Source organism: Accipiter gentilis, chromosome 14 (assembly GCF_929443795.1).
Source record: "Accipiter gentilis chromosome 14, bAccGen1.1, whole genome shotgun sequence".
NCBI classification, from domain to species: domain Eukaryota; kingdom Metazoa; phylum Chordata; class Aves; order Accipitriformes; family Accipitridae; genus Astur; species Astur gentilis.
In genome coordinates, this window is record NC_064893.1 from 34,291,513 (window position 1) to 34,431,249 (window position 139,737).

General features: G+C 50.9%; 1 long non-coding RNA gene across 3 annotated transcripts; it reads left to right on the top strand.

Annotated features, from left to right (window-relative positions):
* Positions 1–16,962: 16,962 nt before the first annotated feature.
* LOC126045588 (uncharacterized) lies at positions 16,963–63,068 on the top strand. 3 transcript variants are annotated; one of them, XR_007508111.1, is made up of 4 exons: positions 16,963–17,014; positions 39,459–39,478; positions 62,052–62,114; positions 62,967–63,068. It is a non-coding gene; the product is annotated as an uncharacterized LOC126045588 (long non-coding RNA). The 3 variants fall into 3 exon arrangements; XR_007508112.1 differs by lacking the exons at positions 16,963–17,014; positions 39,459–39,478 and adding an exon at positions 50,748–50,803; XR_007508114.1 differs by lacking the exons at positions 16,963–17,014; positions 39,459–39,478 and adding an exon at positions 61,780–61,835.
* Positions 63,069–139,737: the final 76,669 nt, after the last annotated feature.

The window sequence follows — 139,737 nt, forward strand, 5'->3', positions numbered from 1 at the left end:
ATTCTTAGAATCTCCAGACGTGGCTTCTCTGTGCCCGCACAAACAAGCTTTCGTACCCTGCTGGCTGCACGGCAGGACTTTTCTGTCGATCTGCTCCTCTCCACTGGTTTCCACAGGGAAAGTGTAAGTTCCTTCGGTCCCTGTTTATACCTGTCGGTCCCTGTTCGGGCACCACTTGCGGAGAGTTTTGAGCAGGGAAGACACAGAACACTCAATATGAGATCCTGCAAGTGTCTTCAATCTTTATTTCTAACAGGGTTCTTTTATATGATTTCTATAACATATGCCTACTACTCATTCTCTTATTGGTTACATGATAAAAAAGTTACACTCACATACTGCACGTACTTGCAGTTACAGGCTACTTATTTTTACATTTCTTCAACCACAACTTCTCTTCACAAAGTTCCTTACTTTCGCCACTGTCTTGTCTCAGCAGAAATCTATTTGCTTGCACAATGCCTCTGCAGACTTGTGACCCTGTTCTATTAACCATTCCTCAACACTTTCCCCTTCAACCCTAGTTTAAAGCCCTCTCTATGAGCCCCGCCATCTCACGAGCGAGGATTCTTTTACCCCTTTGAGATAGCTGGATACCATCTGTCGCTAGCAAGCCCGGTGCCGTGTAAACCTCCCCATGATCAAAAAACCCCAAACGCCACCGATGGCACCAGCCTCTGAGCCACGTAATCACCAGGTGTGGTTTCCTGTTCCTTTCAGTATATTTCCCTGCCACTAAGGGATTGAGGAAAACACTACCTGTGCTCCTTCCACTAATTGCCCCAGTGCCCTGCCAGCCGCTTGTAGAATGATTCATCCGTCTCTTCGACCTGGTCAGGCGGTCTGTTACAGACTCTCAGCACAATATCTGCCTTATCGGCCTTCCCTCTCCTCCTCATCCTGTGGGATGGGTCAGGACTGCATATTGGGCTCTCTGTCCCTCTCAGAAGGGAGTCGCCTATGACAATTACCCCCCTGTTTCTTTTTTTCGGGGGCTTTGGGAAGGCGTGGGGCTGCCCGACTGAGCCTAGGCGCCTCCCTGGATAGGGCTTCGCCTACACCCTGATCTTCATTGTTCCAGAAAATCCTCAAGTTCCAGAGCCATGCTCCTGTTGTGTAGGGGCAACTGGGAAGGTGAGGGAGACGGGGAGGGGACTCGCCTGCCTCCCCGAGCAGGGACCTGTATCCATTCCCCTGCATCTCTTAGGTCCCCTCCTGCCCGGTGGCGATGGGGCAGGGGAATCTCCGCTTCTTGCAGAGCCTCCATCTTCTGCCTCTGCCTCAGGGATGGTAGGGTGTGGGTCCACCAATTTATCTCCCTCTCACACTCCTTGATACTCCTCAACCTTTCCACTTCCTCCTTCAGCTCTGCCACCAGGCTGAGCAGATCATCTACCTGGTCACATCTCACACAAGAGGTGTCCCCGCTGCCCTCCAGCATCAGTGATAGACTCAGGCACTCCCCTCAGCCAGATACCCGGACAGCTGCACGTTTACATGGGAGCTCAGCCCGCGTCACCACGTTTTTCCTAGCGATGGCTTTCACCTCAGTGGTAGTGATACCGGGGTCCCCTTCTGAGGACGATGCCCACCGTTTCAGTAGCCTGCTTGAGCTGGGATTGGGGGGGGGGCTGCGCCCTGCCTGCACGAACTGCCACGCAAAGTGCCGCACCACTGTCGCGGTAGAGACGGACACGACAAGTAATGGATCACGCAAAATGGCTACTTTATTGTTCTAACACACCTTTTTATCCCCTTCTTCAGAGTATGTGTTAGTATATGATTGGCTTAGTTAGTAACTAACAATTCATGATTGGTGAGTTTGTCAGGACGGTTCTTCTTATCACTATCTTGTTTTCGTACTGGTCTTCTCGGATCTTTCCAGACTTCTCAAGGATATACTACAAGCTGCTCAAGGTCGCGCTGTTCTTGAACTGTCAGGAATTCCGTAGACTCATTGCATCCCCCGACACACCACAGCACACCTTTCTGACGCACCACGCCCTGCTTGCCAAGCTCCCGGTCGCTGGCGCTCCTCAGGGCCATTTAAATCTTCCATGGTTGCCCCTGGCAATGCCCACGCCGCGTCAGCCTCTCTCGCGAGAGCTGCCTGCTCTGCACGGTTCCTCTGCTCTTCCCCAGGGCTCCTGGGCCTCGGGAACCTCCTGGTCCGCCTCAATCTAGCACTTAGCCGCCAACTTACCATTGCGTCTGCTGGCCTCGCCAGTGACCAATGTGATTTTAATAACTACATTGTTATTGCATTTAACGAGCTAATTTCCTACCTAGTTTAGAGACATACGTGTCTTTTTCTGTCTATGCCTCAGAAAAATTAAGATTAACTCCTTACCTGGTCACATTGCTGATGCAATAGTTGTAGCTGTAGTACAGGCGCAAGTAGTGTCATTTCCTGGGGGGGTTACTTTCTCTGTTCAGGGTCTCATTTGCTGTAAATTTAAGACAGGTGAGAACACTCCTGCTGCTCCTCCAGCTGATTTTATAACTGCTGGTGGTTTGTCCTTCCCCTTTCCCAGGGGATTGTGCTAAGGGTGGTGGGCGGAGGCTCGGGGCTCTTTGAGCCACAGCCTCTGCTGAGGGAGCTCATTGTGCTCCTGGGTTTCTCTGGTGTTGGTGCTCAGCTCTTCCTTGAGTGCTTTGCAGCTTTTGAGCTGGCTCAGCCCTTTGGGGAAGAGGTGTCTGCCTGAGGTAAGAGCTTCAGGACCAGTCAAGGTTCAGCAGCATGTGTGGTAGAAAGTAACACTTGTATGCAGCTGCTTCCCCCCCCCCCCCCTTTCTTTTTCTTCAGGTCCGTAGTTTTGTTTTGAACGTTCAGGGGTAGAAAGATGGTTTAATAGTAGGCATTGTTGGTTTGTTTTTAATTCTTCATGCAATGTGTTTTTTTGGAATTCCCAACTTTATTGAAAAAGGAACCTTGTTTTCTTCACGAGTTCTGCTGTATGCTCTGTACATTGCTGATACCTCTTAACGGGACTGATGGTGATATTGTTTAGCAGGGGTTAGGGTGAGCATCTTGTATGTATTTGTATATGGAGTTTTAGTATTTCTGAAGAAAGCAGAAGGGCCGTGAGGCACAGTGCCCTTCAGGGTATGGGATGCCTTTCCTCATTGCCCACAGAATGCCACGTTGTCCCTAGAATCTTTGCAGCTTGTGGCAGGCCCCTCGTAGATTACAAGCCTTGGGACTGGACTTTATTTTGTGGGCATGTAGCAGAGCTCGGAGTCTCTGGGGAGCTGTAGGTTAGGAGGTTCCCCCAGAGTGGAATTGCTGTTGCAGATGATCCTAGATGAGTTTACCTGCTGTGGATTACCTAGTTGGAGCCCCTGGTGAAGGTAAACCTTATGCATGACCCCCCCAGCCTGTGCATGTTCTTGCGCACGTAGCTTACCACCGCAAATTATCCATCTAACCCACCTTCCCTGTGAGTTTTTTCCCATGCTGATTGGTGGGGGCGTCACCCCTTCCCCCCACTGGCCGTGTATCCCCGAAGTTCCATGTTTTCTTGGTGTCATTTGTGGCTGCCCCGACGCCCCCCGACCCACAGGGGTGTGGCTTCTGCTGACCCTTTCCTGCATGACTGCAGGGGGTGTCATTGCCCCCCTGCCCTGTCCTTGTAGGGCATGGCTGCTGCCTGGTCCCCCCCATGTATTTCCATGGGGGTTTTGTGGTGTCTTTTGTGCTTTGGGGCTCTTGTACCTTGTCATGGTTTCAGCCCAGCCGGTAACAAAGGACCACGCAGCCGCTCGCTCACTCCTCCGCCCCCCTCCGGTGGGATGGGGAGGAGACAGAGGAGACAAAAGAAAAAGAAGCTGGAACCTCGAGGGTTGAGATAAAGGCAGTTTACTAGGACAAACACAAAGAAAAAATTACAACAACAACAACGGTACTAATGAAAAAGTATACAAAAAGAGTGATGCACAGTGCGACTGCTCACCACCCGGGACCTTACACTCCGCCACTTCCCCCACTGAAAAGAGAGAGCACCCGCTGGCCCGCTCCCCATTTATATACTGAGCATGATGTCATATGGTATGGAATAGCTCCTTGGCCAGTTCAGGTCAGCTGCCCCGGCTATGCCCCCACCTCCCAGGTTCCTGTAAAAATTAACTCTATCCCAGCTGAACCCAGGACATTATCTACCCCTTATTCTATACCATCTACATCATGCCCAGATCTTACATTTTTTCCCAATCAACCACTACTCCTTTCCTTGTCTTATATATAAGTATATGGACTCCCCCCCGCTCCGACCTTGCACACACACAGACATGGTGTTCTTTTAGCCTATGGGCTATCCCTCTAATGTGTCCATCGATTTTGGGGCTCTGTCTATTGTAACAGTTCTTCAGGATAAGAGAGAGATGGTGAGATGTTGGGTCGTTGTATGTTGTCTCTGGAACTTGTGGCTATTATAGTTGGTGCAACTCACGCCCTTGGTCTGCAGGTCAAAGATGTTGATCTTGAGGAAATTGCTGGGTGCCAGTTCAAGTTCTATCACTGTTGTACTTGGCTCAGTTTCAAAAGTCCATTCTGTAGTCATTTGGATAATTCTCACAATAATACCCTTGATATGGCATATAGACACTATAGATACAATGACATGCATTGGCATGTTATTTAGCAGTTAAATATCATACAGCCCCATTCACTGGCTATTCTCTCCCAAAATCAAATCTCCCTGAGGTACACATCGAACTTCCCCATCCTTCTGCATCACCCACCAGGTGTACCCAGGTCCTTAAGCAAAAACAACCCCTTGAATGGGTTTGCCTCTGCTTGAGGGAGGACTAACCCAGACTGTCTTTCCTAACATACTCCTCATGCGCACTACAGGGACTTTATCCCCTTCTACAGTATGTGGAACTCTTGGTTGGGCGGGGCCAGCCCGATTGGCGGATCCTCTAGTATTAACTAACCAGGTGGCTTTTGTTAAATGTGTACCCCAATGCTTGAAAGTTCCACCCCCCATCGCTCTCAATGTAGTTTTCAGCAGTCCATTGTATCGTTCGATTTTTCCAGAGGCCGGTGCGTGATAAGGGATGTGATATACCCACTCACTGCCATGTTCTTTGGCCCAGGTGTCTACGAGGTTGTTTCGGAAGTGAGTCCCGTTGTCCGACTCGATTCTTTCTGGGGTGCCGTGTTGCCATAAAATTTTCTCTTCAAGGCCCAGGATAGTGTTCTGGGCAGTGGCATGGGACACAGGGTATGTCTCCAGCCATCCAGTGGTTGCTTCCACCATTGTAAGCACATGGCACTTGCCTTGGCGTGTTCATGGGAGTGTGATATAGTCAGTCTGCCAGGCTTCCCACTGTTTATATTTCAGCCATTGCCCTCCACGCGCCAGGGGTTTTTGCCGCTTGGCTTGCTTAATTGCAGCACGTGTTTCACATTCATGGATGACCTGTGCGATAGTGTCCATGGTCAAGTCCACCCCTCGATCTCGAGCCCATCTATATGTGGCATCTCTTCCCTGATGGCCTGAGGTATCGTGGGCCCACCGAGCCATAAATAGCTCACCCCTACGTTGCCAGTCCAGGTCTACGTGAGACACTTCAATCTTGGCAGCCTGATCTGCCTGCTGACTGTTTTGATGTTCTTCAGTGGCTCGACTCTTGGGTACATGAGCATCTACGTGATGTACTTTTACCACTAGCTTCTCTATCCAAACAGCAATATCTTGCCACAGTGCGGCAGCCCAGATGGGTTTACCTCTGCGCTGCCGGTTGCTCTTCTTCCATTGCTGTAGCCACCCCCATAGGGCATTTGCCACCATCCATGAGTCAGTATAGAGATAGAGCACTGGCCACTTTTTGCTTTCAGCAATGTCTAACACTAGCTGGATGGCTTTCACCTCTGCAGACTGACTCGATTCACCTTCTCCTTCAGCAGTTTCTGCGACTAGTCGTGTAGGACTCCATACAGCAGCCTTCCACCTCCAATGTTTTCCCACAATGCGACAGGACCCATCAATGAACAGGGCATATTGCCTCTCATTTTCTGGCAGTTTATTATACAGCGGGGCCTCTTCAGCCCATGTCACCTCTTCCTCTGGCGACATTCCAAAATCTTTGCCTTCTGGCCAGTCCGTGATCACTTCTAACATTCCTGGGCGACTGGGGTTTCCTATGCGAGCCCGCTGTGTGATCAGTGCAATCCACTTACTCCACGTGGCGTCAGTCGCGTGATGTGTAGAGGAAACTTTCCCTTTGAACATCCAGCCCAGCACTGGCAGTCGGGGTGCTAAGAAGAGCTGTGTTTCAGTACCAACCACTTCTGAGGCGGCTCGAACTCCTTCATATGCTGCCAAGATCTCTTTTTCAGTTGGAGTATAGCGAGCCTCAGATCCTCGATATCCCTGACTCCAAAACCCCAGAGGTCAGCCTCGGGTCTCCCCAGGTACTTTCTGCCAAAGGCTCCAGGTAGGGCCATTCTCACCAGCTGCAGTGTAGAGCATATTTTTAATATCTTGTCCTGTCTGGACTGGCCCAAGAGCTACCACGTGAACAATCTCCTGCTTAATCTGTTCAAAGGCTTGTCGTTGCTCAGGCCCCCATTTAAAAATCGTTCTTCTTCCGAGTAACTTGGTAGAGAGGGCTTACAATTTGACTGTAATTTGGAATATGCATTCTCCAAAAGCCCACAACACCTAAGAAAGCCTGTGTTTACTTTTTGTTAGTCGGTGAGGACATAGCTGCTATTTTGTTGATCACGTCTGCAGGGATCTGACGATGCCCATCTTGCCATTTTACTCCTAAGAACTGGATTTCCTGCGCAAGTCCCTTGACCTTACTTTCTTTTATGGCAAAACCCACTTTCAAAAGGATTTGGATTATTTTCTTCCCTTTCTCAAAAACTTCTTCTGCCGTGTTGCCCCATACGATGATGTCATCAATATATTGCAGGTGCTCTGGAGCTTCACCTTTCTATAGTGCAGCCTGGATCAGTCCATGGCAAATGGTGGGGCTGTGTTTCCACCCCTGGGGCAGTCGATTCCAGGTGTACTGGATGCCCCTCCAAGTGAAAGCAAACTGAGGCCTGCACTCCGCTGCCAAAGGAATGGAGAAAAATGCATTAGCAATGTCAATTGTGGCATACCACTTAGCTGCCTTTGATTCCAGTCCATATTGAAGCTCTAACATATCTGGTACAGCAGCGCTCAGCGGTGGTGTGACTTCATTCAGCCCACGATAATCTACTGTTAGTCTCCATTCCCCACTGGATTTCCGAACGGGCCATATGGGACTACTAAAGGGTGAGTGAGTCTTGCTGATCACTCCTTGGCTCTCCAATTGGCAAATCAGCTTATGGATGGGGATCAGGGAGTCTCGGTTGGTGCTATATTGCCGTCGGTGCACCATCGTGGTAGCAATTGGCACCTGTTGTTCTTCAACCTTCAGCAACCCCACAACCGAAGGGTCTTGGGAGAGACCCGGCAGGGTAGACAGCTGTTCAATCTCCTCCGTCTCCAAGGCAGCTATACCAAAGGCCCAACGGTACCCTTTTGGGTCCTTGAAATACCCCCTCCTGAGATAATCTATACCAAGGATGCACGGGGCCTCCGGGCCAGTCGCAATGGGGTGTTTATGCCACTCATTCCCGGTTAGACTCATTTCAGCTTTCAATATGGTTAGCTCTTGGGATCCCCCTGTCACACCAGAGATACAGATGGGTTCTGCCCCTTTATAACTTGATGGCATTAGGGTACATTGTGCACCAGTGTCCACTAGAGCCTTATATTCCTGTGGGTCTGATGTGCCGGGCCATCGAATCCACACTGTCCAGTAGACTCGGTTGTCCCTCTCCTCCACCTGGCTGGAGGCAGGGCCCCTCTAATCCTGGTTAGAATATCTGTTACTTTCTGCACACGTGAATCAGAAATCCCTACAAGGGGATCAGAAATGAGATCAGCCCATCTGCTGTGTCTGGGGGACTGCTCACGGGAAACTGGAGCAGCAGTTTTCCAAGAAGAATTCTCTTTTCTGGTTGCTTTTTCTCGCAACTCCTGTACCCGTGCATCCAAGACTGAGGTAGGTTTTCCATCCTACTTCCTCATGTCCTCTCCATTGTCACGCAGGTAAAACCACAGGTTAGCCCGTCGTGTGTACTTTCTCTCTCCTCTCTCTTGGGCAGAGGAATGCTTACTCCCAATAACTGTGATGTGGGCCTGTACAGGTGAGGAGGAGGACAGATCCACTTTGAATTGCTGGAACTCTCGGGACAACCCCTCTACAGCTGAGACACAGGCCCGTAGGGAGGAAGAGAGATTTCCTTTGTATTGCCGGAGTTGGACAGCCAATTCATCCACCGTTTGTCCATAGCCTTCTTTCCAGGACATTACTGCCAATGAGTTGGCATAGGTTGGTGGTGCACTTCGTAGAAACTTCTGCCACATGGGTTGTGTGCATTGGACTTCATCTGGACCTGTGGGTGACTGCGCATTTTCTGGATCATTATAAATCACCTCCAGCACGGCTAATTCTCTCAGGTACTGGATATCTCTCTCCATGGTGGTCCACTTGCCTTGGTGACATGTAACTTCATCCCCTGAAGGGGTATCTTTCCTTTACACCTAACAGAAGTCGCCTCCAGCGGCTGAGGACTTGTGTTTTTCTCCCAATTGCCTTGTCGATGCCTCCTTCCCTAGACAAAGATCCCAACTGCTTAGCTTCCTTACCCTCTAATTCCACACTACTAGCCCCACTATCCCAGCATCAGAGCAGCCAGGTAACAATGCGCTCACCTGGGTGGCGGCTAAAATCTTTTTGCATGTCACGCAACTCACTCATGGATAGAGATGGGGTAATTATTTCAGGTTCTGCCTCTTCCTCCTGTTCTCGCGATAACCCTGGTTCATCTTCATCTTTTGCTAAGCGAACTGATGTCTTTGTGTGTTTCTTTTTCTGTACAGGGGCGACTGATACTGGCACAGGTTGGTTCTCTGGTTTAGCCACGGTGCCTGTTGTCGGGGTTGGGGTAGCCGCGGTGCCTGTTGTCCTGTTTTCCATCTTTTCTCCCTGAGGGTGCTGCCTAGTATCAAGCAGTGTTTGGTAGATACTGGCCAGGGCCCAGCACAATGTAGTGAGTTGTGCGTCTCTGGGATAGCCACAGCATTTTTCTTTCAAATATTCTATCACTTCATGAGGGTTCTGTAGTTGTTCGGGAGTGAACTTCCAAGTCACTGGCGGTGAGAAGTTCTCTAGGTAACTGCCCACATCCTCCCACATGCTGTGCCACCCATGAGTATCCAGCTTTGGGGGAGATCTCTGAGTGGTACTCTTAAAGAGCCTTTTTGTAGCCCTAAAGAAGACATGAAACATATTCAGGAGGCATAGCACTAACAGCACACTGGCTTGCGCATCCCAAGGATATTCAAAAGTCTCAAAAGCTGTTGTAATTAGTCGGAAGGAGAAAAGGGAGGTGAACGGACGGGGGGAGGTATCCCCCCCTAATTTCCCCATGGATTGGGTGTAATTACCAATAAAATCTGACAGAATGTGCCCAAAGTATGGAAATGATATCGCTGCCTCATACAGATACCAGCTTAACCTCATGACCAGTGATGTAATCATTTCATAAGTCGACATTGCCCAGTACAGCAAAATGATAATCCCAATCACTCTCCCAGAGATGAGATACGCAACTACAGGCAATACATAGAGCATATAAGAGCTTACAAAATGCCACCATGTAAACAAATGAAACAACATTGTGACTAACATCTATTTATCTAAGAAATGCGTTTGGCAAATTTGTTTCAACACGCTCTGGCCAGATCTGTCTTTATCTCAACCCTTCGTGCCCCACGTTGGGCGCCAAAAAAGGACTGTCGTGGTTTCAGCCCAGCCGGTAACAAAGGACCACGCAGCCGCTCGCTCACTCCTCCGCCCCCCTCCGGTGGGATGGGGAGGAGACGGAGGAGAGAAAAGGAAAAGAAACTGGAACCTCAAGGGTTGAGATAAAGGCAGTTTACTGGGACAAACACAAAGAAAAAATTACAACAACAACAACGGTACTAATGAAAAAGTATACAAAAAGAGTGATGCACAGTGCAACTGCTCACCACCCGGGACCTGACACTCTGCCACTTCCCCCACCGAAAAGAGAGAGCACCCTCTGGCCCACTCCCCATTTATATACTGAGCATGATGTCACATGGTATGGAATAGCTCCTTGGCCAGTTCAGGTCAGCTGCCCTGGCTATGCCCCCACCTCCCAGGTTCCTGTAAAAATTAACTCTATCCTAGCTGAACCCAGGACATACTTCTGTTAAGGGAGTCAGCTGGAGACATGCTCAGGGGGACATTGCATCATTGCTTATTCACAGTAAAGAATTTGTTTTGCAACCAGAGATATTTTGGAGATGGAATTCTTAAGGGATCGAATTCTGCTCTTTGATTCATTCCTATCCAGAAGGTAGTTCTGGTAGAAGTAAGGTGGTATGCACAGCCTTGCTAGAAATGAAGCGTAACCCCAGAGCGTTTTGGCTTTTTTATAGGAAACAGAAGCCCATCAATTTTGATAACAACTATGTCATTGCATTTAATGAGCTAGTTTCTTACCTAGTTTGGAAGGGCATCTATCATTTTCTGTCTACACCCCAGACAAATTAAGTTGAATTCCCTACCTGGTCCCATTGCTGATGCAATAGGTGTAGCTGTAGCACAGGAGCAAGTAGTGTCATTTCCTGGGGGGTGGTTACTTTCTCTGTTCAGGGTCTCATTTGCTGTAAATTTAAAGCAGGTGAGGACAGTGCTGCTGCTATGCTGCTCCTCCAGCTGACTTTATAACTGCTGGTGGTTTGCCCTTCCCCTTTCCCAGGGGATTGTGCTAAGGGTGGTGGGCGGAGGCTCGGGGCTCTTTGAGCCACAGCCTCTGCTGAGGGAGCTCATTGTGCTCCTGGGTTTCTCTGGTGTTGGTGCTCAGCTCTTCCTTGAGTGCTTTGCAGCTTTTGAGCTGGCTCAGCCCTTTGGGGAAGAGGTGTCTGCCTGAGGTAAGAGCTTCAGGACCAGTCAAGGTTCAGCAGCATGTGTGGTAGAAAGTAACACTTGTATGCAGCTGCTTTCCCCCCCCGCCCCGTCTTTTTTTGGAGGTCAGTAGTTTTGTTTTGAGTGTTCAGGGGTAGAAAGATGGTTTAATAGTAGGCATTGTTGGTTTGTTTTGTTTTAATTCTTCATGCAATGTGTTTTCCTGGAATTCCCAACTTTATTGAAAAAGGAACCTTATTTTCTTCACCAGTTCTGCTGTATGCTGTGTACATTGCTGATACCTCTGTTAACGGGACTGATGGTGATATTGTTTAGCAGGGGTTAGGGTGAGCATCTTGTATGTATTTGTATATGGAGTTTTAGTATTTCTGAAGAAAGCAGAAGGGTCGTGAGGCACAGTGCCCTTCAGGGTTTGGGATGCCTTTCCTCATTGCCCACAGAATGCCACGTTGTCCCTAGAATCTTTGCAGCTTGTGGCAGGCCCCTCGTAGATTGCAAGCCTTGGGACTGGACTTTATTTTGTGGGCATGGAGCAGAGCTCAGGGTCTCTAGGAAGCTGTAGGTTAGGAGGTTTCCCCAGAGTGGAATTGCTGTTGCAGATGATCCCAGATGAGTTTACCTGCTGTGGATTACCTAGTTGGAGCCCCTGGTGAAGGTAAACCTTATGCACGACCCCCCCAGCCTGTGCATGTTCTTGCGCACGTAGCTTACCACCGCAAATTATCCATCTAACCCACCTTCCCTGTGAGTTTTTTCCCATGCTGATTGGTGGGGGCGTCACCCCTTCCCCCCACTGGCCGTGTATCCCCGAAGTTCCATGTTTTCTTGGTGTCATTTGTGGCTGCCCCGACCCCCCCCTACCTGCAGGGGTGTGGCTTCTTCTGACCCTTTCCTGCATGACTGCAGGGGGTGTCGTTGCCCCCCTGCCCTGTCCTTGTAGGGCATGGCTGCTGCCTGCTCCCCCCCCCCCCCCCCCATGTATTTCCATGGGTTTTTTGTGGTATCTTTTGTGCTCTTGTACCTCTGTTAAGGGAGTCAGCTGGAGACATGCTCAGGGGGACTCTGCATCATTGGCTATTCACAGTAAAGAATTTGTTTTGCAACCAGAGATATTTTGGAGATGGAATTCTTAAGGGATCGAATTCTGCTCTTTGATTCATTCCTATCCAGAAGGTAATTCTGGTAGAAGTAAGGTGGTATGCACAGCCTTGCTAGAAATGAAGCGTAACCCCAGAGTGTTTTGGCTTTTTTATAGGAAACAGAAGCCCATCAATTTTGATAACAACAATGTCATTGCATTTAATGAGCTAGTTTCCTACCTAGTTTGGAAGGGCATCTATCATTTTCTGTCTACACCCCAGACAAATTAAGTTGAATTCCCTACCTGGTCCCATTGCTGATGCAATAGGTGTAGCTGTAGCACAGGCGCAAGCAGTGTCATTTCCTGGGGGGGGTGTGGGGTGGTTACTTTCTCTGTTCAGGGTCTCATTTGCTGTAAATTTAAAGCAGGTGAGGACAGTACTGCTGCTCCCCCAGCTGACTTTATAACTGCTGGTGGTTTGCCCTTCCCCTTTCCCAGGGGATTGTGCTAAGGGTGGTGGGCGGAGGCTCGGGGCTCTTTGAGCCACAGCCTCTGCTGAGGGAGCTCATTGTGCTCCTGGGTTTCTCTGGTGTTGGTGCTCAGCTCTTCCTTGAGTGCTTTGCAGCTTTTGAGCTGGCTCAGCCCTTTGGGGAAGAGGTGTCTGCCTGAGGTAAGAGCTTCAGGACCAGTCAAGGTTCAGCAGCATGTGTGGTAGAAAGTAACACTTTGTCCTGGGTTCAGCTGGGATAGAGTTAATTTTTACAGGAACCTGGGATGTGGGGGGCATAGCTGGGGCAGCTGACCTGAACTAGCCAAGGAGCTATTCCATAGCATGTGACATCATGCTCAGTATAGAAATGGGGAGCGGGCCGGGTGGAGTGCTCGACTTTCGGTGGGGGAAGTGGCGGAGCGTCGGGTTCCGGGTGGTGAGCAGTTGCACTGTGCATCACTCTTTTTGTTTAGTCTTTCGTTAGTACTGTCGTTGTTGTTGTTGCAATTTTGTTTTGTGTTGTCCCAGTAAACTGCGTTTATCTCAACCCTCAAGGCTCCATTTTTTTTTTTTCCCTTTTCTCCTCTCTGTCTCCTCCCTATCCCACCGGAGGGGGGCAGGAGGAGTGAGCGAGCGGCTGCGTGGTCCTTTGTTACTGGCTGGGCTGAAACCACGACACACTTGTATGCAGCCTTTCCCCCCCCCAACTTTCTTTTTTTCAGGTCAGTAATTTTGTTTTGAGTGTTCTGTTTCTCGAAATGAGCATTCGGCAATGGAGTTAAGTATTCTTTATTGCAGCGCTGGAAGCACGGGGGATCGCTCCTCCAGACGTGCTTCCTGGCTGGGACTAATTCTATAGGTTAAATACATGTCTTACATATTCATAAAATTATTGAGAAATAATATACATATTCATTGATTTTTCCGAGAAGTCATTGGCATATGTAAATGTCCTTTACGCATGCGTGTTGAAGGTCTTCGGTGGTCTTCTGGAGTCCTCTGGTGGTCTTCCATAGTCTTCCTCACTTGTCCGCTGTTTGGACTTTGTTGTATGAGTTTGCGCAGTACGATCCCCTTCTGGGCCCCACAAACAACTTCTCTGCTTATCACCTAGCTTTTGGCTCAGTCATCACAAGAGACAACATATTTTCTTATCAAACAGAATACTTCCTCAAAGAGGGCATGATATTTTGTCTTATATTACAGACACGGGAATCCTGTGCTTTATGTCCTTGGCTTGTCTACGTAAATCAACTTACGGAGGCAGTTGTTAACCTTCTAACAAATTCCTGAGTCTTTTATTTAGCAACACACTGAGTCTAAACATACGTTCTATTTCTACATCTACTAGGCCTAGTGTCAGACTCTGCATCAGTTCAGGGGGAGAAAGATGGTTTAATAGTATGCATTGGTTTTGGTTTTGTTTTTGTTTTTGTTTTTTTTTTTTTTATTCTTCATGCATTGTGTTTTCCTGCAATTCCCAACTTTACTGAAGAAGGAACGTTGTCTTTTTTTCACCAATTCTGCTGTGTAAGTTGTTGATATCTGTCTTAACGAGACCGATGGTGATATTGTTTAGCAGGGGTTAGGGTGAGCATCTTGTATGTATTTGTATATGGAGTTTTAGTATTTCTGAAGAAAGCAGAAGGGCCGTGAGGCACAGTGCCCTTCAGGGTATGGGATGCCTTTCCTCATTGCCCACAGAATGCCACGTTGTCCCTAGAATCTTTGCAGCTTGTGGCAGGCCCCTCGTAGATTACAAGCCTTGGGACTTGACTTTATTTTGTGGGCATGTAGCAGAGCTCGGAGTCTCCGGGGAGCTGTAGGTTAGGAGGTGCCCCCAGAATTTGGGATGTGTCTCCGAAGAGCGGCTCCTGAGGAGTAGCCACTGAAGGGGGTTCAGGGTTGCAAATTGAGGGCAGGAGGTGTCAGGAAGCAGTGGGGTTCCTTTCCTGACAGTTGAGGAGAAGAAAAGGGGTTTCTTAAGTTTTGGGACTGCTGGGGAAAGGGAGGGAGGGTTCACCAGCCCTTCTCAGAGGAGTTTTGCAGTTGGATTTGAATGTCATAGAGTTGTAGAATAGTTTGGGTTGGAAGGCACCATAAAGATCCTCTAGTTCCAAGCCCCCCAGAGACACCTTCTGTGAGACCAGGTTGCTGAAAGCCCCATTTGACTTGGCCTTGAATGCTTCCAGGGAGGGAGCATCCGCAGGTTCTGTGGGCAACGCGTTCCAGTGCCTCGCCACCCCTAGTGAGAAACGTCTTCCTAACGCCTAAACTAAATGTACCCTCTTTAGGACTAAAGCCATTACCGCCTTGTCCTATGGCTGTACACCCTTGTAAAAAGTCCCTCTGCAGGTTTCTTATAGGCACCCTTTACGTACTGTGAAGTCTGCTATAAGGTCTCCTGCAAAGCTGCGTGCCGGTGAGCGGTCCGAGAAGGTGAGGCGGTTGTCGGCCGGGTCGGTGTTGAATAGCAAAGTATTATGGGGCTGCTCGGTTCAGCGTTTACCTTCTGTTGTGGAGGTGCTGTGTGGGCTGTCTTTGAATTGGATGAGCGTTTGAGGTGAGCTGTGGATTAGCGAGGAGGAGCGTGGGACCGATGGCTTCTCATGAGTGCCACGCTAACGTGGTTTCTCTCGGTACCTTAGGTACCATGAGTGATGACGGCTGCAGGGTCTGAGTCTGGAATGAGCGGGGAAGTGAACACAGTGGCACTCGTGAGGAGGGGGGAGTTGGGGAAGTAGTTGGCGTTGGCCAGCGGGATGCCTACTCCCGTTTCTGTTTTGTTTGTGTTTTTTTCATTGCAGATGTTGAAGCGCAATGTGTCCCCTTGAGGAACATCCCAGTTAGCCCATGTGGTTTTGTGGAGGATGGATTTGGACCCTCGGCCCTCTGAAAGCTAAGTTGAGGGACCAGGCTGGGAGGAAGGGACAAAGCTGGGAATTGCAGGGAGGAGTTTTAAAGTTAGCGCAGGAGAGAGGGCTGTCCCAAAGCAGTCGCCTTTGCGCAGGCGAAGGGGGCGGGTTGCTTTTCAGCACGAGACCCGTGTGTGCCGGACCGGGCAGTTCCAGCCCGTGTCCGTGGTGGCGTGTAGTTTGTATAGTCTGTCTTGTGCGCTTAGACCTTCCTCAGGTCTCGATGTCCTTGTCGCGCTTTGCGCCGGAGGAGCAAGGCATGCGCTTCGGGTGCTGTCCCTAGGGTTTCGAATGCTCTTGCTCATCGGCCCGGTGCCAATTGGGTGCTTCTTTTCTTGTACTCTGAGCTCTAAAGCATGGATCGGTCTCGGCGGGTTCCGGTCGGTGCTCTACAGCAGCATTATTTCGGGCTGCATCGGCAGCTCTGCTCTCTAGCTGTCCGTTTTCTCGGACTGGGACTTCTTCCCTGCATCCTGACATCCTTAGGTCTCGACACCAGGCTTCTGGTGCATCTGTCGTCTGGGCTTTGACAGTGCTGTCTTGTAACGGGCCGTTCCGTTTGACTCCTCTGGGTCTGCCGTGGAGCCTCCTGGCCTCGCGGTTGCGGCCCTGTAGGTCGTCTTGCCCGGCGGCGCCTCCCGTCCGGGGGTCATTCTTCTTGCCGAGAGTTTTCTCTCTCTTTGAATCACCTCGTTGGTAGCATTCCACATGGTGATGTTCTGCACACGGTGTGCTTGGCTTGGAGCTGCTCTGCCCGGGGATGTAGAGTCAGGGGTAGGTGGAACAGCGATAAGAGTCTATGGGTGAAACGTTGATGTGCCTAGACCGTTTAGGGGAGGGTTGTACAGTCATCTGGGCTCGAGTAGCCATCAGCGGGCTGCGTGGACAGCCGTGCCGATAGTGTTTCACAGAGACGATTGGAGCCGTGTGGCAGGGGTTGTTGAGGGGCAGTGAAGCGGATTTGACTCTCCAAGGTGTTAAGACTTGCATGTGATGGGCTCCAAGTTTGGCCCTGGGTTTTTTTTTTTTTGGTTGGTGGGGTGTAGGGTTTAGGGTTACTCCATGCGGGGCCCGGACGATAGAACACCCGTATGATGATTAAAGTCGCCCCTTTATTGAGCTTAGCTGATCATTCTTATACAATTCTCTAAGTTGTTTAGAAGCTTTGATTGGCTGCTGCACGCAAGCATGTGGTGTCCACGTGCACAAGCGTAAGCGGTGATTGGTTACATCGATACTGTCCACACGTATAAACCTAAGATACAGTTAGTTATACTCGCTCTGTACACGCACATACACAGAGGATATAATTGGCGATGTTAGAGCATGCAAAACTTGTCTTAGTCCAATCGGTCGAGGTAAGCCCCTGAATTGAGTTCGGTTTTGCCAAGTTCCCTTTATCGTGGAATGTGCACCTGTGTTTTTCTAATTGGGATCTTTCTTCTTCTATCTTCTTGTTTGTTCTGTTCAGGGCCTTCCAAAGGTGTCTGGAACGCTCTTGCAACCATGAGCTACTTTCAGGTCCGATAACTAAGTTCCATATAATTGAACCCTACAGTGGGGGCGTGGGGGGGGAGTGTTTTTTTTGTTGTTGTTTTTGTTTGTTTTTGTTTTGTTTTTTTTTTTAAATGACAGGCTGTAGCTGGACTCCAGATGGACTTTGTAGATGGAATCAAGACCTCTGGAGTTGTGAAGCTCTTGCTCTGCATCCAGGTGACTCGTTCAATATGTTTGTGGGGTGTTTTTTTTTTCAGATGTGGAGGGACAAGATGCGTCCCACAGAGCGATGCGGGAAGGCAGCAGAGCGCTGTAAGGAGGTGGGTCCGTGAGTGGACTCTGAAGGAAGATGGGTCCGGTGGCTCTATGAGCCTGCTTTGCTTTGCTGTGTTTTGCAGTTTTCTTGCGTTGTATTGGTCTGTATTTGCCTTTGCCTTGTGTTGTTTTGTTGTGTATTTGTATTGACTGTCATGTGAGACTGTCTCGCATTGCCTGGCCCTGCATTGTGTTTTGTATTGCAGTGCTCTGTACTTGTATGGATTGCCACCTGAGACTGCCTTGCCTTCTATGGTCCTGTATTGGTTTTGTATTGTTTTGGTCTGTACTTGTATTGACTGTGACGTGAGAGTCTCTTGCATTGGCCCTGTTCTGTTTTGTCTGGTATGGCAGTGCTCTGAGTTGTTTTGCCTTGACCGAGGTAAGAGTACTGCCTTGTATGGCATTACATTTGCATGTGAATTACATGGCTCTACGTTCGTGTGTGTCTTGTATGGCATTGTAGAGGCAGCATAGAAGGCTTAATGTCTTTGGGCTCTTTGCATGCAAAGAGTTGAGGGGATCGCAATTGGACTGTGAACTAGCATTGAGTAAGGCAGGAACTGGGCAATGGTGTTCATCTTGTTTATGTGGATGCTTTGTGGCAGGTCTGTAGAACTGGTCAAGGCCTTGAGGTCTGAGTAGCAGCGTGATGGGTCTTGGAGCGATCGGTAACTTTGGGAGAGCTCTGTGTTTGTGATGCTCTGTTTTTTGTTCAAGTGCCATGGAGGACACTGGCTGTGAGGATGTGTTATTTTTGGAATAGGTGGGAAGCCGGGTAGGGGAGCGGTGGAGGACTTGACTTCTCTCTCGAGGATGAAGTGTCTGTTGACAAGCTTTGTGTGTTGTTTTTGCAGGTGATGACAGGGCACGAGAGGTGCTTGAAGGAACCTTGCATTTAGGTGACGTGGCTGCTACGGAGGTTGGACTGTGACACGTGGCACTGTGAAAGCTCAGTATCGGGTTGAACATGCACGGATGGTGGAGATGATGGTGCGTATTGAAACGTTGGTGTAACGGAAGGGCAGTTTGTGGGGAATCTGGTTGGAAGGAGGTTGGGCTGGGGCCCGGGTTTTTGCAGGTAGGGCGATTTTTGAGGCCCCCGCTGCCGCAGGCACGGGGTGACGGCCTCTCCAGGCCTGTGGGCGGTAGGATGGATGAGTTGAGAGTGAGGGCTGGCGTGCATGTCGTCTGAATGAGTGGTGTGTTGTGAATGTGTCTAACGTTGTTTAGGGTTATGTGGTTTAGACTTTTTGGTTTTTTTTTTCCCTTTCTGGTTGGATGTAGAGTTGAGATGGTTTTTTCAGGGAATTAGGAAAAAAACCCAAAAACATAGAATAAAAAAACCCAGCTGGGATCTGGGTTGGTTTTTGGTGTGTCCTCCCCTGCCCCAATTTTTTTCTTTTCCCTGGTCTCAGCTGCTCCATGAGGCAATGTTGATCGCCAATGTTTGGACTGGGGTCTGCCTCGGGCCCGGTTTTTCAGAGGCAGGGCGATTTTTTTTTTTTTTCCAAGGCTCCTGGGAACGCCGTTCCCGTGGAGCGCTCCCCTGGAACCTGGTAATTGCCAGTCATCGCAGGGAAATATTTTGTTCAGTGGATGGTCTTTGGAAGACAGTTGAGGATTTTGTGGGCGAAGGGTGGGGGGAGTTGGACTAGATGGCCAGCATGGAGTAGGCCAGGGTTGTGAAGTGCGTGAGTGTAACTCTATTTGTTTGTGGTGGGTTTTTAAAAAAAAATATTTGGGTGCTGTTTGTAGTTTGTGATGTAATGATATGTTTCAATTTCTTGTTTTGTGTCGAGGTGTGGAAGTGGACGGTCTGTCAAGATGAGCGGAGCTCCCTCGTTTGCTGCCCGGGAACGGGGATCGTGCAGGTAATGTCACCTCAGGGAGTAAAGCTTCTGGATGTGCAGCGACGGATGTAATGGGAGCGAGGAATGTGGAAAAGACCACTCGGTAGAGCACTGCAGGTACTAAATAGTGGCATTTCTTCTTCAGGTAATGCAGATTTTTTGGAGTTTAAATGTATTTGTAAAAATAATGATTAAAAGAGGACTAGAACTAATAGTGTCAAATATTTGACAAGTGAGGCTGTAAAGTCTTTTCTATATATTGTAGAAAAAGAAGGTTGTAGAATTGGACTTTAAATACTGACATAGCTGAAAGTATGTGGAATGAGTAATGGACCAAATGAAGCACTAAGAACAAAACGAAAGAAAGACAGGTAATTAGGTGTCTTTGTGGGAATCACCGTACTAATGGCAATCACAAAGGCAAGTGCAGAGCGAAGCATGTGCCCATAGGTAAACTTAGCTGTAGAAGTGAGTGAAAGTGTCTGTTGGAATTAGGCATCCAAGGGCGAGTTGTAGATACCTTGAGGTAAATGTAGCTGCTGCTGAGTTAATGGAAAGGGGGTGCATTCCTGGCTCCAGTGATTGCACAACTTTGAAATTGGAGCTGTAGCTCCATAAATGTGAAATGGGCTCGGGCGCGGTGCGGCGCCGAAATGGGCTCGGGCGCGGTGCGGCGCCGAAATGGGCTCGGGCGCGGTGCGCCGCCGAAATGGGCTCGGGCGCGGTGCGCCGCCGAAATGGGCTCGGGCGCGGTGCGCCGCCGAAATGGGCTCGGGCGCGGTGCGCCGCCGAAATGGGCTCGGGCGCGGTGCGCCGCCGAAATGGGCTCGGGCGCGGTGCGGCGCCGAAATGGGCTCGGGCGCGGTGCGCCGCCGAAATGGGCTCGGGCGCGGTGCGCCGCCGAAATGGGCTCGGGCGCGGTGCGCCGCCGAAATGGGCTCGGGCGCGGTGCGCCGCCGAAATGGGCTCGGGCGCGGTGTTACTTTTCTTAAAGGGGCTGAGGTACTGTGTAACTCTGAAGTGGGCTTGATAGTGGATTATATGTGTGTAATACGTGAGGGGTTTTTTATTCTGTATTTCACTGTCCCTGTTGTCCTTCCTGTTTTTCTCTTTGAAACTTTTGAAATTGGTTCTGTAGATCCATAACTGTGATAGGGGCTTGGGTGCGGTGTGGCGCCGAAATGGGCTTGGGCATCGTGGAAGTTTGAAATTTGCTCGGGTTCTGTGTGCTGCCGAATAGGGCTCGGTCAATGTGTTACTTTTCTCAAAGTGGCTGAGGTACTGTATAACTCTGAAATGGGCTTGATGAGCGGATAAGATGCCTGTAATATGTGAGGGTTTTTTTTTATTCTGTATTTCACTGTCCCTGTTGTCCTTCCTGTTCTTTTCTTTCCCTGACCCTTTGTGGTGCTCCCTACTCTTTTTATTCATGTCTTCTCTTTCTCTCTCTCCAATCTCCTGTGCTTTTCATAGTCTCTCTCTATCTCTTGTCATTATTCTCATCTGTCATACTATCTTACTTTCTGTCCCATCGTATCACGTTGTATCTATTCCTCCTGCTTTTTTCTCCATCTGTCCAGATCCCTGTCCCTTTTTTCTTCTATTGCTGTCCCTCTGCCCTGCTTCCTCTTGCCATCTTTTCTGTATTTCTATCTGTTCCCTTCCCTCTTCCATCCTTTCTAACTGTATTCCCCTCTCGACCTAGCTGTCCCTTCTCTTTTCTCTCTTCCTCCATATTTCTCTCACAGCCTATCAATCTCAGTTGTTTTTTCCTCCGGTGCTGTCCTGTTCTGTCCCTTGTTTCTCACTCTCGTTCTTTCATACTTCCTGTGTCTTTTTGAACTCCTCCATCTCTCTCCTGCAGCCTATCGCTATTTTTTTTCTCTGTCATCCCTTTGTCCTTCTTCCAGTCTTTGTGTCTCTCTCCCTTTGTTCTCCCTCCCTTCCTTTTTTTCCTTTCTTGCTACATCTCTGTTCTGCTCCCTAGAATGGAATCAAATCCATCCAGTTTTTCACCCAGCGAAGAGTACGCTTGTCTAAGCCAGGAGATGACAGCTTCTCGAGGAGTATGCCATGAGAGACGGTATCAAAGGCCTTGCTGCAGTCAAGGTAGGTAACAATCACAGCCTTTCCCTCATCCACTAGGTGGGTCACCTGGTCATAGAAGGAGATCGGGTTGGTCAAGCAGAACCTGTCTTTCATAAACCCACGCTGACCAGTCCCAATCCCCTGCTTGTCCCAGACTTGCCACATGAGCACTCTCAAGGCAAACCATTCCGTAATCTTCCCCGGTACCGAGGTCAGGCTGACAGGCCCGTAGTTCCCCGGATCCTCCTTCCGACCCTTCTCGTAAATGGGCATCACACTGGCAAGTCTCCAGTTCTCTGGGACCTCCCCCGTTGACCAGAATCAACAATAGATGATGGAGAGCAGCTTACGAAGCACCTCTGCCAGTTCCCTCTGCCCTCTTGGATGGATTCCATCTGGTCCCATGGATTTGTGAGCATCCGGATAGCGTAGTAGGTCACTAACTATTTCCTTCCAGATTAATGGATTAAGGGGTGCGTGTGCGTGTGTGTGCATATATTCTGCTCTTCATCCTTACCTTCCAGCTCAGGAGGCAAGAGTACCCTGAGGACAACTGGTCTCCCTCTTAAAGACTAAGGCAAAGAAGGCACTAACTATCTCAGCCTTTTCCTCATCTCTGGTGGCAACGTTCCCTTCTGTATCCCTGAAAGGATAGATATGTTCCTTGGGATTCTTTTGACCATTAATGTATTTGTAAAAATATTTTTTGTCATCTCTTATGACAGCGGACAGATTTCCTTCTAGCTGAGCTTTTGTCTTTCTAATTTCCTTTCTCTATGACCTAACAAGATGCCTGCACTCCTCCCAGGTTGCCCGCCCTTTCTTCCAGAGATGATAGATTCTCCTTTTGTTTCCTGACTCCTAGCAAAAGCCCCCTGTTCAGCCAGGCCTGTCGTTTTCCTCAGCAATTCGACATTGTGGCACGGGGGAATAGCCTGGTCCCGAGCTGTTAAGATTTCCTTCTTAAAGAACGTCCGTCCTTCCTGGATCCCTTTGCCCTTCAGGACCGTCTCCCAAGGGACTCTCTCAACCAGTGCCTCAGCGAGGCCAAAGTTTGCCCTCTGGAAGTCCAGAGCACTGGTTTTGCTAACACCCTTCCTTGCCTCACCAAGAATTGAGAATTCTGTCATTTCACAGTCGCTAAGCCCAAGACGGCCTGTGACCATCACACCTCCCACCAGTCCTTCCCTGTTCGTAAACAATAGATCTAGCAAGGCTCCTCCCCTGGTCGGCTCACCTACCGCCTGTGTCGGGAAGTTATCTACCACACGCTCTAGGAACCTCCTAGACTGTTTACTCTCTGCTGTGGCATATTTCCAGCAGGTGTCTGGACAGTTGAAGTCCCCCACGAGAACAAGGGCACGCGATTCTAAGACTACTGCCAGCCGCTTGTAGAACGATTCATCCGTCACTTTGACCCGGTCGGGCAGTCTATAACAGACTCCCAGCACAATATCTGCCTTATCGGCCTTCCCTCTCGTCCTCACCCATAAGCACTCCGCCTTGTCATCACACTCGGGTAGCTCTGTACGGTCCAAACCCTGCCTAACATAGACAGCCACCCCGCCACCTCTTCTACCTTGCCGATCCCTTCTGAAGAGCTCGTAGCCATCCGTCGCAGCACTCCGCTCACGGGAGGCATCCCGCTGTGTTTCCGTGATGGGGATTAAGTCATATGTATCCTGCAGCGCGATGGCTTCCAGCTCCTCCCGTGTATCGCCCGTGCTGCGTGCGTTGGCATAGATGCATTCGAGCTGGCCTATTGAATCCACCCCTAACGTCGGCACATGCTGCCCCCAGGCTCATCTCTGGTGCACCTAGTCTTATCCCTTACCCCCTTCAACCCTAGTTTAAAGCCCTTTCTATGAGCCCCGCCATCTCACGAGCGAGGATTCTTTTACCCCTTTCAGATAGCCAGATACCATCTGTCGCTAGCAAGCCCGGTGCTGTGTAAACCTCCCCGTGATCAAAAACCCCCAAACGCCACCGATGGCACCAGCCTCTGAGCCACGTAATCACCAGGTGTGGTTTCCTGTTCCTTTCAGTATATTTCCCTGCCACTAAGGGATTGAGGAAAACACTACCTGTGCTCCTTCCACTAATCGCCCCAGTACCCTGCCAGCTGCTTGCAGAATGATTCATCCGTCTCTTCGACCTGGTCAGGCGGTCTGTTACAGACTCTCAGCACAATATCTGCCTTATCGGCCTTCCCTCTCCTCCTCATCCTGTGGGATGGGTCAGGACTGCATATTGGGCCCTCTGTCCCCCTCAGAAGGGAGTTGCCTATGACAATTACCCTCCTTTTTCTTTTTTTCGGGGGTTTGGGAACGCGTGGGGCTGCCCGACTGAGCCTAGGCGCCTCCCTGGATAGGGCTTCGCCTACACCCTGATCTTCATTGTTCCAGAAGAACCTCAAGTTCCAGAGCCACGCTCCTGTTGCGTAGGGGCAACTGGGAAGGTGAGGGAGACTGGGAGGGGACTCGCCTGCCTCCCCGAGCAGGGACCTGTATCTATTCCCCTGCATCTCTTAGGTCCCCTCCTGTCTGGTGGCGAGGGGGCAGGGGAACCTCCGCTTCTCGCGGAGCCTCCATCTGCTGCTTCTGCCCCAGGGATGGTAGGGTGTGGGTCCACCAATCTATCTCCCTCTCACACTCCCTGATACTCCTCAACCTTTCCACTTCCTCCTTCAGCTCTGCCGGCAGGCTGAGCAGATCATCTACCTGGTCACATCTCACACAAGAGGTGTCCCCGCTGCCCTCCGTTATCAGTGATAGACTCGGGCACTCCCCGCAGCCAGATACCCGGAGAGCTGCACGTTTACATGGGAGCTCAGCCCGCGTCACCACGTTTTTCCTAGCGATGGCTTTCACCTTAGTGGTAGTGATACCGGGGTCTCCTCCTGAGGACGATGCCCGCCGCTTCAGTAGCCTGCTTGAGCTGGGATTGGGGGGGGGGCTGCGCCCTGCCCGCACGAACTGCCATGCAAAGTGCCGCACCACGGCACACCTTTCTGATGCACCATTCCCTGCTTGCTACGCTCCCGGTTGCTGGCGCTCCTCGGGGCCATTTAACTCTCCCACGGTTGCCCCGGCAATGCCCACTCCACGTCAGCCTCTCTTGCGAGAGCTGCCGGCTCTGCACGGTTCCTCTGCTCTTCCCTGGGGCTCCTGGGCCTCGGGAACCTCCCGGTCCGCCTCAATCTAGCGCTTAGCCACCAACTTACCATTGCGTCTGCTGGCCTCGCCGTTGACCGATGTGATTTTAATAATTACATTGTTATTGCATTTAATGAGCTAATTTCCCACCTAGTTTAGAGATACACGTGTCTTTTTCTGTCTACACCTCAGAAAAATTAAGATTAACTCTTTAGCTGGTCACGTTGCCGATGCAATAGTTGTAGCTGTAGCACAGGCGCAAGTAGTGTCATTTCCTGGGGGGGTTACTTTCTCTGTTCAGGGTCTCATTTGCTGTAAATTTAAGGCAGGTGAGAACAGTGCTGCTGCCCCTCCAGCTGCCTTTATAACTGCTGATGGTTTGCCCTTTCCTAGGGGATTGTGCTAAGGGTGGTGGGTGGGGGCTCGGGGGCATTTGAGCCACAGCCTCTGCTGAGGGAGCTCATTGTGCTCCTGGGTTTCTCTGGTGTTGGTGCTCAGCTCTTCCTTGAGTCCTTTGCAGCTTTTGAGCTGGCTCAGCCCTTGGGAAGACGTGTCTGCCTGAGGTAAGAGCTTCAGGACCACTCAAAGTTCTGCAGCATGCGTGGTAGAAAGTAACGTTTGTATAAAGCTGCTTTTTTTTTTCCTTTCTTTTTTTTCAGGTCAGGAGTTTTGTTTTGAGTGTTCAGGGGTAGAAAGATGGTTTAATAGTATGCATTGTTTGTTTTGCTTTGTTTTTAATTCTTCATGCGTTGTGTTTCCCTGGAATTCCCAACTTTTTTGAAAATGGAACCTTGGTTTTTTTCACCAGTTCTGCTGTGTGCTGTATAAGTTGATGATATCTCTCTTAAACAGGACTGATGGTGACATTGTTTAGCAGGGGTTAGGGTGAGTGTCTTGTATGTATTAGTATATGGAGTTTTAGTATTTCTGAAGAAAGCAGAAGGGTCGGTGAGGCACAGTGCCCTTCAGGTTCTGGGATGCCTCGTTGCCTTTCCTCATTGCCCACGGAATGCCACGTTGTCCCAAGAATCTTTGCGGCTGGTGGCAGGCCCCTCGTAGATTACAAGCCTTGGGACTTTTTAATTTGTGGGCATGTAGCAGAGCTCGGAGTCTCCGGGGAGCTGTAGGTTAGGAGGTGCCCCCAGAATTTGGGATGTGGCTCAGAAGAGCGGCTCCTGAGGAGTAGCCACTGAAGGGGGTTCAGGGTTGCAAATTGAGGGCAGGAGGTGTCAGGAAGCAGTGGGGTTCCTTTCCTGACAGTTGAGGAGGAGAAAAGGGGTTTCTAAATTTTTGAGACTGGTGGGAAAGGGAGGAGGGTTCGCCAGCCCTTCTCAGATGAGTTTTGCAGTTGGATTTGGATGTCATAGAATCGTAGAACGGTTTGGGTTGGAAGGCACCATAAAGATCCTCTAGTTCCAAGTCCCCCCCGTCCCCCCCCCTCCCGGGAGACCTTCCATGAGACTAGGTTGCTGAAAGCCCCATTTGACCTTGCCTTGAAAGCTTCCAGGGAGGGAGCACCTGCAGGTTTTCTGGGCAACGCGTTCCAGTGCCTGGCCACCCCAGCGAGAAACGTCTTCCTAATGCCTAAACAAAATGTACCCTCTTTAGGACTAAAGCCGTTACCGCCTTGTCCTATTGCTGTACTCCCTTGTAAAAAGTCCCTCTGCAGGTTTCTTATAGGCAGCCTTTATGTACCGTGAAGTCTGCTATAAGGTCTCCTGCAAAGCTGCATGCTGGTCCGAGAAGGTGAGGCGGTCGTCGGCCGGGTCGGTGTTGAATAGCAAGGTATTATGGGCTGCTTGGTTCAGCATTTATCTTCTGTTGTGGAGGTGCTGTGTGGGCTGTCTTTGAATTGGATGAGCGTTTGAGGTGAGCTGTGGATTAGTGAGTAGGAGCATGGGGCCGATGTCTTCTCATGTGTGCCATGCTAACTTGGTTTCTCTCGGTACCTTAGGTACCACGAGTGATGACGGCTGCAGGGTCTGAGTCTGGAATGAGCGGGGAAGCGAACACGGTGGCACTCGTGAGGAGGGGGGAGTTGGGGAAGTAGTTGTCGTTGGCCAGCGGGATGCTTACTCCCTTTTCTGATTTGTTTGTGTTTGTTCATTTCAGATGTTGAAGAGCAATGTGCCCCCTTGAGGAACATCCCAGTTAGCCCGTGTGGTTTTGTGGAGGCTGGATTTGGACCCTCGGCCCTCTGAAAGCTAAGTTGAGGGACCAGGCTGGGAGGAAGGGACAAAGCTGGGAATTGCAGGGAGGAGTTTTAAAGTTAGCACAGGAGAGAGGGCTGTCCCAAAGCAGTCGCCTTTGCGCAGGCAAAGGGAGCGGGTTACTTTTCAGCATGAGACCCGTGTGTGCCGGACCGGGCAATTCCAGCCCGTGTCCGTGGTGGCGTGTAGTTTGTATAGTCTGTCTTGTGCGCTTAGACCTTCCTCAGGTCTCGATGTCCTTGTCGCGCTTTGCGCCGGAGGAGCAAGGCATGCGCTTCGGGTGCTGTCCCTAGGGTTTCGAATGCTCTTGCTCATCGGCCCGGTGCCAATTGGGTGCTTCTTTTCTTGTACTCTGAGCTCTAAAGCATGGATCGGTCTCGGCGGGTTCCGGTCGGTGCTCTACAGCAGCATTATTTCGGGCTGCATCGGCAGCTCTGCTCTCTAGCTGTCCGTTTTCTCGGACTGGGACTTCTTCCCTGCATCCTGACATCCTTAGGTCTCGACACCAGGCTTCTGGTGCATCTGTCGTCTGGGCTTTGACAGTGCTGTCTTGTAACGGGCCGTTCTGTTTGACTCCTCTGGGTCTGCCGTGGAGCCTCCTGGCCTCGCGGTTGCGGCCCTGTAGGTCGTCTTGCCCGGCGGCGCCTCCCGTCCGGGGGTCATTCTTCTTGCCGAGAGTTTTCTCTCTCTTTGAATCACCTCGTTGGTAGCATTCCACATGGTGATGTTCTGCACACGGTGTGCTTAGCTTGGAGCTGCTCTGCCCGGGGATGTAGAGTCAGGGGTAGGTGGAACAGCAATAAGAGTCTATGGGTGAAACGTTGATGTGCCTAGACCGTTTAGGCGAGGGTTGTACAGTCATCTGGGCTCGAGTAGCCATCAGCGGGCTGCGTGGACAGCCGTGCCGATAGTGTTTCACGGAGACGATTGGAGCCGTGTGGCAGGGGTTGTTGAGGGGCAGTGAAGTGGATTTGACTCTCTAAGGTGTTAAGACTTGCACGTGATGGGCTCCAAGTTTGGCCCTGGTTTTTTTTTTTGGTTGGTAGGGTGTAGGGTTTAGGGTTACTCCTTGCGGGGCCCGGACGATAAACACCCGTATGATGATTAAAGTCGCTCCTTTATTGAGCTTAGCTGATCATTCTTATACAATTCTCTAAGTTGTTTAGAAGCTTTGATTGGCTGCTGCACGCAAGCATGTGGTGTCCACGTGCACAAGCGTAAGCGGTGATTGGTTACAATAGATACTGTCCACGCATATGAACATAAGATACAGTTAGTTATACTCGCTCTGTACACGCACATACACACAGGATATAATTGGCGATGTTAGAGCATGCAAAACTTGTCTTAGTCCAATCGGTCGAGGTAAGCCCCTGAATTGAGTTCGGTTTTGCCAAGTTCCCTTTATCGTGGAATGTGCACCTGTGTTTTTCTAATTGGGATCTTTCTTCTTCTATCTTCTTGTTTGTTCTGTTCAGGACCTTCAAAGGTGTCTGGAATGCTCTTGCAACCATGAGCTACTTTCAGGCCCAGCAACTAAGTTCCATGTAATTGAACCCTACAGTGGAGGGGGGGGGTGGTTGGGTTTTTTGTTTGTTTGTTTTTTGTTTTTTTGTTTTGTTTTGGTTTTTTTTTTTAAATGACAGGCTGTAGCCGGACTCCAGATGGACTTTGTAGATGGAATCAAGACCTCTGGAGTTGTGAAGCTCTTGCTCTGCATCCAGGTGACTCGTTCAATATGTTTGGGGGGGGGGGGGTTCCAGATGTGGAGGGACAGGATGCATCCCACAGAGTGATGGGGGAAGGCAGCAGAGCGCTGTAAGGAGGTGGGTCCGTGAGTGGACTCTGAAGGAAGATGCGTCCGGTGGCTCTATGAGACTGCTTTGCTTTGCTGTGTTTTGCAGTTTTCTTGCATTGTATTGGTCTGTATTTGCCTTTGCCTTGTGTTGTTTTGTTGTGTATTTGTATTGACTGTCATGTGAGACTGTCTCGCATTGCCTGGCCCTGCATTGTGTTTTGTATTGCAGTGCTCTGTACTTGTATGGATTGCCACCTGAGGCTGCCTTGCCTTCTATGGTTCTGTATTGGTTTTGTATTGTTTTGGTCTGTACTTGTATTGACTGTGACGTGAGAGTCTCTTGCATTGGCCCTGTTCTGTTTTGTCTGGTATGGCAGTGCTCTGAGTTGTTTTGCCTTGACCGAGGTAAGAGTACTGCCTTGTATGGCATTATATTTGCACGTGAATTACATGGCACTACGTTCGTGTGTGTCTTGTATGGCATTGTAGAGGCAGCATAGAATGTTTAATGACTTTGGGCTCTTTGCATGCAAAGAGTTGAGCCGATCACAATTGGACTGTGAACTAGCATTGAGTAAGGCAGGAACTGGGCAATGGTGTTCATCTTGTTTATGCGGATGCTTTGTGGCAAGTCTTTAGAACTGGTCAAGGCCTTGAGGTCTGAGTAGCAGCGTGATGGGTCTTGGAGCGATCGGTAACTTTGGGAGAGCTCTGTGTTTGTGATGCTCTGTTTTTTGTTCAAGTGCCATGGAGGACACTGGCTGTGAGGATGTGTTATTTTTGGAATAGGTGGGAAGCAGGGTAGGGGAGCAGTGGGGGACTTGACTTCTCTCTCGAGGATGAAGTGTCTGTTGACAAGCTTTGTGTGTTGTTTTTGCAGGTGATGACAGGGCACGAGAGGTGCTTGAAGGAACCTTGCATTTAGGTGACGTGGCTGCTACGGAGGTTGGACTGTGACACGTGGCACTGTGAAAGCTCAGTATCGGGTTGAACATGCACGGATGGTGGAGATGATGGTGCGTATTGAAACGTTGGTGTAACGGAAGGGCAGTTTGTGGGGAGGTTGGTTGGAAGGAGGTTGGGCTGGGGCCCGGGTTTTTGCAGGTAGGGCGATTTTTGAGGCCCCCGCTGCCGCAGGCACGGGGTGACGGCCTCTCCAGGCCTGTGGGCGGTAGGATGGATGAGTTGAGAGTGAGGGCTGGCGTGCATGTCGTCTGAATGAGTGGTGTGTTGTGAATGTGTCTAACGTTGTTTAGGGTTATGTGGTTTAGACTTTTTGGTTTTTTTTTTCCCTTTCTGGTTGGATGTAGAGTTGAGATGGTTTTTTCAGGGAATTAGGAAAAAACCCCAAAAACATAGAATAAAAAAACCCAGCTGGGATCTGGGTTGGTTTTTGGTGTGTCCTCCCCTGCCCCAATTTTTTTCTTTTCCCTGGTCTCAGCTGCTCCATGAGGCAATGTTGATCGCCAATGTTTGGACTGGGGTCTGCCTCGGGCCCGGTTTTTCAGAGGCAGGGCGATTTTTTTTTTTTTTTCCAAGGCTCCTGGGAACGCCGTTCCCGTGGAGCGCTCCCCTGGAACCTGGTAATTGCCAGTCATCGCAGGGAAATATTTTGTTCGGTGGATGGTCTTTGGAAGACAGTTGAGGATTTTGTGGGCGAAGGGTGGGGGGAGTTGGACTAGATGGCCAGCATGGAGTAGGCCAGGGTTGTGAAGTGCGTGAGTGTAACTCTATTTGTTTGTGGTGGGTTTTTAAAAAAAAATATTTGGGTGCTGTTTGTAGTTTGTGATGTAATGATATGTTTCAATTTCTTGTTTTGTGTCGAGGTGTGGAAGTGGACGGTCTGTCAAGATGAGCGGAGCTCCCTCGTTTGCTGCCCGGGAACGGGGATCGTGCAGGTAATGTCACCTCAGGGAGTAAAGCTTCTGGATGTGCAGCGACGGATGTAATGGGAGCGAGGAATGTGGAAAAGACCACTCGGTAGAGCACTGCAGGTACTAAATAGTGGCATTTCTTCTTCAGGTAATGCAGATTTTTTGGAGTTTAAATGTATTTGTAAAAATAATGATTAAAAGAGGACTAGAACTAATAGTGTCAAATATTTGACAAGTGAGGCTGTAAAGTCTTTTCTATATATTGTAGAAAAAGAAGGTTGTAGAATTGGACTTTAAATACTGACATAGCTGAAAGTATGTGGAATGAGTAATGGACCAAATGAAGCACTAAGAACAAAACGAAAGAAAGACAGGTAATTAGGTGTCTTTGTGGGAATCACCGTACTAATGGCAATCACAAAGGCAAGTGCAGAGCGAAGCATGTGCCCATAGGTAAACTTAGCTGTAGAAGTGAGTGAAAGTGTCTGTTGGAATTAGGCATCCAAGGGCGAGTTGTAGATACCTTGAGGTAAATGTAGCTGCTGCTGAGTTAATGGAAAGGGGGTGCATTCCTGGCTCCAGTGATTGCACAACTTTGAAATTGGAGCTGTAGCTCCATAAATGTGAAATGGGCTCGGGCGCGGTGCGGCGCCGAAATGGGCTCGGGCGCGGTGCGGCGCCGAAATGGGCTCGGGCGCGGTGCGCCGCCGAAATGGGCTCGGGCGCGGTGCGCCGCCGAAATGGGCTCGGGCGCGGTGCGCCGCCGAAATGGGCTCGGGCGCGGTGCGCCGCCGAAATGGGCTCGGGCGCGGTGCGCCGCCGAAATGGGCTCGGGCGCGGTGCGCCGCCGAAATGGGCTCGGGCGCGGTGCGGCGCCGAAATGGGCTCGGGCGCGGTGCGGCGCCGAAATGGGCTCGGGCGCGGTGCGCCGCCGAAATGGGCTCGGGCGCGGTGCGCCGCCGAAATGGGCTCGGGCGCGGTGCGCCGCCGAAATGGGCTCGGGCGCGGTGCGCCGCCGAAATGGGCTCGGGCGCGGTGCGCCGCCGAAATGGGCTCGGGCGCGGTGCGCCGCCGAAATGGGCTCGGGCGCGGTGCGCCGCCGAAATGGGCTCGGGCGCGGTGCGCCGCCGAAATGGGCTCGGGCGCGGTGCGCCGCCGAAATGGGCTCGGGCGCGGTGTTACTTTTCTTAAAGGGGCTGAGGTACTGTGTAACTCTGAAGTGGGCTTGATAGTGGATTATATGTGTGTAATACGTGAGGGGTTTTTTATTCTGTATTTCACTGTCCCTGTTGTCCTTCCTGTTTTTCTCTTTGAAACTTTTGAAATTGGTTCTGTAGATCCATAACTGTGATAGGGGCTTGGGTGCGGTGTGGCGCCGAAATGGGCTTGGGCATCGTGGAAGTTTGAAATTTGCTCGGGTTCTGTGTGCTGCCGAATAGGGCTCGGTCAATGTGTTACTTTTCTCAAAGTGGCTGAGGTACTGTATAACTCTGAAATGGGCTTGATGAGCGGATAAGATGCCTGTAATATGTGAGGGTTTTTTTTTATTCTGTATTTCACTGTCCCTGTTGTCCTTCCTGTTCTTTTCTTTCCCTGACCCTTTGTGGTGCTCCCTACTCTTTTTATTCATGTCTTCTCTTTCTCTCTCTCCAATCTCCTGTGCTTTTCATAGTCTCTCTCTATCTCTTGTCATTATTCTCATCTGTCATACTATCTTACTTTCTGTCCCATCGTATCACGTTGTATCTATTCCTCCTGCTTTTTTCTCCATCTGTCCAGATCCCTGTCCCTTTTTTCTTCTATTGCTGTCCCTCTGCCCTGCTTCCTCTTGCCATCTTTTCTGTATTTCTATCTGTTCCCTTCCCTCTTCCATCCTTTCTAACTGTATTCCCCTCTCGACCTAGCTGTCCCTTCTCTTTTCTCTCTTCCTCCATATTTCTCTCACAGCCTATCAATCTCAGTTGTTTTTTCCTCCGGTGCTGTCCTGTTCTGTCCCTTGTTTCTCACTCTCGTTCTTTCATACTTCCTGTGTCTTTTTGAACTCCTCCATCTCTCTCCTGCAGCCTATCGCTATTTTTTTTCTCTGTCATCCCTTTGTCCTTCTTCCAGTCTTTGTGTCTCTCTCCCTTTGTTCTCCCTCCCTTCCTTTTTTTCCTTTCTTGCTACATCTCTGTTCTGCTCCCTAGAATGGAATCAAATCCATCCAGTTTTTCACCCAGCGAAGAGTACGCTTGTCTAAGCCAGGAGATGACAGCTTCTCGAGGAGTATGCCATGAGAGACGGTATCAAAGGCCTTGCTGCAGTCAAGGTAGGTAACAATCACAGCCTTTCCCTCATCCACTAGGTGAGTCACCTGGTCATAGAAGGAGATCGGGGTGGTCAAGCAGAACCTGTCTTTCATAAACCCACGCTGACCAGTCCCAATCCCCTGCTTGTCCCAGACTTGCCACGTGAGCACTCTCAAGGCAAACCATTCCGTAATCTTCCCCGGTACCGAGGTCAGGCTGACAGGCCCGTAGTTCCCCGGATCCTCCTTCCGACCCTTCTCGTAAATGGGCATCACACTGGCAAGTCTCCAGTTCTCTGGGACCTCCCCCGTTGACCAGAATCAACAATAGATGATGGAGAGCAGCTTACGAAGCACCTCTGCCAGTTCCCTCTGCCCTCTTGGATGGATTCCATCTGGTCCCATGGATTTGTGAGCATCCGGATAGCGTAGTAGGTCACTAACTATTTCCTTCCAGATTAATGGATTAAGGGGTGCGTGTGCGTGTGTGTGCATATATTCTGCTCTTCATCCTTACCTTCCAGCTCAGGAGGCAAGAGTACCCTGAGGACAACTGGTCTCCCTCTTAAAGACTAAGGCAAAGAAGGCACTAACTATCTCAGCCTTTTCCTCATCTCTGGTGGCAACGTTCCCTTCTGTATCCCTGAAAGGATAGATATGTTCCTTGGGATTCTTTTGACCATTAATGTATTTGTAAAAATATTTTTTGTCATCTCTTATGACAGCGGACAGATTTCCTTCTAGCTGAGCTTTTGTCTTTCTAATTTCCTTTCTCTATGACCTAACAAGATGCCTGCACTCCTCCCAGGTTGCCCGCCCTTTCTTCCAGAGATGATAGATTCTCCTTTTGTTTCCTGACTCCTAGCAAAAGCCCCCTGTTCAGCCAGGCCTGTCGTTTTCCTCAGCAATTCGACATTGTGGCACGGGGGAATAGCCTGGTCCCGAGCTGTTAAGATTTCCTTCTTAAAGAACGTCCGTCCTTCCTGGATCCCTTTGCCCTTCAGGACCGTCTCCCAAGGGACTCTCTCAACCAGTGCCTCAGCGAGGCCAAAGTTTGCCCTCTGGAAGTCCAGAGCGCTGGTTTTGCTAACACCCTTCCTTGCCTCACCAAGAATTGAGAATTCTGTCATTTCACAGTCGCTAAGCCCAAGACGGCCTGTGACCATCACACCTCCCACCAGTCCTTCCCTGTTCGTAAACAATAGATCTAGCAAGGCTCCTCCCCTGGTCGGCTCACCTACCGCCTGTGTCGGGAAGTTATCTACCACACGCTCTAGGAACCTCCTAGACTGTTTACTCTCTGCTGTGGCATATTTCCAGCAGGTGTCTGGACAGTTGAAGTCCCCCACGAGAACAAGGGCACGCGATTCTAAGACTACTGCCAGCCGCTTGTAGAACGATTCATCCGTCACTTTGACCCGGTCGGGCAGTCTATAACAGACTCCCAGCACAATATCTGCCTTATCGGCCTTCCCTCTCGTCCTCACCCATAAGCACTCCGCCTTGTCATCACACTCGGGTAGCTCTGTACGGTCCAAACCCTGCCTAACATAGACAGCCACCCCGCCACCTCTTCTACCTTGCCGATCCCTTCTGAAGAGCTCGTAGCCATCCGTCGCAGCACTCCGCTCACGGGAGGCATCCCGCTGTGTTTCCGTGATGGGGATTAAGTCATATGTATCCTGCAGCGTGATGGCTTCCAGCTCCTCCCGTGTATCGCCCGTGCTGCGTGCGTTGGCATAGATGCATTCGAGCTGGCCTATCGAATCCACCCCTAACGTCGGCACACGCTGCCCCCAGGCTCATCTCTGGTGCACCTAGTCTTATCCCTTACCCCCTTCAACCCTAGTTTAAAGCCCTTTCTATGAGCCCCGCCATCTCACGAGCGAGGATTCTTTTACCCCTTTCAGATAGCCAGATACCATCTGTCGCTAGCAAGCCCGGTGCTGTGTAAACCTCCCCGTGATCAAAAACCCCCAAACGCCACCGATGGCACCAGCCTCTGAGCCACGTAATCACCAGGTGTGGTTTCCTGTTCCTTTCAGTATATTTCCCTGCCACTAAGGGATTGAGGAAAACACTACCTGTGCTCCTTCCACTAATCGCCCCAGTACCCTGCCAGCTGCTTGCAGAATGATTCATCCGTCTCTTCGACCTGGTCAGGCGGTCTGTTACAGACTCTCAGCACAATATCTGCCTTATCGGCCTTCCCTCTCCTCCTCATCCTGTGGGATGGGTCAGGACTGCATATTGGGCCCTCTGTCCCCCTCAGAAGGGAGTTGCCTATGACAATTACCCTCCTTTTTCTTTTTTTCGGGGGTTTGGGAACGCGTGGGGCTGCCCGACTGAGCCTAGGCGCCTCCCTGGATAGGGCTTCGCCTACACCCTGATCTTCATTGTTCCAGAAGAACCTCAAGTTCCAGAGCCACGCTCCTGTTGCGTAGGGGCAACTGGGAAGGTGAGGGAGACCGGGAGGGGACTCGCCTGCCTCCCCGAGCAGGGACCTGTATCTATTCCCCTGCATCTCTTAGGTCCCCTCCTGTCTGGTGGCGAGGGGGCAGGGGAACCTCCGCTTCTCGCGGAGCCTCCATCTGCTGCTTCTGCCCCAGGGATGGTAGGGTGTGGGTCCACCAATCTATCTCCCTCTCACACTCCCTGATACTCCTCAACCTTTCCACTTCCTCCTTCAGCTCTGCCGGCAGGCTGAGCAGATCATCTACCTGGTCACATCTCACACAAGAGGTGTCCCCGCTGCCCTCCGTTATCAGTGATAGACTCGGGCACTCCCCGCAGCCAGATACCCGGAGAGCTGCACGTTTACATGGGAGCTCAGCCCGCGTCACCACGTTTTTCCTAGCGATGGCTTTCACCTTAGTGGTAGTGATACCGGGGTCTCCTCCTGAGGACGATGCCCGCCGCTTCAGTAGCCTGCTTGAGCTGGGATTGGGGGGGGGGGGCTGCGCCCTGCCCGCACGAACTGCCATGCAAAGTGCCGCACCACGGCACACCTTTCTGATGCACCATTCCCTGCTTGCTACGCTCCCGGTTGCTGGCGCTCCTCGGGGCCATTTAACTCTCCCACGGTTGCCCCGGCAATGCCCACTCCGCGTCAGCCTCTCTTGCGAGAGCTGCCGGCTCTGCACGGTTCCTCTGCTCTTCCCCGGGGCTCCTGGGCCTCGGGAACCTCCCGGTCTGCCTCAATCTAGCGCTTAGCCACCAACTTACCATTGCGTCTGCTGGCCTCGCCGTTGACCGATGTGATTTTAATAATTACATTGTTATTGCATTTAATGAGCTAATTTCCCACCTAGTTTAGAGATACACGTGTCTTTTTCTGTCTACACCTCAGAAAAATTAAGATTAACTCTTTAGCTGGTCACGTTGCCGATGCAATAGTTGTAGCTGTAGCACAGGCGCAAGTAGTGTCATTTCCTGGGGGGGTTACTTTCTCTGTTCAGGGTCTCATTTGCTGTAAATTTAAGGCAGGTGAGAACAGTGCTGCTGCCCCTCCAGCTGCCTTTATAACTGCTGATGGTTTGCCCTTTCCTAGGGGATTGTGCTAAGGGTGGTGGGCGGGGGCATTTGAGCCACAGCCTCTGCTGAGGGAGCTCATTGTGCTCCTGGGTTTCTCTGGTGTTGGTGCTCAGCTCTTCCTTGAGTCCTTTGCAGCTTTTGAGCTGGCTCAGCCCTTGGGAAGACGTGTCTGCCTGAGGTAAGAGCTTCAGGACCACTCAAAGTTCTGCAGCATGCGTGGTAGAAAGTAACGTTTGTATAAAGCTGCTTTTTTTTTTCCTTTCTTTTTTTTCAGGTCAGGAGTTTTGTTTTGAGTGTTCAGGGGTAGAAAGATGGTTTAATAGTATGCATTGTTTGTTTTGCTTTGTTTTTAATTCTTCATGCGTTGTGTTTCCCTGGAATTCCCAACTTTTTTGAAAATGGAACCCTGGTTTTTTTCACCAGTTCTGCTGTGTGCTGTATAAGTTGATGATATCTCTCTTAAACAGGACTGATGGTGACATTGTTTAGCAGGGGTTAGGGTGAGTGTCTTGTATGTATTAGTATATGGAGTTTTAGTATTTCTGAAGAAAGCAGAAGGGTCGGTGAGGCACAGTGCCCTTCAGGTTCTGGGATGCCTCGTTGCCTTTCCTCATTGCCCACGGAATGCCACGTTGTCCCAAGAATCTTTGCGGCTGGTGGCAGGCCCCTCGTAGATTACAAGCCTTGGGACTTTTTAATTTGTGGGCATGTAGCAGAGCTCGGAGTCTCCGGGGAGCTGTAGGTTAGGAGGTGCCCCCAGAATTTGGGATGTGGCTCAGAAGAGCGGCTCCTGAGGAGTAGCCACTGAAGGGGGTTCAGGGTTGCAAATTGAGGGCAGGAGGTGTCAGGAAGCAGTGGGGTTCCTTTCCTGACAGTTGAGGAGGAGAAAAGGGGTTTCTAAATTTTTGAGACTGGTGGGAAAGGGAGGAGGGTTCGCCAGCCCTTCTCAGATGAGTTTTGCAGTTGGATTTGGATGTCATAGAATCGTAGAACGGTTTGGGTTGGAAGGCACCATAAAGATCCTCTAGTTCCAAGTCCCCCCCGTCCCCCCCCCCTCCCGGGAGACCTTCCATGAGACTAGGTTGCTGAAAGCCCCATTTGACCTTGCCTTGAAAGCTTCCAGGGAGGGAGCACCTGCAGGTTTTCTGGGCAACGCGTTCCAGTGCCTGGCCACCCCAGCGAGAAACGTCTTCCTAATGCCTAAACAAAATGTACCCTCTTTAGGACTAAAGCCGTTACCGCCTTGTCCTATTGCTGTACTCCCTTGTAAAAAGTCCCTCTGCAGGTTTCTTATAGGCAGCCTTTATGTACCGTGAAGTCTGCTATAAGGTCTCCTGCAAAGCTGCATGCTGGTCCGAGAAGGTGAGGCGGTCGTCGGCCGGGTCGGTGTTGAATAGCAAGGTATTATGGGCTGCTTGGTTCAGCATTTATCTTCTGTTGTGGAGGTGCTGTGTGGGCTGTCTTTGAATTGGATGAGCGTTTGAGGTGAGCTGTGGATTAGTGAGTAGGAGCATGGGGCCGATGTCTTCTCATGTGTGCCATGCTAACTTGGTTTCTCTCGGTACCTTAGGTACCACGAGTGATGACGGCTGCAGGGTCTGAGTCTGGAATGAGCGGGGAAGCGAACACGGTGGCACTCGTGAGGAGGGGGGAGTTGGGGAAGTAGTTGTCGTTGGCCAGCGGGATGCTTACTCCCTTTTCTGATTTGTTTGTGTTTGTTCATTTCAGATGTTGAAGAGCAATGTGCCCCCTTGAGGAACATCCCAGTTAGCCCGTGTGGTTTTGTGGAGGCTGGATTTGGACCCTCGGCCCTCTGAAAGCTAAGTTGAGGGACCAGGCTGGGAGGAAGGGACAAAGCTGGGAATTGCAGGGAGGAGTTTTAAAGTTAGCACAGGAGAGAGGGCTGTCCCAAAGCAGTCGCCTTTGCGCAGGCAAAGGGAGCGGGTTACTTTTCAGCATGAGACCCGTGTGTGCCGGACCGGGCAATTCCAGCCCGTGTCCGTGGTGGCGTGTAGTTTGTATAGTCTGTCTTGTGCGCTTAGACCTTCCTCAGGTCTCGATGTCCTTGTCGCGCTTTGCGCCGGAGGAGCAAGGCATGCGCTTCGGGTGCTGTCCCTAGGGTTTCGAATGCTCTTGCTCATCGGCCCGGTGCCAATTGGGTGCTTCTTTTCTTGTACTCTGAGCTCTAAAGCATGGATCGGTCTCGGCGGGTTCCGGTCGGTGCTCTACAGCAGCATTATTTCGGGCTGCATCGGCAGCTCTGCTCTCTAGCTGTCCGTTTTCTCGGACTGGGACTTCTTCCCTGCATCCTGACATCCTTAGGTCTCGACACCAGGCTTCTGGTGCATCTGTCGTCTGGGCTTTGACAGTGCTGTCTTGTAACGGGCCGTTCCGTTTGACTCCTCTGGGTCTGCCGTGGAGCCTCCTGGCCTCGCGGTTGCGGCCCTGTAGGTCGTCTTGCCCGGCGGCGCCTCCCGTCCGGGGGTCATTCTTCTTGCCGAGAGTTTTCTCTCTCTTTGAATCACCTCGTTGGTAGCATTCCACATGGTGATGTTCTGCACACGGTGTGCTTAGCTTGGAGCTGCTCTGCCCGGGGATGTAGAGTCAGGGGTAGGTGGAACAGCAATAAGAGTCTATGGGTGAAACGTTGATGTGCCTAGACCGTTTAGGCGAGGGTTGTACAGTCATCTGGGCTCGAGTAGCCATCAGCGGGCTGCGTGGACAGCCGTGCCGATAGTGTTTCACGGAGACGATTGGAGCCGTGTGGCAGGGGTTGTTGAGGGGCAGTGAAGTGGATTTGACTCTCTAAGGTGTTAAGACTTGCACGTGATGGGCTCCAAGTTTGGCCCTGGTTTTTTTTTTTTGGTTGGTAGGGTGTAGGGTTTAGGGTTACTCCTTGCGGGGCCCGGACGATAAACACCCGTATGATGATTAAAGTCGCTCCTTTATTGAGCTTAGCTGATCATTCTTATACAATTCTCTAAGTTGTTTAGAAGCTTTGATTGGCTGCTGCACGCAAGCATGTGGTGTCCACGTGCACAAGCGTAAGCGGTGATTGGTTACAATAGATACTGTCCACGCATATGAACATAAGATACAGTTAGTTATACTCGCTCTGTACACGCACATACACACAGGATATAATTGGCGATGTTAGAGCATGCAAAACTTGTCTTAGTCCAATCGGTCGAGGTAAGCCCCTGAATTGAGTTCGGTTTTGCCAAGTTCCCTTTATTGTGGAATGTGCACCTGTGTTTTTCTAATTGGGATCTTTCTTCTTCTATCTTCTTGTTTGTTCTGTTCAGGACCTTCAAAGGTGTCTGGAATGCTCTTGCAACCATGAGCTACTTTCAGGCCCAGCAACTAAGTTCCATGTAATTGAACCCTACAGTGGAGGGGGGGGGTGGTTGGGTTTTTTGTTTGTTTGTTTTTTGTTTTTTTGTTTTGTTTTGGTTTTTTTTTTAAATGACAGGCTGTAGCCGGACTCCAGATGGACTTTGTAGATGGAATCAAGACCTCTGGAGTTGTGAAGCTCTTGCTCTGCATCCAGGTGACTCGTTCAATATGTTTGGGGGGGGGGGGGGGTTCCAGATGTGGAGGGACAGGATGCGTCCCACAGAGCGATGCGGGAAGGCAGCAGAGCGCTGTAAGGAGGTGGGTCCGTGAGTGGACTCTGAAGGAAGATGGGTCCGGTGGCTCTATGAGCCTGCTTTGCTTTGCTGTGTTTTGCGGTTTTCTTGCGTTGTATTGGTCTGTATTTGCCTTTGCCTTGTGTTGTTTTGTTGTGTATTTGTATTGACTGTCATGTGAGACTGTCTCGCATTGCCTGGCCCTGCATTGTGTTTTGTATTGCAGTGCTCTGTACTTGTATGGATTGCCACCTGAGACTGCCTTGCCTTCTATGGTCCTGTATTGGTTTTGTATTGTTTTGGTCTGTACTTGTATTGACTGTGACGTGAGAGTCTCTTGCATTGGCCCTGTTCTGTTTTGTCTGGTATGGCAGTGCTCTGAGTTGTTTTGCCTTGACCGAGGTAAGAGTACTGCCTTGTATGGCATTACATTTGCATGTGAATTACATGGCTCTACGTTCGTGTGTGTCTTGTATGGCATTGTAGAGGCAGCATAGAAGGCTTAATGTCTTTGGGCTCTTTGCATGCAAAGAGTTGAGGGGATCGCAATTGGACTGTGAACTAGCATTGAGTAAGGCAGGAACTGGGCAATGGTGTTCATCTTGTTTATGTGGATGCTTTGTGGCAGGCCTCTAGAACTGGTCAAGGCCTTGAGGTCTGAGTAGCAGCGTGATGGGTCTTGGAGCGATCGGTAACTTTGGGAGAGCTCTGTGTTTGTGATGCTCTGTTTTTTGTTCAAGTGCCATGGAGGACACTGGCTGTGAGGATGTGTTATTTTTGGAATAGGTGGGAAGCCGGGTAGGGGAGCGGTGGAGGACTTGACTTCTCTCTCGAGGATGAAGTGTCTGTTGACAAGCTTTGTGTGTTGTTTTTGCAGGTGATGACAGGGCACGAGAGGTGCTTGAAGGAACCTTGCATTTAGGTGACGTGGCTGCTACGGAGGTTGGACTGTGACACGTGGCACTGTGAAAGCTCAGTATCGGGTTGAACATGCACGGATGGTGGAGATGATGGTGCGTATTGAAACGTTGGTGTAACGGAAGGGCAGTTTGTGGGGAATCTGGTTGGAAGGAGGTTGGGCTGGGGCCCGGGTTTTTGCAGGTAGGGCGATTTTTGAGGCCCCCGCTGCCGCAGGCACGGGGTGACGGCCTCTCCAGGCCTGTGGGCGGTAGGATGGATGAGTTGAGAGTGAGGGCTGGCGTGCATGTCGTCTGAATGAGTGGTGTGTTGTGAATGTGTCTAACGTTGTTTAGGGTTATGTGGTTTAGACTTTTTGGTTTTTTTTTTCCCTTTCTGGTTGGATGTAGAGTTGAGATGGTTTTTTCAGGGAATTAGGAAAAAAACCCAAAAACATAGAATAAAAAAACCCAGCTGGGATCTGGGTTGGTTTTTGGTGTGTCCTCCCCTGCCCCAATTTTTTTCTTTTCCCTGGTCCCAGCTGCTCCATGAGGCAATGTTGATCGCCAATGTTTGGACTGGGGTCTGCCTCGGGCCCGGTTTTTCAGAGGCAGGGCGATTTTTTTTTTTTTTCCAAGGCTCCTGGGAACGCCGTTCCCGTGGAGCGCTCCCCTGGAACCTGGTAATTGCCAGTCATCGCAGGGAAATATTTTGTTCAGTGGATGGTCTTTGGAAGACAGTTGAGGATTTTGTGGGCGAAGGGTGGGGGGAGTTGGACTAGATGGCCAGCATGGAGTAGGCCAGGGTTGTGAAGTGCGTGAGTGTAACTCTATTTGTTTGTGGTGGGTTTTTAAAAAAAAATATTTGGGTGCTGTTTGTAGTTTGTGATGTAATGATATGTTTCAATTTCTTGTTTTGTGTCGAGGTGTGGAAGTGGACGGTCTGTCAAGATGAGCGGAGCTCCCTCGTTTGCTGCCCGGGAACGGGGATCGTGCAGGTAATGTCACCTCAGGGAGTAAAGCTTCTGGATGTGCAGCGACGGATGTAATGGGAGCGAGGAATGTGGAAAAGACCACTCGGTAGAGCACTGCAGGTACTAAATAGTGGCATTTCTTCTTCAGGTAATGCAGATTTTTTGGAGTTTAAATGTATTTGTAAAAATAATGATTAAAAGAGGACTAGAACTAATAGTGTCAAATATTTGACAAGTGAGGCTGTAAAGTCTTTTCTATATATTGTAGAAAAAGAAGGTTGTAGAATTGGACTTTAAATACTGACATAGCTGAAAGTATGTGGAATGAGTAATGGACCAAATGAAGCACTAAGAACAAAACGAAAGAAAGACAGGTAATTAGGTGTCTTTGTGGGAATCACCGTACTAATGGCAATCACAAAGGCAAGTGCAGAGCGAAGCATGTGCCCATAGGTAAACTTAGCTGTAGAAGTGAGTGAAAGTGTCTGTTGGAATTAGGCATCCAAGGGCGAGTTGTAGATACCTTGAGGTAAATGTAGCTGCTGCTGAGTTAATGGAAAGGGGGTGCATTCCTGGCTCCAGTGATTGCATAACTTTGAAATTGGAGCTGTAGCTCCATAAATGTGAAATGGGCTCGGGCGCGGTGCGGAGCCGAAATGGGCTCGGGCGCGGTGCGGCGCCGAAATGGGCTCGGGCGCGGTGCGGCGCCGAAATGGGCTCGGGCGCGGTGCGCCGCCGAAATGGGCTCGGGCGCGGTGCGGCGCCGAAATGGGCTCGGGCGCGGTGCGCCGCCGAAATGGGCTCGGGCGCGGTGCGCCGCCGAAATGGGCTCGGGCGCGGTGCGGCGCCGAAATGGGCTCGGGCGCGGTGCGGCGCCGAAATGGGCTCGGGCTCGGTGCGGCGCCGAAATGGGCTCGGGCGCGGTGCGGCGCCGAAATGGGCTCGGGCGCGGTGCGGCGCCGAAATGGGCTCGGGCGCGGTGCGGCGCCGAAATGGGCTCGGGCGCGGTGCGGCGCCGAAATGGGCTCGGGCGCGGTGCGGCGCCGAAATGGGCTCGGGCGCGGTGCGGCGCCGAAATGGGCTCGGGCGTGGTGCGCCGCCGAAATGGGCTCGGGCGCGGTGCGGCGCCGAAATGGGCTCGGGCGCGGTGCGCCGCCGAAATGGGCTCGGGCGCGGTGTTACTTTTCTTAAAGGGGCTGAGGTACTGTGTAACTCTGAAGTGGGCTTGATAGTGGATTATATGTGTGTAATACGTGAGGGGTTTTTTATTCTGTATTTCACTGTCCCTGTTGTCCTTCCTGTTTTTCTCTTTGAAACTTTTGAAATTGGTTCTGTAGATCCATAACTGTGATAGGGGCTTGGGTGCGGTGTGGCGCCGAAATGGGCTTGGGCATCGTGGAAGTTTGAAATTTGCTTGGGTTCTGTGTGCTGCCGAATAGGGCTCGGTCAATGTGTTACTTTTCTCAAAGTGGCTGAGGTACTGTATAACTCTGAAATGGGCTTGATGAGCGGATAAGATGCCTGTAATATGTGAGGGTTTTTTTTTATTCTGTATTTCACTGTCCCTGTTGTCCTTCCTGTTCTTTTCTTTCCCTGACCCTTTGTGGTGCTCCCTACTCTTTTTATTCATGTCTTCTCTTTCTCTCTCTCCAATCTCCTGTGCTTTTCATAGTCTCTCTCTATCTCTTGTCATTATTCTCATCTGTCATACTATCTTACTTTCTGTCCCATCGTATCACGTTGTATCTATTCCTCCTGCTTTTTTCTCCATCTGTCCAGATCCCTGTCCCTTTTTTCTTCTATTGCTGTCCCTCTGCCCTGCTTCCTCTTGCCATCTTTTCTGTATTTCTATCTGTTCCCTTCCCTCTTCCATCCTTTCTAACTGTATTCCCCTCTCGACCTAGCTGTCCCTTCTCTTTTCTCTCTTCCTCCATATTTCTCTCACAGCCTATCAATCTCAGTTGTTTTTTCCTCCGGTGCTGTCCTGTTCTGTCCCTTGTTTCTCACTCTCGTTCTTTCATACTTCCTGTGTCTTTTTGAACTCCTCCATCTCTCTCCTGCAGCCTATCGCTATTTTTTTTCTCTGTCATCCCTTTGTCCTTCTTCCAGTCTTTGTGTCTCTCTCCCTTTGTTCTCCCTCCCTTCCTTTTTTTCCTTTCTTGCTACATCTCTGTTCTGCTCCCTAGAATGGAATCAAATCCATCCAGTTTTTCACCCAGCGAAGAGTACGCTTGTCTAAGCCAGGAGATGACAGCTTCTCGAGGAGTATGCCATGAGAGACGGTATCAAAGGCCTTGCTGCAGTCAAGGTAGGTAACAATCACAGCCTTTCCCTCATCCACTAGGTGGGTCACCTGGTCATAGAAGGAGATCGGGTTGGTCAAGCAGAACCTGTCTTTCATAAACCCACGCTGACCAGTCCCAATCCCCTGCTTGTCCCAGACTTGCCACGTGAGCACTCTCAAGGCAAACCATTCCGTAATCTTCCCCGGTACCGAGGTCAGGCTGACAGGCCCGTAGTTCCCCGGATCCTCCTTCCGACCCTTCTCGTAAATGGGCATCACACTGGCAAGTCTCCAGTTCTCTGGGACCTCCCCCGTTGACCAGAATCAACAATAGATGATGGAGAGCAGCTTACGAAGCACCTCTGCCAGTTCCCTCTGCCCTCTTGGATGGATTCCATCTGGTCCCATGGATTTGTGAGCATCCGGATAGCGTAGTAGGTCACTAACTATTTCCTTCCAGATTAATGGATTAAGGGGTGCGTGTGTGTGTGTGTGCATATATTCTGCTCTTCATCCTTACCTTCCAGCTCAGGAGGCAAGAGTACCCTGAGGACAACTGGTCTCCCTCTTAAAGACTAAGGCAAAGAAGGCACTAACTATCTCAGCCTTTTCCTCATCTCTGGTGGCAACGTTCCCTTCTGTATCCCTGAAAGGATAGATATGTTCCTTGGGATTCTTTTGACCATTAATGTATTTGTAAAAATATTTTTTGTCATCTCTTATGACAGCGGACAGATTTCCTTCTAGCTGAGCTTTTGTCTTTCTAATTTCCTTTCTCTATGACCTAACAAGATGCCTGCACTCCTCCCAGGTTGCCCGCCCTTTCTTCCAGAGATGATAGATTCTCCTTTTGTTTCCTGACTCCTAGCAAAAGCCCCCTGTTCAGCCAGGCCTGTCGTTTTCCTCAGCAATTCGACATTGTGGCACGGGGGAATAGCCTGGTCCCGAGCTGTTAAGATTTCCTTCTTAAAGAACGTCCGTCCTTCCTGGATCCCTTTGCCCTTCAGGACCGTCTCCCAAGGGACTCTCTCAACCAGTGCCTCAGCGAGGCCAAAGTTTGCCCTCTGGAAGTCCAGAGCACTGGTTTTGCTAACACCCTTCCTTGCCTCACCAAGAATTGAGAATTCTGTCATTTCACAGTCGCTAAGCCCAAGACGGCCTGTGACCATCACACCTCCCACCAGTCCTTCCCTGTTCGTAAACAATAGATCTAGCAAGGCTCCTCCCCTGGTCGGCTCACCTACCGCCTGTGTCGGGAAGTTATCTACCACACGCTCTAGGAACCTCCTAGACTGTTTACTCTCTGCTGTGGCATATTTCCAGCAGGTGTCTGGACAGTTGAAGTCCCCCACGAGAACAAGGGCACGCGATTCTAAGACTACTGCCAGCCGCTTGTAGAACGATTCATCCGTCACTTTGACCCGGTCGGGCAGTCTATAACAGACTCCCAGCACAATATCTGCCTTATCGGCCTTCCCTCTCGTCCTCACCCATAAGCACTCCGCCTTGTCATCACACTCGGGTAGCTCTGTACGGTCCAAACCCTGCCTAACATAGACAGCCACCCCGCCACCTCTTCTACCTTGCCGATCCCTTCTGAAGAGCTCGTAGCCATCCGTCGCAGCACTCCGCTCACGGGAGGCATCCCGCTGTGTTTCCGTGATGGGGATTAAGTCATATGTATCCTGCAGCGTGATGGCTTCCAGCTCCTCCCGTGTATCGCCCGTGCTGCGTGCGTTGGCATAGATGCATTCGAGCTGGCCTATCGAATCCACCCCTAACGTCGGCACACGCTGCCCCCAGGCTCATCTCTGGTGCACCTAGTCTTATCCCTTACCCCCTTCAACCCTAGTTTAAAGCCCTTTCTATGAGCCCCGCCATCTCACGAGCGAGGATTCTTTTACCCCTTTCAGATAGCCAGATACCATCTGTCGCTAGCAAGCCCGGTGCTGTGTAAACCTCCCCGTGATCAAAAACCCCCAAACGCCACCGATGGCACCAGCCTCTGAGCCATGTAATCACCAGGTGTGGTTTCCTGTTCCTTTCAGTATATTTCCCTGCCACTAAGGGATTGAGGAAAACACTACCTGTGCTCCTTCCACTAATCGCCCCAGTACCCTGCCAGCTGCTTGCAGAATGATTCATCCGTCTCTTCGACCTGGTCAGGCGGTCTGTTACAGACTCTCAGCACAATATCTGCCTTATCGGCCTTCCCTCTCCTCCTCATCCTGTGGGATGGGTCAGGACTGCATATTGGGCCCTCTGTCCCCCTCAGAAGGGAGTTGCCTATGACAATTACCCTCCTTTTTCTTTTTTTCGGGGGTTTGGGAACGCGTGGGGCTGCCCGACTGAGCCTAGGCGCCTCCCTGGATAGGGCTTCGCCTACACCCTGATCTTCATTGTTCCAGAAGAACCTCAAGTTCCAGAGCCACGCTCCTGTTGCGTAGGGGCAACTGGGAAGGTGAGGGAGACTGGGAGGGGACTCGCCTGCCTCCCCGAGCAGGGACCTGTATCTATTCCCCTGCATCTCTTAGGTCCCCTCCTGTCTGGTGGCGAGGGGGCAGGGGAACCTCCGCTTCTCGCGGAGCCTCCATCTGCTGCTTCTGCCCCAGGGATGGTAGGGTGTGGGTCCACCAATCTATCTCCCTCTCACACTCCCTGATACTCCTCAACCTTTCCACTTCCTCCTTCAGCTCTGCCGGCAGGCTGAGCAGATCATCTACCTGGTCACATCTCACACAAGAGGTGTCCCCGCTGCCCTCCGTTATCAGTGATAGACTCGGGCACTCCCCGCAGCCAGATACCCGGAGAGCTGCACGTTTACATGGGAGCTCAGCCCGCGTCACCACGTTTTTCCTAGCGATGGCTTTCACCTTAGTGGTAGTGATACCGGGGTCTCCTCCTGAGGACGATGCCCGCCGCTTCAGTAGCCTGCTTGAGCTGGGATTGGGGGGGGGGCTGCGCCCTGCCCGCACGAACTGCCATGCAAAGTGCCGCACCACGGCACACCTTTCTGATGCACCATTCCCTGCTTGCTACGCTCCCGGTTGCTGGCGCTCCTCGGGGCCATTTAACTCTCCCACGGTTGCCCCGGCAATGCCCACTCCGCGTCAGCCTCTCTTGCGAGAGCTGCCGGCTCTGCACGGTTCCTCTGCTCTTCCCTGGGGCTCCTGGGCCTCGGGAACCTCCCGGTCCGCCTCAATCTAGCGCTTAGCCACCAACTTACCATTGCGTCTGCTGGCCTCGCCGTTGACCGATGTGATTTTAATAATTACATTGTTATTGCATTTAATGAGCTAATTTCCCACCTAGTTTAGAGATACACGTGTCTTTTTCTGTCTACACCTCAGAAAAATTAAGATTAACTCTTTAGCTGGTCACGTTGCCGATGCAATAGTTGTAGCTGTAGCACAGGCGCAAGTAGTGTCATTTCCTGGGGGGGTTACTTTCTCTGTTCAGGGTCTCATTTGCTGTAAATTTAAGGCAGGTGAGAACAGTGCTGCTGCCCCTCCAGCTGCCTTTATAACTGCTGATGGTTTGCCCTTTCCTAGGGGATTGTGCTAAGGGTGGTGGGTGGGGGCTCGGGGGCATTTGAGCCACAGCCTCTGCTGAGGGAGCTCATTGTGCTCCTGGGTTTCTCTGGTGTTGGTGCTCAGCTCTTCCTTGAGTCCTTTGCAGCTTTTGAGCTGGCTCAGCCCTTGGGAAGACGTGTCTGCCTGAGGTAAGAGCTTCAGGACCACTCAAAGTTCTGCAGCATGCGTGGTAGAAAGTAACGTTTGTATAAAGCTGCTTTTTTTTTTCCTTTCTTTTTTTTCAGGTCAGGAGTTTTGTTTTGAGTGTTCAGGGGTAGAAAGATGGTTTAATAGTATGCATTGTTTGTTTTGCTTTGTTTTTAATTCTTCATGCGTTGTGTTTCCCTGGAATTCCCAACTTTTTTGAAAATGGAACCTTGGTTTTTTTCACCAGTTCTGCTGTGTGCTGTATAAGTTGATGATATCTCTCTTAAACAGGACTGATGGTGACATTGTTTAGCAGGGGTTAGGGTGAGTGTCTTGTATGTATTAGTATATGGAGTTTTAGTATTTCTGAAGAAAGCAGAAGGGTCGGTGAGGCACAGTGCCCTTCAGGTTCTGGGATGCCTCGTTGCCTTTCCTCATTGCCCACGGAATGCCACGTTGTCCCAAGAATCTTTGCGGCTGGTGGCAGGCCCCTCGTAGATTACAAGCCTTGGGACTTTTTAATTTGTGGGCATGTAGCAGAGCTCGGAGTCTCCGGGGAGCTGTAGGTTAGGAGGTGCCCCCAGAATTTGGGATGTGGCTCAGAAGAGCGGCTCCTGAGGAGTAGCCACTGAAGGGGGTTCAGGGTTGCAAATTGAGGGCAGGAGGTGTCAGGAAGCAGTGGGGTTCCTTTCCTGACAGTTGAGGAGGAGAAAAGGGGTTTCTAAATTTTTGAGACTGGTGGGAAAGGGAGGAGGGTTCGCCAGCCCTTCTCAGATGAGTTTTGCAGTTGGATTTGGATGTCATAGAATCGTAGAACGGTTTGGGTTGGAAGGCACCATAAAGATCCTCTAGTTCCAAGTCCCCCCCGTCCCCCCCCCCTCCCGGGAGACCTTCCATGAGACTAGGTTGCTGAAAGCCCCATTTGACCTTGCCTTGAAAGCTTCCAGGGAGGGAGCACCTGCAGGTTTTCTGGGCAACGCGTTCCAGTGCCTGGCCACCCCAGCGAGAAACGTCTTCCTAATGCCTAAACAAAATGTACCCTCTTTAGGACTAAAGCCGTTACCGCCTTGTCCTATTGCTGTACTCCCTTGTAAAAAGTCCCTCTGCAGGTTTCTTATAGGCAGCCTTTATGTACCGTGAAGTCTGCTATAAGGTCTCCTGCAAAGCTGCATGCTGGTCCGAGAAGGTGAGGCGGTCGTCGGCCGGGTCGGTGTTGAATAGCAAGGTATTATGGGCTGCTTGGTTCAGCATTTATCTTCTGTTGTGGAGGTGCTGTGTGGGCTGTCTTTGAATTGGATGAGCGTTTGAGGTGAGCTGTGGATTAGTGAGTAGGAGCATGGGGCCGATGTCTTCTCATGTGTGCCATGCTAACTTGGTTTCTCTCGGTACCTTAGGTACCACGAGTGATGACGGCTGCAGGGTCTGAGTCTGGAATGAGCGGGGAAGCGAACACGGTGGCACTCGTGAGGAGGGGGGAGTTGGGGAAGTAGTTGTCGTTGGCCAGCGGGATGCTTACTCCCTTTTCTGATTTGTTTGTGTTTGTTCATTTCAGATGTTGAAGAGCAATGTGCCCCCTTGAGGAACATCCCAGTTAGCCCGTGTGGTTTTGTGGAGGCTGGATTTGGACCCTCGGCCCTCTGAAAGCTAAGTTGAGGGACCAGGCTGGGAGGAAGGGACAAAGCTGGGAATTGCAGGGAGGAGTTTTAAAGTTAGCACAGGAGAGAGGGCTGTCCCAAAGCAGTCGCCTTTGCGCAGGCAAAGGGAGCGGGTTACTTTTCAGCATGAGACCCGTGTGTGCCGGACCGGGCAATTCCAGCCCGTGTCCGTGGTGGCGTGTAGTTTGTATAGTCTGTCTTGTGCGCTTAGACCTTCCTCAGGTCTCGATGTCCTTGTCGCGCTTTGCGCCGGAGGAGCAAGGCATGCGCTTCGGGTGCTGTCCCTAGGGTTTCGAATGCTCTTGCTCATCGGCCCGGTGCCAATTGGGTGCTTCTTTTCTTGTACTCTGAGCTCTAAAGCATGGATCGGTCTCGGCGGGTTCCGGTCGGTGCTCTACAGCAGCATTATTTCGGGCTGCATCGGCAGCTCTGCTCTCTAGCTGTCCGTTTTCTCGGACTGGGACTTCTTCCCTGCATCCTGACATCCTTAGGTCTCGACACCAGGCTTCTGGTGCATCTGTCGTCTGGGCTTTGACAGTGCTGTCTTGTAACGGGCCGTTCCGTTTGACTCCTCTGGGTCTGCCGTGGAGCCTCCTGGCCTCGCGGTTGCGGCCCTGTAGGTCGTCTTGCCCGGCGGCGCCTCCCGTCCGGGGGTCATTCTTCTTGCCGAGAGTTTTCTCTCTCTTTGAATCACCTCGTTGGTAGCATTCCACATGGTGATGTTCTGCACACGGTGTGCTTAGCTTGGAGCTGCTCTGCCCGGGGATGTAGAGTCAGGGGTAGGTGGAACAGCAATAAGAGTCTATGGGTGAAACGTTGATGTGCCTAGACCGTTTAGGCGAGGGTTGTACAGTCATCTGGGCTCGAGTAGCCATCAGCGGGCTGCGTGGACAGCCGTGCCGATAGTGTTTCACGGAGACGATTGGAGCCGTGTGGCAGGGGTTGTTGAGGGGCAGTGAAGTGGATTTGACTCTCTAAGGTGTTAAGACTTGCACGTGATGGGCTCCAAGTTTGGCCCTGGTTTTTTTTTTTGGTTGGTAGGGTGTAGGGTTTAGGGTTACTCCTTGCGGGGCCCGGACGATAAACACCCGTATGATGATTAAAGTCGCTCCTTTATTGAGCTTAGCTGATCATTCTTATACAATTCTCTAAGTTGTTTAGAAGCTTTGATTGGCTGCTGCACGCAAGCATGTGGTGTCCACGTGCACAAGCGTAAGCGGTGATTGGTTACAATAGATACTGTCCACGCATATGAACATAAGATACAGTTAGTTATACTCGCTCTGTACACGCACATACACACAGGATATAATTGGCGATGTTAGAGCATGCAAAACTTGTCTTAGTCCAATCGGTCGAGGTAAGCCCCTGAATTGAGTTCGGTTTTGCCAAGTTCCCTTTATTGTGGAATGTGCACCTGTGTTTTTCTAATTGGGATCTTTCTTCTTCTATCTTCTTGTTTGTTCTGTTCAGGACCTTCAAAGGTGTCTGGAATGCTCTTGCAACCATGAGCTACTTTCAGGCCCAGCAACTAAGTTCCATGTAATTGAACCCTACAGTGGAGGGGGGGGGTGGTTGGGTTTTTTGTTTGTTTGTTTTTTGTTTTTTTGTTTTGTTTTGGTTTTTTTTTTTAAATGACAGGCTGTAGCCGGACTCCAGATGGACTTTGTAGATGGAATCAAGACCTCTGGAGTTGTGAAGCTCTTGCTCTGCATCCAGGTGACTCGTTCAATATGTTTGGGGGGGGGGGGGGTTCCAGATGTGGAGGGACAGGATGCATCCCACAGAGTGATGGGGGAAGGCAGCAGAGCGCTGTAAGGAGGTGGGTCCGTGAGTGGACTCTGAAGGAAGATGCGTCCGGTGGCTCTATGAGACTGCTTTGCTTTGCTGTGTTTTGCAGTTTTCTTGCATTGTATTGGTCTGTATTTGCCTTTGCCTTGTGTTGTTTTGTTGTGTATTTGTATTGACTGTCATGTGAGACTGTCTCGCATTGCCTGGCCCTGCATTGTGTTTTGTATTGCAGTGCTCTGTACTTGTATGGATTGCCACCTGAGGCTGCCTTGCCTTCTATGGTTCTGTATTGGTTTTGTATTGTTTTGGTCTGTACTTGTATTGACTGTGACGTGAGAGTCTCTTGCATTGGCCCTGTTCTGTTTTGTCTGGTATGGCAGTGCTCTGAGTTGTTTTGCCTTGACCGAGGTAAGAGTACTGCCTTGTATGGCATTATATTTGCACGTGAATTACATGGCACTACGTTCGTGTGTGTCTTGTATGGCATTGTAGAGGCAGCATAGAATGTTTAATGACTTTGGGCTCTTTGCATGCAAAGAGTTGAGCCGATCACAATTGGACTGTGAACTAGCATTGAGTAAGGCAGGAACTGGGCAATGGTGTTCATCTTGTTTATGCGGATGCTTTGTGGCAAGTCTTTAGAACTGGTCAAGGCCTTGAGGTCTGAGTAGCAGCGTGATGGGTCTTGGAGCAATCGGTAACTTTGGGAGAGCTCTGTGTTTGTGACGCTCTGTTTTTTGTTCAAGTGCCATGGAGGACACTGGCTGTGAGGATGTGTTATTTTTGGAATAGGTGGGAAGCAGGGTAGGGGAGCAGTGGGGGACTTGACTTCTCTCTCGAGGATGAAGTGTCTGTTGACAAGCTTTGTGTGTTGTTTTTGCAGGTGATGACAGGGCACGAGAGGTGCTTGAAGGAACCTTGCATTTAGGTGACGTGGCTGCTACGGAGGTTGGACTGTGACACGTGGCACTGTGAAAGCTCAGTATCAGGTTGAACATGCACGGATGGTGGAGATGATGGTGCGTATTGAAACGTTGGTGTAACGGAAGGGCAGTTTGTGGGGAGGTTGGTTGGAAGGAGGTTGGGCTGGGGCCCGGGTTTTTGCAGGTAGGGCGATTTTTGAGGCCCCCGCTGCCGCAGGCACGGGGTGACGGCCTCTCCAGGCCTGTGGGCGGTAGGATGGATGAGTTGAGAGTGAGGGCTGGCGTGCATGTCGTCTGAATGAGTGGTGTGTTGTGAATGTGTCTAACGTTGTTTAGGGTTATGTGGTTTAGACTTTTTGGTTTTTTTTTTCCCTTTCTGGTTGGATGTAGAGTTGAGATGGTTTTTTCAGGGAATTAGGAAAAAACCCCAAAAACATAGAATAAAAAAACCCAGCTGGGATCTGGGTTGGTTTTTGGTGTGTCCTCCCCTGCCCCATTTTTTTTCTTTTCCCTGGTCTCAGCTGCTCCATGAGGCAATGTTGATCGCCAATGTTTGGACTGGGGTCTGCCTCGGGCCCGGTTTTTCAGAGGCAGGGCGATTTTTTTTTTTTTTTCCAAGGCTCCTGGGAACGCCGTTCCCGTGGAGCGCTCCCCTGGAACCTGGTAATTGCCAGTCATCGCAGGGAAATATTTTGTTCGGTGGATGGTCTTTGGAAGACAGTTGAGGATTTTGTGGGCGAAGGGTGGGGGGAGTTGGACTAGATGGCCAGCATGGAGTAGGCCAGGGTTGTGAAGTGCGTGAGTGTAACTCTATTTGTTTGTGGTGGGTTTTTAAAAAAAAATATTTGGGTGCTGTTTGTAGTTTGTGATGTAATGATATGTTTCAATTTCTTGTTTTGTGTCGAGGTGTGGAAGTGGACGGTCTGTCAAGATGAGCGGAGCTCCCTCGTTTGCTGCCCGGGAACGGGGATCGTGCAGGTAATGTCACCTCAGGGAGTAAAGCTTCTGGATGTGCAGCGACGGATGTAATGGGAGCGAGGAATGTGGAAAAGACCACTCGGTAGAGCACTGCAGGTACTAAATAGTGGCATTTCTTCTTCAGGTAATGCAGATTTTTTGGAGTTTAAATGTATTTGTAAAAATAATGATTAAAAGAGGACTAGAACTAATAGTGTCAAATATTTGACAAGTGAGGCTGTAAAGTCTTTTCTATATATTGTAGAAAAAGAAGGTTGTAGAATTGGACTTTAAATACTGACATAGCTGAAAGTATGTGGAATGAGTAATGGACCAAATGAAGCACTAAGAACAAAACGAAAGAAAGACAGGTAATTAGGTGTCTTTGTGGGAATCACCGTACTAATGGCAATCACAAAGGCAAGTGCAGAGCGAAGCATGTGCCCATAGGTAAACTTAGCTGTAGAAGTGAGTGAAAGTGTCTGTTGGAATTAGGCATCCAAGGGCGAGTTGTAGATACCTTGAGGTAAATGTAGCTGCTGCTGAGTTAATGGAAAGGGGGTGCATTCCTGGCTCCAGTGATTGCACAACTTTGAAATTGGAGCTGTAGCTCCATAAATGTGAAATGGGCTCGGGCGCGGTGCGGCGCCGAAATGGGCTCGGGCGCGGTGCGGCGCCGAAATGGGCTCGGGCGCGGTGCGGCGCCGAAATGGGCTCGGGCGCGGTGCGGCGCCGAAATGGGCTCGGGCGCGGTGCGGCGCCGAAATGGGCTCGGGCGCGGTGCGCCGCCGAAATGGGCTCGGGCGCGGTGCGCCGCCGAAATGGGCTCGGGCGCGGTGCGCCGCCGAAATGGGCTCGGGCGCGGTGCGCCGCCGAAATGGGCTCGGGCGCGGTGTTACTTTTCTTAAAGGGGCTGAGGTACTGTGTAACTCTGAAGTGGGCTTGATAGTGGATTATATGTGTGTAATACGTGAGGGGTTTTTTATTCTGTATTTCACTGTCCCTGTTGTCCTTCCTGTTTTTCTCTTTGAAACTTTTGAAATTGGTTCTGTAGATCCATAACTGTGATAGGGGCTTGGGTGCGGTGTGGCGCCGAAATGGGCTTGGGCATCGTGGAAGTTTGAAATTTGCTCGGGTTCTGTGTGCTGCCGAATAGGGCTCGGTCAATGTGTTACTTTTCTCAAAGTGGCTGAGGTACTGTATAACTCTGAAATGGGCTTGATGAGCGGATAAGATGCCTGTAATATGTGAGGGTTTTTTTTTATTCTGTATTTCACTGTCCCTGTTGTCCTTCCTGTTCTTTTCTTTCCCTGACCCTTTGTGGTGCTCCCTACTCTTTTTATTCATGTCTTCTCTTTCTCTCTCTCCAATCTCCTGTGCTTTTCATAGTCTCTCTCTATCTCTTGTCATTATTCTCATCTGTCATACTATCTTACTTTCTGTCCCATCGTATCACGTTGTATCTATTCCTCCTGCTTTTTTCTCCATCTGTCCAGATCCCTGTCCCTTTTTTCTTCTATTGCTGTCCCTCTGCCCTGCTTCCTCTTGCCATCTTTTCTGTATTTCTATCTGTTCCCTTCCCTCTTCCATCCTTTCTAACTGTATTCCCCTCTCGACCTAGCTGTCCCTTCTCTTTTCTCTCTTCCTCCATATTTCTCTCACAGCCTATCAATCTCAGTTGTTTTTTCCTCCGGTGCTGTCCTGTTCTGTCCCTTGTTTCTCACTCTCGTTCTTTCATACTTCCTGTGTCTTTTTGAACTCCTCCATCTCTCTCCTGCAGCCTATCGCTATTTTTTTTCTCTGTCATCCCTTTGTCCTTCTTCCAGTCTTTGTGTCTCTCTCCCTTTGTTCTCCCTCCCTTCCTTTTTTTCCTTTCTTGCTACATCTCTGTTCTGCTCCCTAGAATGGAATCAAATCCATCCAGTTTTTCACCCAGCGAAGAGTACGCTTGTCTAAGCCAGGAGATGACAGCTTCTCGAGGAGTATGCCATGAGAGACGGTATCAAAGGCCTTGCTGCAGTCAAGGTAGGTAACAATCACAGCCTTTCCCTCATCCACTAGGTGGGTCACCTGGTCATAGAAGGAGATCGGGTTGGTCAAGCAGAACCTGTCTTTCATAAACCCACGCTGACCAGTCCCAATCCCCTGCTTGTCCCAGACTTGCCACGTGAGCACTCTCAAGGCAAACCATTCCGTAATCTTCCCCGGTACCGAGGTCAGGCTGACAGGCCCGTAGTTCCCCGGATCCTCCTTCCGACCCTTCTCGTAAATGGGCATCACACTGGCAAGTCTCCAGTTCTCTGGGACCTCCCCCGTTGACCAGAATCAACAATAGATGATGGAGAGCAGCTTACGAAGCACCTCTGCCAGTTCCCTCTGCCCTCTTGGATGGATTCCATCTGGTCCCATGGATTTGTGAGCATCCGGATAGCGTAGTAGGTCACTAACTATTTCCTTCCAGATTAATGGATTAAGGGGTGCGTGTGTGTGTGTGTGCATATATTCTGCTCTTCATCCTTACCTTCCAGCTCAGGAGGCAAGAGTACCCTGAGGACAACTGGTCTCCCTCTTAAAGACTAAGGCAAAGAAGGCACTAACTATCTCAGCCTTTTCCTCATCTCTGGTGGCAACGTTCCCTTCTGTATCCCTGAAAGGATAGATATGTTCCTTGGGATTCTTTTGACCATTAATGTATTTGTAAAAATATTTTTTGTCATCTCTTATGACAGCGGACAGATTTCCTTCTAGCTGAGCTTTTGTCTTTCTAATTTCCTTTCTCTATGACCTAACAAGATGCCTGCACTCCTCCCAGGTTGCCCGCCCTTTCTTCCAGAGATGATAGATTCTCCTTTTGTTTCCTGACTCCTAGCAAAAGCCCCCTGTTCAGCCAGGCCTGTCGTTTTCCTCAGCAATTCGACATTGTGGCACGGGGGAATAGCCTGGTCCCGAGCTGTTAAGATTTCCTTCTTAAAGAACGTCCGTCCTTCCTGGATCCCTTTGCCCTTCAGGACCGTCTCCCAAGGGACTCTCTCAACCAGTGCCTCAGCGAGGCCAAAGTTTGCCCTCTGGAAGTCCAGAGCGCTGGTTTTGCTAACACCCTTCCTTGCCTCACCAAGAATTGAGAATTCTGTCATTTCACAGTTGCTAAGCCCAAGACGGCCTGTGACCATCACACCTCCCACCAGTCCTTCCCTGTTCGTAAACAATAGATCTAGCAAGGCTCCTCCCCTGGTCGGCTCACCTACCGCCTGTGTCGGGAAGTTATCTACCACACGCTCTAGGAACCTCCTAGACTGTTTACTCTCTGCTGTGGCATATTTCCAGCAGGTGTCTGGACAGTTGAAGTCCCCCACGAGAACAAGGGCACGCGATTCTAAGACTACTGCCAGCCGCTTGTAGAACGATTCATCCGTCACTTTGACCCGGTCGGGCAGTCTATAACAGACTCCCAGCACAATATCTGCCTTATCGGCCTTCCCTCTCGTCCTCACCCATAAGCACTCCGCCTTGTCATCACACTCGGGTAGCTCTGTACGGTCCAAACCCTGCCTAACATAGACAGCCACCCCGCCACCTCTTCTACCTTGCCGATCCCTTCTGAAGAGCTCGTAGCCATCCGTCGCAGCACTCCGCTCACGGGAGGCATCCCGCTGTGTTTCCGTGATGGGGATTAAGTCATATGTATCCTGCAGCGTGATGGCTTCCAGCTCCTCCCGTGTATCGCCCGTGCTGCGTGCGTTGGCATAGATGCATTCGAGCTGGCCTATCGAATCCACCCCTAACGTCGGCACACGCTGCCCCCAGGCTCATCTCTGGTGCACCTAGTCTTATCCCTTACCCCCTTCAACCCTAGTTTAAAGCCCTTTCTATGAGCCCCGCCATCTCACGAGCGAGGATTCTTTTACCCCTTTCAGATAGCCAGATACCATCTGTCGCTAGCAAGCCCGGTGCTGTGTAAACCTCCCCGTGATCAAAAAACCCCAAACGCCACCGATGGCACCAGCCTCTGAGCCACGTAATCACCAGGTGTGGTTTCCTGTTCCTTTCAGTATATTTCCCTGCCACTAAGGGATTGAGGAAAACACTACCTGTGCTCCTTCCACTAATCGCCCCAGTACCCTGCCAGCTGCTTGCAGAATGATTCATCCGTCTCTTCGACCTGGTCAGGCGGTCTGTTACAGACTCTCAGCACAATATCTGCCTTATCGGCCTTCCCTCTCCTCCTCATCCTGTGGGATGGGTCAGGACTGCATATTGGGCCCTCTGTCCCCCTCAGAAGGGAGTTGCCTATGACAATTACCCTCCTTTTTCTTTTTTTCGGGGGTTTGGGAACGCGTGGGGCTGCCCGACTGAGCCTAGGCGCCTCCCTGGATAGGGCTTCGCCTACACCCTGATCTTCATTGTTCCAGAAGAACCTCAAGTTCCAGAGCCACGCTCCTGTTGCGTAGGGGCAACTGGGAAGGTGAGGGAGACCGGGAGGGGACTCGCCTGCCTCCCCGAGCAGGGACCTGTATCTATTCCCCTGCATCTCTTAGGTCCCCTCCTGTCTGGTGGCGAGGGGGCAGGGGAACCTCCGCTTCTCGCGGAGCCTCCATCTGCTGCTTCTGCCCCAGGGATGGTAGGGTGTGGGTCCACCAATCTATCTCCATCTCACACTCCCTGATACTCCTCAACCTTTCCACTTCCTCCTTCAGCTCTGCCGGCAGGCTGAGCAGATCATCTACCTGGTCACATCTCACACAAGAGGTGTCCCCGCTGCCCTCCGTTATCAGTGATAGACTCGGGCACTCCCCGCAGCCAGATACCCGGAGAGCTGCACGTTTACATGGGAGCTCAGCCCGCGTCACCACGTTTTTCCTAGCGATGGCTTTCACCTTAGTGGTAGTGATACCGGGGTCTCCTCCTGAGGACGATGCCCGCCGCTTCAGTAGCCTGCTTGAGCTGGGATTGGGGGGGGGGCTGCGCCCTGCCCGCACGAACTGCCATGCAAAGTGCCGCACCACGGCACACCTTTCTGATGCACCATTCCCTGCTTGCTACGCTCCCGGTTGCTGGCGCTCCTCGGGGCCATTTAACTCTCCCACGGTTGCCCCGGCAATGCCCACTCCGCGTCAGCCTCTCTTGCGAGAGCTGCCGGCTCTGCACGGTTCCTCTGCTCTTCCCTGGGGCTCCTGGGCCTCGGGAACCTCCCGGTCCGCCTCAATCTAGCGCTTAGCCACCAACTTACCATTGCGTCTGCTGGCCTCGCCGTTGACCGATGTGATTTTAATAATTACATTGTTATTGCATTTAATGAGCTAATTTCCCACCTAGTTTAGAGATACACGTGTCTTTTTCTGTCTACACCTCAGAAAAATTAAGATTAACTCTTTAGCTGGTCACGTTGCCGATGCAATAGTTGTAGCACAGGCGCAAGTAGTGTCATTTCCTGGGGGGGTTACTTTCTCTGTTCAGGGTCTCATTTGCTGTAAATTTAAGGCAGGTGAGAACAGTGCTGCTGCCCCTCCAGCTGCCTTTATAACTGCTGATGGTTTGCCCTTTCCTAGGGGATTGTGCTAAGGGTGGTGGGCGGGGGCATTTGAGCCACAGCCTCTGCTGAGGGAGCTCATTGTGCTCCTGGGTTTCTCTGGTGTTGGTGCTCAGCTCTTCCTTGAGTCCTTTGCAGCTTTTGAGCTGGCTCAGCCCTTGGGAAGACGTGTCTGCCTGAGGTAAGAGCTTCAGGACCACTCAAAGTTCTGCAGCATGCGTGGTAGAAAGTAACGTTTGTATAAAGCTGCTTTTTTTTTTCCTTTCTTTTTTTTCAGGTCAGGAGTTTTGTTTTGAGTGTTCAGGGGTAGAAAGATGGTTTAATAGTATGCATTGTTTGTTTTGCTTTGTTTTTAATTCTTCATGCGTTGTGTTTCCCTGGAATTCCCAACTTTTTTGAAAATGGAACCCTGGTTTTTTTCACCAGTTCTGCTGTGTGCTGTATAAGTTGATGATATCTCTCTTAAACAGGACTGATGGTGACATTGTTTAGCAGGGGTTAGGGTGAGTGTCTTGTATGTATTAGTATATGGAGTTTTAGTATTTCTGAAGAAAGCAGAAGGGTCGGTGAGGCACAGTGCCCTTCAGGTTCTGGGATGCCTCGTTGCCTTTCCTCATTGCCCACGGAATGCCACGTTGTCCCAAGAATCTTTGCGGCTGGTGGCAGGCCCCTCGTAGATTACAAGCCTTGGGACTTTTTAATTTGTGGGCATGTAGCAGAGCTCGGAGTCTCCGGGGAGCTGTAGGTTAGGAGGTGCCCCCAGAATTTGGGATGTGGCTCAGAAGAGCGGCTCCTGAGGAGTAGCCACTGAAGGGGGTTCAGGGTTGCAAATTGAGGGCAGGAGGTGTCAGGAAGCAGTGGGGTTCCTTTCCTGACAGTTGAGGAGGAGAAAAGGGGTTTCTAAATTTTTGAGACTGGTGGGAAAGGGAGGAGGGTTCGCCAGCCCTTCTCAGATGAGTTTTGCAGTTGGATTTGGATGTCATAGAATCGTAGAACGGTTTGGGTTGGAAGGCACCATAAAGATCCTCTAGTTCCAAGTCCCCCCCGTCCCCCCCCCTCCCGGGAGACCTTCCATGAGACTAGGTTGCTGAAAGCCCCATTTGACCTTGCCTTGAAAGCTTCCAGGGAGGGAGCACCTGCAGGTTTTCTGGGCAACGCGTTCCAGTGCCTGGCCACCCCAGCGAGAAACGTCTTCCTAATGCCTAAACAAAATGTACCCTCTTTAGGACTAAAGCCGTTACCGCCTTGTCCTATTGCTGTACTCCCTTGTAAAAAGTCCCTCTGCAGGTTTCTTATAGGCAGCCTTTATGTACCGTGAAGTCTGCTATAAGGTCTCCTGCAAAGCTGCATGCTGGTCCGAGAAGGTGAGGCGGTCGTCGGCCGGGTCGGTGTTGAATAGCAAGGTATTATGGGCTGCTTGGTTCAGCATTTATCTTCTGTTGTGGAGGTGCTGTGTGGGCTGTCTTTGAATTGGATGAGCGTTTGAGGTGAGCTGTGGATTAGTGAGTAGGAGCATGGGGCCGATGTCTTCTCATGTGTGCCATGCTAACTTGGTTTCTCTCGGTACCTTAGGTACCACGAGTGATGACGGCTGCAGGGTCTGAGTCTGGAATGAGCGGGGAAGCGAACACGGTGGCACTCGTGAGGAGGGGGGAGTTGGGGAAGTAGTTGTCGTTGGCCAGCGGGATGCTTACTCCCTTTTCTGATTTGTTTGTGTTTGTTCATTTCAGATGTTGAAGAGCAATGTGCCCCCTTGAGGAACATCCCAGTTAGCCCGTGTGGTTTTGTGGAGGCTGGATTTGGACCCTCGGCCCTCTGAAAGCTAAGTTGAGGGACCAGGCTGGGAGGAAGGGACAAAGCTGGGAATTGCAGGGAGGAGTTTTAAAGTTAGCACAGGAGAGAGGGCTGTCCCAAAGCAGTCGCCTTTGCGCAGGCAAAGGGAGCGGGTTACTTTTCAGCATGAGACCCGTGTGTGCCGGACCGGGCAATTCCAGCCCGTGTCCGTGGTGGCGTGTAGTTTGTATAGTCTGTCTTGTGCGCTTAGACCTTCCTCAGGTCTCGATGTCCTTGTCGCGCTTTGCGCCGGAGGAGCAAGGCATGCGCTTCGGGTGCTGTCCCTAGGGTTTCGAATGCTCTTGCTCATCGGCCCGGTGCCAATTGGGTGCTTCTTTTCTTGTACTCTGAGCTCTAAAGCATGGATCGGTCTCGGCGGGTTCCGGTCGGTGCTCTACAGCAGCATTATTTCGGGCTGCATCGGCAGCTCTGCTCTCTAGCTGTCCGTTTTCTCGGACTGGGACTTCTTCCCTGCATCCTGACATCCTTAGGTCTCGACACCAGGCTTCTGGTGCATCTGTCATCTGGGCTTTGACAGTGCTGTCTTGTAACGGGCCGTTCCGTTTGACTCCTCTGGGTCTGCCGTGGAGCCTCCTGGCCTCGCGGTTGCGGCCCTGTAGGTCGTCTTGCCCGGCGGCGCCTCCCGTCCGGGGGTCATTCTTCTTGCCGAGAGTTTTCTCTCTCTTTGAATCACCTCGTTGGTAGCATTCCACATGGTGATGTTCTGCACACGGTGTGCTTAGCTTGGAGCTGCTCTGCCCGGGGATGTAGAGTCAGGGGTAGGTGGAACAGCAATAAGAGTCTATGGGTGAAACGTTGATGTGCCTAGACCGTTTAGGCGAGGGTTGTACAGTCATCTGGGCTCGAGTAGCCATCAGCGGGCTGCGTGGACAGCCGTGCCGATAGTGTTTCACGGAGACGATTGGAGCCGTGTGGCAGGGGTTGTTGAGGGGCAGTGAAGTGGATTTGACTCTCTAAGGTGTTAAGACTTGCACGTGATGGGCTCCAAGTTTGGCCCTGGTTTTTTTTTTTTGGTTGGTAGGGTGTAGGGTTTAGGGTTACTCCTTGCGGGGCCCGGACGATAAACACCCGTATGATGATTAAAGTCGCTCCTTTATTGAGCTTAGCTGATCATTCTTATACAATTCTCTAAGTTGTTTAGAAGCTTTGATTGGCTGCTGCACGCAAGCATGTGGTGTCCACGTGCACAAGCGTAAGCGGTGATTGGTTACAATAGATACTGTCCACGCATATGAACATAAGATACAGTTAGTTATACTCGCTCTGTACACGCACATACACACAGGATATAATTGGCGATGTTAGAGCATGCAAAACTTGTCTTAGTCCAATCGGTCGAGGTAAGCCCCTGAATTGAGTTCGGTTTTGCCAAGTTCCCTTTATTGTGGAATGTGCACCTGTGTTTTTCTAATTGGGATCTTTCTTCTTCTATCTTCTTGTTTGTTCTGTTCAGGACCTTCAAAGGTGTCTGGAATGCTCTTGCAACCATGAGCTACTTTCAGGCCCAGCAACTAAGTTCCATGTAATTGAACCCTACAGTGGAGGGGGGGGGTGGTTGGGTTTTTTGTTTGTTTGTTTTTTGTTTTTTTGTTTTGTTTTGTTTTTTTTTTTAAATGACAGGCTGTAGCCGGACTCCAGATGGACTTTGTAGATGGAATCAAGACCTCTGGAGTTGTGAAGCTCTTGCTCTGCATCCAGGTGACTCGTTCAATATGTTTGGGGGGGGGGGGGGTTCCAGATGTGGAGGGACAGGATGCATCCCACAGAGCGATGGGGGAAGGCAGCAGAGCGCTGTAAGGAGGTGGGTCCGTGAGTGGACTCTGAAGGAAGATGCGTCCGGTGGCTCTATGAGACTGCTTTGCTTTGCTGTGTTTTGCAGTTTTCTTGCATTGTATTGGTCTGTATTTGCCTTTGCCTTGTGTTGTTTTGTTGTGTATTTGTATTGACTGTCATGTGAGACTGTCTCGCATTGCCTGGCCCTGCATTGTGTTTTGTATTGCAGTGCTCTGTACTTGTATGGATTGCCACCTGAGGCTGCCTTGCCTTCTATGGTTCTGTATTGGTTTTGTATTGTTTTGGTCTGTACTTGTATTGACTGTGACGTGAGAGTCTCTTGCATTGGCCCTGTTCTGTTTTGTCTGGTATGGCAGTGCTCTGAGTTGTTTTGCCTTGACCGAGGTAAGAGTACTGCCTTGTATGGCATTATATTTGCACGTGAATTACATGGCACTACGTTCGTGTGTGTCTTGTATGGCATTGTAGAGGCAGCATAGAATGTTTAATGACTTTGGGCTCTTTGCATGCAAAGAGTTGAGCCGATCACAATTGGACTGTGAACTAGCATTGAGTAAGGCAGGAACTGGGCAATGGTGTTCATCTTGTTTATGCGGATGCTTTGTGGCAAGTCTTTAGAACTGGTCAAGGCCTTGAGGTCTGAGTAGCAGCGTGATGGGTCTTGGAGCAATCGGTAACTTTGGGAGAGCTCTGTGTTTGTGACGCTCTGTTTTTTGTTCAAGTGCCATGGAGGACACTGGCTGTGAGGATGTGTTATTTTTGGAATAGGTGGGAAGCAGGGTAGGGGAGCAGTGGGGGACTTAACTTCTCTCTCGAGGATGAAGTGTCTGTTGACAAGCTTTGTGTGTTGTTTTTGCAGGTGATGACAGGGCACGAGAGGTGCTTGAAGGAACCTTGCATTTAGGTGACGTGGCTGCTACGGAGGTTGGGCTGTGACATGTGGCACTGTGAAAGCTCAGTATCAGGTTGAAAATGCGCAGATGGAGGAGATGATGGTGCGTGTTGAAACATTGGTGTAACGGAAGGGCAGTTTGTGGGGAGGTTGGAAGGAGGTTGGGCTGGGGCCTGGGTTTCTGCAGGTAGGGCAATTTTTGAGGCCTCTGCTGCCGCAGGCACGGGGTGACGGCCTCTCGAGGCCTGTGGGTGGTAGGATGGATGAGTTGAGAGTGAGGGCTGGCGTGCATGTCGTCTGAATGAGTGGTGTGTTGTGAATGTGTCTAACCTTGTAGGGTTCTGTGGCTTATACATTTTGGTTTTTTTTTTCCTTTCAGGATGTAGAGCTGAGATGTTTTTCAGGGAATTAGGAAAAAAACCCCAAAATTTAGAATAAAAAAGCCTAGCTGGGATCTGGGTTGGTTTTTGGTGTGTCCTCCCCTGCCCCGGGGTGTTTTTTTTCCCTCGTCCCAGCTGCTCCATGAGGCAATGTTGATCGCCAATGTTTGGACAGGGGTTTGGCTCGGGCCTGGGTTTTCACAGGCAGGGTGATTTTTTCCAAGGCTCCCGGGAGCGGCGTTCCTCTGGAACGCTCCCCTGGAACCTGGTAATTGCCAGTCAGCACAGGGAAATATGTTGTTCGGTGGACGGTGTTTGGAAGACAGTTTAGGATTTTGTGGGCGAAGGGTGGGGGGAGTTGGACTAGATGGCCAGCGTGGAGTAGGCCAGGGTTGTGAAGTGCGTGACTGTAACTGTATTTGTCTGTGGTAGGTTTGTAAAATATTTGGTTGCTCTTTGTAGGTTGTGATGTAAATATATTTTTCAATTTCTGGTTTTCTGTCAAGTGTGGAAGTGGACTGTCTGTCAAGATGAGCAGAGCTCCCTTGTTTGCTGCCCGGGAACGGGGATCGTGCAGCTAATATCATCTCAGGGAGTAAAGCTTCTGGATGTGCAGCGATGGATGTAATGGGAACAAGGAATGTGGAAAAGACCACTCCGTAGAGAATTGCAGGTACTGAATAGCAGCATTTCTTCTTAAGGTAATGCTAGATTTTTGGAGTTTACATGTATTTGTAAAAATAAGGATTAAAAGAGGACTAGAACTAATAGTGTCAAATATTTGACGAGTGAGGCCGTAAAGTCTTTTCTATATATTGTAGAAAAAGAAGGTTGTAGAATTGGACTTCAAATACTGACATAGCTGAAAGTATGTGGAATGAGTAATGAACCAAATGAAGCACTAACAACAAAAATGAAAAAAAGGTAATTAGGTCTCGCTGTGAGAATCACAGTACTAATGTCAATCAGAAAGGCAAGTGCAGAGCGAAGCATGTGTCCATAGGTAAACTTAGCTGTTGAAGTGAGTGAAAGTGTCTGTTGGAATTAGGCATCCAAGGGCGAGTTGTAGATACCTTGAGGTAAATGTAGTTGCTGCTGAGTTAATGGAAAGGGGGTGCATTTCTGGCTCTAGTGATTGCACAACTTTGAAATTGGTTCTGTAGATCCATAACTGTGATAGGGGCTTGGGTGCGGTGTGGCGCCGAAATGGGCTTGGGCATCGTGTAAGTTTGAAATTTGCTCGGGTTCTGTGTGCTGCTGAATAGGGCTCGGTCAATGTGTTACTTTTCTCAAAGTGGCTGAGGTACTGTATAACTCTGAAATGGGCTTGATTACTGGATAAGATGTTTATAATATGTGTGTGTGGTTTATTCGGTATCTCACTGTCCCCATTGTCCTTCCTGTTCTTCTCTTTCTCTGACCCTTTGTGGTGCTCCCTACTCTTTTCATTCATGCCTTCTCTCTCTCTGCAGGGGTCCTAATCTCTCTCTCCCCCCTGCCCATCCTCCTGTGTTTTCCATAGTCTCTCTCTATCTCTTGTCATTATTATCATCTGTTGCTCTGTGTTATTTCCTGTCCCATCGTATCATGTTGTATCTGTTCCTCTTGCTTTTTTCTCCATCTGTCCAGATCCCTGTCCCTCTTTTCTTCTATTGCTGTCCCTCTGCCCTGCTTCCTCTTGCCATCTTTTCTGTATTTCTATCTGTTCCCTTCCCTCTTCCATCCTTTCTAACTGTATCCCCCTCTCCAGCTAGCTGTCCCTTCTCTTTTCTCTCTTCCTCCATATCTCTCTCACAGCCTGTCAATCACAGTTGTTTTTTCCTCCGGTGCTGTCCTGTTCTGTCCCTTGTTTCTCACTCTCGTTCTGTCATGCTCCCTGTGTCTTCATTGAACTCCTCCATCTCTCTCCTGTAGCCTATCATTATTTTTTTTCCTCTGTCATCCCTTTGTTCTTCTTCCAGTCTTTGTGTCTCTCTCCCTTTGTTCTCCCTCCCTTCCTTTTTTTCCTTTCTTGCTACATCTCGCTTCTGTACCACAAAAGCACAGAGGGTGTTTAGTAACAGAGAAGAAGGATATAGGCAAGGGCAAAGGAAATTAATGGCTGTTATTCGGGAAGAAAGAGGAAGAGTGCCTAGACGAGACTTGCCCCGACTGGGCAAGGATCAATGCGCTTTGTGTAAGAAATTCAGTCTTTGGAAAAGGGAATGCCCAAGGAACAAGGAGCATCAGAGGGCTCAAACAGGAAGAACGGTAGCCTCTGTGAAGAGAGACTGATGAGAACCTGGGGAATCTACCCTAGCGGATCCACTGGTTATAATTAAGCTAGGGAAAACACACCAAGAGGTAGAATTATTGGTAGATACAAGAGCAACATACTCTGTTTTGAATCAGGCTTTGATGCCCCTGGGAAATGATTATGTCACGGTGAAAGGAGCGACTGGCCAAAGTGAAAAGGCATAATTTTGTAAACCTTTAGAATATAAATTAGGAAAACAGTGGGGCATTCATAAATTTTTATATATGCCCAACTCCCCAAAGGCACTTTTGGGAAGGGACTTGTTGGAACCATTGGGAGCAAAAATTGTATTCAAGAAGGGAGAAATTACTCTGGAGGTAAAAGATCAGCAAAATATTCAAATATTGAGCCTAACCTTAACCAGTCTCCCCCTAGAAGAAAGCATTAATGAGGACATCTTAAAGCAAGTGTACCTGGGGGTATGGCCTACCGATGCACCTGGAAGAGCAAAAAGTGCTCCACCTGTTGAAGTTAGGATCAAGGAAGGCCAAAAGCCGGTAAGAATTAAACAATATCCCCTAAAGAAGGAAGACAGAGAAGGAATCCGGCCGGTGATACAAAAATTTTTGTAGTTGGGACTATTAAAAGAGTGTGAGTCTGAATTCAATCCCCCTATATTACCTGTTCGGAAGCCCGATGGGTCATATCGGGTGGCCCAAGACTTACGGGCGGTGAATAAGATAACTGAAGATTTTTACCCGGTAGCGGCCAACCCATATACCCTGTTAAGCGTACTAACACCTGAATTGACTTGGTTTAGTGTTTTAGATTTGAAGGATGCTTTCGTTTGCCTCCCTCTCCATGAAGCCAGGCAAAACTTACTTGCATTTGAATGGGAAAACCCCAAGAGCGGTCGAAAGACCCAGCTCACTTGGACGGCCTTGCCACAAGGATTTAAGAATAGGCCTACCGTTTTTGGCAATCGGTTTGCGAAAGACTTGGAATCCTGGGAAGCCCCGTCTGAGGAGGGGAAGCTGTTGCAGTATGTGGATGATATCCCGATCACCACCAAAACAGAGAAAGATTGTATGACGTGGGCGGCGAGTCTGTTGAATTTCCTGGGACTTCAGGGGTACCGGGTATCCAAGAAAAAGGCACAGGTAATGCAAGGCAAAGTGAATTATTTGGGCTATGAAATTAGTGTGGGACAAAGAACTTTGGGACAGGCCCGTAAAGAGGCAATATGTCAAACTGGGAGACCTCAGACAGTAGAAGAGTTATGGACTTCTCTGGGAATGACAGGGTGGTGCCGATCGTGGATCGATAATTATGGATTGCTTGTTAAACCACTGTATGCGTTGACAGCCACTGAGCAGAAACACGTTGAGTGGAATAAGGAGACCGAACGAGCCTTTGAGCTACTGAAAAAGGCTTTGATGTCGGCCCCGGCCTTAGGACTCCGAGATGCGAGTAAGCCGTTTCTTCTTTACTCCCATGAGAAGCAGGGCATTGCCCTGGGAATATTAGCACAAAACCTGGGCCCGTCTCGACGGGCAGTTGCCTATCTCTCTAAGCAGTTAGACACGACTGCAAAAGGTTGGCCTGGATGCCTGCGGGCGGTTGCGGCTGTGATACTAAATACAAAGGAAGCCCGAAAGTTTACTCTGGGCCAGAAGATGACTGTTCTGGTGTCTCACGCAGTATCAGCAGTACCGGAAGCAAAAGGCAGACACTGGCTCTCTCCACAGAGATTCCTGAGATATCAAGCTATATTGGTAGAACAGGATGACGTGGAGATTGTAGTCACTAACATTGTCAACCCAGCTTCTTTTCTCAGCGGGAACCCAGGAGAGCCGGTACATCGTGACCGTTTGGAATCCATCAAAGCAACATACGCCAGTCGCCCAGACGTGAAAGACGGCCCCATGGAAAACGGGGAAACTCGCTTCACAGACGGAAGCAGTTGCGTCCTAAACGGTAATCGACACGTGGGATACGCCGTCACCGCCAGCCAAGAGGTAATAGAATCGGGGGCTTTGCCCACGAACACCTCCGCACAGAAGGCAGAAATAATTGCTCTTAGCCGCGCCCTGGAATTGGCCCAGGGCAAAGTTGTGAATATTTATACAGACTCAAAATATGCCTTTGGAGTTGTACACGCACATGGAGCAATTTGGAAGGAGAGAGGACTAGTGAGTTCTCAAGGGAAAAATATCAGACACGCAGAAGAAATTCTGAAGTTACTGGAAGCTGTCCAGCTCCCTAAGAAAGTGGCAATTATGCATATTAAGGCACACCAGAAAGCGAGCTCAGATTTGGAAAAAGGGAATGAGCTGGCGGACAGAGAGGCAAAACAAGTGGCCAAAACACAGGTAAAAACAGAAGGGGCCTTAATTCCTGATAGGCGGATTTCCCTAGAAGGTAAGCCAGAATACACTAAGGAAGATCAAAAGCTCATTACAGGTTTAGAAGGGTCATATAATGAAGAGGGGTGGGCTCATACCCCACAGGGAAAGCTAATCGTTCCCTCTTGCTTAGTATGGCATTTGATACGGGAGGAACATAGGAAAAGACATTGGGGAACAGAAGCTCTGTATAATCATTTGATAGGAGAAATTGTGGCTAGGAATTTATACACCACGGTGAGACAGCGTGATCACACGACAGTGTGATCTTTGCCTCCAGACTAATCCTAAGAGCACCCCCAAGCTGGAAATGGACCAGATTAAAAAAGGCAATGGGCCTGGACAACAATGGCAAATTGATTTTACAGACCTTCCAAGAAAAGGGGGGGTATCGATATCTATTGGTATTAACTGATACCTTTTCAGGTTGGCCAGAAGCATTCCCAACAAGAACGGCTAAAGCTCGGGAGGTAACTAAAATACCGGTACAAGAGATAATACCACGTTTTGGGGTTCCAGCAACCGTATCCTCTGACAGAGGACCACATTTTGTTTCAAAAATAGTACAACAAATTAGCCGCCACTTGGGTATAGGTTGGCAGCTTCATACTCCATATCACCCCCAGTCGAGCGGTCAAGTGGAAAAAATGAACCCCTTAATCAAACCGCAAATTGTGAAATTAGGACAAGAAGCAAATTTGACATGGCCTCAGTCTCTCCCTTTAAGCCCTTCTGCGTATACGAATGAGACCAAGGGCGAAAGGAGGACTGAGCCCCTTTGAAATTCTGTATGGACAACCCTATGGGATACAGAGAGGGGTGTCTGTACAAGCGGGGGATGAAATGATGACTTCTTACATGGTGGCGTTAGGTAAGCAACTTAATAGAATCAGGAAGCATGCGGTAGGGTCTCGAGGGAGAGGTTTGGATGGGCCTGTGCATAATCTACTACCAGGAGATTATGTGTATATAAAGTCTCTTACAGAAAAAACTCTGGAGCTGCCGTGGGAAGGACCATTTCAAGTACTACTTGCCTCCTTCACCACGATTAAGATCAAGGAACGGAACGCCTGGATCCATCACGCTAGGGTGAAGAAGGCACCCAAAGGACAATGGGCTTCACAAGAAAAAGGACCTTTGAAGCTCAAATTGGTGAGACGTTGATTGTTACGTTCCCGAGTTGGACCTTGTGCAAGGGGCAGGCTTGGGATCGAAATACTTGTTTAAATATGACAGAGAGTATCTTGATGGTACTAAGCTGTTGGGAATTGGCTTGATGAAGAAGGACACGGGTCTACAGAAAAGTTGTGCGAGCAGAGTTCTGTGTGAAAGAATGTCAGTTTGAGCAGCAAGACTAGGCCTTGGCCAAAAATAGCTGGCTTTGCTGATATCAGGAGAAAAACAACAGCTGGTCTCGCTGTTATCAGGAGAAAGACAGGGACGGTGTGACCTTGGCATAACTTCATAAGTAACTTTTGAAGAAGTTCCCATGAGAAAGTTACGGAACACGCATAGCTGCAAATCACAAGTGGGTGTGTTTTAGTAATGAATAAACATTAGCAATGTACCAATCATATTAGGACTAGCAGGCATAATTATCGCAAACTGTATAAATATGAGCTATCCGTGCAAATAAAGTTGAATCACTTCTATCACTCATATTGGGTCGACTTCTGTGCATTCCTCCGCCGCTCCAACAGCAGCGGCTGTAAGTCTGTATTTGTAATACCACAACAAGGTCGAATCCACTGTAGGTCTCCATTTAAATCTTTCTCCCTCTTTTTGTTTTTGAGCAATCCAGGCTTGCTTAATAACTTGGGATGCCATTTTCCTTAAGCTGAACAAGGTAAAACTATTACAATAGCTAAAATCACAGTAACTACAATAATGCCCATAATTCTTTGAGCCAACCTGTTACCCCTAATGACCCAGACCATGAGGACTATGAGGAAAATGAACCATCCATACATTCTTGTGCCATCTTGCTCCACGAACTCAGCCCAGCAATCAGTAGGTGCCAGCTTTCCGTGGGCATCCCCACAGAGGCAACGATGGCCTCACCGTACACCAGCCCGATGCTATTTGGAAAATCCTGGTATTTATACATTTGCAGAGGAACGGGTTTTAGCACACGTGGCCAGCGGGTGCCAAAAGTCCGCCTCTGTTGCAATCTATGACGCATGCGCTCGCTGGCCAGGCGCGCTGCAGGAGTCATAGCCATCTTGTCTATTGGTTCGTGGGCTTTATGATACAGTTGCAATGCACAGAGAATCTTGACCTGTTATGTTAGCCAAGGTGACCTATACATTAGTTTTTGGCTGAGGTAGTATTCATATTGCCACATCATCTATGATGCTCCAGATGATGACGGTCGTGCAAATCGAACAGGACTCCGTCGTGGGCCTGTATCTGTGGAAACACAATCAACCTCGTTCCCAGGTTATTAATGGAAATAGACCTTACCCCTAATTTTGGCTTTAACTAACTTTTACATTTACCCCACACTGTCTTCCCGTAATCACACTATGTTTAATCAAATTATGCTTTACACACTTTTTACCTAAAGCAAGTTCTATATACAATAAGGCACGCTGTTCTAAAAACCTGTCTGAAGGACTCAGTGTCCGCTACTAATACTCTATTAGTTAGAATCTGTCGGATCAGTCGCTTCAGCACCTGCCAGTGCCGTGCCAGTTGCCATTGGGACAATTCCGGGTCCAGCATCAATGCGAAGCCATGGCTTGACCCACTTAGCCGGGATCTCCCGGTAAGTTTTACTTCTGCTGATCCGCACCATTTCCCGGATTCTGGGTCCTTATACGTTACCACGATTCCTGTACTTTGTCATGTCCTTTCTGCCTGTAACAGAACATGATGCACTACCATTGGTGGGTCTTTGTGATCACCTGTCAATCTAAGGTAATTTAGCACAAATAAGGCTTTGGCCAATCGTTCCTCTGGGAGTAAGCCCTGGGATCCCCCCTTTTGTTTTTGCAGCATGTTCTTTTAGGGTTTGGTTGGCCCATTCGACAATAGCCTGTCCTGTGGGAAGATGTGGAATACCGGTACCGTGGTGAATTCCCCACAAATTACAAAATTGAGCAAATCGTGTAGAACCATAGGCTGGGCCGTTGTCCGTCTTAATTTCTTTAGGCACACCCAGTACTGCAAAAGAAGCATGAAGATGTCATTCAATATGTAAGGCCTTTTCTCCAGTTCGGGCCGTGGCCCACATGGCAGCAGGATAGGTATCAATACACACATGCACAGAACGCTTTGCACCAAACCACGTGACATGGGTAAAATCCATTTGCCACAACTGCAATGGCAAAAGACCTCGTCGGTTAACCCCACAGCCCAAGCCGAGCCCCTCCTTTTGACAATCAGGGCATGCTTTAAAGATACCTTGGGCATCAGTAAGCGGTAAGTCAAATTGCTTTGCTAACATCCTAGCGGATTGGTGCAAGAACGCATATGATTGCCGTGCTTTGTTGAAAACGATTCCCTGGAGGAGGCTCCCATGGCGCTGCAACCAATTGGTCAGCTCTGTCATTTCCCGTTTCTCATCTGCACAGTGTTCTCATACCCAAGAGTTCTACCAGAGGGGTCATATTGCCATTAGTGATACCGCAAAGATTCCGCACCCACTGGATATCTCCCACAAGCTTCTGGACATCATGTAATGTTGAAATTTCTCATGTTATTTGAACCTTCTGAGGTTTAACATTGCTAGCATCTATGTGCCACCCCAAATACTTCCAAGGTGCTGCCTTTTGCACCTTTTCAGGAGTGATTATTACTCCGCGATGGCTTAAGATGTCCTGCAATTGAGTTAAAATTTCATCCTGTGCAAGTTGCTGAGGAAACTGCTTTATTACAGGCTCTGATGCCCAGGCCACATACACCTGACACATCGTGGGGGAATTGCGCATTCATTGCGGTAACACGACCCAATGGTATCTCTTATAGGGTTCTGCCTTGTTAATCGATGGTACCGAAAAGGCGAACCGTTCAGCGCCATCTGGGTGCAATCTTTTAGATTTTTAATTAACAAATCCCATTCTTCTGGAAGCATAACTGGAGATGGCAAACCTGGCTGCAGGGCTCCCATACTGTCCATCACCGCATTCACAGCTCTGAGATCATGTAACAGTCTCCATTTCCCACTTTTCTTGGGAATGGTAAATATTGATGTATTCCATGGACTAGTAGAAGGAACAACATGTCCCGCTCTCAATTGGTCCTCAACTAACCCTTGTATTTTTAGCAGCCTTTCAGAATTTAGCGGCTACTGATCAATCCAAACAGGCTCATCTGTTTTCCAGCTAATTTTCAGGATTGGCTACCCCTCAGTGACCACTCCTAAAAAGGATGCGTCACTAACATTGCCTTCATTTGGCTCAATAAATCACGGCCTACGAGGCCAAACAATTCAGTTGGGGTAGTCATGACATACGGACACGTCGTAATGTGTTCACCATCGGGGAACACAAATGTAATCAGTAGCTGACTTACTAAGGTGGCTTGTGTGCCCCCTATCCCAGCAATACCAAAATTTGGATTGATCGATGGCCATGATGGAGGCCAAATGCATCGTGAAATAATCGTAACATCAGCTCCTGTATTGATTGTCATCGGTTTCTTGACGACAACTCCATCGGGCCCTTCCAATTGCACTACCTTTTCTGGTTTACCTCTTGTTGTGTCCATGGCAAAGTATACCTGCGGTTTCCCTGTGGAGCCGAATCCACCATCTCCACGTTGTACTTCACCTGGGTTCGGAACGCACGACCTGAATGGAACTAATTGTGCTATTCTGGTACCTTTAGGAATAGAAACAGGAGGGATTACAACATGAATCATAATTTTCACAGTCCCACAATAATCTGCATCCATAAGCCCTGGGAGCACCAGAATTCCTTCTAGAGCTGTTGAAGATTGCCCCATTAAAAATGCACTAAGTCCAAACCCCAATGGTCCCTTTATGTTGACTGCGGTTTCCACATCCACTCCGGAGCTTCCTGCGGTGGCGGATCTGGTGGTTGCGAGGCTGCCTGAGGGCTGGCAGCTCAAGCCCCTTGCATTCGTGTCGTCGTGCGAGGGGTCTCCGCGGTCGGTGTAAAGTTTCCCTTCTTCCTCTATTCTTGGTGGTATGGTTATCTTTCTTACACTTGTTGCAGCACTTACTGTTAACAGTACCTGTACATTTGCTCCTAATGTGTCCACGTTTGCCACAGTTAGAACACTTGACCAAGGGTGTCTTACTGGTCTCGTGTTTCTTTGTAGCTCCTTGGAGAGCTGTGGCAGCGTAGGCTACTTTCTGTGAGTCCACTGATCGATCCACGTATTCTATCATATCAACGACGTCTGCATTTTTCGGCAAATTACACAATGCTTTGCGTGTCTTTTCAGCAGCATTTTCAAAAGCGAGTATTTTGAACATGTTTTCTTTTATGCCCTCGTTCATGTCAGGGTGGTCGTAAATTGTATTCTCCTGTTTCACCTGGGTAAAAGCATGGCTGTACATATTGTCTGGTACGGTAAGAAAAGCTTGATACGCCAAGATCTGCGATAGATGATGAACCTCAGTGATACATTGTAACTGAGCGTTCCCTGATGCGAAGGGTCTGGTACCCATCGGCATCTGCGTGGTTACTCCCCATAGGGGATCTGTTTGCTGTCGTGATGTTGCTTGTTCCCTATCACAGAACGTCTCCCACTGCCGGAAAAACACTAACATTTGGGCGGGTGTCAAAATCAACTGTGCTAGCTGTTTAATATCTTGAGGTATCAGCGTATCAGCAGAAAAAATGAATTGCAGTATTTGGTGAGTTAACGCAGATTTGATTCCATACTGACTCACAGCATTCCTTAATTTCTCAATAACCCTCCAGTCAAACGCCTCCCATTTTTTCTGTCCATTTGATGCAATAACTGGGAATGCTTGGAGCATAGTCCCTTCTATAATGGCATCTTTTATTACATCCCTCCAATGTCTCTGCCTTTCTTCTGCAGCGGCTATTACAAGCGGCTCCGTGTCTATCACGGGTGCGGTTGGTTTCCCTGTCTCTTTTCCACATTTCCTTTAACAATTCTAACATTGTCTCTTTTTGTTCTATTATTAGAGTAGCCAAGTCCTTGTTTGCATTATTTGAATCAGGGTGTATGCTAGGTATAATTTGTTCATGTTGAACGGTGGTATCTGGGGGCTGTGTTTTCGTAGGCAGATTTTTACTCACTCCCTGATTCTGTAGGGTTTCCTTTAATCGTACGGTTAGGGAGGCTTGGGAACTGTCGGATGGCTGATTAATATCGGCAGTCCCAGGGAGTGGAGCAGAAGTCAAGGGCACAAGAGCAGGCGAACAAGCTCCAAAAAGTCTCTCTCGCTGCATTATGTTTTTCTCCCCGCTTTTCCCTTTCGCTTGCGGTTGGAGAGAGCGAGCAGCAAAAGCAGACGCAGACGCTTTACGATCTGCTTTCATTTCTTACAGAGTTGTCTTAATCAATTTCCATAAAGTTGCAAGACCTTTAACTTCTTTGGACCCGTCACTAATTTCATCCCATAGGGAGGTTCCGATAGCATTCCAGGTACTAAGCTCAAAAGCTGTACCCACACTAATTGAAAGGTTTCTGTCCTTGCTTCATTAGTTTTTTAGCTGATTTATCATCGTCAATTACCATATCCCATGATACGTCTCCTAATCTACACCATTCACTCTCCTCAAATAATAAATCTGGATTCTTAAAGCATCCCTTAACACGACCTAAAGCAACTAATCCCAAAACTTGCTTAACGCAATTTACCCCCCGCTTTTCTAAAAAGCACAGTAATAATTTTAGGGCTACCTCTTGATCCATTGCCGGCCGGCTTCTTGATACTCCTGGGTGCTACCTTGATTAAGGCACCTCGGTTAAAAAGTCTTTGCAGCCTTTTTCCAGTAGCCCTCACTGACGGCGAACCCCTTTTGGACGGTCCAGGCACGAGAGTTAACACACCAACCAAGACGATCAGCGTTCGGTTAATCTTTTGCCCCCCGGTCGCTGCTACCGGTGCTTCTCAGTGTCCGCCGCTCCAATTCCCCTTTCTTCGGTCCCCGTTCGGGCACCATTTGTTGGAGCGGCGGAGGAATGCACATAAGTCGACCCAATATGAGTGATAGAAGTGATTCAACTTTATTTGCACGGATAGCTCATATTTATACAGTTTGCGATAATTATGCCTGCTAGTCCTAATATGATTGGTACATTGCTAATGTTTATTCATTACTAAAACACACCCACTTGTGATTTGCAGCTATGCGTGTTCCGTAACTTTCTCATGGGAACTTCTTCAAAAGTTACTTATGAAGTTATGCCAAGGTCACACCGTCCCTGTCTTTCTCCTGATAACAGCGAGACCAGCTGTTGTTTTTCTCCTGATATCAGCAAAGCCAGCTATTTTCAGCCAAGGCCTAGTCTTGCTGCTCAAACTGACATTCTTTCACACAGAACTCTGCTCGCACAACTTTTCCACAGGCCCATGTCCTTTTTCAGCAAGCCACTTCCCAACACGCTGCTGGATTTATCGCGGGGCAGCGATAGCTTGACTTCTACAAGACAACTAAGTGCACCGGGACGGCAAGCCTTGGCAGCAATTGGACAAAAAAAAAAATCACATCATCCATGTCTGGCAGATACGTTCCTGATTTACCCATAAATTTGAAACCTTATGCTGAGATTGATATGGAACACACTGACTGTAGTAAGCAGCATGACAGTGACACCGGTGATTGATCTACATCGGTTAATGCCGTGGGACAGTAAGAATGTTTGTGTGTCACTAGCTAAAGCTATTAATCAAATCTCTTTTTTTGTGTCATTGGCATTACCTGAACAGTCTTTTATTCTTATGTATTTTATTAGGTATAATGTTGGTTTTACTGTGTTTAATTAATTGTGTTCATAGATCTTTGCAAAGCGCAATACAGCAGGTGTTAAAATTTTACCTCAATCTATACACAAACAAATAGATTGGCTGAAAAAAACATACACAAAAGATCCAGCAAGAAACTAGTTAGTTTGATGGGGTGTTACAGTCAATATTCGGCGGGATAACACCATGGCTAATGGCATGGATTAAGGAAGCCTTACGATGGTTAGGTATATTGATATTAATCTGGCTAATAGTCAGGATTGCGTATGGGCACATGATGAGAGGAGTCTCAAGGCTGACACACCAAGCTCTAATCGCACAAAAAGAAAAAGGGGGAATTGTTGGGAATTCGCTTGATGAAGATGGACATGGGTCTATAGAAAAGTTTTGCGATCAGAGTTCTGTGTGAAAGAATGTCAGTTTGAGCAGCAAGACTAGGCCTTGGCTGAAAATAGCTGGCTTTGCTGATATCAGGAGAAAAACAACAGCTGGTCTCACTGTTATCAGGAGAAAGACAGGGACGGTATGACCTTGGCATAACTTCATAAGTAACTTTTGAAGAAGTTCCCATGAGAAAGTTACGGAACACGCATAGCTGCAAATCACAAGTGGGTGTGTTTTAGTAATGAATAAACATTAGCAATGTACCAATCATATTAGGACTAGTAGGCATAATTATCGCAAACTGTAGAAATATGAGCTATCCGTGCAAATAAAGTTGAATCACTTCTATCACTCATATTGGGTCGACTTATGTGCATTCCTCCGCTGCTCCAAGACTAAATTTATCAGATTGTTGGGTACGTAATCCCCTTCCTCAGGGGAACATGGAACTCCCCTTTTTAGGAATCCCGACCGCAAATTGGACATCTCTTCTTAAAGATGGGCCAGACAGGAATGGATCATGCCCTCATGGAAAAGGAAACACCCAACAGGGACCCAACTTTGATCTGGAGGTGCCCAACCCTAAAGAGCTCTTACTTACTGTCCGTTGCTTAAATATTACTGATAATATTTGGGGAGACGTGGATAATTGTAGCCTTGCGGAAAATCTGGGAACTTTTGATAAAGGAAAATTAGGATGTCTTGGGCTAAACTCAAGTATCAGTTTCTGTTATATCCGGAAACCAAAGGGTGGGCCAGGGAAGAAGGGGCAAGAGCAAGACAGAAGGGAGACGCATCTCGGTCCAAGATGCAACAGAGGGCCAGGCTACTGGTGGCTCTGTGGGGATGGCAGGGCCAGAAAGAGTTTACCACCCCAGAATTGGAAGGGACACTGTGTTCAAGGATACCTTGCACCTCGGGCCGGTATATTCGAGGGAGCTTCGCCTCCCCGAGGGTTTTTGAGAACGCCTTGGCTCCGTGTAAAATGGGCTGAAAACCCACTAGGTATTCAAGGTACTGGGTACCATAGTTTTGTCCGACGGTTAATCCCCTCTTTAGGGGTGAGCGAGTTGGAGAAAGCTGTCGTGAATATATCTGCTACGTGAGAGATTGTAGAAAGTGCTACAATTGATGCAATTTGAGGGTTGCAACTGGAAACGCAATCCCCAAGTAAAGTAGTGCTCCAAGAGAGAATGGGATTGCACATGCTTTTAGCAAAAGAAGGGGGCTTATGTGTAGTTATCAACCAAACTTGCTGTACCTATATCAATCAAACCAATGAATTGAAACAGATCTTGAGGAGATATGGGAAAGGACTAAAATACTACATGAAGTTTCCCAAGATGACGCTTCTTGGGGCTCGACAGGCATATTAGAAAAACTAACCTCCTGGTTGCCAAATTTGACGTGGTTAAAGCATTTGTTTGTCACTGTAATAATCATCATTCTCTTGTCGGTGGTCCTTTGCATAGTGGTTCGATGTGGCCTCTTGTGCTGTAAGAGTACAGGAGACTCTTACAGTGAATGGAAAAAGAATCAGTTACGACGAGGACTCGAGACCAACAAATACTTTGAGAGGTTGCTAGATAGGGAAATAATGTGTTAGAAGTACTAGGATTAAATATAGTAAAAGAATTTACTATTTTCTAGAAAAGGGGGGACTGAGACAAGGGGAGTCAAAAGAATCTTAGTAGACATAATCAAGGGGGGTGAAAGTTAGTGCTTACATCATTGAAATTAGCTGAGGTAGAGACAGTCCTTGATAAGAAGAGCTGGTCCCAAGAACCAGCCAATGAGGTAAAGACAATCCTTGGTAAGAAGCAGGAGCAGGCCCCAAGAGCCAGGTAAGACTGGTCTTGGGGCTTGGGTGAATACCAAGAAATCGCTGAGCCTGCGCAAGGGAAGAGGTTACTAGCGGTGACGAAGAGGAGTCATCCATCTTCATCTCTGTGACCACCAGATGACCACCATAAAGAGGCCCTGCGCAGGCGCAGTTGGGAGGGGACTATGGAAATGACCTCTCGGAGCTAATTTTAATATGAAGCGGGGATAGGTCATGCATATGGATGAGATTATTGTAAATATGTAACACCAGACGGTATAAACTTGAGGCGAACCGCCGAGTCAGGCGCGCATGACTTTGGTGGGACTACCCCCCGTGCCACCCAGCGCTGAATGCACATACATACTTTACAGTCTCGCTGATTGTGGAGTCTGTTTACCGCACGTCAAACTTACCATTGCGTCCGCTGGCCTCACCAGTGACTGATGTGATTTTAATAACTACATTGTTATTGCATTTAACGAGCTAATTTCCTACCTAGTTTAGAGACACACATATCTCTTTCTGTCTACGCCTCAGAAAAATCAAGATTAACTCCTTAGCTGGTCACGTTTCCGATGCAACAGTTGTAGCTGTAGTACAGGAGCAGGTATCGTAGTTGCCAGTAAGTGTTGCTTTCTCTGTTCAGGGTCTCATTTGCTGTAAATTTAAAGCAGGTGAGGACAGTACTGCTGCTCCCCCAGCTGACTTTATAACTGCTGGTGGTTTGCCCTTCCCCTTTCCCAGGGGATTGTGCTAAGGGTGGTGGGCGGAGGCTCGGGGCTCTTTGAGCCACAGCCTCTGCTGAGGGAGCTCATTGTGCTCCTGGGTTTCTCTGGTGTTGGTGCTCAGCTCTTCCTTGAGTGCTTTGCAGCTTTTGAGCTGGCTCAGCCCTTTGGGGAAGAGGTATCTGCCTGAGGTAAGAGCTTCAGGACCAGTCAAGGTTCAGCAGCATGTGTGGTAGAAAGTAACACTTTGTCCTGGGTTCAGCTGGGATAGAGTTAATTTTTACAGGAACCTGGGATGTGGGGGGCATAGCTGGGGCAGCTGACCTGAACTAGCCAAGGAGCTATTCCATAGCATGTGACATCATGCTCAGTATAGAAATGGGGAGCGGGCCGGGTGGAGTGCTCGACTTTCGGTGGGGGAAGTGGCGGAGCGTCGGGTTCCGGGTGGTGAGCAGTTGCACTGTGCATCACTCTTTTTGTTTAGTCTTTCGTTAGTACTGTCGTTGTTGTTGTTGCAATTTTGTTTTGTGTTGTCCCAGTAAACTGCCTTTATCTCAACCCTCAAGGCTCCATTTTTTTTTTTTTTCCCTTTTCTCCTCTCTGTCTCCTCCCTATCCCACCGGAGGGGGGCAGGAGGAGTGAGCGAGCGGCTGCGTGGTCCTTTGTTACTGGCTGGGCTGAAACCACGACACACTTGTATGCAGCCTTTCCCCCCCCCAACTTTCTTTTTTTCAGGTCAGTAATTTTGTTTTGAGTGTTCTGTTTCTCGAAATGAGCATTCGGCGATGGAGTTAAGTATTCCTTATTGCAGCGCTGGAAGCACGGGGGATCGCTCCTCCAGACGTGCTTCCTGGCTGGGACTAATTCTATAGGTTAAATACATGTCTTACATATTCATAAAATTATTGAGAAATAATATACATATTCATTGATTTTTCCGAGAAGTCATTGGCATATGTAAATGTCCTTTACGCATGCGTGTTGAAGGTCTTCGGTGGTCTTCTGGAGTCCTCTGGTGGTCTTCCATAGTCTTCCTCACTTGTCCGCTGTTTGGACTTTGTTGTATGAGTTTGCGCAGTACGATCCCCTTCTGGGCCCCACAAACAACTTCTCTGCTTATCACCTAGCTTTTGGCTCAGTCATCACAAGAGACAACATATTTTCTTATCAAACAGAATACTTCCTCAAAGAGGGCATGATATTTTGTCTTATATTACAGACATGGGAATCCTGTGCTTTATGTCCTTGGCTTGTCTACGTAAATCAACTTACGGAGGCAGTTGTTAACCTTCTAACAAATTCCTGAGTCTTTTATTTAGCAACACACTGAGTCTAAACATACGTTCTATTTCTACATCTACTAGGCCTAGTGTCAGACTCTGCATCAGTTCAGGGGGAGAAAGATGGTTTAATAGTATGCATTGGTTTTGGTTTTTGGGTTTTTTTTTTTTGGTGTGGTGTTTTTTTTTTTTTTTTTTATTCTTCATGCATTGTGTTTTCCTGCAATTCCCAACTTTACTGAAGAAGGAACGTTGTCTTTTTTTCACCAATTCTGCTGTGTAAGTTGTTGATATCTGTCTTAACGAGACCGATGGTGATATTGTTTAGCAGGGGTTAGGGTGAGCATCTTGTATGTATTTGTATATGGAGTTTTAGTATTTCTGAAGAAAGCAGAAGGGCCGTGAGGCACAGTGCCCTTCAGGGTTTGGGATGCCTTTCCTCATTGCCCACAGAATGCCACGTTGTCCCAAGAATCTTTGCGGCTGGTGGCAGGCCCCTCGTAGATTACAAGCCTTGGGACTTGACTTTATTTTGTGGGCATGTAGCAGAGCTCAGAGTCTCCGGGGAGCTGTAGGTTAGGAGGTGCCCCCAGAATTTGGGATGTGGCTCAGAAGAGCGGCTCCTGAGGAGTAGCCACTGAAGGGGGTTCAGGGTTGCAAATTGAGGGCAGGAGGTGTCAGGAAGCAGTGGGGTTCCTTTCCTGACAGTTGAGGAGAAGAAAAGGGGTTTCTTAAGTTTTGGGACTGCGGGGGAAAGGGAGGAGGGTTCACCAGCCCTTCTCAGATGAGTTTTGCAGTTGGATTTGAATGTCATAGAATCATAGAATGGTTTGGGTTGGAAGGCACCATAAAGATCCTCTAGTTCCAAGTCCCCCAGAGACACCTTCTGTGAGACCAGGTTGCTGAAAGCCCCATTTGACTTGGCCTTGAATGCTTCCAGGGAGGGAGCATCCGCAGGTTCTGTGGGCAACGCGTTCCAGTGCCTCGCCACCCCTAGTGAGAAACGTCTTCCGAATGCCTAAACTAAATGTACCCTCTTTAGGACTAAAGCCGTTACCGCCTTGTCCTATGGCTGTATACCCTTGTAAAAAGTCCCTCTGCAGGTTTCTTATAGGCACCCTTTACATACCGTGAAGTCTGCTCTAAGGTCTCCCGAAAAGCTGCGTGCCGGTGAGCGGTCCGAGAAGGTGAGGCGGTCGTCGGCCGGGTCGGTGTTGAATAGCAAAGTATTATGGGGCTGCTCGGTTCAGCGTTTACCTTCTGTTGTGGAGGTGCTGTGTGGGCTGTCTTTGAATTGGATGAGCGTTTGAGGTGAGCTGTGGATTAGCGAGGAGGAGCATGGGGCCGATGGCTTCTCATGAGTGCCACGCTAACGTGGTTTCTCTCGGTACCTTAGGTACCACGAGTGACGACGGCTGCAGGGTCTGACTTGGAATGAGCGGGGAAGCGAACACGGTGGCACTCGTGAGGAGGGGGGAGTTGTGGAAGTAGTTGTCGTTGGCCAGCGGGATGCTTACTCCCTTTTCTGATTTGTTTGTGTTTGTTTTTTTTCATTGCAGATGTTGAAGCGCAATGTGTCCCCTTGAGGAACATCCCAGTTAGCCCGTGTGGTTTTGTGGAGGCTGGATTTGGTCCCTTGGCCCTCTGAAAGCTAAGTTGAGGGACCAGGCTGGGAGGAAGGGACAAAGCTGGGAATTGCAGGGAGGAGTTTTAAAGTTAGCACAGGAGAGAGGGCTGTCCCAAAGCAGTCGCCTTTGTGCAGGGAAAGGGAGCGGGTTGCTTTCCAGTATGAGACCCGTGTGTACCGGACCGGGCAGTTCCAGCCCGTGTCCGCGGTGGCGTGTAGTTTGTGTAGTCTGTCTTGTGCGCTTAGACCTTCCTCGGGTCTCGATGTCCTTGTCGCGCTTTACGCCGGAGGAGCAAGGCATGCGCTTCGGGTGCTGTCCCTAGGGTTTTGAATGCTCTTGCTCATCGGCCCGGTGCCAATCGGGTGCTTCTTTTCTCATGCTCGGAGCTCTAAAGCATGGATCGGTCTCGGCGGGTTCCGTTCGGTGCTCTACAGCAGCAATGTTTCGGGCTGCATCGGCAGCTCTGCTCTCTAGCTGTCTGTTTTCTCGGACTGGGACTTGTTCCCCGCATCCTGACATCCTTAGGTCCTGATGCCAGGCTTCTGGCGCATCTGTCGTCTGGGTTTTGACAGTGCTGTCTTGTAACGGGCCGTTCCATTTGACTCCTCTTCTCTGGGTCTGCCGTGGAGCCTCCTGGCCTCGCGGTTGCGGCCCCGTAGGTCATCTTGCCTGACGGCGCCTCCCGTCCGGGGGTCATTCTTCTTGCCGAGAGTTTTCTCTCTCTTTGAATCACCTCGTTGGTAGCGTTCCGCGTGGTGACGTTCTGCACACGGTGTGCTTGGCTTGGAGCTGCTCTGCCCGGGGATGTAGAGTCAGGGGTAGGTGGAACAGCAATAAGAGTCTACGGGTGAAAGGTTGATGTTCCTAGACCGTTTAGGTGAGGGTTGTACAGTCATCTGGGCTCGAGTAGCCATCAGCAGGCTGTGCGGACAGCCGTGCCGATAGTGTTTCACGGAGACGATTGGAGCCGTGTGGCAGGGGCTGTTGAGGGGCAGTGAAGTGGATTTGACTCTCTAAGGTGTTAAGACTTGCACGTGATGGGCTCCAAGTTTGGCCCTGATTTTTTTTTTTTTGGTTGGTGGGGTGTAGGGTTTAGGGTTACTCCGTGTGGGACCCGGATGATAGAACACCAGTTTGATGATTAAAGTCGCCCCTTTATTGAGCTTAGCTGATCATTCTTATGCAATTCTCTAAGTTGTTTAGAAGCTTTGATTGGCTGCTGCACACAAGCATGTGGTGTCCACACGCACAAGCGTAAGCGGTGATTGGTTACATCGATACTGTCCACACGTATAAACATAAGATACAGTTAGTTATACTCGCTCTGTACACGCACATACACACAGGATATAATTGGCGATGTTAGAGCATGCAAAACTTGTCTTAGTCCAATCGGTCGAGATAAGCCCCTGAATTGAGGTTGGTTGTGCCAAGTCCCTTTATCGCGGAATGTACACCTGTGTTTTTCTAATCGGGATCTTTCTTCTTCTACCTTCTTGTTTGTTCTGTTCAGGGCCTGCAAATGTGTCTGGAATGCTCTTGCGACCATGAGCTACTTTCAGGCCCAGCAACTAAGTTCCATATAATTGAACCCTACAGTGGTGGTGGTGGGGGGGGTGGGTTTTTTTGTTGTTTGTTTGGGTTTTCGGGTTTTTTTGTTTGTTTTTAAATGACAGCTGTAGCTGGACTCCAGATGGACTTTGTAGATGGAATCAAGACCTCTGGAGTTGTGAAGCTCTTGCTCTGCATCCAGGTGACTCGTTCAATATGTTTGGGGGGGGGGGGGGGTTCCAGATGTGGAGGGACAGGATGCATCCCACAGAGTGATGGGGGAAGGCAGCAGAGCGCTGTAAGGAGGTGGGTCCGTGAGTGGACTCTGAAGGAAGATGCGTCCGGTGGCTCTATGAGACTGCTTTGCTTTGCTGTGTTTTGCAGTTTTCTTGCATTGTATTGGTCTGTATTTGCCTTTGCCTTGTGTTGTTTTGTTGTGTATTTGTATTGACTGTCATGTGAGACTGTCTCGCATTGCCTGGCCCTGCATTGTGTTTTGTATTGCAGTGCTCTGTACTTGTATGGATTGCCACCTGAGGCTGCCTTGCCTTCTATGGTTCTGTATTGGTTTTGTATTGTTTTGGTCTGTACTTGTATTGACTGTGACGTGAGAGTCTCTTGCATTGGCCCTGTTCTGTTTTGTCTGGTATGGCAGTGCTCTGAGTTGTTTTGCCTTGACCAAGGTAAGAGTACTGCCTTGTATGGCGTTACATTTGCACGTGAATTACATGGCTCTATGTTCGTGTGTGTCCTGTATGGCATTGTAGAGGCAGTGTAGAAGGTTTAATGACTTTGGGCTCTTTGCATGCAAAGAGTTGAGGGGATCGCAATTGGGCTGTGAACTAGCATTGAGTAAGGCAGGAACTGGGCAATGGTGTTCGTCTTGTTTATGAGGATGCTTTGTGGCAGGTCTCTAGAACTGGTCAAGGCCTTGAGGTCTGAGTAGCAGCGTGATGGGTCTTGGAGCGATCGGTAACTTTGGGAGAGCTCTGTGTTTGTGATGCTCTGTGTTTTTTTCAAGTGCCATGGAGGACACTGGCTGTGAGGATGTGTTATTTTTGGAATAGGTGGGAAGCAGGGTAGGGGAGCGGTGGAGGACTTGACTTCTCTCTCGAGGATGAAGTGTCTGTTGACAAGCTTTGTGTGTTGTTTTTGCAGGTGATGACAGGGCACGAGAGGTGCTTGAAGGAACCTTGCATTTAGGTGACATGGCTGCTATGGAGGTTGGACTGTGACACGTGGTACTGTGAAAGCTCAGTATCGGGTTGAACATGAGTGGATGGTGGAGATGATGGTGCGTGTTGAAACATTGGTGTAACGGAAGGGCAGTTTGTGGGGAGGTTGGAAGGAGGTTGGGCTGGGGCCCGGGTTTTTGCAGGTAGGGCAATTTTTGAGGCCCCTGCTGCTGCAGGCACGGGGTGACGGCCTCTCCAGGCCTGTGGGCGGTAGGATAGATGAGGTGAGAGTGCGGGCTGGCGTGCGTGTTGTCTGAATGAGTGGTGTGTTGTGAATGTGTCTAACCTTGTAGGGTTATGTGGTTTAGAGTTTTTGGTTTTTTTTCCCTTTCAGGTTGGATGTAGAGTTGAGATGTTTTTTCAGGGAATTAGGAAAAAAACCCCAAAACGTAGAATAAAAAACCGCAGCTGGGATCTGGGTTGGTTTTTGGTGTGTCCTCCCGTGCCCCATTTTTTTTCTTTTCCCTGGCCCCAGCTGCTCCATGAGGCAATGTTTATTTCCAATGTTAGGACAGGGCTTTGGCTTGTGCCTGGGTTTTCACAGGCAGGGTGATTTTTTTTCAAGGTTCCCGGGAACGGCATTCCCGTGGAGCGCTCCCCTGGAATCTGGTAATTGCCAGTCATCGCAGGGAAATATGTTGTTTGGTGGATGGTCTTTGGAAGACAGTTGAGGATTTTGTGGGCGAAGGGTGGGGGGAGTTGGACTAGATGGCCAGCATGGAGTAGGCCAGGGTTGTGTAGTGCGTGAGTGTAACTGTATTTGTCTGTGGTGGGTTTGTAAAATATTTGGTTGCTCTTTGTAGCTTGTGATGTAAATATATTTTTCAATTTCTGGTTTTCTGTCGAGGTGTGGAAGTGGACAGTCTGTCAAGATGAGCGGAGCTCCCTCGTTTGCTGCCCGGGAACGGGGATCGTGCAGGTAATGTCACCTCAGGGAGTAAAGCTTCTGGATGTGCAGCGACGGATGTAATGGGAGCAAGGAATGTGGAAAAGACCACTCCGTAGAGCACTGCAGGTACTAAATAGTGGCATTTCTTCTTCAGGCAATGCTAATTTTCTGGAGTTTAAATGTATTTGTAAAAATAAGGATTAAAAGAGGACTAGAACTAATATTGTCAAATATTTGACAAGTGAGGCTGTAAAGTCTTTTCTATATATTGTAGAAAAAGAAGGTTGTAGAATTGGACTTTAAATACTGACATAGCTGAAAGTATGTGGAATGAGTAATGGACCAAATGAAGCACTAAGAACAAAACGAAAGAAAGACAGGTAATTAGGTGTCCTTGTGGGAATCCCAGTACTAATGGCAATCACAAAGGCAAGTGCAGAGCGAAGCATGTGCCCATAGGTAAACTTAGCTGTTGAAGTGAGTGAAAGTGTCTGTTGGAATTGGGCATCCAAGGGCGAGTTGTAGATACCTTGAGGTAAATGTAGCTGCTGCTGGGTTAATGGAAAGGGGGTGCATTGCTGGCTCTAGTGATTGCACAACTTTGTAATTGGAGCTGTAGCGCCATAAATGTGAAATGGGCTCGGGCGCGGTGCGGCGCCGAAATGGGCTCGGGCGCGGTGCGGCGCCGAAATGGGCTCGGGCGCGGTGCGGCGCCGAAATGGGCTCGGGCGCGGTGCGGCGCCGAAATGGGCTCGGGCGCGGTGCGACGCCGAAATGGGCTCGGGCGCGGTGCGACGCCGAAATGGGCTCGGGCGCGGTGCGGCGCCGAAATGGGCTCGGGCGCGGTGCGGCGCCGAAATGGGCTCGGGCGCGGTGCGGCGCCGAAATGGGCTCGGGCGCGGTGCGGCGCCGAAATGGGCTCGGGCGCGGTGCGGCGCCGAAATGGGCTCGGGCGCGGTGCGGCGCCGAAATGGGCTCGGGCGCGGTGCGGCGCCGAAATGGGCTCGGGCGCGGTGCGGCGCCGAAATGGGCTCGGGCGCGGTGCGCCGCCGAAATGGGCTCGGGCGCGGTGCGCCGCCGAAATGGGCTCGGGCGCGGTGTTACTTTTCTTAAAGGGGCTGAGGTACTGTATAACTCTGAAGTGGGCTTGATAGTGGATTATATGTGTGTAATACGTGAGGGGTTTTTTTTATTCTGTATTTCACTGTCCCTGTTGTCCTTCCTGTTTTTCTCTTTCCCTGACCCTTTGTGGTGCTCCCTACTATTTTTATTCATGTCTTCTCTTTCTCTCTCCAGTCTCCTGTGCTTTTCATAGTCTCTCTCTATCTCTTGTCATGATTATCGTCTGTCGCGCTATCTTACTTCCTGTCCCATCGTATCACGTTGTATCTATTCCTCCTGCTTTTTTCTCCATCTGTCCAGATGCGTCTCCCTTTTTTCTTCTATTGCTGTCCCTCTGCCCTGCTTCCTCTTGTGATCTTTTCTGTATTTCTCTGTTTCCTTCCCTCTTCTATCCTTTCTAACTGCATCCCCCTCTTGAACTAGTTGTCCCTTCTCTTTTCTCTCTTCCTCCATATCTCTCTCACAGCCTATCAGTCACAGTTGTTTTTTCCTCCAGTGCTGTCCTGCTCTGGCCCTTCTTTCTCACTCTTGTTCTGTCATGCTCCCTGTGTCTTTTTTGAACTCCTCCATCTCTCTCCTGCAGCCTATTGCTATTTTTTCCCTCTGTCATCCCTTTGTCCTTCTTCCAGTATTTGTGTCTCTCTCCCTTTGTTCTCCCTCCCTTCTTTTTTTTCCTTTCTTGCTACATCTCTGTTCTGCTCCCTAGAATGGAATCAAATCCAGCCAGTTTTTCACCCAGCGAAGAGTACGCTTGTCTAAGCCAGGAGATGACAGCTTCTCAAGGAGTATGCCATGAGAGACGGTATCAAAGGCCTTGCTGCAGTCAAGGTAGGTAACAATCACAGCCTTTCCCTCATCCACTAGGTGGGTCACCTGGTCATAGAAGGAGATCGGGTTGGTCAAGCAGAACCTGTCTTTCATAAACCCACGCTGACCAGTCCCAGTCCCCTGCTTGTCCCAGACTTGCCACATGAGCGCTCTAGGCAAACTGTTCCATAATCTTCCCCGGTACTGAGGTCAGGCTGACAGGCCCGTAGTTCCCCAGATCCTTCCTCCAACCCATCTCGTAAATGGGCATCATACCTGCAAGCCTCCAGTCCTCTGGGACCTCCCCCGTTGACCAGGATCGCCAATAGATGACAGAGAGCAGCTTGGGAAGCACCTCTGCCAGTTCCCTCTGCCCTCTTGGATGGATTCCATCTGGTCCCATGGATTTGTGAGCATCTGGATAGCATAGTAGGTCACTAACTATTTCCTCCTGGATTAATGGGGGGGGTGTGTGTGTGTGTGTGTGCATATATTCTGCTCTTCATTCTCACGTTCCAGCTCAGGAGGCAGAGTACCCTGAGGACAACTGGTCTCCCTCTTAAAGACTAAGGCAAAGAAGGCATTAAGTACCTCGGCCTTTTCCTCATCTCTGGTGGCAACGTTCCCTTCTGTATCCCTTAAAGTATAGATATGCTCCTTGGGATTCTTTTGCCCGTTAATGTATTTGTAAAAACATTTTTTGTCATCTCTTATGACAGCGGACAGATTTCCTTCTAGCTGAGCTTTTGTCTTTCTAATTTCCTTTCTCTATGACCTAACAGGATCCCTGCACTCCTCCCAGGTTGCCCGCCCTTTCTTCCAGAGATGATAAACTCTCCTTTTGTTTCCCGACTCCTAGCAAAAGCCCCCTGTTCAGCCAGGCTTGTCGTTTTTCTCGGCGATTCGACATTGTGGCACGGGGGAATAGCCTGGTCCCGAGCTGTTAAGATTTCCTTCTTAAAGAATGTCCGTCCTTCCTGGACCCCTTTGCCCTTCAGGACCGTCTCCCAAGGGACTCTCTCAACCATTGCCTCAAAGAGGCCAAAGTTTGTCCTCCGGAAGTCCAGAGCACTGGTTTTGCTAACCCCCTTCCTTGCCTCACCAAGAATTGAGAATTCTGTCATTTCACGGTCGCTAAGCCCAAGACGGCCTGTGACCATCACACCTCCCACCAGTCCTTCCCTGTTCGTAAACAATAGATCTAGCAAGGCTCCTCCCCTGGTCGGCTCACCTGCCGCCTGTGTTGGGAAGTTATCTTCCACACGCTCCAGGAACCTCCTAGACTGTTTACTCTCAGCTGTGGCATATTTCCAGCAGGTGTCTGGACAGTTGAAGTCCCCCACGAGAACAAGGGCACGCGATTCTAAGACTACTGCCAGCCGCTTGTAGAACGATTCATCCGTCACTTCGACCCGGTCGGGCGGTCTATAACAGACTCCCAGCACAATATCTGCCTTATTGGCCTTCCCTCTCGTCCTTACCCATAAGCACTCCGTCTTGTCATTGCACTCGGGTAGCTCTGTACGGTCCAAACCCTGCCTAACATAGACAGCCACCCCGCCACCTCTTCTACCTTGCCGATCCCTTCTGAAGAGCTCGTAGCCATCCGTCGCATCACTCTGCTCACAGGAGGCGTTCCACCGTGTTTCCGTGATGGGGAGTAAGTCATATGTATCCTGCCACGCGATGGCTTCCAGCTCCTCCCGTGTATCGCCTGTGCTGCGTGCGTTGGCATAGATGCATTCGAGCTGGCCTATCGAATCCACCCCTAACGTCGGCACACGCTGCCCCCAGGCTCATCTCTGGTGCACCTAGTCTTATCCCTTACCTGCGGAGAGTTTCGAGCAGGGAAGACACAGAACACTCAATATGAGATCCTGCAAGCGTCTTCAATCTTTATTTCTAACAGCGTTCTTTTATATGATTTCTATAACATATGCCTACTACTCATTCTCTTATTGGTTACATGATAAAGAAGTTACACTCACATACTGCACATACTTACGGTTACAGGCTACCTATTTTTACATTTCTTCAACCACAACTTCTCTTCACAAAGTTCCTTGCTTTCGCCACTGTCTTGTCGAAGCAGAAATCTTGCTTGCACAACACCTCTGCAGACTTGTGACCCTGTTCCATTTAGCATTCCTCAACAATTCCCCCTTTTTCTTTTTGTTGAACAATCCAAACTGGATTCACAACTGATTCTAGACCCTTCTTCACACAAGAAAAAGTACAACAAATAATAACAAGTACAGTAATGATAATAACAAAAAACCGAATGCCTACCTTCATCAAGGTTTTTAACCAACCGGTAATTCCCCATTTTCAAGTCAGTCATCAACAGGATTTATAACAACAGTAAGCTTTTTCATGTTATCTTGCAATTGGGAAAGTTTCTTATGTATAGATTCAGAGTGATCAGAAAGATTCCTACAACACATTCCTTCAAACTCTTCACAACCGTGTCCGTGTGCTAACAACAAAAAATCAATGGCAGCTCGATTTTGCAATAAGGTATGCCGTATACCATCGACATCAGTGATGAGTTCATCTACTATTCTGGAGGTAATATTAATTTGTTTTCCTGTCCAACAAGCTAGCCGTTTTAATTGGGTTAGTGCTTTGGCAGAGGCAGCTTGGGGTGTAAAAAGAGATGCTAAAATAACAGTCGGGCGTTCCCACAATTCCACATTATCTTTACATTCAGGTCCCAATTGATATGTATCACATCTAGCACGTTTAGATTTGTGACTTATATTACTCATATTCAACTATTGATGAATGCTGGGGGCAATCAACTTTAATTTGCCAAGATAACACGGTCCTCCTTGCGCTTTTGTAGGTATAGCTGGCCAAGCACGATCCCCACAAATAAGAAATAGTCCTGGTGGTAACATTTTTGCCTTTTTTTACTTTGCCATACCCGGTTACGGGCCAATTCCAACCATTACAATAACCAGTAATGTTATAGTACCAAAAAGATTTAGGGGTAATCCAGATACTATCATTTCTTGGCTTTTCAGGTCTAAAGTTCTTAATTTTAACTAAATCTTTACCTTGATAATCCCCAAAAGTTAAACAATAATCTCCAGGTACAGACCCCAAAATATTAAGTTCCTGAGGCTCTATACCAGTAACATTCAATTTCTTAATAATGCTATGTGTTTGGGCTCCCAAAGGATTTCTGGAGATATTTAATGTGTCACACCAATTGTTTGTGGTTAATCCACGCCGAATGGTACAGAAATCAGTCTTTGCTTGATTTAGATCATCATAAACTTTGGCTGTCGTCCAAGGTCCAAATCCTCTCATGTTTTTTAAAGGGACCCCAATTAAGCACGTACGAAACGGATCAGATGGGGTAGCTAATGATGGACAAAATGAATCCTGTCCTGTCTCGTTAGCCCAAGTAATCCACATATTCTGTCAAAGATCAATCTTGTGAAGGTTTCCCAATCCCTTTCCTAGGATAACAGACAATGTGATTAAAATCTTCATCCCAGTTATAATTCTATCCATTTTCTGTTATAAAGCAAGCGAAGGTTCAAAATTGTTAGTAATGATTAAACAGTCTATAGTTCTATTTACAAACCAGGCGTCTCAGTAGAAACATCGTTTACAGCTGGTCTAGTCCATCTGGACGGAATCCATTGTAACCCTGTTGGGGTAAGTACATACATGTGACCTCTTCCCTGATAAACAACTTCAGCTGGTTCTTGCCAAATCCCAGTTTTCAAATCTCTATATTTAACCCTAATTTTTGGCGACTCAGCAGACTTTGGTTGTGGCTTTATATAATGAACCCAGGCTGCAGGCTGATCTTGCCCCAGAATACAAAGATGATTTAAAGTAAACAATGTACGAGCTAGACGTTCTTGTATATCCATAGTATCATCATTCTTTACTAAATATAATTTTAATACTTGATGTGTTCTTTCTATAATAGCTTGACCAGCGGGTGAGTGTGGTATACCTGTTACATGTTTCACCCCCCACATTTGCACAAACTTTTGAACTTTTGTACTGATATAGGCTGGACCATTATCAGTCTTAATCTCTTGAGGCACCCCCATAACAGCAAAACATGTAGCAAGATGTCTAACTACATGGAGTGCCTTTTCTCCAGCCTGAGCTGTTGCCCATATATATTTACTGTAAGTATCAATGGTTACATGAACATATTTTAAACGCCCAAATCCATTTACACGGGTTACATCCATTTGCCATAGTTCATTCGGACCAAGACCCCTGGGATTTACTCCTATTCCCAAACCCGGACCAAAATGGCTACATCTTGGACAGCTTTGTACAATACCTTTAGCCTCATCTATGGTAATTCTGAATTGTTTGAACAGTCCCTTGGCATTTTGGCGAAAGGCTTCACGTGCCTCACGAGCTTTCACAAACTCACTTAGAGGTACAGTCAAAGATACCAATTGATCAGCCTTCTGATTACCTTCACCCAAACCTTCTGACCATTTATGACTTCTAATATGAATCACGCAATATGGTTCTGACCGTTGATGTACGGCAGATTGAAGTTGCCGTAGTAACTCAAACAATCTAGGATTGTTAACCTCTTTTATCCTTGCTCCTTCTATTCGGTATACTATTCCAGCCACATATAACGAATCAGAAACAACATTAATTGGTTCATTTATCCACTTAACGAAAGTCCATACGACTGCTGACAATTCTAACAATTGCAGCGAATCTCCTTTTTCTGCTGCAATTATTTGATGACTCCACTGTCCATTCACTTCCCAGGTGACAGCTGCTGTCTGCAATTTTCTACCCGCATCTGTATAAACAGTTAATGCATTCTTAATAGGAGCTTCACTTCTCTTTGGTTTTTCAATCCATCCTGTTCCAGACATCCATTTTAGCACTGGACTTTTTAAAGGGCTTAAACTGATAGACACACCCTGGGTCAATAAACTCAATTGCAACATTTCCAAATGTTGTAACTACCAGTCCAAATCTTCTCGCCGAATTGGGAGATAAATTGTTCCCGGTTCTTTACCCAAAATCTGTAACAATCGCATTCTACCTTTACGAATTAACTCTGCCAAATTTTCATCTTTTTGTCGTATCGTCTTTTTTGGTCACAAAGACGTAAAGAGCCACTCTAAAACCCGAGGCTCCCCCTTTTTCTTTTTACATTGGGTTAATGTACCTATGAACTGATTCTTGGAGTGTAAGATAGTGAGATCGACAGGTAAATCTGGATCAAAGCGGTCCACCATACGAGATGTAATGACAGTGGAGATGTTTTTTATTGTCTCTTCTTGCAGACTTGATAATTTCACTGGTAAGGACGGATCAGTTCCCTTTAACAAAGGTCGTAAAACTTCTAACTCCTCATTGGTAATTCCCACTATTGGTCTCAGCCACTGTAAGTCTCCTAGCAGCTTTTGTGCATCATTCAAAGTCTTGACATCAGTCTGTATTTCTAGGTTTTGTGACCGTACCTGGGAGTCTGTAATAAGCCATCCCAAATATTTCCACACTGGTTGACATTGTATCTTTTCTGTTGCAATTTTCAAACCATGCTTATATAATGTCTCTTCAAGATATTGTTCCTGGTTTGCAGAAAATGGTTGCCGTTGGGCCAACAAAAATATCATCCATATAATGATATATTATCGTCTTGTCCCAGGTTGATCGGATTTCTCTCAGGGCATTGTCCACAAAAAGTTGACATAAAGTAGGACTGTTTTTCATGCCTTGTGGAAGTACAATCCATTCAAATCTGCGAGCTGAGCCAGCTCGATTAACCGATGGTAACATAAAAGCAAAGCGTTCAGTATCTCTGGGATGTAAAAAGATGGTGAAAAAACAGTCTTTTAAGTCAATAATTAATAAATGCCAGCCTATCGGTAACATAGCTGGGCTAGGCATTCCCGGTCGAAGCGCTCCCATGGCTTGCATCTGTTCATTGACTGCTCTGAGATCATGTAATAGCTGATATTTGCCCGATTTTTTCTTGATAACAAAAATGGGTGTATTACATGGGCTAGTTGAAGGTTTAATACGTCCCAACGCTAATTGTTCATCTTCTAACATTTCTGCTTGTTCCAGACTTTCCTTCCTTAGCGGCCACTGTTCGATCCAGACAGGTTCATCATTTGTCCAAACTAAAGGAATCGGGAAAGTCCAATCGGTGACCGCTCCTAAAAAGGCGACTCAGTTGTCAATCTTACTCCTAACTGGAGAAGAATATCTCGTCCAATCAAGGCTGAAACTCCATGAGGGAAGGGCATTACAGTAATTGTGGCATTGGTTCTTTGTCCATCTAGATAAACTACAATTCTATCCTGACTTTGTTGAACACTAGCTGTTCCCCCAACTCCTTCCACGCCTCCAGCAACAGTCCTTGTTGGCCACGATTCTGGCCAAAAATGTTCGCCGACGATAGAAATATCAGTTTTGGTGTCCAACAAGGCTTGTAAAATAACTCTCTCCCCTTTATTTTCCAGAGTGACTGTTGTTATTGGTCTTTCTGTGAGAGGCATGGATAACATCACTAATCCTCCTGTCGAGCCGAATCCTCTATCACCTCTAATTTGCTGATTTCCAGTTGTCATTCCCTTGCTTAATTGTAACAATGGCACCAACTGTGCTATCTTGCTTCCCTTCGGTATAACAATTGGAGGAAACAAAGTTTGTGCTACAATATAGATTTCACCTTCAAAGTCACTGTCTATTACTCCAGGCAGCACAAATATTCTTTTTATTCCACTTGATGAACATCCCAACAGCAATGCCCCTTGTCTCTCACCACTTATAATTATTTTTCCGCATATTCCTGTAGCAATCTTTTGTGGTTTAGTGTCAATAAGTGTAACATCTACTGCTGTTGCCAAGTCCAATCCGAGGCTGCCAAGCGTTGCTGGAGATGGTTGTCCCGCTGGGGTGAGTTGAGATGTGGCTCTGGAGCTGGCGTAAGGTTGTCCCTCAATCATACTGGAGCCGCGATTGGTGTCCTCGCGCTGCGACCCCTAGCGCTCGACATCCCGTTTCCCGATCGACGGCACGCAGTGGTACTGTGGGTGTCTTGCCGGCAGTTCTGGCACCAAACTCCTGGCTCCCTACACTGTTGTCTCTTGTGACCTAGCTTTCCACATCTATAACACTTAAACTTTCCACCCCTACTGTCATTAGAGCCTCTATTGCCCCCTGCTGGTTTTAAAGGTGCAAGGGTGGCTGCAAAGGCTTGTTGTTGCTGTTGTTGACCTTCAATTAACTTTTCCCCTAGTTTCTCTAATGATTCCACTAACATTGCTTGTGGACCTACAGGGACCTTGCTCATATGTTCTAACATTAGTTCAACTGATGCATCAGCTGGCAAAGTAACCAATACAGCTCTGGTGGCAGCATTACCGTTTTCCAAAGCACATTGTCGCAACAGTGCAGCTTTTAGAGCCGGAGGCATATTTGCCTTATTCAAGGCTGCTGTGAGCCTATCCACAAAGGCTCTTGGGTTCCCTGTTTGATTGACATATATGATGGAGTGGCTGGAGCTTCCCTTACGTTTGACAGGCCTTCCCGAGCCAAACGCATGGACTCCAGACATTTCTCGGGACCCATTTCCGTCTGCATTATCACACGTGCAAAGGCTCCTGCTGGCTGCATGGCAGGACTTTTCCGTCGATCTGCTCCTCTCCACTGGTTTCCACAGGGAAAGTGTAAGTCCCTGTCGGTCCCTGTTTGGGCACCACTTGCAGAGAGTTTCGAGCAGGGAAGACACAGAACACTCAATGTGAGATCCTGCAAGCGTCTTCAATGTTTATTTCTAACAGGGTTCTTTTATATGATTTCTATAACATATGCCTACTACTCATTCTCTTATTGGTTACATGATAAAAAAGTTACATACTGTACGTACTTGCGGTTACAGGCTACTTATTTTTACATTTCTTCAACCACAACTTCTCTTCACAAAGTTCCTTACTTTCGCCACTGTCTTGTCTCAGCAGAAATCTTCTTGCTTGCACAATGCCTCTGCAGACTTGTGACCCTGTTCCATTAACCATTCCTCAACACTTACCCCCTTCAACCCTAGTTTAAAGCCCTCTCTATGAGGCCCACCATCTCACGAGCGAGGATTCTTTTACCCCTTTGAGATAGCCGGATACCATCTGTCACTAGCAAGCCCGGTGCCGTGTAAACCTCCCCATGATCAAAAAACCCCAAACGCCACCGATGGCACCAGCCTCTGAGCCACGTCATCACCAGGTGTGGTTTCCTGTTCCTTTCAGTATATTTGCCTGCCACTAAGGGATTGAGGAAAACACTACTTGTGCTCCTTCCACTAATCGCCCCAGTGCCCTGCCAGTTGCTTGTAGAATGATTCATCCGTCTCTTCAACCTGGTCAGGCGGTCTGTTACAGACTCTCAGCACAATATCTGCCTTATCGGCCTTCCCTCTCCTCCTCATCCTGTGGGATGGGTCAGGACTGCATATTGGGCCCTCTGTCCCCCTCAGAAGGGAGTCGCCTATGACAATTACCCTCCTTTTTCTTTTTTTCGGGGGCTTTGGGAACGCGTGGGGCTGCCCGACTGAGCCTGGGCACCTCCCTGGATAGGGCTTCACCTACACCCTGATCTTCATTGACCTGGTCCTCAAGTTCCAGAGCCACGTTCCTGTTCCGTTGGGGCAACTGGGAAGGTGAGGGAGACCGGGAGGGGACTCGCCGAGCAGGGACCTGTATCCATTCCCCTGCATCTCTTAGGTCCCCTCCTGCCCGGTGGCGATGGGGCAGGGGAACCTCCGCTTCTCATGGAGCCTCCATCTTCTGCCTCTGCCCCAGGGATGGTAGGGTGTGGGTCCACCAATCTACCTCCCTCTCACGCTCCCTGATACTTCTCAACCTTTCCACTTCCTCCTTCAGCTCTGCCACCAGGCTGAGCAGATCCTCTACCTGGTCACATCTCACACAAGAGGTGTCCCCGCTGCCCTCCGTTATCAGTGATAGACTCGGGCACTCCCCTCAGCCAGATACCCGGACAGCTGCACGTTTACATGGGAGCTCAGTCTGCGTCACCACATTTTTCCTAGCGATGGCTTTCACCTCAGTGGCAGCGATACTGGGGTCGTCTCCTGAGGACGATGCCCACCGCTTCAGTAGCCTGCTTGAGCTGGGGGGGGGGGCTGCGCCCTGCCCTCACAAACTGCCACGCAAACTGCTGCACCACGGCACACCTTTCTGATGCACCACGCCCTGCTTCCTGTGCTCCTCAGGGCCATTTAAATCTCCCACAGTTGCCCCTGGCAATGCCCACGCCGCGGCAGCCTGTCTCGTGAGAGCTGCCTGCTCTGCACGGTCCCCCTGCTCTTCCCCGGGGCTCCTGGACCTCGGGAACCTCCCGGTCTGCCAAAATCTAGCGCTTAGCCGCCAACTTACCATTACGTCTGCTGGCCTCGCCAGTGACCGATGTGATTTTAATAACTACATTGTTATTGCATTTAACGAGCTAATTTCCTACCTAGTTTAAAGACACACGTGTCTTTTTCTGTCTACGTCTCAGAAAAATTAAAATTAACTCCTTACCTGGTCACATTGACGATGCAGTAGTTGTAGGTGTAGTACAGCAGCAGGTATTGTAGTTGCCAGTAAGTGTTGCTTTCTCTGTTCAGGGTCTCGCTGTAAATTTAACGCAGGTGAAAACAGTGCTGCTGCTCCTCCTCCAGTTGACTTTATATCTTCTGGTGGCTTGCCCTTCCCCTTTCCCAGGTGATTGTGCTAAGGGTGGTGGGCGGGGGCTCAGGGGTATTTGAGCCACAGCCTCTGCTGGGGGAGCTCATTGTGCTCCTGGGTTTCTCTGGTGTTGGTGCTCAGCTCTTCCTTGAGTGCTTTGCAGCTTTTGAGCTGGCTCAGCCCTTTGGGAAGAGGTGTCTGCCTGAGGTAAGAGCTTCAGGACCAGTCAAGGTTCTGCAGCATGTGTGGTGGAAAGTAACACTTGTATGCAGCTTTTTTTTTCCCCTTTTCTTTTTTTCAGGTCAGTAGTTTTGTTTTGAGTGTTCAGGGGTAGAAAGACTGTTTAATAGTATGCCTTGTTTGTTTTTGTTTGTTTTTTTCTTTTAATTCTTCATGTATTGTGTTTCCCTGGAATTTCCAACTTTATTGGAAAATGGAGCCTTGTTTTTTTCACCAGTTCTGCTGTATGCTGTGTAAGTTGATGATATCTCTCTTAATGAGACCGATGGTGACATTGTTTAGCAGGGGTTAGGGTGAATGTCCTGTGTGTATTTGTGTATGGAGTTTTAGTATTTCTGAAGAAAGCAGAAGAGCCATGAGGCACAGTGCCCTTCAGGGTTTGGGATGCCTTTCCTCATTGCCCACAGAATGCCAAGTTGTCCCTAGAATCTTTGCAGCTTGTGGCAGGCCCCTTGTAGATTACAAGGCTTGGGACTTGACTTTACTTTGTGGGTGTGTAGCAGAGCTCAGAGTTTCTGGGAAGCTGTAGGTTAGGAGGTTCCCCCAGAGTGGAACTGCTGTTGCAGATTATCCCAGGTGAGTTCACCTACTGTGGATTACCTAGGTGGAGCCCCTGGTGAAGGTAAACCTTATGCATGACCCCCCCAGCATGTGCATGTTCTTGTGCATGTATCTTACCACTGCAAATTATCCATCTAACCACCTTCCCTGTGAGTTTTTTCCCATGCCGATTGGTGGGGGTGTCACACCCTTCCCCCCCCACCTGCTGTGTATCCCTGAAGTTCCATGTATTCTTGGTGTTATTTGTGGCTGCTGTCCTGTCTGTTTCATCCCCCCCCCCTCAAAGTGCAGGGGTGTGGCTAAAGCTGACCATTTCCTGCATGACTGCAGGGGGTGTTGTTGCCCCCCTCCCCTTCTGGGACATGGCTGCTCCTCTTCCCCCCCTGTATTTCCATGCCCCTCCATGGAAAGGAGCATGAAAATGTGGTGTTTTTTGTGCTTTGGGGCTCTTGTACCTCTGTTAAGGGAGTCAGCTGGAGACATGCTCAGGGGGACTCTGCATCATTGGCTATTCACAGTAAAGAATTTGTTTTGCAACCAGAGATATTTTGGAGATGGAATTCTTAAGGGAAGGAATTCTGCTTTTAAATTCATTCCTATCCAGAAGGTAGTTCTGGTAGAAGTAGGGTGGTATGCACAGCCTTGCTAGAAATGAAGCATAACCCCAGAGTGTTTTGGCTTTTTTTGTAGGAAACTGAAGCCCATCAATTTTGGTAACAACAATGTCATTGCATTTAATGAGCTAGTTTCTTACCTAGTTTGGAAGGGCATCTATGGTTTTCTGTCTACACCCCAGACAAATTAATTTGAATTCCCTACCTGGTCCCATTGCTGATGCAATAGGTGTAGCTGTAGCACAGGAGCAAGTAGTGTCACTTCCTGGGGGGGTTACTTTCTCTGTTCAGGGTCTCATTTGCTGTAAATTTAAGGCAGGTGAGAACAGTGCTGCTGCTCCTCCAGCTGACCCTATAACTGTTGGTGATTTGCCCTTCCCCAGGTGATTGTGCTAAGGGTGGTGGGCGGGGGCTCAGGCTATTTGAGCCACAGCCTCTGCTGAGGGAGCTCATTGTGCTCCTGGGTTTCTCTGGTGTTGGTGCTCAGCTCTTCCTTGAGTGCTTTGCAGCTTTTGAGCTGGCTCAGCCCTTTGGGAAGAGGTGTCTGCCTGAGGTAAGAGCTTCAGGACCAGTCAAGGTTCAGCAGCATGTGTGGTAGAAAGTAACACTTGTATACAGCTGCTTTTTTTTCTTTCTTTTGTTTCAGGTCAGTAGTTTTGTTTTGAGTGTTCAGGGGTTGAAATATGGTTTAATAGTATGCATCGTTTGTTTTGGTTTGTTTTTAATTCTTCATGTATTGTGTTTCCCTGGAATTCCCAACTTTATTGAAAATGGAACCTTGGTTTTTTACCAGTTCTGCTGTATGCTGTAAAAGTTGATGATATCTCTCTTAATGGGACTGATGGTGATATTGTTTAGCAGGGGTTAGGGTGAGTGTCTTGTATGTATTTGATTATGGAGTTTTAGTATTACTGATGAAAGTGGAAGGGCCGTGAGGCTCAATGCCTTTCAGGTTCTGGGATGCCTCGTTGCCTTTCCTCATTGCCCAGAGAATGCCATGTTGTCCCTAGAATCTTTGCAGCTTGTGGCAGGCTTCTCGTAGATTGGGACTTGACTTTATTTTGTGGGCATGTAGCACACCTCAGAGTCTCTGGGGAGCTGTAGGTTAGGAGGTGCCCCCAGAATTTGGGATGTGGCTCAGAAGAGCGGCTCCTGAGGAGTAGCCACTGAAGGGGCTTCAGGGTTGCAAATTGAGGGCAGGAGGTGTCAGGAAGCAGTGGGGTTCCTTTCCTGACAGTTGAGGAGAAGAAAAGGGGTTTCTTAAGTTTTGGGACTGCTGGGAAAGGGAGGAGGGTTCACCAGCCTTTCTCAGAGGAGTTTTGCGGTTGGATTTGAATGTCATAGAATTGTAGAATGGTTTGGGTTGGAAGGCACCATAAAGATCCTCTAGTTCCATGCCCCACACCACCACACCCCCCCCCCCGGGAGACCTTCTGTGAGACCAGGTTCCTGAAAGCCCCATTTGACCTGGTCTTGAATGCTTCCAGGGAGGGAGCACCTGCAGGTTCTCTGGGCAACGCATTCCAGTGCCTCGCCACCCCTAGTGAGAAACGTCTTCCGAATGCCTAAACGTACCTTCTTTAGGACTAAAGCCGTTACCGCCTTGTCCTATTGCTGTACACTCTTGTAAAAAGTTCCTCTGCAGGTTTCCTATAGGCACCCTTTATGTCCCGTGAAGTCAGCTATAAGATCTCCTGCGAAGCTGCATGCCGGTGAGCGGACCGAGAAGGTGAGGTGGTCGTTGGCCGGGTCAGTGTTCAATAGCAAAGTATTATGGGGCTGCTCAGTTCAGCATTTACCTTCTGTTGTGGAGGTGCTGTGTGGGTTATCTTTGAATTGGGTGAGCATTTGAGGTGAGCTGTGGATTAGTGAGGAGGAGCGTGGGGCTGATGAATTCTCATGAGCGCCATGCTCACTTGGTGTCTCTCGGTACCTTAGGTACCACGAGTGACTACGGCTGCAGGGTCTGAGTCTGGAATGAGCGGGGAAGTGAACACGGTGGCACTTGTGAGGAGGTGGGAGTTGGGGAAGTAGTTGGCGTTGGCCAGCGGGATGCTTACTCCCTGTTCTGATTTGTTGTTTGTTCGTTTGTTTTTTTATTGCAGATGTTGAAGAGCAATATGTCCCCTTGCGGGAACATCCCAGTTAGCCTGTGTGGTTTTGTGGAGGCTGGATTTGGACCCTTGGCCTTCTGAAAGCTAAGTTGAGGGACCCAGGCTGGGGAGAGGCTGGGAGGAAGGCACAAAGCTGGGAATTGCAGGGAGGAGTTCTAAAGTTAGCGCAGGATAGAGGGCTGTCCCAAAGCAGCTGCCTTTGCGCAGGCAAATGGAGCGGGTTGCCTTTCAGCATGAGAGCAGTGTGTCCCGGGCAGGCCAGTTCCAGCCTGTGTCTGTGGTGGCGTGCAGTTTGTGTAGTCTGTCTTCTGTGCCTTAGACCTTCCTCAGGTCTCAATGTCCTCATTGCGCTTTGTGCCGGGGGAGCGTAGCATGCGTTTTAGGCGCCATCCTGAGGGTTTCGAAAGCTCTTGCTCATCGGCACGGTGCCAATCGGGTGCTGCTTTTCTTGCGTTCAGAGCTCTACAGCATGGATCGGTCTCGGCAGATTCCAGCAGTTGCTTTTTGCGGCGTTCTTTTGGGCTGCTTTGGCAGCTCTGCTCTCTAGATGTCTGTTTTCTCAGACGGGGAGTTCTCCCCTGCATCTTCATGTTCCTAGGTCTTGATGACAGGCTTCTGGCGCATCCAGGGTCTCGGTTTTGACAGTACCAATTTCTAACGGGCTGTTACGTTGGACTCCTAGGGGTCTGCCGTAGAGCCTCCTTGCCTCAGTGTTTTGGACACTGTAGGTCATCTTGCCTGATGGCACTTCCCATCAGGAGTCATTCTTCTTGCCGAGAGTTTTCTCTCTGAATCACCTTGTCTGTAGTATTCTGTCTTGTGTTGGTCTGTGCACAGGTGTGTTTGGCTTGGAGCTGCTCTGCCCGGGGATCTAGAGTCAGGGGTAGGTGGAACAGCTATAAGAGTCTACAGGTGAAACGTTGCTGTGCCTAGACGGTTTAGGCGAGGGTAGTACTCGATCTGGGATCGAGTAGGCATTGGTGGGCTGTGTGGACAGCAACGTGGAGATTTTTTTACGGAAATGATTGTAGGCTTGTGGCAGAGGCTGTTGAGGGGTGGTGAAGTGTATTTGAGTCTCTAAGGCGTTGAGGCTTGCATGTGATGGGCTTAAAGTTTGGCCCTGGGTTTCTTGTTTTGCTTTGTTTTTTTTAAGTGGCTGGTTGTAGCTGGAGTACTGCTATTCCTAGATTGAATCAAGATCTCTGGAGTTGTTAGGCTCTTGCTCTGCATCCAGGCTGAATTGCTGAATATGGGTTTTTTTCAGATGCAGAGGGACAAGATGCGTGCCCCAAATGACGAAGGAGGGGAGCGGAGTGCCTTAAAGAGGTGGGTCTGTGCTTGGAGTTGGAGGGAAAATGTAGCTGGTGGCTCTATGACTAGCTGATAGGGTTCTTTTTTTCTTTTATTTTGAAGGTAGGAAGCAAGGAGCGAAGCGGGCCATGGGTAGCGGAGGTGACTCGGGCAAGGTGAGTCATGACTACTGGGTTAAAGGAACTGTTCCTTTGGAGTGTTGTATTGTTGACAAAGTTGAAAGCATCCCTTGTTTGTGTTTGTGCAGACAATACACATGCCTTGAGGTGGCAAGCTCTTGATGACAGAGCGGGGTAGTTGAGCAGCCAAGGGAAAGGAGAGGGAGTTGCGAATAGGTCCAGGCTGCAGTTTCAGGCGGCCTCTCGGCATGCGTCTCCCACTTTGGTTTTTGCAGGTGGCGCATGCAGCATTAGAGGAGCCACGCTGCAGGGCGATGTGCAGTCAGAGGGGGTGAAGTGGTTGTGGGATGGATCAGTGTTGAATATCGACGTAGTAGGTGGTTGCTCGGTTAAGTGTTTACCTTTTCTTTTGCAGCCGCTGCGTGGGCCAGCTTTGGATAGGGACAAGCGTTGGAGGCGAGCTGCGGCTTAGGGAGGAGGAGCGTGGGGCTGGTGCCTTCTCGCAAGTGCTGTGCTAATTCTGTGTGTCTTCCTTTGTCAGGTACCCTGAGAGATGATGGCCGCAGGCTGTGACCCTGGAAAGAGCAGGTAAGCGTAATGCTGTGGTCTGTCTGTGACAAGTGGGCTTTTGGCAAAGTAGCTGGTGTTGGCTTATTGGTTACTTGCTGCCTCTTCGGCTTGTGTTGGTGGCGGTTGTTTTTTTCACTGTGGTGTGTGTGTGATGAAGTGGGCTTTTGGCAAAGTAGCTGGTGTTGGCTGATGGGTTACTTGCTGCCTCTTCTGCTGGTGTTGGTGGCGGTTGTTTTTTTCACCGTCTTCACTGCAGATGATGAAGAGGAAGCTGGCGACTGCCGGACGGTCCCAGTTCGCCAATGTGATTTGTGCGGAGGCTGGATTCGTACCCTCGGCCCTCTGAAAGGTAAGGTGAGGGATGCGGGCTGTGGAGCGGCCGGGAGGGAGGGAGGGACAGAGCTGGGAAGTGGCGGGAGGGGTTTCAAAGTTAGAGTAGGAGGGCAGGAGCCGTCCTGTTTGGTAAGGTTTAATGGAGCGGGTCGCTTTTCAGCCCGAGACCAGCGCGTGCCGGGCAGGGCAGTTGCGGCCTGTGTCTGTGGCGGTGTGTGGTTTGCGTCATCTGTCTTGCATGCCTTCCACCTTGTTTGGGTCTTGACGCTGTCATCAGTCTTTGCCCTCGGGGAGCGTGGCGTGCGCTTTGGAAGCAGTCTCTAGAGTTTCGAACGGCCTTCCTCATCGGCACCGTCCCAGTTGGGTGCCGCTTTTCTTGCCCTCAGAGGTCTAAAGCGTGGATCGGCTTCAGAAGGTTCCCGCCGGTTCTCTTTTGCGGCGCTCTTGTGGGCTGCTTTGGCAGCACTGCTCTCTAGCTGTGCGTTGTCTCGGAAGGGGAGTTCTTCCCCCCACCTTGACGTTCCTAGGTCTTGATGACAGGCTTCTTGCTCGTCCACGATCTGGGTCGTGACTGTACCATCTTGTAACGGGCCGTTCCTTTTGCCTCTTCTTCTTCGGGGCCGTTGCGAGTCTCCCGGCTTCGTGGTCTTGGCCGCCGTAGGTCATCTTGCCGGCTGGCAGCTCCTGTCCGGGAGTCATTCTTCTTGCGGAGAGTTTTCTCTCTCTTTGAATCGCCTCGTTGCTACGTTTTGTGTGGTGTGCGTGGGTGCGTTTGGCTTGGAGCTGCTCTGCCCGGGGATCTGGAGTCAGGGGTAGGTGCAACAGCAATAGGAGTGTATGGGGGACGTGGTCAAATGTCATGGGGTCAGGGCCAAAGGTCAGCATGGTCAGTGGTCAAAGCTCACAGTGCCTGCCTAGGGCAAGACTTCATGGGGGTCAGGGGTCAACAGTCACAGGTCAGCTGTCAAGGGGTTAGGACTAGGTTGTAAGTTTAGGTTTAGAGCTTAGGTTTAGGGAGTCACGTCAGGGTTGGGGTGGAGCCGCAGGCCCATGTGTGGTCTGAGGAGGTGAGGTGGGTGTGGGCTGGGTCCGTGTTGAATATCGTGGTATTGGGTGGTTGCTCAGTTAAGCGTTTCCCTTCTGTTTTGCAGGCGCTGCGCAGGCCATTGTTGGAACGGGACGAGCGTCTGAGGCGAGCTGCGCCTTAGGGCGGAGGAGCGTGGGGCCGGTGCCTTCTCGCGAGTGCTGTGCTAATTCTTTGCGTCTTCCTTTGTCAGGTACCCTGAGAGATGATGGCCGCAGGGTGTGACCCCAGAAAGAGCAGGTAAGCGTAATGTTGTGGTGTGTCAGTGAGAAGTGGGCTTTTGGCAAAGTAGCTGGTGTTGGCTGATGGGTTACTTGCTGCCTCTTCTGCTGGTGGTGGTTGTTTTTTTCACCGTCTTCACTGCAGATGATGAAGAGGAACCTGGCGACTGCCGGACGGTCCCAGTTCGCCGATGTGATTTGTGCGGGGGCTGGATTCGTACCCTCGGACCTCTGAAAGGTAAGGTGACGGACACGGGATGGCCAGTGGCCGGGAGGGACAGAGCTGGGAAGTGCCGGGAGGGGTTTTAATGTTAGCGGAGGAGGGCAGGAGCTGTCCTCTGTGGGCAGGTGAAGGGAGCGGGTCGCTTTTCAGCCCGAGACCAGCGCGTGCTGGGCAGGGCAGTTGCGGCCTGTGTCTGTGGCGGTGTGTGGTTTGCGTCATCTGTCTTGCGTGCCTTCCACCTTGTTCGGGTCTCGACGCCGTCGTCGGTCTTTGCCCTCGGGGAGCGTGGCGTGCGCTTTGGGAGCAGTCCCTAGGGTTTCGAACGGCCTTACTCATCGGCACCGTCCCAGTCGGGTGCCGCTTTTCTTGCGCTCGGAGGTCAAAAGCGTGGATCGGCGTCGGAAGGTTCCCGCCGGTTCTCTTTTGCGGCGCTCTTGTGGGCTGCTTTGTCAGCTCTGCTCTCTAGCCGTGCGTTGCCTCTGGACGGGAGTTCTTCCCCCCACCTTGATGTTCCTAGGTCTTGATGACAGGCTTCTTGCGCGTCCACGATCTCGGTTTTGACGGTACCATCTTGTAACGGTCCGTTCCTTTTGCCTCTTCTTCTTCGGGGCCGTCGTCGAGGCTCCTGGCTTCGTGGTCTTTGACGCCGTGGGTCATCTTGCCGGCTGGCAGGTCCTGTCTGGGAGTCATTCTTCTTGCGGAGAGTTTTCTCTCTCTCTTTGAATCGCTTCGTTGGTATGTTTTGTGTTGTGTGCGTGAGCGCTTTTGGCTTGGAGCTGCTCTGCCCGGGGATGTAGAGTAGAGGGGTAGGTGCAACAGCAATAGGAGCGTATGGGAGAGGTGGCCAAATGTCATGGCGTCAAGGTCTAAGGTCAGCGGTCAAAGGTCACAGTGCCTAGGGCCAAACTTCATGGGGGTCAGGGGTCAACAGTCACGGGTCAGCTGTCAAGGGGTTAGGATTAGGTTGTCAGTTTAGGTTTAGAGCTTAGGATTAGGGTGTCATGTCAGGGTTGGGGTCGAGCCGCAGGCCCATGTGTGGTGGGTGTGGGCTGGGTCCGTTTTGAATATCGAGGTATTGGGTGGTTGCTCAGTTAAGCGTTTCCCTTTTGTTTTGCAGGTGCTGCGCGGGCCATCTTTGGAACGGGACGAGCGTTTGAGGCGAGCTGCGGCTTAGGGCGGAGGAGCGTGGGGCCGGTGCCTTCTCGCAAGTGCTGTGCTAATTCTGTGTGTCTTCCTTTGTCAGGTACCCTGAGAGATGATGGCCGCAGGCTGTGACCCTGGAAAGAGCAGGTAAGCGTAATGCTGTGGTCTGTCTGTGACAAGTGGGCTTTTGGCAAAGTAGCTGGTGTTGGCTTATTGGTTACTTGCTGCCTCTTCGGCTTGTGTTGGTGGCGGTTGTTTTTTTCACTGTGGTGTGTGTGTGATGAAGTGGGCTTTTGGCAAAGTAGCTGGTGTTGGCTGATGGGTTACTTGCTGCCTCTTCTGCTGGTGTTGGTGGCGGTTGTTTTTTTCACCGTCTTCACTGCAGATGATGAAGAGGAAGCTGGCGACTGCCGGACGGTCCCAGTTCGCCGATGTGATTTGTGCGGAGGCTGGATTCGTACCCTCGGCCCTCTGAAAGGTAAGGTGAGGGATGCGGGCTGTGGAGCGGCCGGGAGGGAGGGAGGGACAGAGCTGGGAAGTGCCGGGAGGGCTTTCAAAGTTGGAGTAGGAGGGCGGGAGCCGTCCTGTTTGGTAAGGTTTAATGGAGCGGGTCGCTTTTCAGCCCGAGACCAGCGCGTGCCGGGCAGGGCAGTTGCGGCCTGTGTCTGTGGCGGTGTGTGGTTTGCGTCATCTGTCTTGCGTGCCTTCCACCTTGTTCGGGTCTCGACGCCGTCGTCGGTCTTTGCCCTCGGGGAGCGTGGCGTGCGCTTTGGGAGCAGTCCCTAGGGTTTCGAACGGCCTTACTCATCGGCACCGTCCCAGTCGGGTGCCGCTTTTCTTGCGCTCGGAGGTCAAAAGCGTGGATCGGCGTCGGAAGGTTCCCGCCGGTTCTCTTTTGCGGCGCTCTTGTGGGCTGCTTTGTCAGCTCTGCTCTCTAGCCGTGCGTTGCCTCTGGACGGGAGTTCTTCCCCCCACCTTGACGTTCCTAGGTCTTGATGACAGGCTTCTTGCTCGTCCACGATCTGGGTCGTGATGGTACCATCTTGTAACGGACCCTTCCTTTTGCCTCTTCTTCTTCGGGGCTGTCGTCGAGGCTCCTGGCTTCGTGGTCTTGGCCGCTGTAGGTGATCTTGCTGGCTGGCAACTCCTGTCCGGGAGTCATTCTTCTTGCGGAGAGTTTTCTCTCTCTCTTTGAATCGCCTCGTTGGTACGTTTTGCGTTGTGTGTTGCGTGCGTGAGCGCGTTTGACTTGGAGCTGCTCTGCCCGGGGATCTAGAGTAGAGGAGTAGGTGCAACAGCAATAGGAGCGTATGGGGGAGGTGGCCAAATGTCATGGGGTCAAGGTCTAAGGTCAGCATGGTCAGTGGTCAAAGCTCACAGTGCCTAGGGCCAAACTTCATGGAGGTCAGGGGTCAACAGTCATGGGTCAGCTGTCAAAGGGTTAGGATTAGGTTGTCAGTTTAGGTTTAGAGCTTAGGGTTAGGGTGTCATGTCAGGGTTGGGGTGGAGGCGCAGGCCGATGTGCAGTCTGAGGAGGTGAGGTGGGTGGGGGCTGGGTCCGTGTTGAATATCGAGGTATTGGGTGGTTGCTCAGTTAAGCGTTTCCCTTTTGTTTTGCAGGTGCTGCGCAGGCCATGTTTGGAAGGGGACGAGCGTTTGAGGCGAGCTGCGGCTTAGGGCGGAGGAGCGTGGGGCCGGTGCCTTCTCGCGAGTGCTGTGCTAATTTCGTGCATCTTGCTTTCTCAGGTATCCTGAGAGAAAATGGCCGCAGGGTGTGACCCTGGAAAGAGCAGGTAAGCATAACACTGTGGTGTGTGTGTGATGAAGTGGGCTTTTGGCAAAGTAGCTGGTGTTGGCTGATGGGTTACTTGCTGCCTCTTCCGGTTGTGTTGGTGGTGGTTGTTTTTTTCACTGTGGTGTGTGTGTGATGAAGTGGGCTTTTGGCAAAGTAGCTGGTGTTGGCTTATTGGTTACTTGCTGCCTCTTCGGCTTGTGTTGGTGGCGGTTGTTTTTTTCACTGTGGTGTGTGTGTGATGAAGTGGGCTTTTGGCAAAGTAGCTGGTGTTGGCTGATGGGTTACTCTGCTGCCTCTTCGGCTCTTGTTGGTGGCGGTTGTTTGTTTTTTTCACTGTCTTCACTGCAGGTGATGAAGAGGAAGCTGGCGACTGCCGGACGGTCCCAGTTCGCCGATGTGATTTGTGCGGAGGCTGGATTCGTACCCTCGGCCCTCTGAAAGGTAAGGTGAGGGATGCGGGCTGTGGAGCGGCCAGGAGGGAGGGAGGGACAGAGCTGGGAAGTGCCGGGAGGGGTTTCAAAGTTGGAGTAGGAGGGCAGGAGCCGTCCTGTTTGGTAAGGTTTAATGGAGCGGGTTGCTTTTCAGCCCGAGACCAGCGCGTGCCGGGCAGGGCAGTTGCGGCCTGTGTCTGTGGCGGTGTGTGGTTTGCGTCATCTGTCTTGCGTGCCTTCCACCTTGTTCGGGTCTCGACGCCGTCGTCGGTCTTTGCCCTCGGGGAGCGTGGCGTGCGCTTTGGGAGCAGTCCCTAGGGTTTCGAACGGCCTTACTCATCGGCACCGTCCCAGTCGGGTGCCGCTTTTCTTGCGCTCGGAGGTCGAAAGCGTGGATCGGCGTCGGAAGGTTCCCGCCGGTTCTCTTTTGCGGCGCTCTTGTGGGCTGCTTTGTCAGCTCTGCTCTCTAGCCGTGCGTTGCCTCTGGACGGGAGTTCTTCCCCCCACCTTGACGTTCCTAGGTCTTGATGACAGGCTTCTTGCTCGTCCACGATCTGGGTCGTGATGGTACCATCTTGTAACGGACCCTTCCTTTTGCCTCTTCTTCTTCGGGGCTGTCGTCGAGGCTCCTGGCTTCGTGGTCTTGGCCGCTGTAGGTGATCTTGCTGGCTGGCAACTCCTGTCCGGGAGTCATTCTTCTTGCGGAGAGTTTTCTCTCTCTCTTTGAATCGCCTCGTTGGTACGTTTTGCGTTGTGTGTTGCGTGCGTGAGCGCGTTTGACTTGGAGCTGCTCTGCCCGGGGATCTAGAGTAGAGGAGTAGGTGCAACAGCAATAGGAGCGTATGGGGGAGGTGGCCAAATGTCATGGGGTCAAGGTCTAAGGTCAGCATGGTCAGTGGTTCAAGCTCACAGTGCCTAGGGCCAAACTTCATGGAGGTCAGGGGTCAACAGTCATGGGTCAGCTGTCAAAGGGTTAGGATTAGGTTGTCAGTTTAGGTTTAGAGCTTAGGGTTAGGGTGTCATGTCAGGGTTGGGGTGGAGGCGCAGGCCGATGTGCAGTCTGAGGAGGTGAGGTGGGTGGGGGCTGGGTCCGTGTTGAATATCGAGGTATTGGGTGGTTGCTCAGTTAAGCGTTTCCCTTTTGTTTTGCAGGTGCTGCGCAGGCCATGTTTGGAAGGGGACGAGCGTTTGAGGCGACCTGCGCCTTAGGGCGCAGGAGCGTGGGGCCGGTGCCTTCTCGCGAGTGCTGTGCTAATTTCGTGCATCTTGCTTTCTCAGGTATCCTGAGAGAAAATGGCCGCAGGGTGTGACCCTGGAAAGAGCAGGTAAGCATAACACTGTGGTGTGTGTGTGATGAAGTGGGCTTTTGGCAAAGTAGCTGGTGTTGGCTGATGGGTTACTTGCTGCCTCTTCCGGTTGTGTTGGTGGTGGTTGTTTTTTTCACTGTGGTGTGTGTGTGATGAAGTGGGCTTTTGGCAAAGTAGCTGGTGTTGGCTGATGGGTTACTCTGCTGCCTCTTCGGCTCTTGTTGGTGGCGGTTGTTTGTTTTTTTCACTGTCTTCACTGCAGGTGATGAAGAGGAAGCTGGCGACTGCCGGACGGTCCCAGTTCGCCGATGTGATTTGTGCGGAGGCTGGATTCGTACCCTCGGCCCTCTGAAAGTTAAGGTGAGGGATGCGGGCTGTGGAGCGGCCGGGAGGGAGGGAGGGACAGAGCTGGGAAGTGCCGGGAGGGGTTTCAAAGTTGGAGTAGGAGGGCAGGAGCCGTCCTGTTTGGTAAGGTTTAATGGAGCGGGTCGCTTTTCAGCCCGAGACCAGCGCGTGCCGGGCAGGGCAGTTGCGGCCTGTGTCTGTGGCGGTGTGTGGTTTGCGTCATCTGTCTTGCGTGCCTTCCACCTTGTTCGGGTCTCGACGCCGTCGTCGGTCTTTGCCCTCGGGGAGCGTGGCGTGCGCTTTGGGAGCAGTCCCTAGGGTTTCGAACGGCCTTACTCATCGGCACCGTCCCAGTCGGGTGCCGCTTTTCTTGCGCTCGGAGGTCGAAAGCGTGGATCGGCGTCGGAAGGTTCCCGCCGGTTCTCTTTTGCGGCGCTCTTGTGGGCTGCTTTGTCAGCTCTGCTCTCTAGCCGTGTGTTGCCTCTGGACGGGAGTTCTTCCCCCCACCTTGATGTTCCTAGGTCTTGATGACAGGCTTCTTGCGCGTCCACGATCTCGGTTTTGACGGTACCATCTTGTAACGGTCCGTTCCTTTTGCCTCTTCTTCTTCGGGGCCGTCGTCGAGGCTCCTGGCTTCGTGGTCTTTGACGCCGTGGGTCATCTTGCCGGCTGGCAGGTCCTGTCTGGGAGTCATTCTTCTTGCGGAGAGTTTTCTCTCTCTCTTTGAATCGCTTCGTTGGTATGTTTTGTGTTGTGTGCGTGAGCGCTTTTGGCTTGGAGCTGCTCTGCCCGGGGATGTAGAGTAGAGGGGTAGGTGCAACAGCAATAGGAGCGTATGGGAGAGGTGGCCAAATGTCATGGCGTCAAGGTCTAAGGTCAGCGGTCAAAGGTCACAGTGCCTAGGGCCAAACTTCATGGGGGTCAGGGGTCAACAGTCACGGGTCAGCTGTCAAGGGGTTAGGATTAGGTTGTCAGTTTAGGTTTAGAGCTTAGGGTTAGGGTGTCATGTCAGGGTTGGGGTCGAGCCGCAGGCCCATGTGTGGTGGGTGTGGGCTGGGTCCGTTTTGAATATCGAGGTATTGGGTGGTTGCTCAGTTAAGCGTTTCCCTTTTGTTTTGCAGGTGCTGCGCGGGCCATCTTTGGAACGGGACGAGCGTTTGAGGCGAGCTGCGGCTTAGGGCGCAGGAGCGTGGGGCCGGTGCCTTCTCGCAAGTGCTGTGCTAATTCTGTGTGTCTTCCTTTGTCAGGTACCCTGAGAGATGATGGCCGCAGGCTGTGACCCTGGAAAGAGCAGGTAAGCGTAATGCTGTGGTCTGTCTGTGACAAGTGGGCTTTTGGCAAAGTAGCTGGTGTTGGCTTATTGGTTACTTGCTGCCTCTTCGGCTTGTGTTGGTGGCGGTTGTTTTTTTCACTGTGGTGTGTGTGTGATGAAGTGGGCTTTTGGCAAAGTAGCTGGTGTTGGCTGATGGGTTACTTGCTGCCTCTTCTGCTGGTGTTGGTGGCGGTTGTTTTTTTCACCGTCTTCACTGCAGATGATGAAGAGGAAGCTGGCGACTGCCGGACGGTCCCAGTTCGCCGATGTGATTTGTGCGGAGGCTGGATTCGTACCCTCGGCCCTCTGAAAGGTAAGGTGAGGGATGCGGGCTGTGGAGCGGCCGGGAGGGAGGGAGGGACAGAGCTGGGAAGTGCCGGGAGGGCTTTCAAAGTTGGAGTAGGAGGGCGGGAGCCGTCCTGTTTGGTAAGGTTTAATGGAGCGGGTCGCTTTTCAGCCCGAGACCAGCGCGTGCCGGGCAGGGCAGTTGCGGCCTGTGTCTGTGGCGGTGTGTGGTTTGCGTCATCTGTCTTGCGTGCCTTCCACCTTGCTCGGGTCTCGACGCCGTCGTCGGTCTTTGCCCTCGGGGAGCGTGGCGTGCGCTTTGGGAGCAGTCCCTAGGGTTTCGAACGGCCTTACTCATCGGCACCGTCCCAGTCGGGTGCCGCTTTTCTTGCGCTCGGAGGTCAAAAGCGTGGATCGGCGTCGGAAGGTTCCCGCCAGTTCTCTTTTGCGGCGCTCTTGTGGGCTGCTTTGTCAGCTCTGCTCTCTAGCCGTGCGTTGCCTCTGGACGGGAGTTCTTCCCCCCACCTTGACGTTCCTAGGTCTTGATGACAGGCTTCTTGCTCGTCCACGATCTGGGTCGTGATGGTACCATCTTGTAACGGACCCTTCCTTTTGCCTCTTCTTCTTCGGGGCTGTCGTCGAGGCTCCTGGCTTCGTGGTCTTGGCCGCTGTAGGTGATCTTGCTGGCTGGCAACTCCTGTCCGGGAGTCATTCTTCTTGCGGAGAGTTTTCTCTCTCTCTTTGAATCGCCTCGTTGGTACGTTTTGCGTTGTGTGTTGCGTGCGTGAGCGCGTTTGACTTGGAGCTGCTCTGCCCGGGGATCTAGAGTAGAGGAGTAGGTGCAACAGCAATAGGAGCGTATGGGGGAGGTGGCCAAATGTCATGGGGTCAAGGTCTAAGGTCAGCATGGTCAGTGGTTCAAGCTCACAGTGCCTAGGGCCAAACTTCATGGAGGTCAGGGGTCAACAGTCATGGGTCAGCTGTCAAAGGGTTAGGATTAGGTTGTCAGTTTAGGTTTAGAGCTTAGGGTTAGGGTGTCATGTCAGGGTTGGGGTGGAGGCGCAGGCCGATGTGCAGTCTGAGGAGGTGAGGTGGGTGGGGGCTGAGTCCGTGTTGAATATCGAGGTATTGGGTGGTTGCTCAGTTAAGCGTTTCCCTTTTGTTTTGCAGGTGCTGCGCAGGCCATGTTTGGAAGGGGACGAGCGTTTGAGGCGACCTGCGCCTTAGGGCGCAGGAGCGTGGGGCCGGTGCCTTCTCGCGAGTGCTGTGCTAATTTCGTGCATCTTGCTTTCTCAGGTATCCTGAGAGAAAATGGCCGCAGGGTGTGACCCTGGAAAGAGCAGGTAAGCATAACACTGTGGTGTGTGTGTGATGAAGTGGGCTTTTGGCAAAGTAGCTGGTGTTGGCTGATGGGTTACTTGCTGCCTCTTCCGGTTGTGTTGGTGGTGGTTGTTTTTTTCACTGTGGTGTGTGTGTGATGAAGTGGGCTTTTGGCAAAGTAGCTGGTGTTGGCTGATGGGTTACTCTGCTGCCTCTTCGGCTCTTGTTGGTGGCGGTTGTTTGTTTTTTTCACTGTCTTCACTGCAGGTGATGAAGAGGAAGCTGGCGACTGCCGGACGGTCCCAGTTCGCCGATGTGATTTGTGCGGAGGCTGGATTCGTACCCTCGGCCCTCTGAAAGTTAAGGTGAGGGATGCGGGCTGTGGAGCGGCCGGGAGGGAGGGAGGGACAGAGCTGGGAAGTGCCGGGAGGGGTTTCAAAGTTGGAGTAGGAGGGCAGGAGCCGTCCTGTTTGGTAAGGTTTAATGGAGCGGGTCGCTTTTCAGCCCGAGACCAGCGCGTGCCGGGCAGGGCAGTTGCGGCCTGTGTCTGTGGTGGTGTGTGGTTTGCGTCATCTGTCTTGCGTGCCTTCCACCTTGTTCGGGTCTCGACGCCGTCGTCGGTCTTTGCCCTCGGGGAGCGTGGCGTGCGCTTTGGGAGCAGTCCCTAGGGTTTCGAACGGCCTTACTCATCGGCACCGTCCCAGTTGGGTGCCGCTTTTCTTGCGCTCGGAGGTCGAAAGCGTGGATCGGCGTCGGAAGGTTCCCGCCGGTTCTCTTTTGCGGCGCTCTTGTGGGCTGCTTTGTCAGCTCTGCTCTCTAGCCGTGCGTTGCCTCTGGACGGGAGTTCTTCCCCCCACCTTGATGTTCCTAGGTCTTGATGACAGGCTTCTTGCGCGTCCACGATCTCGGTTTTGACGGTACCATCTTGTAACGGTCCGTTCCTTTTGCCTCTTCTTCTTCGGGGCCGTCGTCGAGGCTCCTGGCTTCGTGGTCTTTGACGCCGTGGGTCATCTTGCCGGCTGGCAGGTCCTGTCTGGGAGTCATTCTTCTTGCGGAGAGTTTTCTCTCTCTCTTTGAATCGCTTCGTTGGTATGTTTTGTGTTGTGTGCGTGAGCGCTTTTGGCTTGGAGCTGCTCTGCCCGGGGATGTAGAGTAGAGGGGTAGGTGCAACAGCAATAGGAGCGTATGGGAGAGGTGGCCAAATGTCATGGCGTCAAGGTCTAAGGTCAGCGGTCAAAGGTCACAGTGCCTAGGGCCAAACTTCATGGGGGTCAGGGGTCAACAGTCACGGGTCAGCTGTCAAGGGGTTAGGATTAGGTTGTCAGTTTAGGTTTAGAGCTTAGGGTTAGGGTGTCATGTCAGGGTTGGGGTCGAGCCGCAGGCCCATGTGTGGTGGGTGTGGGCTGGGTCCGTTTTGAATATCGAGGTATTGGGTGGTTGCTCAGTTAAGCGTTTCCCTTTTGTTTTGCAGGTGCTGCGCGGGCCATCTTTGGAACGGGACGAGCGTTTGAGGCGAGCTGCGGCTTAGGGCGCAGGAGCGTGGGGCCGGTGCCTTCTCGCAAGTGCTGTGCTAATTCTGTGTGTCTTCCTTTGTCAGGTACCCTGAGAGATGATGGCCGCAGGCTGTGACCCTGGAAAGAGCAGGTAAGCGTAATGCTGTGGTCTGTCTGTGACAAGTGGGCTTTTGGCAAAGTAGCTGGTGTTGGCTTATTGGTTACTTGCTGCCTCTTCGGCTTGTGTTGGTGGCGGTTGTTTTTTTCACTGTGGTGTGTGTGTGATGAAGTGGGCTTTTGGCAAAGTAGCTGGTGTTGGCTGATGGGTTACTTGCTGCCTCTTCTGCTGGTGTTGGTGGCGGTTGTTTTTTTCACCGTCTTCACTGCAGATGATGAAGAGGAAGCTGGCGACTGCCGGACGGTCCCAGTTCGCCGATGTGATTTGTGCGGAGGCTGGATTCGTACCCTCGGCCCTCTGAAAGGTAAGGTGAGGGATGCGGGCTGTGGAGCGGCCGGGAGGGAGGGAGGGACAGAGCTGGGAAGTGCCGGGAGGGCTTTCAAAGTTGGAGTAGGAGGGCGGGAGCCGTCCTGTTTGGTAAGGTTTAATGGAGCGGGTCGCTTTTCAGCCCGAGACCAGCGCGTGCCGGGCAGGGCAGTTGCGGCCTGTGTCTGTGGCGGTGTGTGGTTTGCGTCATCTGTCTTGCGTGCCTTCCACCTTGTTCGGGTCTCGACGCCGTCGTCGGTCTTTGCCCTCGGGGAGCGTGGCGTGCGCTTTGGGAGCAGTCCCTAGGGTTTCGAACGGCCTTACTCATCGGCACCGTCCCAGTCGGGTGCCGCTTTTCTTGCGCTCGGAGGTCAAAAGCGTGGATCGGCGTCGGAAGGTTCCCGCCAGTTCTCTTTTGCGGCGCTCTTGTGGGCTGCTTTGTCAGCTCTGCTCTCTAGCCGTGCGTTGCCTCTGGACGGGAGTTCTTCCCCCCACCTTGACGTTCCTAGGTCTTGATGACAGGCTTCTTGCTCGTCCACGATCTGGGTCGTGATGGTACCATCTTGTAACGGACCCTTCCTTTTGCCTCTTCTTCTTCGGGGCTGTCGTCGAGGCTCCTGGCTTCGTGGTCTTGGCCGCTGTAGGTGATCTTGCTGGCTGGCAACTCCTGTCCGGGAGTCATTCTTCTTGCGGAGAGTTTTCTCTCTCTCTTTGAATCGCCTCGTTGGTACGTTTTGCGTTGTGTGTTGCGTGCGTGAGCGCGTTTGACTTGGAGCTGCTCTGCCCGGGGATCTAGAGTAGAGGAGTAGGTGCAAAAGCAATAGGAGCGTATGGGGGAGGTGGCCAAATGTCATGGGGTCAAGGTCTAAGGTCAGCATGGTCAGTGGTCAAAGCTCACAGTGCCTAGGGCCAAACTTCATGGAGGTCAGGGGTCAACAGTCATGGGTCAGCTGTCAAAGGGTTAGGATTAGGTTGTCAGTTTAGGTTTAGAGCTTAGGGTTAGGGTGTCATGTCAGGGTTGGGGTGGAGGCGCAGGCTGATGTGCAGTCTGAGGAGGTGAGGTGGGTGGGGGCTGGGTCCGTGTTGAATATCGAGGTATTGGGTGGTTGCTCAGTTAAGCGTTTCCCTTTTGTTTTGCAGGTGCTGCGCAGGCCATGTTTGGAAGGGGACGAGCGTTTGAGGCGACCTGCGCCTTAGGGCGCAGGAGCGTGGGGCCGGTGCCTTCTCGCGAGTGCTGTGCTAATTTCGTGCATCTTGCTTTCTCAGGTATCCTGAGAGAAAATGGCCGCAGGGTGTGACCCTGGAAAGAGCAGGTAAGCATAACACTGTGGTGTGTGTGTGATGAAGTGGGCTTTTGGCAAAGTAGCTGGTGTTGGCTGATGGGTTACTTGCTGCCTCTTCCGGTTGTGTTGGTGGTGGTTGTTTTTTTCACTGTGGTGTGTGTGTGATGAAGTGGGCTTTTGGCAAAGTAGCTGGTGTTGGCTTATTGGTTACTTGCTGCCTCTTCGGCTTGTGTTGGTGGCGGTTGTTTTTTTCACTGTGGTGTGTGTGTGATGAAGTGGGCTTTTGGCAAAGTAGCTGGTGTTGGCTGATGGGTTACTCTGCTGCCTCTTCGGCTCTTGTTGGTGGCGGTTGTTTGTTTTTTTCACTGTCTTCACTGCAGGTGATGAAGAGGAAGCTGGCGACTGCCGGACGGTCCCAGTTCGCCGATGTGATTTGTGCGGAGGCTGGATTCGTACCCTCGGCCCTCTGAAAGTTAAGGTGAGGGATGCGGGCTGTGGAGCGGCCGGGAGGGAGGGAGGGACAGAGCTGGGAAGTGCCGGGAGGGGTTTCAAAGTTGGAGTAGGAGGGCAGGAGACGTCCTGTTTGGTAAGGTTTAATGGAGCGGGTCGCTTTTCAGCCCGAGACCAGCGTGTGCCGGGCAGGGCAGTTTCCGGCCTGTGTCTGTGGTGGTGTGTGGTTTGCGTCATCTGTCTTGCGTGCCTTCGACCTTGTTCGGGTCTCGATGCCGTCGTCGGTCTTTGCCCTCGGGGAGCGTGGCGTGCGCTTTGGGAGCAGTCCCTAGGGTTTCGAACGGCCTTACTCATCGGCACCGTCCCAGTCGGGTGCCGCTTTTCTTGCGCTCGGAGGTCGAAAGCGTGGATCGGCGTCGGAAGGTTCCCGCCGGTTCTCTTTTGCGGCGCTCTTGTGGGCTGCTTTGTCAGCTCTGCTCTCTAGCCGTGCGTTGCCTCTGGACGGGAGATCTTCCCCCCACCTTGACGTTCCTAGGTCTTGATGACAGGCTTCTTGCTTGTCCACGATCTGGGTCGTGATGGTACCATCTTGTAACGGACCCTTCCTTTTGCCTCTTCTTCTTCGGGGCCGTCGTCGAGGCTCCTGGCTTCGTGGTCTTTGACGCCGTGGGTCATCTTGCCGGCTGGCAGGTCCTGTCTGGGAGTCATTCTTCTTGCGGAGAGTTTTCTCTCTCTCTTTGAATCGCTTCGTTGGTATGTTTTGTGTTGTGTGCGTGAGCGCTTTTGGCTTGGAGCTGCTCTGCCCGGGGATGTAGAGTAGAGGGGTAGGTGCAACAGCAATAGGAGCGTATGGGAGAGGTGGCCAAATGTCATGGTGTCAAGGTCTAAGGTCAGCGGTCAAAGGTCACAGTGCCTAGGGCCAAACTTCATGGGGGTCAGGGGTCAACAGTCACGGGTCAGCTGTCAAGGGGTTAGGATTAGGTTGTCAGTTTAGGTTTAGAGCTTAGGGTTAGGGTGTCATGTCAGGGTTGGGGTCGAGCCGCAGGCCCATGTGTGGTGGGTGTGGGCTGGGTCCGTTTTGAATATCGAGGTATTGGGTGGTTGCTCAGTTAAGCGTTTCCTTTTTGTTTTGCAGGTGCTGCGCGGGCCATCTTTGGAACGGGACGAGCGTTTGAGGCGAGCTGCGGCTTAGGGCGGAGGAGCGTGGGGCCGGTGCCTTCTCGCAAGTGCTGTGCTAATTCTGTGTGTCTTCCTTTGTCAGGTACCCTGAGAGATGATGGCCGCAGGCTGTGACCCTGGAAAGAGCAGGTAAGCGTAATGCTGTGGTCTGTCTGTGACAAGTGGGCTTTTGGCAAAGTAGCTGGTGTTGGCTTATTGGTTACTTGCTGCCTCTTCGGCTTGTGTTGGTGGCGGTTGTTTTTTTCACTGTGGGGTGTGTGTGTGATGAAGTGGGCTGTTGGGAAAGTAGCTGGTGTTGGCTGATGGGTTATTTGCTGCCTGTTCTGCTTGTGTTGGTGGTGGTTGTTTTTTTCACTGTCTTCACTGCAGGTGATGAAGAGGAACCTGGCGACTGCTGGACGGTCCCAATTTGCCCATGTGATTTGTGCGGGGGCTGGATTCGTACCCTCGGCCCTCTGAAAGTTAAGGTGAGGGACGCGGGCTGGCGAGCGGCCGGGAGGGAGGGACAGAGCTGGGAAGTGCCGGGAGGGGTTTCAAAGTTCGAGGAGGAAGGCAGGAACCGTTCTGTTTGGTAAGGTTTAATGGAGCGGGTTGCTTTTCAGCCCGAGACCAGCGCGTGCCGGGCAGGGCAGTTCCGGCCTGTGTCTGTGGCGGTGTGTAGTCTGTCTTGTGTGCCTTCGACCTTGTTCGGGTCTCGACGCCCTCGTCGGTCTTTGCCCTCGGGGAGCGTGGCGTGCGCTTTGGGAGCAGTCCCTAGGGTCTCAAACGGCCTTACTCATCTGCACCGTCCCAGTCGGGTGCCGCTTTTCTTGCGCTCGGAGGTCGAAAGCGTGGATCGGCATTTGAAGGTGCCCGCCGGTTCTCTTTGGCGGCGCTCTTGTGGGCTGCTTTGGCAGCTCTACTCTCTAGCCGTGCGTTGTCTCGAAATGGGAGTTCTTCTCCGCACCTTGAATATTCGTAGGTCTTGATGACCAGCTTCTAGCGCGTCCACGATCTCGGTTTTGACGGTACCATCTTGTAACGGGCTGTTCCTTTTGACTCTTTTTCTTTGGGGCCGTCGTCGAGGCTCCTGGCTTCGTGGTCTTGGACGCCGTAGGTCGTCTTGCCGGCTGGCAACTCCCGTCTGGGAGTCATTCTTCTTGTGGAGAGTTTTCTATCTCTCATTGGATCACCTCGTTGGTACTTTTTGCGTTGTGTGTTGCGTGCGTGAGCGCGTTTGGCTTGGAGCTGCTCTGCCCGGGGATCTAGAGTAGAGGGGTAGGTGCAACAGCAATAGGAGCGTATGGGGGAGGTGGTCAAATGTCACGTGGTCAAGGTCTAAGGTCAGCATGGTCAGTGGTCAAAGCTCACAGTGCCTGCCTAGGGCCAGACTTCATGGGGGTCTGGGGTCAACAGTCACAGGTCAGCTGTCAAGGGGTTAGGATTAGGTTGTCAGTTTAGGATTAGACCTTAGGGTTAGGGTGTCACGTCAGGGTTGGGGTGGAGCCGCAGGCCCATGTGCGGTCTGAGGAGGTGAGGTGGGTGTGGGCTGGGTCCATGTTAAATATCGAGGTATTAGCTGGTTGCTCAGTTAAGCGTTTCCCTTGTGTTTTGCAGGCGCTGCGCGGGCCATCGTTGGAACGGGACGAGCGTCTGAGGCGAGCTGCGCCTTATGGCGGAGGAGCGTGGGGCCGGTGCCTTCTCACGAGGGCTGTGCTAATTCTGTGCGTCTTGCTTTCTCAGGTACCTTGAGAGAAGATGGCCGCAGGGTGTGACCCTGGAAGAGCAGCTAAGTGTAACACTGTGGTGTGTGTGTGATGAAGTGGGCTTTTGGCAAAGTAGCTGGTGTTGGCTGATGGGTTACTTGCTGCCTCTTCTGCTGGTGTTGGTGGCGGTTGTTTTTTTCACCGTCTTCACTGCAGATGATGAAGAGGAACCTGGCGACTGCCGGACGGTCCCAGGTTGCCCATGTGATTTGTGCGGAGGCTGGATTCGTACCCTCGGCCCTCAGAAAGGTAAGGTGAGGGATGTGGGCCGGGGAGCGGCTGGGAGGGAGGGAGGGACAGAGCTGGGAAGTGCCAGGAGGGGTTTCAACGTTAGAGTAGTAGGGCAGGAGCCGTGGGCAGGTGAAGGGAGCGGGTCGCTTTTCAGCCCGAGACCAGCGCGTGCCGGGCAGGGCAGTTCCGGCCTGTGTCTGTGGTGGTGTGTAGTTTGTGTAGTCTGTCTTGTGTGCCTTCGACCTTGTTCGGGTCTCGACGCCCTCGTCGGTCTTTGTGCTCGGGGAGCGTGGCGTGCGCTTTGGGAGCAGTCCCTAGGGTTTCGAACGGTCTTACTCATCGGCATCGTCCCAGTCGGGTGCCGCTTTTCTTGCGCTCGGAGGTCTAAAGCGTGGATCGACGTCGGAAGGTGCCAGCCGGTTCTCTTCTGCGGCGCTCTTGTGGGCTGCTTTGTCAGCTCTGCTCTCTAGCCGTGCGTTGTCTCGGAACACGACTTCTTCCCCGCACCTTGATGTTCCTAGGTCTTGATGACAGGCTTCTTGCGCGTCCACGATCTCGGTTTTGACGGTACCGTCTTGTAACGGGCCGTTCCTTTTGCCTCTTCTTCTTCGGGGCTGTCGTCGAGGCTCCTGGCTTCGTGGTCTTTGACGCCGTAGGTCATCTTGCCGGCTGGCAGGTCCCGTCTGGTAGTCATTCTTCTTGCGGAGAGTTTTCTCTCTCTTTGAATCGCCTCGTTGCTATGTTTTGCGTGGTGTGCGTGGGCGCGTTTGGCTTGGAGCTGCTCTGTCCGGGGATCTGGAGTCAGGGGTAGGTGCAACAGCAATAGGAGCGTATGGGAGAGGTGGTCAAATGTCATGGGGTCAGGGTCAAAGGTCAGCATGGTCAGTGGTCACAGCTCACAGTGCCTGCCTAGGGCCAGACTTCATGGGGGTCTGGGGTCAACAGTCACAGGTCAGCTGTCAAGGGGTTAGGATTAGGTTGTCAGTTTAGGATTAGACCTTAGGGTTAGGGTGTCATGTCAGGGTTGGGGTGGAGCCGCAGGCCCACGTGCGGTCTGAGGAGGTGAGGTGGGTGTGGACTGGGTCCATGTTAAATATCGAGGTATTAGCTGGTTGCTCAGTTAAGCGTTTCCCTTGTGTTTTGCAGGCGCTGCGCGGGCCATTGTTGGAACGGGACGAGCGTCTGAGGCGACCTGCGCCTTAGGGCGCAGGAGCGTGGGGCCAGTGCATTCTCACGAGGGCTGTGCTAATTCTGTGCGTCTTGCTTTCTCAGGTACCTTGAGAGATGATGGCCGCAGGGGGTGACCCTGGAAAGAGCAGGTAAGCATAACACTGTGTTGTGTGTGTGTGATGAAGTGGGCTTTTGGCAAAGTAGCTGGTGTTGGCTGATGGGTTACTTGCCGCCTCTTCTGCTTGTGTTGGTGGTAGTTGTGTTTTTCACTGTGGTGTGTGTGTGATGAAGTGGGCTGTTGGGAAAGTAGCTGGTGTTGGCTGATGGGTTATTTGCTGCCTCTTCTGCTTGTGTTGGTGGTGGTTGTTTTTTTCACTGTCTTCACTGCAGGTGATGAAGAGGAACCTGGCGACTGCCGGACGGTCCCAATTCGCCCATGTGATTTGGCGGGGGCTGGATTCGTACCCTCGGCCCTCTGAAAGTTAAGGTGAGGGACGCGGGCTGGCGAGCGGCCGGGAGGGAGGGACAGAGCTGGGAAGTGCCGGGAGGGGTTTCAAAGTTCGAGGAGGAAGGCAGGAACTGTTCTGTTTGGTAAGGTTTAATGGAGCGGGTCGCTTTTCAGCCCGAGACCAGGGCAGTTCCGGCCTGTGTCTGTGGCGGTGTGTAGTCTGTCTTGTGTGCCTTCGACCTTGTTCGGGTCTCGACGCCCTCGTCGGTCTTTGCGCTCGGGGAGCGTGGCGTGCGCTTTGGGAGCAGTCCCTAGGGTCTCGAACGGCCTTACTCATCTGCACCGTGCCAATCGGGTGCCGCTTTTCTTGCGCTCGGAGGTCTAAAGCGTGGATCGGCGTTTGAAGGTGCCCGCCGGTTCTCTTTGGCGGCGCTCTTGTGGGCTGCTTTGGCAGCTCTACTCTCTAGCCGTGCGTTGTCTCGAAATGGGAGTTCTTCTCTGCACCTTGAATATTCGTAGGTCTTGATGACCAGCTTCTGGCGCGTCCACGATCTCGGTTTTGACGGTACCATCTTGTAACGGGCTGTTCCTTTTGACTCTTTTTCTTTGGGGCCGACGTCGAGGCTCCTGGCTTCGTGGTCTTGGACGCCGTAGGTCGTCTTGCCGGCTGGCAACTCCCGTCTGGGAGTCATTCTTCTTGTGGAGAGTTTTCTATCTCTCATTGGATCACCTCGTTGGTACTTTTTGCGTTGTGTGTTGCGTGCGTGAGCGCGTTTGGCTTGGAGCTGCTCTGCCCGGGGATCTAGAGTAGAGGGGTAGGTGCAACAGCAATAGGAGCGTATGGGGGAGGTGGTCAAATGTCACGTGGTCAAGGTCTAAGGTCAGCATGGTCAGTGGTCAAAGCTCACAGTGCCTGCCTAGGGCCAGACTTCATGGGGGTCTGGGGTCAACAGTCACAGGTCAGCTGTCAAGGGGTTAGGATTAGGTTGTCAGTTTAGGATTAGACCTTAGGGTTAGGGTGTCACGTCAGGGTTGGGGTGGAGCCGCAGGCCCATGTGCGGTCTGAGGAGGTGAGGTGGGTGTGGGCTGGGTCCATGTTAAATATCGAGGTATTAGCTGGTTGCTCAGTTAAGCGTTTCCCTTGTGTTTTGCAGGCGCTGCGCGGGCCATCGTTGGAACTGGACGAACGTTTGAGGCGAGCTGCGGCTTAGGGCGGAGGAGCGTGGGGCCGGTGCCTTCTCGTGAGTGCTGTGCTCATTCTATGCGTCTTGCTTTGTCAGGTACCCTGAGATGATGGCCGCAGGGTGTGACCCTGGAAAGAGCAGGTAAGCATAACACTGTGGTGTGTGTGCGATGAAGTGGGCTTTTGGCAAAGTAGCTGGTGTTGGCTGATGGGTTACTTGCTGCCTCTTCTGGTTGTGTTGGTGGTGGTTGTTTTTTTCACTGTGGTGTGTGTGTGATGAAGTGGGCTTTTGGCAAAGTAGCTGGTGTTGGCTGATGGGTTACTTGCTGCCTCTTCTGCTGGTGTTGGTGGCGGTTGTTTTTTTCACCGTCTTCACTGCAGATGATGAAGAGGAACCTGGCGACTGCCGGACGGTCCCAGGTTGCCCATGTGATTTGTGCGGAGGCTGGATTCGTACCCTTGGCCCTCAGAAAGGTAAGGTGAGGGATGTAGGCTGGCGAGCGGCCGGGAGGGAGGGAGGGAGGGACAGAGCTGGGAAGTGCCGGGAGGGGTTTTAACGTTAGAGTAGGAGGGCAGGAGCCGTCCTCTGTGGGCAGGTGAAGGGAGCGGGTCGCTTTTCAGCCCGAGACCAGCGCGTGCCGGGCAGGGCAGTTCCGGCCTGTGTCTGTGGTGGTGTGTGGTTTGTGTAGTCTGTCTTGTGTGCCTTCGACCTTGTTTGGGTCTCGACGCCCTCGTCAGTCTTTGCGCTCGGGGAGCGTGGCGTGCGCTTTGGCAGCAGTCCCTAGGGTTTCGAACGGTCTTACTCATCGGCACCGTCCCAGTCGGGTGCCGCTTTTCTTGCGGTCGGAGGTCTAAGTGTGGATCGGCGTCAGAAGGTGCCAGCCGGTTCTCTTTTGCGGCGCTCTTGTGGGCTGCTTTGTCAGCTCTGCTCTCTAGCCGTGCGTTGTCTCGGAACACGACTTCTTCCCCGCACCTTGATGTTCCTAGGTCTTGATGACAGGCTTCTTGCGCGTCCACGATCTCGGTCTTGACGGTACCATCTTGTAACGGGCCGTTCCTTTTGCCTCTTCTTCTTTGGGGCCGTTGTCGAGGCTCCCGGCTTCGTGGTCTTTGACGCCATAGGTCATCTCGCCGGCTGGCAGGTCCTGTCTGGTAGTCATTCTTCTTGTCGAGAGTTTTCTCTCTCTCTTTGAATCACCTCGTAGCTATGTTTTGTGTTGTATGCGTGGGTGCGTTTGGCTTGGAGCTCCTCTGTCCGGTGACCTGGAGTCAGGGCTAGGTGCAACAGCTGTAGGAGTCTCTGGGTGTAACATTGATTTGCCTTGATTGTTTAGGCAAGGGTTATCAAGTCATCTGAGATTGGGTAGCTGTCGGTGGGTTTTTTGGATGGCCGAATTGACAGTGTTTTATAGAGGTGATTGGAGCTGTGTGGTGTGGGCTGTTGAGGTTTAATGAAGCAGATTTGAGTCTCTCAGGTGTTATGTCTTGCATGGGAAAGGCTTAAAGTTTTGGCCTTTTCTTATTTTTTTTCTTTTTCTCACAGGGCAGGCTGTAGTTGCACTCCAGATGGTCTTCGTAGATGGAATCAAGACCTCTGGAATTGTGAAGCTCTTGCTCTGCAGCCAGGTGACTCTTTCAATATGGGATTTTTTTCAGATGCCGAGGGATAAGCTGTGTGTGACGGAGGAGGGGAGCGGAGCATAAGAAGGTGGGTCCGTGAGAGGAATCGGATGGAATATGTGGCTGGTGGCACTAGCACTAGCTGAGCGGGTTCTTTTTTTCTTGTATGTGGAAGGTCGCAAGCAAGGAGCGAAGCGGGCCATGGGTAGCGGAGGTGACTTGGGTAAGGCGAGTCGTGACTGCTGGGTTAAAGGAACTGTTCCTTTAAAGTGTCCTGTTGTTGGCTGAGTTGAAAGCATCCCTTGTTTAGAAGGTCATCTACCTAATTTAGAAGGCCATCTATGGGTTTTTTTATCTACCTCCCAGACAAGTTAAGTTTAATTCCTGACCTGGTCCCATTGCTGATGCAATAGGTGTAGCTGTAGCACAGGAGTAGGAGTAATGCAATTTCCTGGGGGGGTTACTTTCTCTGTTCAGGGTCTCAATTGCTGTAAATTTAAGGCAGGTGAGAACAGTGCTGCTGCCCCTGCAGCTGAGTCTATAACTTCTGGTGGTTTGCCCTTCCCCTTTCCCAGGTGATTGTGCTAAGGGTGGTGGGTGGGGCCTCGTGGGTATTTGAGCCACAGCCTCTGCTGGGGGAGCTCATTGTGCCTCTGGGTTTCTCTGGTGTTGGTGCTCAGCTCTTCCTTGACTGCTTTGGAGCTTTTGAGTTGGCTCAGCTGTTTGGGAAGAGGTGTCTGCCTGAGGTAAGTGCTTGAGGACCAGTCAAGGCTCAGCAGCATGTGTGGTAGAAAGTAACACTTGTATGCAGCTTTTTTTTTTTCTTTCTTTTGTTCAGGTCAGTAGTTTTGTTTTGAGCGTTCAGGGGTAGAAAGATGGTTTCATAGTAGGCTTTGTTTGTTTTCTTTTTTTTGTTTTTTTTTAATTGATGCATTATGTTTTCCTGGTATTTCCAACTGTAATGAAAATGGAACCTTGTTTTTTCACCAGTTTTGCTGTATACTGTGTCAGTTGATATCTGTCTTAAGAGGAATGATGGTGACGTTGTTTAGCAGGGGTTAGGGTGAGCATCTTGTATGTATTTGTATATGGAGTTTTAGTACTACTGAAGAAAGCAGCAGGGCCGTGAGGCAGAATGGCTTTTCAGGGTATGGGATGCCTCATGGCCTTTCCTCATTGCCCACAGAATGCCAAGGTGTTCCTAGAATCCTTGCAGCTGGTGGCAGGCCCCTCATAGATTACAAGCCTTGGGACTTGACTTTATTTTGTGGGCATGGAGCAGAGGTCAGAGTCTCTCTGAAGCTGTAGGTTAGGGGATGCCCCCAGAATTTGGGATGTGGCTCAGAAGAGTGGCTTCTGAGGAGTAGGCACTGAAGGGGGTTCAGGAGTGCAGATTGAGGGCAGGAGATGTCAGGAAGCAGTGGGGTTCCTTTCCTGAGTGTTGAGGAGAAGAAAAGGGGTTTCTTAAGTTTTGGGACTGCTGGGAAAGGGAGGAGGGTTGACCAGCCCTTCTCAGAGGAGTTTTACAGTGGGATTTGAATGTCATAGAATCATAGAATGGTTTGGAAGGCACCATAAAGATCCTCTAGTTCAACTCCTCTTCCCTCCAGGGGACACCTTCTGTGAGACCAGGTTGCTAAAAGCCCCATTTGACATGGCTTTGAATGCTTCCAGGGAGGGAGCACCTGCAGGTTCTCTGGGCAACGTGTTCCAGTGCCTCGCCACCCCTAGTGAGAAACATCTTTCTCATGCCTAAACTAAATGTACCCTCTTTAGGACTAAAGTCGTTACCGCCTTGTCGTATGGTTGTACACCTTGTAAAAAGTCCCTCTGCAGGTTTCTTATGGGCACACTTTATGTACCGTGAAGTGCACTGTAAGGTCTCCTCCTAAGCTACATGCCGGTCCGAGAAGGTGAGGTGGTCGTCGGCCGGGTCGGCGTTGAATAGCAAAGTATTTTGGGGCTGCCCGGTTCAGCATTTACCTTCTGTTCTGGAGGCTATCTTGCTCTTGCAAGGAGCGAAGCGGGCCATGGGTAGCAGAGGTGACTCAGGCAAGGTGAGTCCTGACTGCTGGGTTAAAGGAACTGTTCTTTTGGGGGTGTTGTATTGTTTGCAAAGTTGAAAGCATCTCGTTTGTGTTTTTTGCAGATGGTACGCATGCCTTGACGTGGAAATTTCTTGATGACAGAGCTGGGTAGTTGAGCAGCCAAGGTAAGGGAGAGGGAGTTGCGAATCAGACCGGGCAGGCCGCAGTTTCGGGCAGCCTCTCGGCATGCATCTCTGGTTTTTCCAGGTGGTGCATGTAACCTCAGAGGGGTGAAGACGCAGGGCAATGTACAGCCTGAGGAGGTGAGGTGGTTGTCGGCTGGGTCCGTGTTGAATATCAAAGTATTAGGTGGTTGCTCATTTGGTTCTTTACCTTTTGTTTTGCAGGCACTGCGCAGGCCAGCTTTGGAATGGAACAAGTGTTGTAGGCGAGCTGTGTCTTAGAGAGGAGGAGCGTGGGGCCGGTGCCTTCTTGCGAGGGCTGTGCTAATTCTGTGTGTCTTGCTTTGTCAGGTACCCTGAGAGATGATGGCCGCAGGGGGTGACCCTGGAAAGAGCAGGTAAGCATAACACTGTGGTGTGTGTGTGTGATGAAGTGGGCTTTTGGCAAAGTATCTGGTGTTGGCTGATGGGTTACTTGCTGCCTCTTCTGCTTGTGTTGGTGGTGGTTTGGTTTTTTTTGACTGTCTTCACTGCAGACGAGGAAGAGGAACCTGCCGACTGCCAGATGGTCCCAGTTAGCCGATGTCAGTTGTGTGGAGGCTGGATTTGTACCCTTGGCCTTTTGAAAGGTAAGGTGAGGGACATGGGCTGGGGAGCGGCCGGGAGGGAGGGAGGGACAGAGCTGGGAAGTGCTGGCAGCGGTTTTAAAGTAGAGTAGGAGGGCAGGAGCACTCCTCTGTGGGCAGGCGAAGGGAGCGTGTCACTTTTCAGCTCTAGAGCAGCGCATGCTGGGCAGGGCAGTTCCGGTCTGTGTCTGTGGTGGTGTGTAGTTTGTGTACTCTGTCTTGTGTGCCTTCGACCTTGTTCGGGTCTCTACGCCGTCATCAGTCTTTGCGCTCGGGGAGCGTGGCGTGTGATTTGGCAGCAGTCCCTCGCGTCTTGTATGGCATTGTTCATAGGCACCGTGCTAATCAGGTGCTGCTTTTCTTGCGCTCGGAGGTCTGAAGCGTGGATCGGTGTCGGAAGATTTCTGCCGGTTCTCTTCTGCGGCGCTCTTGTGGGCTGCTTTGTCAGCTCTGCTCTCTAGCCGTGCGTTGCCTCTGGACGGGAGTTCTTCCCCGCCCCTTGCCGTTCATAGGTCTCAATGACAGGCTTCTTGCGCGTCCACGATCTCGGTCGTCACGGTACCATCTTGTAATGGGCCATTCCTTTTGCCTCTTCTTCTTCGGGGCCGTCATCAAGGCTCCTGGCTTCGTGGTCTTGGACACCGTAGGTCATCTTGCCGGCTGGCAGCTCCCGTCTGGGAGTCATTCTTCTTGCCGAGAGTTTTCTCTCTCTCTTTGGATCAGCTCGTTGCTGTGTTTTGTGTGGTGTGCGTGGGTGTGTTTGGCTTGGAGCTGCTCTGCCCAGGGATCTAGAGTAGAGGGGTAGGTGCAACAGCAATAGGAGCGTATGGGGGAGGTGGTCAAATGTCATGGGGTCAGGGTCAAAGGTCAGCATGGTCAGTGCTCAAAGCTCACAGTGCCTAGGGTCAAACTTCATGGGGGTCAGGGGTCAACAGTCACGGGTCAGCTGTCAAAGGGTTAGGATTAGGTTGTCAGTTTAGGTTTAGAGCTTAGGTTTAGGGTGTCATGTTAGGGTTAGGCTGTTGGTTTAGGGTGTCTGGTTAGGATTACATTTCCAGGTTAGGGAAAGGGTGTTCTGTTAGGGATCAGGGGGAGTGCGTCACCCTGGGGTTAATGTGTCGGGTTAGGGGTTAGAGTGCGGGGTTGAGCTGTCAGGTGAGGGTCATTAGGGTCAGGGGTTTAGGGAGTTAGGGGTTAGGGTCAGGGTCATTAGGGTTAAGGTTAGTGGTCAGGGTTAAAGGTTAGGGCTGTTACTGTGTTGGGTTAGGGTGTTGCCTTAGGGTTATGGCGTTGCTTTAGGGTGTTGCCTTAGGGTTAGAGTGTCGCCCTAGGGTTAGGGTGTTGGGTTAGGGTATTGGCATAGGATGTTGCCTTAGGGTTAGCGCATAGACTTAGGGTGTTGCCTTAGGGTTAGGGTGTCGCCTTACGGTTAGGGCGTCGCCTTGGGTTGTTGACTTAGGGTTATGGCCTTGCCTTAGGGTGTGGCCTTAGGGTGTTGAATTAGCGTTAGGGTGTGGCCTTAGGGTGTTGAATTAGCGTTAGGGTGTGGCCTTAGGGTGTTGAATTAGCGTTAGGGTGTGGCCTTAGGGTGTTGAATTAGTGTTAGGGTGTGGCCTTAGGGTGTTGAATTAGCGTTAGGGCCTGGCCTTAGGGTGTTGAATTAGTGTTAGGGCCTGGCCTTAGGGTGTTAAATTAGTGTTAGGGCCTGGCCTTAGGGTGGTGACTTAGGGTTAGGGCCTCGCCTTAGGGTGTTGATTTAGGCTTAGAGTGTTGGGTTTTGGTGTTGATTTTGGGTTAGGGTGTTGTCTTAGGGTTAGGGCCTCGCCTTAGGGTTATAGCCCTGCCTTGGGGTGTTGAATTATGGTTAGACTGTCGGGTTACGCTGTTGACTTAGGGTTAGGGCCCTGCCTTAGGGTGTCGCCTTAGGGTTTTGACTTAGGGTTAGGGTGTCGCCTTATGGTGTTTCATTAGGGTTAGGGCCTTGCCTTAGGGTGTCGCCTTAGGGTTAGGGCCTTGCCTTAGGGTGTCGCCTTAGGGTTTTGACTTAGGGTTAGGGTGTCGCCTTAGGGTGTTTCATTAGGGTTAAGGCCTTGCCTTAGGGTGTCGCCTTAGGGTTAGGGCCTTGCCTTAGGGTGTTGCCTTAGGGTTTTGACTTAGGGTTAGGGTGTCGCCTTAGGGTTTTGACTTAGGGTTTTGACTTAGGGTTAGGGTGTCGCCTTAGGGTTAGGGCCTTGCCTTAGGGTGTCGCCTTAGGGTTAGGGCCTTGCCTTAGGCTGTTGCCTTAGGGTTAGGGCCTTGCCTTAGGCTGTCGCCTTAGGGTTAGGGCCTTGCCTTAGGCTGTCGCCTTAGGGTTAGGGCCTTGCCTTAGGCTGTCGCCTTAGGGTTAGAGCCTTGCCTTAGGCTGTCGCCTTAGGGTTAGGGCCTTGCCTTAGGCTGTCGCCTTAGGGTTTTGACTTAGGGTTAGGGTGTCGCCTTAGGGTTAGGGCCTTGCCTTAGGGTGTCGCCTTAGGGTTTTGACTTAGGGTTAGGGTGTCGCCTTAGGGTTAGGGCCTTGCCTTAGGGTGTCGCCTTAGGGTTTTGACTTAGGGTTAGGGTGTCGCCTTAGGGTTAGGGCCTTGCCTTAGGCTGTTGCCTTAGGGTTTTGACTTAGGGTTAGGGTGTCGCCTTAGGGTTAGGGCCTTGCCTTAGGGTGTCGCCTTAGGGTTAGGGCCTTGCCTTAGGGTGTCGCCTTAGGGTTAGGGCCTTGCCTTAGGGTGTCGCCTTAGGGTTAGGGCCTTGCCTTAGGGTGTCGCCTTAGGGTGTCGCCTTAGGGTTAGGGCCTTGCCTTAGGGTGTCGCCTTAGGGTTAGGGCCTTGCCTTAGGGTTTTGACTTAGGGTTAGGGTGTCGCCTTAGGGTTAGGGCCTTGCCTTAGGGTTAGGGTGTCGCCTTAGGGTTAGGGCCTTGCCTTAGGGTGTCGCCTTAGGGTTTTGACTTAGGGTTAGGGTGTCGCCTTAGGGTTAGGGCCTTGCCTTAGGGTTTTGACTTAGGGTTAGGGTGTCGCCTTAGGGTTAGGGCCTTGCCTTAGGGTGTCGCCTTAGGGTTTTGACTTAGGGTTAGGGTGTCGCCTTAGGGTTAGGGCCTTGCCTTAGGGTGTCGCCTTAGGGTTTTGACTTAGGGTTAGGGTGTCGCCTTAGGGTTAGGGCCTTGCCTTAGGGTGTCGCCTTAGGGTTTTGACTTAGGGTTAGGGTGTCGCCTTAGGGTTAGGGCCTTGCCTTAGGGTGTCGCCTTAGGGTTTTGACTTAGGGTTAGGGTGTCGCCTTAGGGTTAGGGCCTTGCCTTAGGGTTATAGCCCTGCCTTGGGGTGTTGAATTATGGTTAGACTGTCGGGTTACGCTGTTGACTTAGGGTTAGGGCCTTGCCTTAGGGTGTCGCCTTAGGGTTTTGACTTAGGGTTAGGGTGTCGCCTTAGGGTGTTTCATTAGGGTTAAGGCCTTGCCTTAGGGTGTCGCCTTAGGGTTAGGGCCTTGCCTTAGGGTGTTGCCTTAGGGTTTTGACTTAGGGTTAGGGTGTCGCCTTAGGGTTTTGACTTAGGGTTTTGACTTAGGGTTAGGGTGTCGCCTTAGGGTTAGGGCCTTGCCTTAGGGTGTCGCCTTAGGGTTAGGGCCTTGCCTTAGGCTGTTGCCTTAGGGTTAGGGCCTTGCCTTAGGCTGTCGCCTTAGGGTTAGGGCCTTGCCTTAGGCTGTCGCCTTAGGGTTAGAGCCTTGCCTTAGGCTGTCGCCTTAGGGTTAGGGCCTTGCCTTAGGCTGTCGCCTTAGGGTTTTGACTTAGGGTTAGGGTGTCGCCTTAGGGTTAGGGCCTTGCCTTAGGGTGTCGCCTTAGGGTTTTGACTTAGGGTTAGGGTGTCGCCTTAGGGTTAGGGCCTTGCCTTAGGGTGTCGCCTTAGGGTTTTGACTTAGGGTTAGGGTGTCGCCTTAGGGTTAGGGCCTTGCCTTAGGGTGTCGCCTTAGGGTTAGGGCCTTGCCTTAGGCTGTTGCCTTAGGGTTTTGACTTAGGGTTAGGGTGTCGCCTTAGGGTTAGGGCCTTGCCTTAGGGTGTCGCCTTAGGGTTAGGGCCTTGCCTTAGGGTGTCGCCTTAGGGTTAGGGCCTTGCCTTAGGGTGTCGCCTTAGGGTGTCGCCTTAGGGTTAGGGCCTTGCCTTAGGGTGTCGCCTTAGGGTTAGGGCCTTGCCTTAGGGTTTTGACTTAGGGTTAGGGTGTCGCCTTAGGGTTAGGGCCTTGCCTTAGGGTGTCGCCTTAGGGTTAGGGCCTTGCCTTAGGGTGTCGCCTTAGGGTTTTGACTTAGGGTTAGGGTGTCGCCTTAGGGTTAGGGCCTTGCCTTAGGGTTTTGACTTAGGGTTAGGGTGTCGCCTTAGGGTTAGGGCCTTGCCTTAGGGTGTCGCCTTAGGGTTTTGACTTAGGGTTAGGGTGTCGCCTTAGGGTTAGGGCCTTGCCTTAGGGTGTCGCCTTAGGGTTTTGACTTAGGGTTAGGGTGTCGCCTTAGGGTTAGGGCCTTGCCTTAGGGTGTCGCCTTAGGGTTTTGACTTAGGGTTAGGGTGTCGCCTTAGGGTTAGGGCCTTGCCTTAGGGTGTCGCCTTAGGGTTAGGGCCTTGCCTTAGGGTGTCGCCTTAGGGTTAGGGCCTTGCCTTAGGGTGTCGCCTTAGGGTTAGGGCCTTGCCTTAGGGTGTCGCCTTAGGGTTAGGGCCTTGCCTTAGGGTGTCGCCTTAGGGTTAGGGCCTTGCCTTAGGGTGTCGCCTTAGGGTTAGGGCCTTGCCTTAGGGTGTCGCCTTAGGGTTAGGGCCTTGCCTTAGGGTGTCGCCTTAGGGTTAGGGCCTTGCCTTAGGGTGTCGCCTTAGGGTTAGGGCCTTGCCTTAGGGTGTCGCCTTAGGGTTTTGACTTAGGGTTAGGGTGTCGCCTTAGGGTTAGGGCCTTGCCTTAGGGTGTCGCCTTAGGGTTTTGACTTAGGGTTAGGGTGTCGCCTTAGGGTTAGGGCCTTGCCTTAGGGTGTCGCCTTAGGGTTTTGAATTAGGGTTAGGGTGTCGCCTTAGGGTTAGGGCCTTGCCTTAGGGTGTCGCCTTAGGGTTAGGGCCTTGCCTTAGGCTGTTGCCTTAGGGTTTTGACTTAGGGTTAGGGTGTCGCCTTAGGGTTAGGGCCTTGCCTTAGGGTGTCGCCTTAGGGTTAGGGCCTTGCCTTAGGGTGTCGCCTTAGGGTTAGGGCCTTGCCTTAGGGTGTCGCTTTAGGGTTTTGACTTAGGGTTAGGGTGTCGCCTTAGGGTTAGGGCCTTGCCTTAGGGTGTCGCCTTAGGGTTAGGGCCTTGCCTTAGGGTGTCGCCTTAGGGTTAGGGCCTTGCCTTAGGGTGTCGCCTTAGGGTTTTGACTTAGGGTTAGGGTGTCGCCTTAGGGTTAGGGCCTTGCCTTAGGGTGTCGCCTTAGGGTTTTGACTTAGGGTTAGGGTGTCGCCTTAGGGTTAGGGCCTTGCCTTAGGGTGTCGCCTTAGGGTTAGGGCCTTGCCTTAGGGTGTCGCCTTAGGGTTTTGACTTAGGGTTAGGGTGTCGCCTTAGGGTTAGGGCCTTGCCTTAGGGTGTCGCCTTAGGGTTTTGACTTAGGGTTAGGGTGTCGCCTTAGGGTTTTGACTTAGGGTTAGGGTGTCGCCTTAGGGTTAGGGCCTTGCCTTAGGGTGTCGCCTTAGGGTTAGGGCCTTGCCTTAGGGTGTCGCCTTAGGGTTAGGGCCTTGCCTTAGGGTGTCGCCTTAGGGTTAGGGCCTTGCCTTAGGGTGTCGCCTTAGGGTTAGGGCCTTGCCTTAGGGTGTCGCCTTAGGGTTAGGGCCTTGCCTTAGGGTGTCGCCTTAGGGTTAGGGCCTTGCCTTAGGGTGTCGCCTTAGGGTTTTGACTTAGGGTTAGGGTGTCGCCTTAGGGTTAGGGCCTTGCCTTAGGGTGTCGCCTTAGGGTTAGGGCCTTGCCTTAGGGTGTTGCCTTAGGGTTTTGGCCTTGCCTTAGGGTGTCGCCTTAGGGTTAGGGCCTTGCCTTAGGGTGTCGCCTTAGGGTTTTGGCCTTGCCTTAGGGTGTCGCCTTAGGGTTAGGGCCTTGCCTTAGGGTGTCGCTTTAGGGTTTTGACTTAGGGTTAGGGTGTCGCCTTAGGGTTAGGGCCTTGCCTTAGGGTGTCGCCTTAGGGTTAGGGCCTTGCCTTAGGGTGTCGCCTTAGGGTTAGGGCCTTGCCTTAGGGTGTCGCCTTAGGGTTAGGGCCTTGCCTTAGGGTGTCGCCTTAGGGTTAGGGCCTTGCCTTAGGGTGTCGCCTTAGGGTTTTGACTTAGGGTTAGGGTGTCGCCTTAGGGTTAGGGCCTTGCCTTAGGGTGTCGCCTTAGGGTTAGGGCCTTGCCTTAGGGTGTCGCCTTAGGGTTTTGACTTAGGGTTAGGGTGTCGCCTTAGGGTTAGGGCCTTGCCTTAGGGTGTCGCCTTAGGGTTTTGACTTAGGGTTAGGGTGTCGCCTTAGGGTTTTGACTTAGGGTTAGGGTGTCGCCTTAGGGTTAGGGCCTTGCCTTAGGGTGTCGCCTTAGGGTTAGGGCCTTGCCTTAGGGTGTCGCCTTAGGGTTAGGGCCTTGCCTTAGGGTGTCGCCTTAGGGTTAGGGCCTTGCCTTAGGGTGTCGCCTTAGGGTTTTGACTTAGGGTTAGGGTGTCGCCTTAGGGTTAGGGCCTTGCCTTAGGGTGTCGCCTTAGGGTTTTGGGTTAGGGTTAGGGTTAGGGTTAGGGGTTAGGGGTTAGGGTTAGGGTTAGGGGTTAGGGTTAGGGTTAGGGTTAGGGTTAGGGGTTAGGGTTAGGGTTAGGGGTTAGGGTTAGGGTTAGGGTTAGGGTTAGGGTTAGGGTTAGGGTTAGGGGTTAGGGTTAGGGTTAGGGTTAGGGTTAGGGTTAGGGTTAGGGTTAGGGTTAGGGTTAGGGGTTAGGGCCATTAGGGTTAGGGTTAGGGTTAGGGTTAGGGTTAGGGTTAGGGGTTAGGGGTTAGGGTTAGGGTTAGGGTTAGGGTTAGGGTTAGGGTTAGGGTTAGGGTTAGGGTTAGGGTTAGGGTTAGGGTTAGGGTGTCGCCTTAGGGTTTTGACTTAGGGTTAGGGTGTCGCCTTAGGGTTAGGGCCTTGCCTTAGGGTGTCGCCTTAGGGTTAGGGCCTTGCCTTAGGGTGTCGCCTTAGGGTTAGGGCCTTGCCTTAGGGTGTCGCCTTAGGGTTAGGGCCTTGCCTTAGGGTGTCGCCTTAGGGTTAGGGCCTTGCCTTAGGGTGTCGCCTTAGGGTTAGGGCCTTGCCTTAGGGTGTCGCCTTAGGGTTAGGGCCTTGCCTTAGGGTGTCGCCTTAGGGTTTTGACTTAGGGTTAGGGTGTCGCCTTAGGGTTAGGGCCTTGCCTTAGGGTGTCGCCTTAGGGTTAGGGCCTTGCCTTAGGGTGTTGCCTTAGGGTTTTGGCCTTGCCTTAGGGTGTCGCCTTAGGGTTAGGGCCTTGCCTTAGGGTGTCGCCTTAGGGTTTTGGCCTTGCCTTAGGGTGTCGCCTTAGGGTTAGGGCCTTGCCTTAGGGTGTCGCTTTAGGGTTTTGACTTAGGGTTAGGGTGTCGCCTTAGGGTTAGGGCCTTGCCTTAGGGTGTCGCCTTAGGGTTAGGGCCTTGCCTTAGGGTGTCGCCTTAGGGTTAGGGCCTTGCCTTAGGGTGTCGCCTTAGGGTTAGGGCCTTGCCTTAGGGTGTCGCCTTAGGGTTTTGACTTAGGGTTAGGGTGTCGCCTTAGGGTTAGGGCCTTGCCTTAGGGTGTCGCCTTAGGGTTTTGACTTAGGGTTAGGGTGTTGCCTTAGGGTTAGGGCCTTGCCTTAGGGTGTCGCCTTAGGGTTAGGGCCTTGCCTTAGGGTGTCGCCTTAGGGTTTTGACTTAGGGTTAGGGTGTCGCCTTAGGGTTAGGGCCTTGCCTTAGGGTGTCGCCTTAGGGTTTTGACTTAGGGTTAGGGTGTCGCCTTAGGGTTTTGACTTAGGGTTAGGGTGTCGCCTTAGGGTTAGGGCCTTGCCTTAGGGTGTCGCCTTAGGGTTAGGGCCTTGCCTTAGGGTGTCGCCTTAGGGTTAGGGCCTTGCCTTAGGGTGTCGCCTTAGGGTTAGGGCCTTGCCTTAGGGTGTCGCCTTAGGGTTAGGGCCTTGCCTTAGGGTGTCGCCTTAGGGTTAGGGCCTTGCCTTAGGGTGTCGCCTTAGGGTTAGGGCCTTGCCTTAGGGTGTCGCCTTAGGGTTAGGGCCTTGCCTTAGGGTGTCGCCTTAGGGTTAGGGCCTTGCCTTAGGCTGTCGCCTTAGGGTTAGGGCCTTGCCTTAGGGTGTTCTCTTAGGGTTTTGACTTAGGGTTTGGGTGTCGCCTTAGGGTGTCGCCTTAGGGTTTTGACTTAGGGTTAGGGTGTCGCCTTAGGGTTTTGGCCTTGCCTTAGGGTGTCGCCTTAGGGTTAGGGCCTTGCCTTAGGCTGTCGCCTTAGGGTTAGGGCCTTGCCTTAGGGTGTCGCCTTAGGGTTTTGGCCTTGCCTTAGGGTGTCGCCTTAGGGTTAGGGCCTTGCCTTAGGCTGTCGCCTTAGGGTTAGGGCCTTGCCTTAGGGTGTCGCCTTAGGGTTTTGACTTAGGGTTAGGGTGTCGCCTTAGGGTTAGGGCCTTGCCTTAGGGTGTCGCCTTAGGGTTAGGGCCTTGCCTTAGGGTGTCGCCTTAGGGTTAGGGCCTTGCCTTAGGCTGTCGCCTTAGGGCTAGGGCCTTGCCTTAGGCTGTCGCCTTAGGGTTAGGGCCTTGCCTTAGGCTGTCGCCTTAGGGTTAGGGCCTTGCCTTAGGCTGTCGCCTTAGGGTTTTGACTTAGGGTTAGGGTGTCGCCTTAGGGTTTTGACTTAGGGTTAGGGTGTCGCCTTAGGGTTAGGGCCTTGCCTTAGGGTGTTGCCTTAGGGTTAGGGCCTTGCCTTAGGGTTAGGGCCTTGCCTTAGGGTGTCGCCTTAGGGTTTTGACTTAGGGTTAGGGTGTCGCCTTAGGGTTTTGGCCTTGCCTTAATGTGTCGCCTTAGGGTTAGGGCCTTGCCTTAGGGTGTCGCCTTAGGGTTAGGGCCTTGCCTTAGGGTGTTGCCTTAGGGTTTTGACTTAGGGTTTGGGTGTCGCCTTAGGGTTAGGGCCTTGCCTTAGGGTGTCGCCTTAGGGTTTTGACTTAGGGTTAGGGTGTCGCCTTAGGGTTAGGGCCTTGCCTTAGGGTGTCGCCTTAGGGTTTTGACTTAGGGTTAGGGTGTCGCCTTAGGGTTAGGGCCTTGCCTTAGGGTGTCGCCTTAGGGTTTTGACTTAGGGTTAGGGTGTCGCCTTAGGGTTAGGGCCTTGCCTTAGGGTGTCGCCTTAGGGTTAGGGCCTTGCCTTAGGGTGTCGCCTTAGGGTTTTGACTTAGGGTTTGGGTGTCGCCTTAGGGTTAGGGCCTTGCCTTAGGGTGTCGCCTTAGGGTTAGGGTCTTGCCTTAGGGTGTTGTCTTAGGGTTTTGACTTAGGGTTTGGGTGTCGCCTTACGGTTAGGGCCTTGCCTTAGGGTGTCGCCTTAGGGTTTTGACTTAGGGTTAGGGTGTCGCCTTAGGGTTAGGGCCTTGCCTTAGGGTGTCGCCTTAGGGTTTTGACTTAGGCTTAGGGTGTTGCCTTAGGGTTAGGGCCTTGCCTTAGGGTGTCGCCTTAGGGTTTTGACTTAGGGTTAGGGTGTCGCCTTAGGGTTAGGGCCTTGCCTTAGGGTGTCGCCTTAGGGTTAGGGCCTTGCCTTAGGGTGTCGCCTTAGGGTTAGGGCCTTGCCTTAGGGTGTCGCCCTAGGGTTAGGGCCTTGCCTTAGGGTGTCGCCTTAGGGTTAGGGCCTTGCCTTAGGGTGTCGCCTTAGGGTTAGGGTTTTGACTTAGGGTTTCGCCTTAGGGTTAGGGCCTTGCCTTAGGGTGTCGCCTTAGGGTTTTGACTTAGGGTGTCGCCTTAGGGTTAGGGCCTTGCCTTAGGGTGTCGCCTTAGGGTTAGGGCCTTGCCTTAGGGTGTCGCCTTAGGGTTAGGGCCTTGCCTTAGGGTGTCGCCTTAGGGTTAGGGCCTTGCCTTAGGGTGTCGCCTTAGGGTTTTGACTTAGGGTTAGGGTGTCGCCTTAGGGTTAGGGCCTTGCCTTAGGGTGTCGCCTTAGGGTTAGGGCCTTGCCTTAGGGTGTCGCCTTAGGGTTAGGGCCTTGCCTTAGGGTGTCGCCTTAGGGTTAGGGCCTTGCCTTAGGGTGTCGCCTTAGGGTTAGGGCCTTGCCTTAGGGTGTCGCCTTAGGGTTAGGGCCTTGCCTTAGGGTGTCGCCTTAGGGTTTTGACTTAGGGTTAGGGTGTCGCCTTAGGGTTTTGACTTAGGGTTAGGGTTAGGGTTAGGGTTAGGGTTAGGGTTAGGGTTAGGGTTAGGGTTAGGGTTAGGGTTAGGGTTAGGGGGTTAGGGTTAGGGTTAGGGTTAGGGTTAGGGTTAGGGTTAGGGTTAGGGTTAGGGTTAGGGTTAGGGTTAGGGTTAGGGTGTCGCCTTAGGGTTTTGACTTAGGGTTAGGGTTAGGGTTAGGGTTAGGGTTAGGGTTAGGGTTAGGGTTAGGGTTAGGGTTAGGGTTAGGGGTTAGGGTTAGGGTTAGGGTTAGGGTTAGGGTTAGGGTTAGGGGTTAGGGTTAGGGTTAGGGTTAGGGTTAGGGTTAGGGTTAGGGTTAGGGTTAGGGTTAGGGTTAGGGTTAGGGTTAGGGTTAGGGTTAGGGTTAGGGTTAGGGTTAGGGTTAGGGTTAGGGTTAGGGTTAGGGGTTAGGGTTAGGGGTTAGGGTTAGGGGTTAGGGTTAGGGTTAGGGTTAGGGTTAGGGTTAGGGTTAGGGTTAGGGTTAGGGTTAGGGTTAGGGTTAGGGTTAGGGTTAGGGGTTAGGGTTAGGGTTAGGGTTAGGGTTAGGGTTAGGGTTAGGGTTAGGGTTAGGGTTAGGGTTAGGGTTAGGGTTAGGGTTAGGGTTAGGGTTAGGGTTAGGGTTAGGGTTAGGGTTAGGGTTAGGGTTAGGGTTAGGGTTAGGGTTAGGGTTAGGGTTAGGGTTAGGGTTAGGGTTAGGGTTAGGGTTAGGGTTAGGGTTAGGGTTAGGGTTAGGGTTAGGGTTAGGGTTAGGGTTAGGGTTAGGGTTAGGGTTAGGGTTAGGGTTAGGGTTAGGGTTAGGGTTAGGGTTAGGGTTAGGGTTAGGGTTAGGGTTAGGGTTAGGGTTAGGGTTAGGGTTAGGGTTAGGGTTAGGGTTAGGGTTAGGGTTAGGGTTAGGGTTAGGGTTAGGGTTAGGGTTAGGGTTAGGGTTAGGGTTAGGGTTAGGGTTAGGGTTAGGGTTAGGGTTAGGGTTAGGGTTAGGGTTAGGGTTAGGGTTAGGGTTAGGGTTAGGGTTAGGGTTAGGGTTAGGGTTAGGGTTAGGGTTAGGGTTAGGGTTAGGGTTAGGGTTAGGGTTAGGGTTAGGGTTAGGGTTAGGGTTAGGGTTAGGGTTAGGGTTAGGGTTAGGGTTAGGGTTAGGGTTAGGGTTAGGGTTAGGGTTAGGGTTAGGGTTAGGGTTAGGGTTAGGGTTAGGGTTAGGGTTAGGGTTAGGGTTAGGGTTAGGGTTAGGGTTAGGGTTAGGGTTAGGGTTAGGGTTAGGGTTAGGGTTAGGGTTAGGGTTAGGGTTAGGGTTAGGGTTAGGGTTAGGGTTAGGGTTAGGGTTAGGGTTAGGGTTAGGGTTAGGGTTAGGGTTAGGGTTAGGGTTAGGGTTAGGGTTAGGGTTAGGGTTAGGGTTAGGGTTAGGGTTAGGGTTAGGGTTAGGGTTAGGGTTAGGGTTAGGGTTAGGGTTAGGGTTAGGGTTAGGGTTAGGGTTAGGGTTAGGGTTAGGGTTAGGGTTAGGGTTAGGGTTAGGGTTAGGGTTAGGGTTAGGGTTAGGGTTAGGGTTAGGGTTAGGGTTAGGGTTAGGGTTAGGGTTAGGGTTAGGGTTAGGGTTAGGGTTAGGGTTAGGGTTAGGGTTAGGGTTAGGGTTAGGGTTAGGGTTAGGGTTAGGGTTAGGGTTAGGGTTAGGGTTAGGGTTAGGGTTAGGGTTAGGGTTAGGGTTAGGGTTAGGGTTAGGGTTAGGGTTAGGGTTAGGGTTAGGGTTAGGGTTAGGGTTAGGGTTAGGGTTAGGGTTAGGGTTAGGGTTAGGGTTAGGGTTAGGGTTAGGGTTAGGGTTAGGGTTAGGGTTAGGGTTAGGGTTAGGGTTAGGGTTAGGGTTAGGGTTAGGGTTAGGGTTAGGGTTAGGGTTAGGGTTAGGGTTAGGGTTAGGGTTAGGGTTAGGGTTAGGGTTAGGGTTAGGGTTAGGGTTAGGGTTAGGGTTAGGGTTAGGGTTAGGGTTAGGGTTAGGGTTAGGGTTAGGGTTAGGGTTAGGGTTAGGGTTAGGGTTAGGGTTAGGGTTAGGGTTAGGGTTAGGGTTAGGGTTAGGGTTAGGGTTAGGGTTAGGGTTAGGGTTAGGGTTAGGGTTAGGGTTAGGGGTTAGGGTTAGGGTTAGGGTTAGGGTTAGGGTTAGGGTTAGGGTTAGGGTTAGGGTTAGGGTTAGGGTTAGGGTTAGGGTTAGGGTTAGGGTTAGGGTTAGGGTTAGGGTTAGGGTTAGGGTTAGGGTTAGGGTTAGGGTTAGGGTTAGGGTTAGGGTTAGGGTTAGGGTTAGGGTTAGGGTTAGGGTTAGGGTTAGGGTTAGGGTTAGGGTTAGGGTTAGGGGTTAGGGTTAGGGTTAGGGTTAGGGTTAGGGTTAGGGTTAGGGTTAGGGTTGGGTTGGGTTAGGGTTAGGGTTAGGGTTAGGGTTAGGGTTAGGGTTAGGGTTAGGGTTAGGGTTAGGGTTAGGGTTGGGGTTAGGGTTAGGGTTAGGGTTGGGTTAGGGTTAGGGTTAGGGTTAGGGTTAGGGTTAGGGTTAGGGTTAGGGTTAGGGTTAGGGTTAGGGGTGGGGTTAGGGTTTGGGTTGGGTTAGGGTTAGGGTTAGGGTTAGGGTTAGGGTTAGGGTTAGGGTTAGGGTTAGGGTTAGGGTTAGGGTTAGGGTTAGGGTTAGGGTTAGGGTTAGGGTTAGGGTTAGGGTTAGGGTTAGGGGTTAGGGTTGGGTTAGGGTTAGGGTTAGGGTTAGGGTTAGGGTTAGGGTTAGGGTTAGGGTTAGGGTTAGGGTTAGGGTTAGGGTTAGGGTTAGGGTTAGGGTTAGGGTTAGGGTTAGGGTTAGGGTTAGG